The sequence below is a fragment of the Pseudorasbora parva genome, chromosome 19, assembly GCF_024679245.1.
Source record: "Pseudorasbora parva isolate DD20220531a chromosome 19, ASM2467924v1, whole genome shotgun sequence".
In the NCBI taxonomy this organism is placed as follows: Eukaryota; Metazoa; Chordata; class Actinopteri; order Cypriniformes; family Gobionidae; genus Pseudorasbora; species Pseudorasbora parva.
Genome location: NC_090190.1, coordinates 33,099,737 through 33,222,027, shown reverse-complemented (window position 1 = coordinate 33,222,027; position 122,291 = coordinate 33,099,737). Strand labels below are relative to the sequence as shown.

The following is a 122,291-nucleotide window of genomic DNA, read 5'->3' as shown; positions in this document are numbered from 1 at the left end:
TATATATATATATATATATATATATATATATTAGAGAAGCCAAATCTCTTAAAACATGATGCATTTGTAATTTGCACATTAATAAGAGTAATAACGGGTTGCTATTAATATTAGTTATGCATTTGTTTTGTTTTTGTCAAAATGAAAAACCTTTTAGTTGAATATTAAAAGTTACAATTTTTCAGTTGTTATACATTTTTTCCTTTTGTAATTTTTTTAAATCCAGAATTTCAATGAGGTAAGCACTTTATAGTCTTTCAATGTGCATGTCTTTGATTAATAAAACAGAACATACATCTTACAGTTGTTGTAATTAGCAGGAAAAACACTAACTACACTAAAGAAGACTCTATTCAAATCATAAAGTTCACACAGCTACTATAAAATATACAGCACTAAAGATAATGCTATGAAGAATTTAGCATTCATAAATGACTGAAAATGTTCTGCAGCAAGTTGGTAACAATATACACTCACCTAAAGGATTATTAGGAACACCATACTAATACTGTGTTTGACCCCCTTTCACCTTCAGAATTGCCTTAATTCTATGTGGCATTGATTCAACAAGGTGCTGAAAGCATTCTTTAGAAATCTTGGCCCATATTGATAGAATAGCATCTTCCAGTTTATCCTGCTGGAAGTAGACATCAGAGGATGGGTACATGGTGGTCATAAAGGGATGGACATGGTCAGAAACAATGCTCAGGTAGGCCGTGGCATTTAAACAATGCCCAATTGGCACTAAGGGGCCTAAAGTGGGCCAAGAAAACATCCCCCACACCATTACACCACCACCAGCAGCCTGCACAGTGGTAACAAGGCATGATGGATCCATGTTCTCATTCTGTTTACGCCAAATTCTGACTCTACCATCTGAATGTCTCAACAGAAATTGAGACTCATCAGACCAGGCAACGTTTTTCCAGTTTTCAACTGTCCAATCCTTTAGGTGCAGGTTTTTGTGACCCTGGACCACAAAACCTGATGTGGTCATACTCAATTCTAGTCAGAATATGAGTCTGAAACTGCTCCATTGGGCTGTGATTATGGGGCGTGTTTCAACCGAACCAGGAAAGACCTCAATTGGATAGATCTACAACCAGTCAGAGCAACAAAGCGACGCATTGTCAAATGTCAACAGAGTTCAACTGCACTGTGTTGCCAAGTCGGCGTTTTTTCCGCAGGTTGTTTTCTATGTCTATGTATATTGTTGAAGCGACTATTATGTGATATATAGTCCCATGAGTACGAATTTTAGCAGAAAACATTGCCAAAATAACACACATTTTACCCCCCAGAGAACCCCCCGAGAAGCTATTGTTTAGGGCTAGTAATTGGCGGGTTTTGTTGTAAAAACTTGGCAACCCTGTCTGCATGTGCGCTGAAATCAGGCTGGAATAAACGATCTTTGCCGGTGTTGTAAAATGTTTTAATAATTTAATGATACACAGAGTACTTACCCAACATGATCATCATTTTTGAGAGAAATATTGAAGGTGAATGCATATACAAACAAGCTCTCCGTTTTGGATTCTAACAAATATAATCCAAGCCCCTTTGATGACGTGCATGATTACGTTACTGTTGATCATCTTTCCGTCATCGTCTAAAACCCGCCCTGATGATTTCATTGGTCTGAACAGTTTCTGTTCGGGGGTAATTACTCCTCTATGGAGCGAGTCCAGACCGAACTGCTCAACCTAAAATTTTTGTGGGCGGGACAAAGTTCGGCTGGCATCCAGGCTAACAAAACCAGTTATACAGGTCAATTTTTTGATATTGAAATGTATACATCATCTGAAAGCTTAATAAATTTCCATCGATGTATGGTTTGTTAGGATAGGACAATATTTGGCCGAAATACAACAATTTGAAAATGTGGAATCTGAGGGTGCAAAAAAAGTCTAAATATATTGAGAAAATCAACTTTAAAAGTTGTCAATGAAGTCCTTAGCAACGCATATACAAATAATATATTTTTTAAATATATTTATAGGTTGGAAATTTACAAAATATCTTCATGGAACATTATCTTTACTTAAAATCCTAATAATAAAAGAAAAATCAATAGTTTTGACCCATACCATGTATTGTTGGCTATTGCCACAAATATACCTGTGCGACTTGACCTGTGGTCAAGATTCTTCTTTTAAATTTCATATTAGCACTTTAATAAAAAATGTTCATGCATCTACAACCATCACAATTAACTACACATACATTAATTCCAGTAATCACACACAGACACAAACAAAAAATATTGTTTAAAATTTTATTCAAATTTTTTTTGACAGGTTGTGAAACAACAGTTGAAGAAAATAAATATAATAATAATTAATAATAATAATAATAATGATTGTTCATTAATGGTAAATCTGTAAATAAAATGTCTAAAAATACATGGATTCATCGGAACATGTGCCAATGATCCTCTATCTTCATAAATAATTTAAAAAATGCCCTCCAAGAAATTGATAAATTAATTGCAAAAAAAGATAGAAATCACTTTCCCTAAATAATAATAATAATAATAATAATAATAATAATAATAATAATAATAATAATAATAATAATATCCCAAATGTTTAAATCTTGACCTTCATTTTAAAAGCATGATATATACAATGAAATACATTTTAAATGTTTTTACCGTTCATGAATCTTCTCGAATCATCCACAATTTTTTTTCTTAAAAAGAAAGAAAAACTAACAAAACTAAAAATGAAAAAAAAATTAAAAATTTCACTACAGCCTCTCTGTGATAAACTATATTCCGTCATTTTAGGGAGGGTTGCAATATAGGACCAGCATCCTATACCACAGGTCATTCGTTCCTGTAAGAATTAAAGATGAAGAACTATGTATAACTGGACTCTGATTAGAGACCAAGAGCAAATCCTTCAAAACTCCCAAAACTTCTCTAGCTACCATACCACCCATGATTCTTCGCTCTGATCGCATTGACCCAGTCCCACCCTCCCAAACTGTTTCGATATGTCTACACATGGTCCCCTGGAATTTCTATATACACATTTTAGATTGCTGCAGAAAGACTTTAATAGTCCGTAGTTCGTTTGAACCCAGAAGTGAAACTCGTGTAGTACTGACATATTTGCATTGGTCCCGTTTGTGTGTGTGTGTATGTGTGTGTGTGTGCGCGCAGGGCGTAGATGTGTAGGTCGTGGGCAGAAAGGTCACGACCCACAAGCACACGGCACAAGAGCTTGTGAAGCAGAAGAATGAGTGGCGTTGCGTTGCTGATTGGTCCTATATCGTATACTGTTAAGGTAGTAAATCATTCTATTTAACCTGCGCTTCCTGCGATAAGTCTGTCTTTATAATCATTTAATGTATATTTTTTTTGTTTACATAATCTCGGTAGGTCTTATACTGTAGTTTTGCGAAAGTTGTTGGTCCCGTAATTTGCAGCAGAGGATAAGTGACTCCTTTAGTCCTCTCCTTTCTTCCCTGTGAGAGAGAAAGAAAAGGAAAAAGCCAGTTAGGAGCAGGTCACGTCAATCCACACCAACACAAAAAAACGCTCCTAGTGTTTGTATCACAAAGTTAATTGTGCATTAGGAAAGGTTATCTAATGCTTACCATTCTATACTTCCATGCAACCTATGTTGTGAGTCAGTGAATGTTTTTTTTTTTTAATGCAAGTGTGTGTTTTTCTGTGTTAGTGATCGTTTAAAGTGGGGAAACATTTCTGGCAGGCAAACAAATTTCCAACATGCACCATAGGAATTCTGGGCTGCATCGTGTTCACATGGTGGCTTTAACTGCGTCTTTTTTGAGTGCTCAAACAAATGACTGGATGTAAATGAGCTAGAAAAGAGTTTGACTGTAAAATAACCCAGAATTCCTACAGAGGAATGCTGTTCTTTGGTCGGCACAATGCGTCACTTGTTTCACCAAAACAACCACAAAGTGTCACCTCAAACCTCAGCGTGAGAGGTTTGAGAGGTATAATGGATGAAGTTCCCTACCTCTCGCTCTCACGCTCAAACGCACGCTTCGTTCGCATCATTCACGCAAGCACGTACACAAGCTCACTCGTTGGCACGAAACAGCATATCCACTAGCACAAACTCTCTTGGAATCAAATACAACCACACTGAGACCCCCCCACCCCACATTCACAGTAACTATAACACCACCAGACTACATATGGGAGTATTTTGTAGAAGAAATAGAGTCATGACCAAACAAAACACAGAGGAGACTGATCAAAAACAAAATCCACCCAAAAGTAGCACATTAAGCTGCTTGATTAGAGTTCAATAGATCAATTTAGTTGGAGTAACTCCATTAGCTACGAGTTACGTTAAAGACTAAATCACAGATGTAGTGTCAGTTATTGATCAGTATTTATAAAACAAAAAGAGAGAGTCACAACGCACCAAACACAGTCCATAGTCACCACGGTAACCCGCCATGCACTCTCAGCATGGAGGATACATGACAAAGGGCCAAAAAACAAAACTGCTAATGGCAACCATCACAGGCAGGAATATCGCCACAGCAACCAACACAGGCCAATCAACTTACAAACCAACGCTGTGGGAGGAAGGGGGAGCTTTATCGGTTGCTAGGCCACCGTAGCCATAGCGACGTGGTCTCCGCACGAGTTATGATTGGACGGGGCAGCCTTGGTGCGGATGAGGTTGTGTTTGTTTGATTTGATAGTTTTTTGTTGCAGGAGAGTGAACAATGACACAGCACAAAAACAATAAATGAAAGTAAAAATTAATGAGTGTTTTTTTAACCTTTACGACTACGTTTTAAGATTTAAGAACTAATGCTGATGAGTTACGCTTTTATTTAGTTTACAATTCTTTGAATCAATCAAAACAGAATATTCTTGCTAGACTGGTTAGTTTAGAACTGGTCACACATTATAAATAAAGCATAATACTGAGAGATTTAGTCAAGAGGCGCTTGTCGTCTTTTCTGGTTTTCCTCACCTGTTCGTCTCAGTATGGGCGGTTGGCGTCTTTAGGCCTCTTGAGCTGGACTTTAAGCCTTTTCATGCCGATCTGAAAGCCGTTCATGGCCTGGATGGCAGCCTGAGCGCTCGCCGGGTTGTCGAAGCTTACGAAACCTACGACATGAAGGACGTGACCAGCAACAAGAAAGAAACAGAAGATGAACATGCTGTGGAGGAAGTGCCTCTGTGAGTCACTGATGATCTTCTTGTCATTTAAAACGTTTTAACAGCAAACTTCTGCTTATAGGATAATACAATGATTAAATGTGTCATGGAATGTTGCGATTAATACATAAGGGGTGAAATACATATTTAATTTCTTCCCACCCTCAAAACTTTGACAGATGTCACAACATTTTTCATTTCAAGACATATCTTGTCCCATTTCCCAATCTATTTATTTGTACTCACTTTATATTATACTTTTTGACCACAACAATTATGTATTAACAATGAATTATGTATAAAATAATTTTATGATGCGTATTTCATAAGGTTTTTCATTATTAAGTGTATTTCTGGTGACATTTAATGTCCTTTTTAAAGGTACAGAAGGCCATTTCTGAGAATTATTGTTGAACTGTTGATATTTGAAATCAGCCCAAACAAACACACCCCCCTCCTTTCATTACTCCACCCCCACAAACACACAAAGCAAGATTGGATGTCTCTATCATAAAAGAAGTGAAGAAAAATAATCCTTGGAAAAAAAATAAAGCGAAAATGTGAACGAACAACAAGGAAGAACAAAAAAATGTACATATAGTACACATTAGTATATACAAGTGAGAGTTGGAGTGAAAACTGTCCTGTTATCATAGCTAACATTAAAGGTGCACTGTGTACATTTTAGTGGAATCTAGTGGTGAGGTTGTGAACTGTAACCACCCACCGCTCACCCCTCCCTTTCGAAGCACATCGAAAAGCTGCGGTGGCCGACATAGGACAAAAATGCCGTCGTCTGTGAGAGCAGAGAGTGAGTGAACAGTTTGTCCATTTAGGGCTACTGTAGAAACATGGCGGCGCAAAATGGTGACTTCACGGTTCATTATGTAAGGTCTTTATACACCACTGAAAACATAGTTATGTATATTATATTGCATTTATTTCAATAGATCCTCATAAACACTACACACGGCACCTTTAAACAACTGCATATCTTGGTTCTAAGAAACCAGTGTTATTCACATACAGAGCAGAGATAATGCAACCTCAGCATCCGTTTTCAGGCCTTCCCGCTTAGGTCTCTCCAGTGCTGGAAAGCTTTTCTAATATTAACGCAGGTCCTAAAGCTCTTGCCTGATCATAACCCTTCTTTTTCCAGTGATGTTCCCCTGGGCCCAGTTGCAAGGAAGCCCTTAAGTTATGAAAACCCTTAGTTATAAGGTAAAGGGTACGCTTAGTGAAACATGGGTTGCAAGAAAAAACCCTAAGTGTCTGGTCCACTTAAGGAATCTTAAGGCTGTCACTGATTACTTCCCTTAAGTTTTGTTATGTGATGCAACAAAGTCTTTAGTAACAATTTAGCCCTTAAAAAATTATAAAAATATTTATATATTTTTAAATATATATAAAAATAGGTCCCTTAAGTCATCTGCTGAACTTAAATGCAATGGATGATTTCATGTTAATTGAGAAAGTACCGACGTGCATTACCGATCAATTAAAATAAACATGTTGAAATTATGATGTGACTGTATATTGATTAAATTAACATTCAACACCAAAGTTTTCATATTTTTTTCATTACTTCCACTGTGCACTTGAATTAATTATTTCATCTTGTGCGCAAGAGTTACTGATTATAGTAGCAGGCTTGGGTGTTTTTATCCCGTCTTTAAAAAAAAATGCTGTTCGTCCTTGGTCCAGTTGGTTAAGACTTTTTTGTTTCCATTACTGGACAGCCGGCTAGCACATGTCGCGTCTAGGATGTGAGTGGTGCGGCAGGATTTAAAACATTCTCCGCTCAGGTGTTGTAGCTCGACTCAAAAACTGTGCTCAAGGACGCTCTGTGTCATCCATCAGACCGCATTTAATATTCTCAATAACTCAAATATTGTAGTACAGCTGTATAGTTTAGTAAATGTCAAACTTGTTTAAAAGTCAGTAGTCCGTTACGTTACGTTTATTGTGAGATTTCGTAACTATAGCAACTGCTTCTCCATTGCCGTGTTTTCCCTGAAACTATCGCGTAATGCTTAGGGAAGGGCGACGGTTGAGACGTTTGTTGCAACGCTCTTAAAGAAATCTCGTACCTCAGGGATTTTTCCCTGGCCCTGACCTTTTCTCTTTTGTAATGTCTCTCAGCCATCTCTCTTTCTACAGTCTTTCTTCAAAGCTCCCTATCTTGCTCACTTTCTCTTCTCCCCCCTCATAAATGTGGACACGCCCCCAACTGCTGATTGGCTACAAGTTTGATGTGGTGCTCGGTCTCATCCATTTTCAATAGCGTTTTCCTGAAATCACTTATTGCACCATTAATGTTACATGAGTTGTATTTCTTTGCATGTATTTTATTGCAACATTCCATGACACATTTAATAATTTAATTGAGTTTAATTTATTGCATCTCAATTGCTCTGGAAATCACTCACCAAAGCATTTGCTCTGATTGGTGGCACGATCAACGAACACCTTGGCTGAGATGACGTTACCAAAGGGCAGAAACATCTGCAGCATCTCCGAGTCTGTGAACTCCTGAGGCAGATGATAAATAAAGATATTGCAGCCTTCTGGTCCTGAAGAGAGAAGGAATGAGCCAAAAGAGAGGGAGGAAATGCAATACATGAGACCACACGGTTTTATTCATAAAAGGAAGTAACCATGTTGATTCCTAAAAGAAACTGGTGCTTTGAATCTTTTGGCACAGCAAGAGATTAGAAGAACAATGCTTGAGAAATATGTTCAATGACAGACTTGGGAATAATCAAAACAGGATGTCAGTGGTCATAGAACCCAGTGGAACAGGAAATGACATTGTTACCTTCTCGTTGTTGCAGCTGCTGTGGCTGCTGGGGTTGCTGGGCAACTAAGGTGGGCTGATGTGGAAATGGTTGACCGACCAATCCATAAGCAGCAGGATATGTAGCTGTGGGTGGAGTAATGAGGTTAGAAATGAGACCAGGGTAAAGTCATCTTTTCAAGTGCCATTCTGCAGTCTGTTTGTTATCTTGAGCAGATAACCGCAAAAGACAAAAAATAGCTTAGACTTAGAACAGTTAAAAATGAGCAAAATAACCACTGAAAAAATAACCACTGAGTGTCGCAATTAATTAATTAATTTAGCAATTAATTTATGTCACTGTTATTTACTGAAGTCCACATGAAGTAGATTACATAGTTTGAAATGTTACATAGTGAAAATGTATAGTATGTAGTTAAATACTGCTGTTTATGGATAATTATTGTTAGATTGGTGTCACATTCAGTTGAATTTACTTCTTCCTTTTAAAATTTTCACTGGTCTAAGCTGGCTTTTTTTTCCTGAAAAAGGGAGTACTATATTCCACATTCTTCAGTGTTGACAAATTTCACATGGAGTTTTAGGAGTTGAGATGCCTCACCCGTGTAGTGTTGCATGCCTGTATATGCCTGCTGGAGAGGATCCAATGCAGGGCTCTGAGCTGAAGGATACATAAATATTGAAAACAAACAGAAGAATAGGATGAGATGACTGGAATAAAATACAAATATTTATACATACACCAGTAAGAGGAAAGTGTGAAGTTTGAATTAGCAAAGCAATAGCACAGCTGTTCATAAAATATTGCAATCCACATAACATAATGGGAGGAGAAATATCAGTGTGTCTTTGTGGTGTATCGAGAGCTATGGTATCCAGCGTAATGTAAAGAGGAAGCTGTCTGAAAGGGATGTCAAGGTACTAACCCAGATTGTCTCCAAAAAACATTAAACCACAGCTGCCCAACTCACTGCATAATTAAATGTGCAACTCGACTCTCCTGTTTCAACAAAAACTGTTCGTCGGAAGCTCCACATAGTTAATATTCAAGGTCGGGGCGCTATAGCCAAACCTTTGGTCATGCCAATGCCAAATGTTGGTTTAGTTGGTGACGACGGTGCAAATCTTGGGCTCAAACTTCAATGTCTTTCCCACATCCTGAGAGTTAAAGTGTGGAGAATCCCCAAAGAGGCTTAACCCCTGGACTGTTGCGTAAAGCACGGGGGTGGATCACTAATGATTTGGGCTGCAATGTCATAGCCTTCCCTACTGTGTTTGATGGGCATGTCATTGCCAAGGACTACCAAACCATTCTGGAGACCATGTGCACCTAATGGTTCAAACATTGTACCCTGCAGAGGGTGCTGTGTATCAGCATGATTATGCACCAATACACACAGCAGGACTTGTTGTGAAAGAATGGTTTAAAAAACATGAAAGTGAAGTTGACCATCTCCCATGCCCTGCACAGTCAGCAGATATTAATATTTTTGAGCCACTTTTTTCTCCACCAGCATCACATAGTGACCTAGCCAATATTCTGGAAGAGGAATGGCTCAAAATCCCTCTGGCCACTGTGGAAGTCTTGTATCTGTCATTACCAAGACGAATTGATCCTGTATTGGCTGCAAAATGAGGCAATACACCATACTCATAAATGAATGTGTCCTCACCCTGATATGGGTGGACTCCATTGGTGTAGAGGGTTTCAGAGGCAGACTGGCCATTGGGTGGTGCAGGGACTGGTGGGTAACTGTTGACTGCGATTGGAGGCAGAGCAGGCACAGGTGTGGCAATGGTTGGGGGAGTGTTTGTACCTAGAGCAGAACGACCAATCACAAATACACAAATTTAATCAAATACAAGAACACTTTGAAAGAACTTTGAATGCTAGATATGACGTATTGGTGTTGTAGCAGTCAGACTATCATTTACCTGAGGAGGGTGTGATTGAGGCGATGGGTGTGGCTATGATGCTGCTGGGATTGAGGGCAGCCAACTGCTGCATCTGCACCGCGGCAACCGTCGCCACGGGAGACAGATATGCGGACTGAGCCACCAAGGCCTGCTGTTGGACGAGCTGGTTAGGACAACAACAACAAAAAGTGAATCCAGGTCTATGACATGTAAAACCTTTTGCAGAGCCCTGTGTAGGGGTTGTACTAGGGTTATTAGGTCAATGCCATTCCAATTAGAACTTTCTGTGTGTAGAACAGAAAGTAATTATGGAAGTATTTCTGGTACCAAACCTAATACAACCTCCGGTTATTGCTTTAATCCCAATGTGTTTTCTGTGAACTAAATCCTGGTCATAAGGTGGCCCAAAAATTTTTGGGCACTTAAGCCACATTTTATGCATGAAAGTCATTGCGTTAGAAAAGAAGATATCAAATCAAGTTGAATTTAGTTTAAACACAGAAAAACATTTGGTTCTTCAGTGAACATTAAGCTGTTGGTATGACTCTTATTTAGCTTATGTAAAGGCTGGAATACACTACATGACTTTTCAAATATAAACAGATGTTAAAACACTAGGCTTAACACTTAGTTACAGAGAAAAACATCATACACTAAACGACTGAGGATCATACACTGACAGAATTTTTAAATGGTTCCAAACACAACAAACTCACAAAGAAACATGCATAGATATATAAACATAGATGCCTCATTAGTGGCTGTTTCTATGGGCCGCCATACGTTAGCCGTCTGCCATATTGGAACGGTCAAAACACCGGTCCGCGAATATTCGAGAGCAAGTTGATTGTGCGTCTGCAACCGTAGTTAGACATGTGTGAACATCTATATCTGTAATAGACTTCAGCAGAAAATTTTGCTAAACTAACACAATACAAAAAGACAAAGGCGTCAGCTAACACAATATTTAAAAGATATCATGGAATAAAAACAGTAATTTTTATATGTTAATACATATAAAAACACAAACCAACACATTCTCACCTGTGAAAGTTTATCCCATTTCTTCAGGAATTTAAATGGTGGTGATTTCACAACCAGATGCTATGCAATATATTGACGTTAACGCTTGTTCTGTTCATTTACTTTTGTTTCGTTATGGTAGTTGTATTGTATTTCATTGCAACACAGGTAGATAAAGGGCAGCTTAGTTTTTATCTGGTGGACAGCAGAGCACACAACACAGATGGGAGCAGCTCCAGTGGAGAACAGTGACTGGATCTAAAACGCTCATATCTCCATCACTGTTAGTAACCAAAACCACACATGAACAGCAACGCTCTTCCCGCAACACACAGTAGACACATACTTGTGCAGCGTAGAGCGGCTCTTTCGCACTTTGGTTCTGTTCACACAGTGCGCGTTTTCCAAGAATGCAGTTGAGTGTGAATATTTACGGTTAAGAGTTTGGTTACACTTGTCACTCACATAAATACTGAACTGTGTGTAAAGTTGTGAACGTAACTGTGTTAAGGACTCAAATACGGTACTGACATCAGTATTCTGCTGCTGCTGTTCTAAAATCGCCCTCAAAACATCAGACATGTTTTGATGATCTGTCAACACCGACTGCCCAAAATCTGCAGACTGGCGCAGACTTTAGGCAACTAATGTCGGCTCATCTAAACTGCAAATCAGGGCAAAAATTCTGAGCAAAAGTTGTGTAGTGTATTCCAGCCTTTATATGGACTACTGTTCAAAAGTTTGGGTAAGTTTTGTAAATTAAAAAATAAATTAAAAATTAATGCTCACTAAGTCTACATTTATTTGATCTAAAATTCAATAGACAGCAATACTGTGAAATATTATTACATTTTAAAATAACTGTTTTCTTTTTTGTATATTTTAAAATGTAATTTATTCCAGTGATGGCAAAGCCGAATTTTAAGCATCATTACTCCCATCTTCACTTTCACATGATCCTTCAGACATCATTCTAATATGCTGATTTGCTGCTCAAAAACTTGTGGTGTTAGTTCTTACTGCCTGTGTGTAGGCGTTGTAGGCGCCCAGGTGTAGGCTCATGGGACTAATGACACCCAGCTGGGAGGCCACTTGCTGCATACGCCTGATTCCTCTCTCCTTCTCTGTGTCTGCAAACTTTACCACCAGACTAGAAGATGCACCCTGAGGGGATAAAGAAAATTCTCATTCCCAAACAACATCAAATAAAAGAAACTAAGAAGTTCTGAGGTGAAATATGCAGTGGATGATGTTAAAACAAAGCACAAGGGTCTATAGTGAGTGAGCATGAGAATATGAACAATGGCATATTGTGTTTGTGTTATGCTTGTAGGTGTGATAGTGGGAGGAATCCTGAATGTGACCATGAACAAAACACTAACCGGGAGAGTGCGGCTGCCGTGTAGAGCGCTAATGGCCGCCTGTGCTTCTGCATTACTCTGATATTTTACAAATGCACAACCTGAAACACACAACACATCATTAGACAAAGCCGGAAAAATGCATTAGGCTGACATTTTATAAGTCATCAAGTGGGAGTATTTAAACATCCAATTAAACAAATTAAATCAAATGCAATAAACTGAGGTTGGTACAAATGCCCACATTATTTCCCCAAGCCTACTTCTGTACATATGGAAGAGAGCAAAAATTAAACTGATAATGATTTACTACAGCAGGTGCATCTGTTCCATTCACACTCACACGTAATTACCCAGAGCACACACATCCATCACTTTATAAATCACAGCCTGTGCCTATTGGACTATCATTCATTAGCCAACATATACATGCATGACCGAACACTCACTGGTCCAACCCTACTACTGTTGTATTAGGGATTGGTATTTACAGACATTCTAAACATTATTGAAGTTAGATAGCACTTGTCAGGACCCAGTCACTGTCGTAATTATACTTTAGATCTAATATTGTCACATGAAGTCGCTGTTGATGCTGTTGAAATTCTGCAGCAGAGCGATTACATCTCAGATCATTACTTAGATGTGTATACTCCATTTAGATGAGGCTGCGAAACAAACTCCCTGTTACAAATGTGGTAGAACTGCCACTTTTACCACTAAAGCTTTATAATTAATCTTCTTGATCAGTTTCTATTCCTCGGCATACCACATAGCGTCGAAGAACTCGATGTTGCAACAGAAACTATTGAATCTCTTTTTCAGCACTTTAGACACAGTTACTTCTTTTCCACTTAAAGAAGATTAAGAAAAATAGTCTGAATCCATGGTATAATGAGCACAATTGGGCCCTCAAGAAAGCAGCCTGAAAAATGGAGCCCTACAAAACTGCGAGGTATTTCGCATTTTGTTAAAGGAAAGTATTATTGGATTGTCATTAGGATATGTACCAAAAACTTTTAAACTGTTCTTATTAAAAAACACAACATGATCCTAGTTCCTAAGAATTAGTTAATAGCATACCGATCCCAAATCCTCTAAAAAATATTAGGAAAGGCAGTATCTTGCCCTCTGTGTTCCTTTTTAAGAAAGAAATGGTATCTTTGAGGAGTCATTCATTCCATCGTTCATGACCTCAAGGCCCGCACACTTAAACAAATGCTCCAGCTGATCCACAAATGCAGCAGCTAGAGTTCTTACTAGAACCAGGAAGTATGGAAGTTCTGTAAACACTGCATTTGCTCCAATTAAACATTAATTACATTTTAAAATCTTGCTAATTACCTACAAAGCACTAAATGGTTTAGTTCCTCAGAACTTGAGTGATATCTTAATGCATTATAGTGCTTCGCATCAAAATTCGGGCCAGTTGATAGTACCTAGAATTTCAACTGCAAGCAATAGATCTGTTTCCTATTTAGCACTCAAACTCTGGAATAATCTTCCCAGCCTTTTCTGAAAGAAGACACACTCTGTCAGTTTAAATCTAGACTAAAAACACGTCTTCAACTGATCATACACATAACACGTTATCAATTTCTAAAGTTAAAGTTAAATTATTGTTAGGCTGCATAAATTAGAACCAAAACCAGGAACACTTCCTAAAACACCCGATGTACTTGTTACATCGTAAGAAAAATGGCATCTACCCTAATATTAGTCTGTCTGTTTCATCCTTATCCCGAGGTTACCGTAGTCAGCCGGATCCAGTCCATATCCAGATCAGATGGTGAACCTGCACCTAGACACGACCATAACGCAGCCCTGAATGTCAGCAGAGATCCTGTCAACTAGACAATCCCCTGTGTAGGCCGTGTCGAAACGACAGCCGTGGGCACAGATCCTCAGACAAGAACCAGACAGGTCATCTGCACACACCCTATGGCCAGCTTTGGCTCCATACCAGCTTGATGAATTCCAATCTTCAAGCAAAAGGAACTGGATGAATATTTGAATGCTAGCGATACCGATATGATTTCTGACTTGTGATGCAGCCTGAATCATAATCACACCATGCATGTTCGTTATTTAGAGGTGAACTGAGCCTGGTTTTACTCCATTCTGTCACCGGATGGAATTTGGGTTCTTTGCCACCGTCGCCTCTGCCTTGCTTAGTTTGGGACAATTCATATTCAACAGTTTTATTGATCTGACTGCACTGACACTGTTGTATGAGAACTGAAGTATGCTCGACAATGGCATAATTTTTTGCAGAACTGATGAAATTAACTAATTTAATAAATGATGATCTTTACAACACAACTGAATCAACACTGAACTGACTTCAGTTGAACAAGAACATAAATGCCTAATCACTGCGGCTTTGAAACAATCTGTATTGTAGAAAGCACTTTATAAATAAAGGTATTGTAAAGGACTTGACTTGTTTGTGTGTTTGTGTATGTGTGTGTGTGTGTGTAAATATATATATATATATATATATATATATATATATATATATATATATATATATATATATATATATATATATATATATATATATAATTTTATACATTTGAGCCTCATGATACACTTGATTACCCCTATTCCTTGCAGGGGAAGGAAGCAGTGCATGCATTTAAATGTGGATTGCGCACCTTTGCTGGCTCCATCAGGCCCTCTGAGTACTGTGCACTCCTCTATACTCCCGAAAGGCTCAAACATTTTTCTGACATCGGTGTCTGACAGCTGTTTCCCCAACATCCCCACAAACAGCTTCCTGTCTACATACAAAAAGACAGATCATGATAAGCATATATATACTAGATAAATGGCTGTGTAAGATCATGTATCATTTTAAAATTGTAATAACCATCAAATGATCGCAGACAATATTTGTCACTCCATACTAGTATGAGTTTCAAGTTGCGGTAACTATATTGGCCACTAGAGGGCCCTAGAGGACTGTAACTTGCTGACCAACACAATGGCACTAGCTCATGTTTTGTGTGTGTATTAAAACAGGATTAAAATGAAAGAACCATTTGCATTGTATTTTGGATTGTGTTGACGTTTACATCCAATGAGAGATTATTAAATCAGTCTGTAATCATTCCACATCCATTTAATGGGTTTAACATTTTTAATTCTTGAATTAGTAATACATTTTGTTGCGTGTCTACTTGGATATACTTTGAAGACACAACTATCCCCATAAATGAGTTAAATGTAACAAAACTTTCCTTTGAAGACATGCTCCAAGGTAAAAAATTATAATTCAGGGTAAAAAAATTATTTATAACAAAAAAGACAATAGAAATCAAGGGTTAGTCCAAATTATCGATCGATAGATCAAAAGTATATAGATAAATATACAGTTTGTACAGTGCATTTGTTGTATGTGTGTGTGTGTTTTACCTCCTCGGCCCTCACTGTCCGCTGGCTTCACTTGAATGGGCCGGTTCATCTGAAACACAGAGCACATGATCACATGATCAACTGTACTTCATAATCCAGCTCTTTCATTTCCTCTTGTGTTTGTGTGTGCGTTTGTTGGAGAGCACTGACTGAATGTGTGTGTGTGTTGTAGCTCTCAGGACCTGCCCATCTGCCTCAATATTCCCGAGTTAAAAGAAAAATCTCCACACTGGTCCTGCTTCTGTTGTGTTTGTGTCCCTTTATCTCTGCTCTCTGCTCTCTCCATGTAGCCTTTGTACTTGTTTGCCTCCATTTGAGGCCTAATCGCCATCTCTCGCGTCCACTTTTATCTCTCATCAAGAATCAGTTTTATGCTCTTTCTCTCTCTCCATCACACGTAATCCTGCCCCTCTCTCTCTTTTTCTCAGGCACCAGGAAAAGCACACACCCACGCAGGATTGGAGAAGTGATGGGATTAAGCACGCTCGCTGGCTAATCTGGATTACAGACGCACGGCAGATTAAAACAGTGAGAGATTCTAGGCTTGTGAAACAGAAGAGAGAAAGAGGCACCAGGGGAACAAGGGAGGGGTGGTGATATGAGAGGGAAAAACACGAAAATAGAAAGAGGGAGAGAGAAAATGAGAACAGAAAGGAGGGAAAAAATACGAAAATGTGTATAAATAATTAAAGATAACCAAGGTTAGATGGAAGCAAAGGAAAAACTAATTGGATAGTATTCATTTATAGTATTATATTTCACAATTCTTCATTAATATCATATCATATAATTAAATGCATACCTGAGCAGCAAAATTACAAATTTGTTTAAAAAAAGTGTATTCTGTCTTCTTGTGAATACAGATATTTCTCGTTTTCAGCATATACTGAATAGATTTTAATATATAAAACACTGAATCCAATAAAAAATGTAAAAACAAATGAAAGGAATTGTATACACACACACACATGCATCCATCCATCCATCCATCCATCCATCCATCCATATATATATATATACCATCATTTTATATATATATATATATATATATATATATATATATATATATATATATATATATATATATATATATATATATATATATATATATATATATAAGAATACTTATAACTGTAAGGGGAAATGTGACAAAACCTTACTAGTGGGTTATAAAACCATATTATTCTCTAAAAACAACCATTAAATGATTATTAGGGCTAAATTCTTTTTTACTGCAAAATGAATGAAAAATATAAATTAGCATGAACAGTAGATAGTATTCCTATTGTAATTCAAATGGAAGCGCAATTCTACATGGAATTGTTCAATCACTTCAGCTCTAATTTAAATAAATACAATTAGTAAAAGGAATGGATGAGAGGCAAGGAGAGACGCTGTGAGCTAAATTACCCAAATCAACAAAAAGGCGTTAATTATGCAGCAGGTGACATTTCGGCCCAATTCAGATCGCTTGGTTTTATCCGACCAGCCGCGATCGCTCATTTGGGGTCCGTATTGATCAGGCATTCGCTTGCAATAACTCACACACACAGAGCCATATAAACCATACATAATGACTTTCACAATTTCACAGCACGCCAAAAATATATTACACAACTCACGTTGAAGGACGCAAACAGAAGGGCATTTATCAGGATGACTAATGAAGCAGGTCTTATTGATTGCTGCAGTAATGTAAAGCACTGTAAAGATCTCCAACACCTACTATACGTCTGTTCTGGATCAGTTCTTTTGCTTTCCTAGTCTAACTCCCTCTGGTGATTACTAATCTGATCTCAGTGTAAGAGCTTGTTTTGCAGCGCTTAAATCTGATTTGGCCAAATTGCTTTGTTTATCTTCAGAAAACGCCGGCATACAGGGGAAAAATAACTTTTGAGGGCGTTTTATCATTGTATTGGGGGCAGCTGCTCCCAATTTAGTTCATACGCAAGGTTCTTTAATGGTTCTTACATCACTTTCAGCCAATAACTCTTTTCTTGAACCCCCCAAATTCAAATCATTATTCGCAGAAAATCCTCTTAAATTCTTATGTGTAGATACATTCACACGGGGAGCCATGTTGTGTGGCACCAGATTCAACATCGAGCGATGAAAACAACGGTACTAGTGCCATATTCGAACAATACTGTTCAAATGTTTCCCATCAGTAATCGTTTTAGTCTCTTTTAAATAAAAAAAGAAATGAATACTTTTAATCAGCAAGGGCACATCATATTACCCTACTGTTCGGAATATAAGTGTTTTTTTCTTAGACATGTGAAAAAACAGTTTTGACTTATATTCAGGGTCTAGACTTTTAAATAACAATAATACACCCGCAAACATAGGTGGCGCCAAATATGCTTAAAACGAGTTTTAAGCATATTTGGCTTAAAATATGCTTAAAATATGCCCCTTTGGTCGGAGTGTAATGCTAGAAGATTGCGAGTGCATCCTCTAACAGCCCCGTGATCGTCACATTTGTGTGGCTGACAGGACCAAACTTCTGTAAAACGGTACCCAGATTTCAAGATTTCACTTCTACTGTTAATTAATTTTTGGACATGGTTTTCACTATGAGATGGATAGCCTAATTGTTATATTAATTCAGATGGATTAAAGGTTTATGGTATGCCAGAAAGTGTTTATTTTTAAATGTGATCGTTTGTAGATTTTACCAGTATTTACCATACTTTCAACATAATGTAAAAATAAAAAAATATGCAATATGAAAACTATTTTCAAATAAAAGCATTTTCTTTATAAAATCAAAGATTTGGTCTTCAAAAAAAGGCCTTTTTCCAAAAGGTACATCTTGAAATTCAGGGTCGTCTTATATTCGGAAAAATACAGGTAATCAAAAGTGACATTGAAGACATTTATTAAGTTACAAAAGACCATTAGAAAATCCACAAAAATAAGCTCAAACTGTTTCCCGCATTGATAATAACAACAAATGTCTCTTGAGCAGAAGATCAGCATATTAGAATGATTTCTGAAGGATCATGTGACACTGAAGACTGGAGAAATGATGCTGAAAATTCAGCTGTTCATCACAGGAATAAATGACATTAGAAAATGGTTATTTTCAATGTTTTACCGTATTTAAGATCAAATAAATTCAGCCTTGGTGAGCATAAGAGACTTCTTTCTGTTGTCATGTTTGAAGCAGATATCATAAATGTCAGCAGACCGAGCAGATTTCAAACCAGGCAGTTCATTCATAAATCCGTAGATCTTACCTTCATGCTGTGAAAATACAAACCAGAGGACAACGAGCACAGCACTGAAAAGGGGCGTGGCTACATAAGGTCTACAGTGGTAGAGCAAAAGCAATTCATTTTTCATGATCAAAAAATTATTATATGCTTCAGAAGACTTTTAATACAGCAAACAAGTAGCAAGAACCATTTTTATCATTTGTTGAGCTCAACAGCACCTGTACAGTCACTTCCACTGCACGGTACAAAATTCACCAGAAAAACGTCTGCAAAACATGACTGAGGAAATGAATTTTCCTTGTTTGGGAGAACTGTTCTTTTAGACAATGTAACAATGTATTGATCAATCGAAAGAGGAAAACTGAAGACCTTGTGGGTTCTTTGGAGAGGTTTTCATAAGTTCTCATTTGACATTAAGCTATAAAACCTTTTTAGACCTTTGTCACAGACGTCAGGTAGCTGAACAACTGTTGACTGCATGAGCACTATGAAATGGTCAGCAAAATGGATTAGGTTAATGACTGTGCCATTTTCGGAAAGGAGCCAACTCATATCAAGGTTGAGACAAGGGAACAGCTCAACTCATTTAGCATGCATGAATCAACAGGAAGATGGCACATCAAACCGAAACAATACTCAAAAGCATAATTTCTGTTCTGGTACACAGGGCGGGACAGACCACAGATGCACTATGAGGCACGAGAAAATCCTTGACGAGCTTTATTCACGTCTTTCCTTGCACTATGATGAGTCACTGTGCTTCAAGGATTCTAGAAAGGAAAAACACAGACACTGGCCGAGAACAAAAAAGAAAGAAATTGGTACAAAAGGACGACAGAGACGGGAAGAGACAAGAAAGAGTAGGAAAGAGAGACAGGGAGCGAGTCGTGGCACTGCCACTTCAGGTCGGCACGGCAACCAACCCTCTGTCACCATGACAACGGCAAGGCGAGCTACCCAGCAGGTAAACAAGGTTGCCCCGGACGACGAAGGGAGGGGAAGGTAGTGATGGGAAAAAAAGAACACGAGAAAAAAAAATAGGGCGATGGAGGTATCAAAATGGATGAAAAGTGAATTTATTTATGTGAAAGGAAAACAGAGTGAGAGAAGGAGAGAGAGAGATAGACAGATAAAAGTAGCGGGTGTAACCGCTATGGTTGCCAAAGCAACAGAGGCAGTGAAGACTCTCTATCATCTAGCCAAAAGAAACCTGTTGGCTTCCATATACGCTCTTTGACAATGAAAATCATAACCACACTAATGCTTACAGACGTCATTTTGCAATTGCATTTACGTTCATGAACTCTACTATGCTTTATACATTACCATCCAAATAATGGTAACATTATTTGTAAAAATACAGTAAAACAATAATATTGTGAAATATTACTACTATTTCAAGCAACTGTTTTTCTATTTGAATATATTTAAAAATAGAATTTATTCCTGCGATGTTAAAGCTGAATGTTCAGCATCATTACTCCAGTCTTCAGGGTCACATGATCCTTCAGACATCATTCTAATATGCTGATTTACTGCTCAAGAAACATAATCAACTTATTATTATTAATGTAGAAAACCGTTCAACCGCATTTATATGAAATAAAATCTTTTGTAACAATCTAAAAGTCTTTACTGTCACATTTGATCAATTTAATGCATCATTGTTGAATAAAATAATTTATGTATGTAAAAAAAGATTGGTGGTAACTACTAACCATTCATAACAGCCCTTTGGGTATTTCCCACAACAACAACAAAAAAGTACAACAATTTATTAATGTAAATGATTAAATATTTGAATAGTTTACTTATTTCAAATGTAGAAAACATTTGAATTCAAAACACCAGAAAAATGAGTGTGTGTAAGTGCACGGTAAAAAATGTGCAAATTGTCTGCTTACATGAATAGAAAATAGCAAAAAATAATAATAATGTAATATCTTTCTGAACAAGCCATTAGAAGTACAGGTCATAACCATTGCTTGGTTTGTCTGCTGGCAAAAACACTCCATTGACATGATGAGCACACACACTTAATCTCCGCCTTGATCTGAGGCCAGGGATTTCAGTGGGATTATGGGATATTAAATCCATAGATTATTCAATCAACTGACATTTACTCTGCCGGCCTCCTCCATGTAGTGCCTCGAACACATACAAACAAATCAGTGTCTGACCTGTGAAATACCTATTATGCACCCGAAACAAAATGTGAAGACACACCCAAACCTGACTTCCATTCACACAAACTAATGCACGATATGAGCAAAATTCTAAATGCCGGTGACTCATAAGAGCACAAAAATCAGATCACAATTCACATTCACACAGACGATATGCCTGCAAGGCATGCTGTTTGTTCATACTCCCCAAGTTTCTCTATGCATGGAAAGAATGTGTGTGTGTGTGTGTGTGTGTGTGTGTGTGTGTGTGTGTGTGTGTGTGTGTGTGCGTGCGTGTGTGCGCGCGTGTTTTTCACTCAGGCTAGCTCAAGAGGAGCTCTCTTGTGACTTGTCAGTGTGTGTGTGTGTGTGGCAGATGTTAAATTAGGTGTGTATCCACACAAAGACTATTCTCAATCTTGCCTCTGTACCCATCATGCAATGCTGGCCATTGCATTGAGCTGGTTCCCTAGCAACCCAGCATCCCTTGTCCCAGCCGTCTCCTGGCAACAGGACCTGCGACCGTAATCAACCTGCGCGCCACCCCACCCCCAATATATTCCAGTCTCTTTCTTTTCAATCTCCTTTTTCTAGCTTATTCTTTCAGCCGCTCTATAATTTCCCATTTTAAAACAACAGAAAGACATTCAAATATGCCATTTCATGCCCATTAAACATGCCAAAGATAACAATACTTCTGTTTCTTATGCTCAAACACAAAATTCTGCATTTAATATAAACACATTTAGTTTAAATAAAACTTGACCAATTCAACATTAAGATTGTAGCTTAAATGTATATGAATTTATAAGGGAAAATCCACATGGCCACCATTCATTTCAATTTTGTCATTTTTATTCACCTTTATGCATAACAGTCCTGAACACTGAAAGACTGAATACAAATATTTCATTATTATTAACTATGATGTCATCAAAACGGCATGTGTGATAATCCTATATTAGAAATAGCATGTCATACTGCTGTTGCTGCTTGAAAAGTCACATCAGTTACTCTTAGACAATGAAACACCATCTTGGCCGGACAATTAAAGCACCTAAAATCGTCATTCTTGAAAAAAAATCAATAGGCTCTAATCAGTTTGCCTGTTTCAAATGTGCCAATCACTAGACCTTAGGCAATTACAATAGGAACACAGACTTTAAACTGTCAGCGTGAACGCCGGCTTAAATAGAAAAAAGATGGACAGAGAGAGAGGGAGGGGAGGACGTGTGAAAATGGCACTGCTTGGGAAATGGAGATGTGCAATGGTTGAGCTTGCTAACTCAATATGCATATCAAATTCTGAATGTAGCACATTCAAACAAACTTGTTTTTGCCAGGCAAACAGACCTCAGATGAGCAATGCTTGCAATAGCGCAGATGTGTGACACAGTGAACACGCAGTCAACATCAGGGAAAATATCCTGTTGATTGAGACAGGGTTGCTACTGTATTTTTGTCTATTGGAACCAAATGCCAAGTGGAAGAGGAAAGAAATAGATTTCAACACTCTTTTTTCAAAGTAAATATGTATATTTGTTTGCTACTCTCTACAGATTAGATCGAGTTGGCGCTCAGTTTGTAAAACCGAATAAATAAAAATGTTATAGCAGATAGTTATGTACTTAAAATCATTGACTTCCTCTGTAAGTACGGTCTATGGTAATTGTCTGTATGTTTGCATTTAAAGGTGCAGTGTGTAGGATTGACAGCTAGTGGTCGAAAAAGGTTCTGTAGTCCAAATTCAAAAATATTGGAGATGGTTTGTTTCCCCCACCCCATCCTCCTCAGATTCAAAGGGTTGCCAGCTTGAGGACACACAACTGGAGCAAGCGAAATTGACATTGAAACCCACTCTGCAAGTTGATGAGTTGATATTATCAGCGTTTTAATATGCTCTTGTTCATAGAGATTTCTAGATGGATGCCGAGGCGTTTTAGGTCGGTTAGAATCTGCGATCTCCGACCAAGTTTTTTTTACTGGCTTTCATGTCAGCACAGACCAAAACAAAAACAGACGTTCCGACACAAAAAGCACATTTCTAAGAAGAATTACTGGCTGTTCTGTTCTGAGAAACAAGTAGATAAATTTAGCATGTTTCCTAAATATCTGAAAACACATTATGGTATTTTTATGCTTTAGTAAAGGTAAAAACATAGATACAACACCTTTAACACTTTTATAGTGAATATTCTTAATTTGAAGTTTTCAGCTTTTGGTATGACTATGTTAGTCTTAAGGTTAGGAATAAGTTGGTGTTTTCCTAAAAAAATTCACATTTAGGACATATAAGCATTCAAAACTTACAGCCTCTTATTTCCGTTAAAATGAATCACAGATTTTGATGACATTATCGCAGACATCTCCACATCCCATCTTCTGTACAATCAAATGCTCTCTAGAATCTGAAGTGTCCCGCCCCCTACACTATAACGCTGAAGCTGTGGCTGAAGTCAGTCAGCTGTTCACAGTACACATTTACTATTTTCTACATGGTTGAATGGCACATAGCACACAATGCGATATGAAACGACTCAGGGTAAACATGCTTTTAGTTGAACCAAACAAATTCTGGTTTCACGTAAGTTAACTGCACGCACATAATCAAAATCAGAGCCGTTGACTATAGACACGAGAGCGCAGCACGGATCATATGCGCGAGTCGGCGGAGACAACAAAACATATCAGACCCATTTCAATTCAGAATGCTGTATTTCAAAGCGATATGGAGGAGATTATGATGAGAAACGGTTAGAGATTAGGAGGAAACGCTGGCTTTACAGAAAGGCTCTAGTCAAACTGTGGTATTAACAAAACGCTATTGGCTGTTTCAAAAAAAGGGGAGGAGCTGCTTACAGCTGAAGCAGTTTCAGGGGTAATTATGTCAACACATTGAATAATGCTCTGGTTTCAAGCATAGACTGCAAACAAATATGGACGTAGTGTCCGTGACGTCACCCATAGGATTCTGATAAGCTGCTCTGAAGCGTAAAGTAGAGACCATAGACAGTAAAAGAAATGGACAGAGCGATCCCACTGACGTCAACGGCGAAAAAATGAAGTCAACCTAGGGGCACTCACTTCCTGATGGCTGAGCGAACTGCGCAGGCTCAGACTGAGCTTGACGACGTAGATGTGACGTGAACCTCCTGTCTGACAGCTGTAGGTCTTCTAGTAGATGTGGAAAGTGAAAGCTGAATCACGTTGTTTAAATATTTTCTCCCGTTGCTTTTGGCTCACTATCGGCTTCTCCCCATTCTTCCCCCTTGACTTTATCAGACTTTATGTCTCCACGTCCCTCGACTGTCTCATAGACAGTAAAAGATTGCCTGTGAGCATCTCCTCAGGTCTATACGGTAATTTCTCAACTGTGCGACAGAGTCGCGTTGGTTATGACGCAATCGTTAGTTTTACAAAAACAGCTTCTACAGGGCGATAGTGTAAGATACAAGGTAACGGAGCCTTTTATGCATTGTCGTGTTTCTTTAGAAATAAACAATGGACAAATGGAGTCTTTAAATGTCTCAGATGTAAAGTTATTCACTGTCAAAGTGACTCAAAAATGAATGGGAGTCAATGGGATGCTAACAGCAGGTGATGGCTTGGTTAGCAATGGCAGCCCCTATGGGTGGAGCGCTTTCCGAGCGCTAGATTACCCCCTTGGTAGAGACAAGCTGGCCGTTGCCATCTTGCGAGCGCGTCATCGCGAGTCACACCTGGATAGCAGAAAATGGGCAAAGAGGCGGGATGTGGGCGGAGCTTGACGCAAGGAGGTGATGCAATGACAGTGTTTCCCAGGTGCCTTCTGACGTGAGCAGGGGTGCCCTGTAAAAGGTGCCGGCATGCACTTGCACCGCGGTTCATCTCACATGAAAACAATCCAACGCTCTCCATTGACTTTGCATTGCGTGAAGCGGTCGCCTCGTCTTTTCTCATTTATAACAAGAAACAGAACAATGTCTAAAAGCTGATATGTGACTGTGTGCAGCAAACAAGCCAAAAAACACATAACTAAGTTTTTATAAGCTGTCGTTCCCAAAAAAACGAGCGTTTAAGGAGACAAAAGTGCATAAAGGCAATAAGACGTGAAGCTTCAGCAGGAAGAATGGGTCAATTTTGGTATCCTGACATTCAGTATGCCTACATGTGCAGTAAACATGTTGTCAAATATCCAAATGTCAGTTTTATATATTATATTTCCTGTCACTGATTACTTTCTCAGTGTAATATAACAAGTTGCGCTCTGACTCAAGTGCCTGTATCCACTTTTGTGTCCTTAAAAGTTCATTTTTTGAGTCAGCAGCTTATAAAAACTTCTGGGTTTTTGGTTCTGTGTTTTTTAGTTTGTTTTCTGTACACCTTGTCACATATCAGCTTTGAGACATTGTTAGTTTTTTAGTAATAATTCAGAAATGACAAGGAGGCCGCTTCCCACAATAGAAAGTCAATGGAGACGGTTGGTGGGCGTGGCTTTCAGATTATGACGCTCTGTCTCTATGAGCAGTCATTTTCACCCTCATCACCTGCGTGTAGAGCCAGAAGACGTGAATGAGAACTCACGCGCGCCACGCTGTGAGAAGATCTGTCTCGGTGCGCTTGTCCCAAAGCGCGCACACGTCTCACGGCGCGCAAATATTGAGTCCTCTTTCAAGTCTTGTGCTCGAACGGACAAACTCACACAAGAAGTATGTTAACATGTCCATCTTGATGAGTATCCAAGCAGACATAGTCTGAATAAACCCTAAGTGAACTGTATACAGTCGAGAAAGACGACACATATCCTTGCATTAGGTCTTAAAGGGGCAGTAGCCTTTACTGCTGTCTGTTTAATGTCAAACAAAAGATAAAGACATCACCCACTCCTCTTGATTGAATAGCTTTTATAAGTTTAATAAGGATTCATCTTTAATTTAAACAGTTGCAGTTATTTTTCATTTGATTACTTTATTAAATTTCTCTACCTAAAAACTAATGTTAGACCTACCTGAAAAACCTGAAAAGCATTGTTTATTTTATTAGTATCTTTGCTCTGTAGTATTTATTTGTGCTGCTGCTTGTATTTAAGTTATTTGTTCTTATTTCTTTATATTTATTTGACAGTAGTCCTTTTTCCCCTGAACATAGCAAATACTGAACCGTACTAAATACGTGAACCTAAAACCGTGATACAAACCGAACCGTGAGCAATCTGTACCGTTACACCTCTAGCGTAACGTATGCGAAAAGGTGCCACAAAATTTGTAACATTTTCAAAGGCCATGACTAAAAAAAAAGGTTGGGAAACACTGCTATAGATGGCTATCCACCTGCCACTCAAAGTAACCACTCCCTTAATTATGAGTTATACAAAAATTCACCCTCCTCAGAGTTCTCATGAAGGGCAAAATTGGCCATATAGATCAAAACCACAATTTGTACCAGGCTGTAAAAAAAAATGTTTTGCTGTAAAGTTGGGAATTTTAACATGGGGCTCAATGAGATTCTGCTCCCTTCTGGAGCCTGTTGCAGTTTACATTACTTCCGTACTGGCTTCAAGAGATCACGGGAGGTTGCCACTTGATTTCAAGGTCCTTCAGTGGGCCTTTAAGGAATGTTTATGAAAGCTACTTAAATGCCCTAAATGAACTAAGACCTAGTCCTGACTTAATTCAAGCTTGGTCTGTGAAACCAGGCCAATATGTTAAAAAATTATCATGGACACTTCAAATTGAAAATGCAATATGTCCTTATTGCTCATCAGGAAATCTGCAAATGCCATATTCATCATTTAGTGCCTTTATGGCTTTTCCTGCTATTGATCTGGGACACATTCAGAAAGGAGACGGATTACAGCCAGCAAACACACTCTTAAGATTGCATGATTTGTTGCAGACGACGAAAACCAACCAAATCAAGAGAGGAAGTAGGATCGACCCAAGAGGATCTGTTGTTCGTGACTTTTTTTAATAATAAACGTCTGGGCATGTGAACACTACCACAAAAAGAATGAATGAAAAGGGCAGTATTTGAAGCTAACTACACTTTGAAAAGTACAAAATGCCACTTAGCTAGTTTATTTTATGTCTCAGTGGTGTGAAAAAATTTGCTGTGCACAGTGGATACATGTCCATCAGATTAAGTTCTGCTCTCACAGAGTGTATAATCATCAAAGGCCACACACATGCGCGCACACACACACTTGCTAGCAGATGTCTGTCTTTAAGCTCATGGACGTCCGATGCCTCCCCCCACCACCACCCCGGCTCATTATGTCAAATTTTCTTTCATTTCCCCCCTTCCCCCAATTCACCCCTCATCTTCCCCCTTTTCACATATCCGTCCAATTTCTCTTTAATTAGACCTACTTTCACCTCTCTCCCTCTTTCACGCTCTCGAACCCTGTAACCCTTCAATTCATCTGAACAATGGACTCATCCTGCCTGGATGTAAGTATAGACACTGACACCAAGTCAAAAATACTTAATCGCGCATTTCTCGAAAGGAAACGCGAGCAAATGCAATTTCGCATTAAAACTGTCTGATCGTGTTAGCCTGATATGATCAGTTGTCTTTTATTTGTGTAAAAAGTTCAGTAATATAGTAGGGTTTGAAAAGGCTTTCTTGCACATAATCAAATTGGAATTGGATTTCATAGAAGTAAATTTCACATGTACACATTGTTTAAGTGCAGTGCACAGTATTTGTAAAAAGCATGCACTGAACAAAACATGGCACATATTTGAAGGTATACAACCACCAATCTTATCTTATTTGACTTTCCGGGTGCCCTAAACATACTACGACGGAAATCAGAATGAGCACATTGTACTAAACTACAAACAAACATCCAGACATTCACTCTCACACACTCCATCCCCCTCTCTAATAACACCTGCCCTCCCTTCCCCCACAACAAAGGCACAACAGACGCTCTTTTAAACACATGCGTTCAGACGCACAACAACTCGTCCCAAACATGAAAATGCCAAAATGTGTGCACGCACACATCACAGGCAGACATTTAACTGGTATTTTGCTATCAGTAACCAATTGGAGCGCTAGTTCGATAGAGATTGGCCGTAATATGATGCTGTGAATCAAAATTATAATAGTAAGAACAACATTAACAGTGCAAACAGAAGCTATCTGGTCTGTCCTGCTGATCTACTACGTCTTGCTTTCTTGTCACAATGTTTGTGGCTGAGGCAGGAGTAAGAGTAAAGCTGTTCCTGAAACAGCAAATAAAACAAACCACAAAAAACTCAATGTGAAAGCTGATATTTATCTTAACTGAAGTTAGATAGGATCCAGCTGAGTCACATTTTACCATAAATCGCCAACACGACACCTCCAAATTCATCTGTTTTTTTTTTAGCGCTGTAGTGCACTAGCTGCAGGTTTTTTAAATGCTCAGAGGAGGCCAAAAAGAGTACGATTTGAGATGTGGCCAATTCTAAAATAGAGGAAACGAGCGGCCGAAGGTGTTAATATGTATGCTTAAAAGCTCGAACGAAAGCGTGCGCGACTTAAGGGTCTTGGATGACGCCCGCCGCTTTGTTGTGCCCGTGCAAGTGGGGCCATGTGATAAACATAGCTAAGCAAACATGTTGGGATGGCAACGGTCGAGAGATAGGAGAGATGAGGAAAGATAAGAGGGGGAGGAGGAGGGGAAGGAGACCACGAGACTGAAAACCAGAAAGAGGACTCCAGGTCTCCATTCTCCTCCTCTGTCTACAATCACTGCGAGCCTCTCACCTGAAATTAAACATAAGGCCAGGTGCCACTCCAGCCATGCCATCTGTTCACCCCCCCCCCCCCCCCCCCATCCCGCCCTTGTCTTCCTTTAGCTCTCCCTGCAATACATTGCTCTCAGTTGATCTTTTATTCAGTATTAGCGAAACTGGAGTATTAAAATGTTTTTTGGTTACACATTTTTCGCTTGCCTAAACAGTCTAAAATGCATAAAATATGATCATACCAAACCCAAAACACTTTTGTATGTTTATAAGTCAAATGATTAAGATTTGTCATTCAGGAGACAATATATATGTAATGGCATATGCAATATGCAGTGGTGTTTTTAGTATCTAAATTAACTCATCCATCTTTCCCTATATAGTGAACTCTGTGGGTTTCATATGTAGTGATTAGTGAATGTGTGAAACATCATGGTAAGATGTCATGATGCACATAAGCAGAGGTATTGTCTTCTTCTTATTCCACAATGAGAGCTACTCTCAGTTGTTGTAGAGAAAGTGAACACTAAATCATTACTATAGCAATTTATGTAGAAAATGCAAATATTAGTAGAGTAAAACTTTGGCATTATTTACTAGCTTCAGAACACAAAGGAAGATGTTTTGAAGAATGTTCAAACATTTTGTACAAAGTAGCAGAAACTAAATATTAAATATTGTTTTCATGAATTGAAATGAAGCTGAAATAAAACATAATATAAATATGAGATGAAATGTTCTTTTTTTAACTTAAAAACCTTAAAAGAAAATTAGAAATGTTGCCTTTTTTTAAACAAATTACTAAAACTAAAATGAAAACTAAAAATATAAAAATAACATCTAATTAAAAATTATTATTAAATACTATAATAAATTACACTAAAATAAAAACCCAATGGGATCGGAAAGATGGACCAAAAAAATAATAATTTTGTGTTTCGCAGAAGAAAGTTTCATGAGGGTGAGTAAATGGTGACGAAAATTGTCATTTTTGGTTGAATTATCCCTTGAACAAGCGGATACGTTTTCATCACTAGCAAATTGACAATGCAAACAGCGAGTCTTAAAGATCAAATCTGAAAAACAAATCTGAATTCAGTCTAGTGTGAACACAGCCTGAGAGAAAAAGAGAAAAGGAGAGAAATGAAGGTTCCAAGCCAATTTCTGTCTTATCTTATCTGTCTCTCCCCTCATCGTGGTAACAATTCCTATCTCGCCCGCACACGCACTCTAAACACACATCACGCAGCGTTGCCGGAGCGATTCGCTATGATTGACAGGTTGGGGGCGGGGCCTGCGCTGAATGGCAGGTGCCATGAACTGGTAATAATGCCACACAGCTGGGCTGTCTGCATGTGCACGAAAAAGGAAAAAAAGAGAATGAAAGAGGAAGAGAGATGTCTCTTTAAGAGAGGGGGTGCTGTAGTATAGTTCTTAATAACATGGTTCCCTTTCGTACCTCATGGGGGAGGTTTGCACACCGTCTTACCAGGCTTAGGTGAGGGGGGGTAGACTAATAGAAGGATGGAGGGACAGAGAAGAAGGAGAGAGGATTTAAGGCTGAGGGAACCCGCTGATCTACGCCTGGAGAGGTCGCAAAGGTCAGACTACTGTCATGCTAATAATTGGATTTGTTCTGGAGTTACTCTTGAGAACACATGCGCAGAACGTTACGCACCATAAGGAAAAACAATCTAAACAGATGCTCACAAACATCGGTTCTCTGAAACTAAGGCAGAACATGGTTTACTTCGCTCGCACTTTCGATTTCATTTTGTCGCTTCTAACACTACTCAACCAGCCTTTGATGTTACGTGATGTGACATACAGAGTAATGAAGTCATATATCCCTTCATTAGCAGATGTCTAGTGGGACCACAGTTGGCTTAGAGTCTGTTCAGATGCACCAGAAGCTTCTGTTTGGCCGCTCAGTCCACATCGTGTCTCTGCTTTTACGACATTTTCGCATGCAGCTTCCTCTGGAGCAAATTAAACTCCCTCAAATAGAATTTGAGAGGAAGCAAAAGATTCCCTGTGGGTCTGCTTGCTTCAAGTCTAATCAACAGGAAAAAAACATCACGCGAGCACCGAGCGTATAGTTGTATTAATTCCTCATTAAAGCTCAAAACAGACCATATAATCTCATCCTCAAATTCTATACGTTGACGTCAAGTACATTGGACTCGCTACACCGCTCATAATGATCCCGTACATCTGGCAAATCTAAAAAGTCGGTGATTTACGGATGAAAACATAAAAAGGCATTAAAAAAGATGAAGAGATTGGAGGTCTCTGAATTTACAGGTTGCCCGTCACGGCTCTGGCACGGCAGATGGTCTAACAGCTAATCAACGACTTCAGAGAGCGACATGATCGCGGATGCCTTCAAGGATTGTGCCCTCCTACATACCTAATTAAAGTCTGTTCAGTCAACACAGATTTCCACAGATCCTGTTTCCTGAACCACATAACGTGTTATTTCCACTTTTAGAACCAACTTCATGTTCCCCCGGTCCTGCTAGAAGAGCTTTATGATAAAAGATTTATTCTATATGCAGTCGGCTAGGCTATATATAGACAATTGGAAACGTTTGTCTGATTTAAATAAATAAATTTTTTATACAGCCCGTCTCTGCGTTCACGTCACTACCAGCAACAACTCACCCCCGGCAATGTCTTCTGCTCGTGCAGTGCATTCTGGGCCTTCAAGGCTGACTCCCTCGCACAGTACGTCAAGAACGCACATCCTGAAGAGGGAACAAGAATACAACGTGGGATGAAAAAAATAAAAACATAGCAAACCTAGACAGTCCATGAATATCAAGCAGTGTTTTGCGGGCATAAAAGGATATGACAACTGTGACTAAGAAATGGAAAAAACAGTGAACAAATGCATTTTCCAAGAATAGTTTTCTTTATCTCAGAAAGCTAGACCATTGGAAGCTAACTCAAAATGAAGTAGAAGGAAATAAATGCTGTATGTGACCCTGGACCACACAACCAGTCATAAGTCGCAGCACGGATATTTGAGGCAATAGCCAACCATACATTGTGCGAGTGAAAATTTTCGATTTTTCTTTTATGTCAAAAATCATTAGGATTTTAAGTATATGTTCCATTAAGACTTTATTGTACACTTGCTATATAAAGTGTATTAGGATTAGTTATTTGCATTACTAAGGACTTCATTTGGACAACTTTAAAGGCGATTTTCTTAATATTTCAATTTTTTTACACCCTTAAATAGTTGTATCTACCAAATAGTTGTCCTATCCTAACAAACCATACATCAATGGAAAGCTTATTTATTCAGCTTTCATATAATGTTTAAATCTTAATTTAAAATAATTTACCCTTATGTTTTGTGGTCCAGGGTCACATATGTCATACTAGAGTTAAGTGTCTACATACTAAATACAGTATATGTACAACTGTCAAAGAAGACGGTTCAATTCAGATATGAAAAGGAAACTCATCTTGCCCCATTAGTCTTCCATCTCCCCTTGAGACTGTCCGTTCAATAGAGCCGCGTCAATCTCGTTTAATTACCTTTGTGCATTCCCGTGTACTTGTCCTTGATCACCGTGAGCTCATAGATCTTCCCAAACTGCTCAAAGATGGGCTTCAGGTCCTTCTCCTCCAGATTCCGCGGGATCTGGCCAATGAAGAGCTTGATGGCGTCGGCCTCCTTCATTAGGACAGTTTCCTAAGGGGACGGAGCGACAGCTGCGCCCGGGGTTTCAGCACTGGAGAGCGGCTCAGCGGCGGAGGAAGAGTCGCGCTGTTGAACACGAGTCCCGGTGGAGAGGTTTGAACCGTGACAGCTCTGCGTCAGAAAAAAACAGATAACGCTAAAATTCTCGCTCACACTTTATAATAACTCTCAATGACACAATTTAGATTTGTATAAGACACGTGATGATTGTAAAGTAGTCAAAGAAAAGCTTCAGGAGGGGAATTTCCAAAAAGAATTCGGTTTTACAACACCAGTTAAGTATCTGAAAGACCTTTAAGCAAAGCACTAAAGCTTTTATCATATATCTCGTATAGAAAAAAATAAAGTGTGCTTAAGTTTAGCCATTGAACCGAGCGATGATAATAAAGCGCTGGAGCGGTCTTCTGTTGCTATGGTTACCTCTTCCAAACCGTTCATGTTCGTGAGCGAACATACGAAAAATGTGGGCATTGTCTAATTTGCAACCTGTGGAAACGTATTATAATAATTAAATACGCACTTTATGTGTTAAATGTAAAATATAAAACATCAACTTTTAAGACTTCCCGGTCTCATTCTTGTTGCAATATAAAGGCAGTTAGCTAGATTTGAGAAAGAAAGACCAATCACAATTCAATATGCAAATGAATGAAAGAAAGACGACCAATCGCCATTCAATTTGGCAGAATTACAATCTTCCACGTCGGTCGATTTTGAACATTTCGTTAACGTTTTAACGTTTATATAGACAGGTGGCGCCACGAATCTTAAATTATATACAAAACAAAGTTTAGTACGTTGATTGTTTTGAGCTTAATTAATTGCATAATATTATTGAGTAGGCTACAATAAGGATTTCAATAGTGCTGGAAGCACTGAGATGTCAAACATCATAATGCTTAGTAGATTTGTGGAGTAAATAAGCAATGGATAACATTTCTAGCTATTTGAATATACACCAATGATATGTTTAAATGAATGCATCAATATTAATAATTTGAGCTATTATAACGTGTTACCAAAACATAGAATAAGAGTGATCTATATAAAGGAATTTTACGAGAAAAAAATGTTATAGTAGAACAAAGAAACTTATGTTACGAGCTTAGTCAATAGGGGACATTAAAATCAAATGCAATAAAATAAAACTGCTTATAAATATTGACGGATATCCCCGTTGCTTCTTTGTTTAATCCACACCGGAGGCTCAGGCGTATGTGGCTCTTTGTCACGACACCAACTGCACATACGCACATACATGACAGAACAAAAACACGCAACTATCCATGCAACTTCACGCCTTCAAATCAATAAAGACTGAAAGAAGTTTATTCAAATCTTACGAGCTCTCTGGTGTGTGCAACGGCGAAATTTGCTCTCGTTTCCTTCCCTCTCTCTCTCTCTCTCTCGCTTTTGTTAATCCCGAGGGGATGTTTGTTTATTTGCTGTCTTTCTGCCTGGTTGTAGAATATGGTCTGATATTCTACGTGCACACATAAAGAGAGCTGATGGAGAGCGGATGGCTTGAAGGCAAACCACTGGACATTCAGCTAAATCCGTGCATCTGTCACCCTTGAATCGTTTTGGTTTTTGTCTCTCTGTGCCCTCTCAAATATCTCCTGTTGACTAGAATACATGCATGAATCAATACACGTATTAATGCAAATAAAATGTATTTCACTCACGTTATATTGCAGAGGCTGTGAAGAAGACGCGCGGTAATGCTGTAGCCTATATTCACGGTGTTGACACTCCGTATAACCCGTAGCTTTTGACGTCGAAAGCCGGTGTCCCCCTCCTGTCCATCTCCTGTCCTCCCTCGGGGTGTGGAAACCGTGATGCTTACTCGGTTTAAGGGAGCGTCTATATTTTCCTCTCACAAACCATGGGTGCTGTCAAATACGAACGGTTGTCCTTTTCATTTCACTGTGACATACTATGGAAGTAAAAAGAAAACTTAATTTCTCCTAATCCATCGCACCTGTATATCTTACAGTTGAGTTTATTTGTTTGCATTTTTATATCTTACAATTGCTATGGTTTCCCAATTCGTTTGGTTTTTCATAATGCATCCCTCACGTTTAAGACTTAAAATATTTTAACTGTAACTAGGCCTACATATAAAAAGGATTCAGTTTATTTTATACTTTCTCACAATTATTGCTAATGGTAGTAAAATACCTTTGAATAAATGCAGTACAGTACTATAATTACATATCACAGGCACGTTTCTTGTTTTCTTAGAGAATGAGTTGAGTACAAGGGACATATTTACCACATGCATACAATCGGTACAATTAAAACAAGCATAAAGACAAGAGAAAAAGCAATATGATCTCTTTCTATTAATTATAAAGAACAATAGTAGCTACTAGTCATATTAATGACATTTAAGCACTTTATCCATGAAGAGCAAGGATCCAAAAAACGAACCACGTATCATTCATTAGAAATATACAGTGAAAATATTAGGTTTACGTTTCGCTAATGCTTTATTCTAGTGTTCGCTTTTTGCATGTGCATGTAACATTTGGACGGTCCCTGATATCAAGGACGCTAATCCGCCTTTTGTTCTCGTCGAGCTCTGACCACGGTGCTGAAACTACATTGAGCCAAATCATGTTTTCTCGCAAATTAACGCCCACATAAACTACGTACTTTCCTCGCTCCGTGGTCGAGCAATTTCTCCATCTCAGTGCGCGTTCTATCGGGGAATTCATTTGAATTTATTCTCGATTAATTCAAAAACAAACAAAAATCAAATTACCCTTTAGGAAGTGATATAGACCACACACACACAACACACACACACACACAGTGTAGTGTGTTCACTTTACATCTTCCAAGACATCAAGTGCATCTGTAATTGTTTAATGGTCAGTAGCCTATATATCAGGCTGTCTGGCTCTTAGGGTAAACTAAATTAAAGACTAGTGTACTTGTGTTCATTTACTGGGATTGGCAACCATCTGCCAACAGCCCCTAAATCCGCCAATGCTGTTTTTACCCTTGACCCAAAAACCATATGAATTAAAAAAAAACGCATCTTTCTGGTAACCTGTCTTTAAGACAAAACATATAATAAAAAATACTCTGTACTATGACTCAAAGCACGACTCATTCACGCACACAAGAGTACGCACTTACAATCACAGATGACTCAACTGATTATACCAGACAGCTGAATTAACGACGACATCTGCTGGTTATTCCAGTATTGCAGTATCGAGAGCTTGTCAATGGTCTGTCAATTATGCACGAAGATCAATTCAATGTAATGTAATGTCACATGGCTTTTTCAACCAATAGCCAAGAAACCTGGATGGTAAACAAACTGCTCTCGTCATTAGATTCCTTCGTATAAATTCATATCAAGCTGCTTAAGGCCTATATTTTTGTGAGGTATGAAACGTGATATTATATCAGCTGCATCCACTAGCTTCAAGTGAACTGGCATAAAGGTCACCTACTGATATACTCTGACCTTTACTTTGTGCATTCTTTCGAGCAATAACTTGATTTGTCAGTTTTGTGTTAGAGACTATAACTAGGTTTCCATGTATTCATTCACAAATACTGGCATATTTGTTTTGTCTAAAAAATATTTAGGCACAATATTGTCAGCATCTTCATCGCAAGCATAACAGAGAAAAAAAAATAAGCCCTAATAAATACGCAATATTGCAAAAGGTTTTGGGACGTCTGCCTTTACATGCACTTGAACTTTACTGACATCCCATTCGTACGGTTTAATATGGAGCTGGTTCACCCTTTGCAGCTATAAGAGTTTTGATTTTTCTGGGAAGGCTTTCCACAAGATGTAGGAGTGTGTTTATGGGAATTTTTGACCATTCTTCTAGAAGTCCATTTGTGGGGTCAGGCTGATGTTGGACAAGAAGGTCTGGCTCGCAGTCTCCCTTCTAATTCATCCCAAAGGTGTTCTATAAGGTTGAGGTCAGGACTCTGTGCAGGCCAGTCAAGTTTCTCCACACCAACTTATCCATGTCTTTATGGACCTTGCTTTGTGCACTGGTGTTCAGTCATGTTGGAACAGGAAGGGGCCATCCCTAAACTAAGTTGGGAGCATGAAACTGTCCAAAATGTCTTGGTATGCTGAAGCATTAAGAGTTCCTTATACTGGAACTAAGGGGCCAAGCCCAATCCCTGCAAAACAACCCCACACCATAATCCCCCATCCCCCAAACTTTACACTTGGCACAATGCAGTCAGGCAAGTACCGTTCTCCTGGCAACTGCCAAACCCAGTCTTGTCCATCGGATAGCTAGACAGAGAAGCATGATTCGTCACTCCAGAGAATATGTCTCCACTGCTCTAGAGTCCATTGGTGGCGTGCTTTACACCACTGCATCCGACGCTTTGCATTGCACTCTGTGATGTAAGGCTTTAATGCAGCTGCTTGGCCAAGGAAACCCATTCCATGAAGCTCTCTAAACACTTTTCTTGAGCTAATCTGAAGGCCACACGAAGTTTGGAGGTCTGTCGCTATTGACTCTGCAGAAAGTTTGCGACTTTTGCGCACTGTGCACCTCAGCATGCGCTGACCCCGCTCTGTGATTTTACACGGCCTAAATTGATTTAAAGTTGCTGTTGCTCCCATTTGCTTCCACTTTGTTATAATACCACTAACAGTTGACTGTGGAATATTTAGTAGGAAGTTTCACAAATTTACTTATTACACAGGTGGTAACCTATCACAGTACCACGCTTGAATTCACCGAGCTCCTGAGAGCGACCCATTCTTTCACAAATGTTTGTTGAAGCAGCCTGCATGCCTAGGTGCTTGATTTTATACAGAGGTGTCCCAATATTTTTGGCAATATAGTGTACCTCTAAGGGAACAAGCTAACTCAGATAGTTGCCTTTACCAATAACGTAGCGGCTCATTGAGATCACTTTGTACCAGTAGAGGGAGATAGAGCTCTAACTTTCACTGTGTTTAATGCATTTGTACAGAAGGCCTGAGTGGGAAAATAAACTTTTAACATTTGACCATGTGTGCATCATCCATTGCAATAACCAATAACTAAGACAACATTATATTTTGTCCACTGCACTGGCTAATTTGTGCATTTTACCACGCACCACTGACTTTAGTGCGCTGTGGACTTGCAGCCTGAGACCATTTACAGTTCTTGCAAATATAAAAGGACAATTGAGATGTACTGAGTGTGCTCTGTGCAACAGCATATCCTTTACCTTGATTTGCAAGCGGATGGGATACAAGGGCATTGAATGTCCCCTCAAGCACCCTGTTGCTGGGCAGACAAAGTCCTTCACCAGTAGATCTGCATACATTGAGGAGGGACAAGGGGGAGAAAAATAAAACAAAAGGTTGATTGGGTTAAACGACAAAGGGAAAGAAATGACAGTCGGGAGGGGGAGGGGAAGAAGTTATAAAACATTAATAGAAAGCACAACCTTGTTATTTTATAAAGCTAACATGTACTGTATGTAATCAGTATCGGTTGCTTAGTTATATAGTTTCAGTTCAGCTTCAAACACATGTAACTTAAAGAGAAAGTATGAAATTCTATTAAACTCGCATTAGTTATAGCCTATTTGTCAACGCATGATCATGCACAAAAGAACACAAGCACTGGTTACTTGAGCAAAGCGTTTATTTAATAGGCTATTTGAATAGAGTTAATTTCGAGCTAACTGTGTATGACGAGGGCGGGTAATTTCATGGATCGCATCCCACGCAGCACATGCAGCTGTGGAAAGTTTTGCCCGACGCGTCACATGAAATGTGCACGCGCGCTACGCGCACGGGGGGTGTGTCCCTCAAAACAAATTGAACAATAACTACGTAAATAATCATAAATAATCGTAAATAATAACGTTTCCTACGTAAAATAACCATGCGAGCTGATGGAGTGCTGAACATCAATGTAAAACCTCAGCATCACTGTTCTTAAATGTTTTAGCCAAATTATGTGTTATGAAATGTACTTATAATATTGATTACACTAATTATATTATCTAGAAATATAATAGTTTAATTTAATACTAATTATGTATTATAATGAAATGGATTTCAACATATTAATTGCATATCAACTAATTATGCCTATAATATATGATCATTTCAATATATTAAAAAGGTTGAATCTATTATTTCCAGTTGAGCAACTCGACAATAACATCCAGAGATTTTGTGTGCGTTTGTGCATTTTTCACCCGCGAAGAAATTCGAATAGGTCGTATCATACTAGATCTAATTGAAATTGGAGTGCTTCACGGTAAACCCTCACTGTGTTTTGTCAATATAGGCCTACGTTAAAAATTCAAAAGAAAAAAAAACTGCATATTCATGAGAAAGGCGACAACCTGTTTTTAAATGGCATTGGAATGTAAATAAAACTATAACCGGTGAGCTCTGGCCTTTCAGAAAATTCTGTAAATAAGTTTGTTTATAAAATGCCATTCAAAACCATTAAGGGATACTCCATAGCTTTAATTACAGTTATATGTTCTCTGACGTGTGCACATTACATTAAGTATGTTAAAAATATATATGTATTACCAGTGGATTCATTTTTTTTAGTTTAGGCTAAGAATGTAAAACTGAGTTGCCCAGTTTCACACAAGGCTTAAACCTCCCTGACTATGTTTGAGCTGTCTTAAAGGTATAGTTCACACAAACATGACAATTCTGTCATAATTTACTCACCAAACCGGTATGAGTATCTTTGTTCTGTTGAACACAAAAGAAGATATTTTGAAGAATGTTGATGCTGGTAACCAGACAGCTGACGGAAGCCATGGATTTCCATAGTATTTTTTTTCCTACTATGGAAGTCAATGGTTACTATCAACTGTCTAGTTACCTACATTGTTCAAAATATGTTAAACATAACTTATACGGGTTGGAGCAACTTAAAAGTGTTAATTCACCCAAAAATGAAAATGCTGTCATTAATTAGACTAATCACCCTCATGTCATTCCAAACCTGTATGAGTTTCTTTCTTCTGCTGAACAAAAAAGAAGATATTTTGAAGAATGTTTGTAACAAAGCAGATAGAGCAACCATTGACTCCATAGTATTTTCCCTACTATGGTAGTCAATGGTTGCTCTATCTTCTTCATTACAAACATTCTTCAAAATATCTTCTTTTGTGTTCAGCAGTAGAAAGAAACTCATACAGGTTTGGAACGACAGGAGGGTGAATAAATGATAGAATTTAAATATTTGGGTGAACTATCCCTTTAACAATAAGTAAATGACTATTATTTTGATGTTGTAATCTTTGTGTGAACTAACCCTTTTAACTGAAAGCAACTTGCAGTGACATATCCTAAAATATATCAGTGCCATTGTTTTGTCTCAAGATGCACACCAAGTTTTCTCTTTCTTCTCTATGGTATGTTTATAAAAACGACTTAAATGTCCTAATTTAACGAAGGCCTACATCTGGCTTACTCTGTGAAACCAGACCAATATTTCTTTAATTTATGCAAAAAACATGATTTGGGTGCTTGATAATTAATCCTAGTATGCTGCGTTTTCATCAGATTTTATCACCAAACCTCAACACAATGTGTTGTGACTGTATTGTTGAAAACGATTCATGATTTTAAAGAACAGAATTTCGTTTGTTTTACTGACAAGCATTTCAAAACTCTTCTCTTCATGCATATCTGCGTTTTTCCATGAAAGAGGAGATCAGCCGTGTGTGAACCCATGTAAAGCAGGAACCTCAGAGGGCAAAAGGGAGTTTGAAAACCCCTGGTGTGCAACTGTAAAAGTTTTGCTCAACACCAGATGTTTTTTTTGCCATGAGTGTGTTCTTTTCTAAAGAAGAATGAAACTTGTTCGGGTGGCACATTAACTAAAATGAACAGCAAAATGCATGTGCTAGTTTTAATGAGGATTTTGCTGTAGAGTAGAAAATCCAATGAGTATAAACCAGAACCTGACTGGGCTCCCTTCAGCACAGGGCCCAGGGTAACATTCAGGGTTGTCTCCCCCTGGTGGCGACCATGTCTAAATATATTTGTTTTGCAACTTGCATCAAAGCTAATAGTGGTTACACCCTCACATTTCTACACCTGTTGTTTCTGGAATGTAGACAGATATACAAGTTTAAAGCAAATAGTGAACTGTTGAGCCTTAACGTGTCTTAAGCGATTTTATGATCTTGAAAAAATTGCTTCACTATAAAGGGACAATTTCATGTCATTAATTACTCTCATGTCGTTCCAAACCCGTAAGATTTTCGTTCATCTTTGAAAAACAAATGAAGCGTGTTTAATGAAATACGAGAGCTTTCTGTCTCTCCATTGACAGCTACGCAACTACCACTTTGACACTCCCAAAAGGGATTGTAAAACTAATTCATATAAATTGTGCTGTTTAGTCCAAATTTTCTTTAGAGACACAATCGCTTAATATGAACAGATTTCATTTAGGCTTTTATTCCCATTTAAAAATGAATCAACTCGCACATCAGTTGTAGTAAACAGAAGATCAAAAAATGAGGCTCATTCTCGTGTTAAACAGCAAGTTTGGGTTCAGCAAGAACCAATGAGGTTCATTCTTGTGTTACGGAGCACATTTGAGCTACCTCAAGAACCAATGAGGTTCATTCTTGTGTTACGGAGCACATTTGAGCTACCTCAAGAACCAATGAGGTTCATTCTTGTGTTACGGAGCACATTTGAGCTTCAGCCAAAACCAATGAGGTTCGTTCTTGTGTAACGGAGCACATTTGAGCTTCAGCCAAAACCAATGAGGTTCATTCTTGTGTTACAGAGCACATTTGAGCTTCAGCAAGAACCAGTGAGGTTCATTCTTGTGTTACGGAGCACATTTGAGCTTCCTCAAGAACCAATGAGGTTCATTCTTGTGTTACGGAGCACATTTGAGCTTCCTCAAGAACCAATGAGGTTCATTCTTGTGTTACAGAGCACATTTGAGCTTCAGCAAGAACCAATGAGGTTCGTTCTTGTGCTACGGAGCACATTTGAGTCGCCGCAAGAACCAATGAGGTTCATTCTTGTGTTACAGAGCACATTTGAGCTTCAGCCAAAACCAATGAGGTTCGTTCTTGTGTAACGGAGCACATTTGAGCTTCCTCAAGAACCAATGAGGTTCGTTCTTGTGTAACGGAGCACATTTGAGCTTCCTCAAGAACCAATGAGGTTCATTCTTGTGTTACGGAGCACATTTGAGCTTCAGCAAGAACCAATGAGGTTCATTATTGTGTTACGGAGCACATTTGAGCTTCAGCCAAAACCAATGAGGTTCGTTCTTGTGCTACGGAGCACATTTGAGTCGCCGCAAGAACCAATGAGGTTCATTCTTGTGTAACGGAGCACATTTGAACTTCCTCAAGAACCAATGAGGTTCGTTCTTGTGTTACGGAGCACATTTGAGCTTCCTCAAGAACCAATGAGGTTCATTCTTGTGTTACGGAGCACATTTGAGCTTCAGCAAGAACCAGTGAGGTTGTTCTTGTGTTACGGAGCACATTTGAGCTTCAGCCAAAACCAATGAGGTTCATTCTTGTGTTACGGAGCACATTTGAGCTTCAGCAAGAACCAGTGAGGTTGTTCTTGTGTTAAGGAGCACATTTGAGCCACCTCAAGAACCAATGAGGTTCATTATTGTGTTACGGAGCACATTTGAGCTTCAGCCAAAACCAATGAGGTTCATTCTTGTGCTACGGAGCACATTTGAGTCTCCGCAAGAACCAATGAGGTTCATTCTTGTGTTACGGAGCACATTTGAGTCTCCGCAAGAACCATTGAGGTTCATTCTTGTTACGCAGCATGTTTGAGCTTTTGCAAGATCCAATTAAGTTAATTCTCGAGTTACACAGCACAATTGTGCTTCAAGGTTTGTTCTCGTGCATCAAGCAGGTTCGGTTGAGCTTCGGTTTATGTTCACTGATCAATGTTTTTATGGGAATAAAAGCCTAAATTAAATATGTTTAATTGCTCAATTCAAATGGATTAGTTTTACGATCTCTTCATGAACAAGAGTCTTGAAGGGTCAGCATGGTAGTTCAAAAAAGAGAATCTTTTGTGTTCTGAAGATGAACATAAGTACATGAGGCTAACCCAACTGCATTACTTTAGTTTTTTATCAAGAGTTTTATTGATTCACATTTTACAAGAAATTAAATATTGTTATTTAATTAGTTTTCTTAAAAGTCGTTTTTATTTTTAATTCTTACACATGGTATTCTTATTTCTCATGCATGTTATCACAATTTTAATTCATTTCTATGTAAAGCTCTTAGAATTGCAATCGGGTATGAAATATGCTAAACAAATAAACTTGACTTGCCTTAACGAATGAAGACGCGATATATATTGAGGTACCAAAAAAGCCTGTTTCAAAATCTACTGAAATATTTTACTTTTGTGCTCCAGACCTTTTTAAAGATTTCTGAAACATAGGTTATTCTGAAATAATGCCGGATCAGCTGAATTTAAAAAAAATGGATTTAGCCAGGAAAGATCTGATTGTAAAGGACGAGGCAATTTTACTACTATATGATTTTTTTTTTTTTTTAACTCAGTAAGTTGTTATCCTGATCTGATTCAAGGAGCTGACACTATCTAACATCCATCTGCACAACGCAATCAACCACAGCTGATCCTTGAGAATGAGTGATGTTAAATTAAGTGGAACCATGACGCTTATAATGGGCCTCATCTCAGAGGAAGGCGTTCTTGTGTAAATTCTGTCTTATATGCTACATTTATTTCAGAGACATAACTGAAGTGTGACCAGAATGATCTCTTGATAAAGCCCTTTTTTGATCTGAAAAATATTGAATCTTAATTTAACTGTGTCTGCATATCATTTGACAACTTCAACAGTTAAAATTGTGCAAATGTAAGCTTACATTGAGGTAAAAATGCAAGAAATTAAGAGGTAAGTACTCTGCAAACCAGAGTAGAATGTGTGAGGAGCGTTTGGTCCAGGATCACTAAGCAGGAAGCAGGAAACCCGAAGTGGAACTGAACCGGATCGATTATAGAGGTGAAAATTTAGCTTGTATTAACTGAATTTTTTTGTATTTCATCACTTTTTAGAAATTGAAAAACATTTTTTTGCTAAAATGCTATGATACAAATGGCATACACCAACTCTACACTAAACACTAATTAAGAAGCTTGCTTTAAATGCCTTTGATTTTGGTTCTAGAATTAAATATGGTGTTGGACAAATCTCAGTCATTTATAAATCAACATGAGTTGCAGCCATTTATAGATTTCTGCATATGTGTTGATCATATTTTATTGATGAATGTTCGCGAAAATGTGAAGAGCAAAGAGATCAGTCACTGAAGCAACTGAGATGAAAAGACTCAAAGAAATCATGGTTGAGACCGCACTTCCCCACAGGTGTTTTGTCTTTTTTTTCAAACACATCTTTATTTAAATCAGTACAGTAAAAGCCTCTGGGAACTGAGGGAGGCCATGATGATTCTGCCCGACAACTTCGTTTCTTCTGTATCTTCTGCCACTGGTGGCAAAAACGGCTCGTCTCTGTACACCTCACCTCAAAATTGTAAAGATTACTTTTTCTCTACACTGCTGTTTGTCCAAGACAGATGATAATGAAGCTTAACTACCTGTTAGGGCTACATTTAAATTACACTTACAAAATAAGATGCGGTGAATCAAAACTACCAGCTTTGCATAACAATATAGCTTGATCATCAGTTAAACTTAACTTCAGAAGTAAAAAAAAAATATTACATTTCAAACTTCATTAAACGTTGATCCAAAAAAAACAGTTCTTTCCCAAAGATATTAGCAAGATGCATGCTCAAACATTTGTACTAAGGGAAAGGACATTTGGAATTAACTTTTCAATTTTAATTTTTATAGAACTAGACACAAAAACTATAGAAATTATAGAATTAATGAAAAGAAATTGAATAACCACCTCTTGTTTTGTCTGCCTTCAGATTCCATCTCATTCCACCAGCATTCCTTGCCAGATATTCTTTCCATTTCTCAGCTCCAGTGCTTCTTGATATCTTGCCGCGCAACTGCTCATGGTTTGCATGTCTTGATCATGGAACAGAACAGATCTTGCTCAAGAGTTTTTGGTGATCTGGTTGCATCCCCCTGGTTACTTGAATACATTTGCGCTTCTCTATTGTGATATCATGAAGGAGTTCAACACCATCCCCTTTGCGTCATTGTGCACAGGAATCTTTGACTTGCTGATATCCCAACAGCAATTGGACTTTACTTGCTCACTGTGACATGCACTAAACACCTGAGCATAAGAATCACAATAGACACTTCAGTAATGCGGAGGCATGAAGGGTCTTTTAGGGGGATAAAAGGGGCCCCTGACTCGGGGAGGTCCACCAAAGGGTGGGCCAGGTCGCTTGCCTCTTTGAAAGGGTAGCTCATGGTGGCCCGGTGGCGGCCGACGAAGGGGCCTAGGAGGTGGATAGTGCCCAGGGTGAGGTGGACGAACATGGTGTGGCGGTATTGGCCTGTGTTCCAGGTGAGGAGGAACCCTGCGCTCTGGATAGTGAGGTGGTATTTCTTCGGGATAGTACTCCTGTGCGTGTGGCGAAATCGTGTGCATGTCATAATGAGGGGGAGAAGGGCTATGTGGTGGATGGTCGTAGTATGGGTCAAAGTACGGCTCTTCAGGCAAAGGTTGAGAAGGATTTGGGGCTTCATGGTAACCCCTTACTGGAGGTGGAGACCCAATAGGGTGATGGGGTATACTTGGAGGATTCTGCAGAGGTACTCTTGGTGGTGGATGTTGATGGTTGTAGTCCACTGGACCATTCGGTGGGATTTTAGGAGCATAGTGTGGTGGATGTGCAGAGTGAGAAGCCCCATCCCCATGTGGATAGAAAGGCTCCTTGTTTGGAACCTCATGAGACAAGCGTTCATAATCAAAGTTTGCTGGGGCACACAAGCTATCACCACCACCTTGTTCTGCTTCACCGAAAGGTTCGTGCAAATCCCTGGGAGCACAAGGACCACTTGGCCTCAAAGATGATGCTGGAGGCATGAAGTCTTGAGGTGGAGGAGGAAGATTTGGGATAGGTGGAAGAGGTGTGGTAAAGAAATTAGGCGCAGCGAGATCCTGTCTTGGTTCTTTGGCAAGGTATGTTTCTGCACCGTATGGGTCAGAGCTGGCCAACACTTGCTTCTCTTTATTATCTCGATATGTGTAGCTACCTTCCACCTGTTTAGAATTTGGTCCCACATCATGGATTACAGGGTTTTGTCTCAGCTCTTGATGCATCACACCTGATCTCTCGGTGGCATCTACACTGTCTCTCAAAGGTTGCTGGTTGCTGGACATAGACAAAGAACGCATAGATTCAATGCGTTGATGCCGCTTAGCTTCTGCCTCGGCAAGAGAGGGCACAGAGGTTCGAAAGTCTTTTTTTGTTTGCATTTCCGGATGAGCTTGTGGATCAGTGTGAGCATTTTGTACCTGCCAAGATGGAAGTTTTGATTTAGCATCTAAAGCTGAGGATGTAGATGCTGTTTGCCCCTGCTGATATGGGAATGGTTCCGTTTGAGGATCATCCATAATTTCGTCTTGCGTTGGTGTAGCACCAGCCTCATCCCTTACAGGGGTTCCACCAAGGTTCTCTGCACTTGCTGAAGGGCTATCAATAGGTCCCTTAGGCCATGGCAAAACCGATGGAAAACCCAAATTAAAGCCTTTCAGTCCTGTGTTCCCTTGGAGTAAGTTATCGATCTTGCAGTCCAAGGAAGAATTGACAGAAGAACAAGGCTCTACGTTTTCATTCTCAATATTGGACTGCAAAGGAGTTGGAGCCACATATCCTTGAGAGGTAGTATCCCGGGCCAGTGGGACACTAGATGGAGTAGGTAACACTTTAGGAGTTGTATCAGCTGTTAGAACAGTGGTCAGAGATTGCTTGTCAGAAACCGAAGTAGTGGTGGTCTTTGCAGCCGGGTTGTTTAGCAAAGAGGACAGACCTGGGAGGAAGAATTAAAGAAAGAGAGAAATAGGGGTAGGAACGCAAGGGTCAGCAAATTAATTTAAAAACAAACCACATTTTCTAAAGAAACTATACCAATATTTTTCTAATATCATCTGCCGTTTCTGCCAAAACTAGTTAAAAGGTCTACACATTTATAAATTAACATGATACAACTTATGTGACATTTTACAACTCATTTAACTTATGTGACATTTCCAAGTAAACACCATATTCAACAAGAAAAAATAGGGTGGGATTGCATCCATTACCAATTGTGGGCAAAAGTACCAGAATAAAGACACAACTGAATGGGATTTCTCATTTGACTGTGGAGGGCTACTTTGTTCCTGAAACACCGCCTGTCTGGCACTATCTTTTAGCACATGGAGGCTGAAGGCCAAGTTTACCCATGAAAGGATCTTAATGTATCCCAACACTGCAAAAAAATGCTTTTCTTACTTATTATATTTGTCTTGTTTCTAGTCCAAACATTAAAAAAATGCTTAAAACAAGAAGTATTTACTAGACAAGCAAAAGTAATTGTCTTGTTTTGGGGAAAAATAACTCAAAATTAAGATTTTTTGCTTAAAATAAGCAAAGTATTGTTGTTTTAAGATAATTTTTCTTACCCCACTGGCAGATTATTTTGCTAATTTTAAGCAAAAACTCTTAATTTTGAGCTATTTTTTTTCCCCAAAACAAGATAATTCTTACTTGTCTAGTACATGTTTCTTAATGTAAGACATTTTAGAAATGATGACTAGAAACAAGACAAAAATACTAAGTAAGAAAAGCATTTTTGCAGTGATAGCCATTGCCTATACGATATCCCCATTTTTTATTTTATCCTTGTTATTTGCCATTACCTTCATTATGACTCAGAAAAAAAAGAAACGTCCCTTTTACAGAATACTGCTTCTCAATTAGAAAAGGGTTAAAAAAATCGTGTTCAATGAACCATAAACAATTATTGTACCTGTGAAACAGGCCTCAAGACACTAACAGTTTACAGGCGGTAGACAATTAAGGTCACCATTCCAGTAACTTAGGAAACTAAACAGACCTTTCTACAGACTCTGAAAAACACCAGGTCCCTTTTATCACCTGTGTTAAGGGGACAGTTCATTCAAAAATTCAGAATTTTTTCCTAAATGTTTACAGGTTTGTTTAGAAAGAAATGTTTACAGGTTCGGAACAACTTGATGGTGAGCAAATGAAGACAATTTTCATTTTTAGGTGAACTATCCCTTTAACATGCCATAGTCCTGCTGCAGGGGGGCATGAGAACTGCAGATATGGCCAGCGCAATAAACTGCAATGTTTTGCAATTTTTGCAAATTGACCCTCTGACAGTAGGTGGTGCTTATGAAAACATTGGGGTTAGCCTGGTAACCCCTGTATACAAAGCAGCCAAGCTTATATGAACAGCGAACTTATCCAAAAGGTGACAAGTATGCAGGTGAAACGCCATAAAGTAAACACTGTTATAAAAATAAATTAGAAGCAATCTGCAATCGCTTGGCGTAAATCTTTGGTTTTAGTTTACTGTGAACTGCGCTGAAACTTGTAGAACGTGCAGCAGCACCGTGTATTTAATTTGAAACATGTAGGGTGCACATTTGCACCCATTTGAGTTTAACAATCAATCACAATCAGCCATTTCATGATTCCTGACGATTCCCAATATTTAAGACCGTTCTCACCTTTCTAAGACTTCTCTTATACCAATTAAGAAACTTGTTATGACCGTAAATGTAATAAGATTAAATTTAAGACTTTTAAGGACCCACTGGGACCTAGTTTTATGTTCATACAAATATTTACACATTAAGAAATTTGCTTGGAAGAAGAAAAAAAAAAACAGTTGAAATTGAGAGAACGTTTCTTTTTTTGCTGAGTTTAGTAATGTTAACCTGCATTAAATAACCGCATTAACTATGTGCAACATTACTGAAAAGATATTACCTTAAACAACATCTAAAATTGTAATTTGTTTTTTAATTAAAATGTTATTTAGCTTTTTGGCTTTCGATGAACATAATTACTGGCCTAGGTGACATCTTTGTTGAAGAAAGATGTTTCAAAGGAGGAGCAAGTTTTTCCATTTTGATAAAAGATTACGAAGTAAAACATGTTTTCTCCTGAACAACAAACTAATGAAGTCACACTCTGCAAACATGTATTTAAAAAGAAAAATAAGGTTCATTTTGATTTTAGGTTTACTTAGGTAAAAAAAAAAAATACTTATTCTTGAATTTCCTATCCCAACTCTTTGGATTTTTATATCATCTTGCTTTTCCATTTCTCACCCTGAAACCCCCCATGGGTTTGTGTTTTGGATAAAGCGCTGAGCAAAGTGTTGGGGTTGATGTCCACCCTAGAAAGGATGCTGGCCAGCGGATTGGCTGGAGGGGCAGGAGTAGTAGGAGTCTTCTGAGTTGAGCTTGGAGTGGAAGGTACACTCGGGGAAGGCCGAGACACAGGACTAACTCCTACAGCTGCAAAGGAAAGAGCAATGTTTGAATGCATGTTACATATAATGTACATTTGTTAACATTTCACATCTGATTCTATCATTCAAACTATTTTACTTTTACTGACAGCTGGCAGAGTGGAGGACAGGGAAGCAGAGGACTATGAGCGAGACAAAAAAAGCCCACGTTCAAAGCTGCATCTCTCAAATGAGCACCATGGGTTACCGCTGGGCCATGGATCTCACCAGTATCCATTTTTGATATGCTATACCAACATGTGTATAACATGCTGTACAAATCAAACTACAATATCTCACCTGAGTTCTTCATAGCATTTGTGATTGTGCTGAGGATGGAGCTGATCTTGCCTAGATCAACACCAGCAAGGTTGACCGGCAGTGACTGTGGGGGTGGCGTGGTTGTGGATGTTGTTGTTGTTACTGTTGAGGGAACTGCCGCTGCTGGGGTCTCGATCGGCTTTGTTTGTGCGCCTTCATTTGTTTGTAAAGGTTCTGTGACATTTGGAGTGACAGAGGACTGTTTGGGCACAACAGCAGGGGCCACATGTTCCTCTACTGCAACAAAATTAAGAAAATTATTATTTAAAAAAAACGCTGCACCGTAACAGCTTAAACATGCTTTTATTCAATGTATTACACGTGAGAAACATAATGAATGCCAAATATAAGGTCATATGTTACCTATGATGGCAGGAGTTTCTGTTTCCTCTACATCCGAGAGCTCCATGTCCTCTATGTCACGATTGTCTTTGTCTCCCACAGAGACACTTCGTGGTGGGGAACCGCCATCAGAAGAGAGGGGGCTGGGAGCATCAGCCAAAGCAATAAGGTCCTCCTCCATCGCCTGCCCATCCAGATCTGGGTCTGGGGTACTAATCTTTTCCAGAGCATGGAAGGGTGACTCGGAGCCCGTGGGTGAAGGGGCATCTTCAATGGGGGACGGGACGGGGGAGTCATTTGGATCAGGCAACATGGCCTTCAGTGCATCGAGTTTGCGCTTAAGGTGTGACACCCGGTTCGCAAATGTCTCATATGCCTGGAAAATGCATGAATTGAAAAAATGTTCCACTGTTAGTTTTACAATATTATTGCTTTTACTGTATTTTTATTTAAAAAAAAAAAAAAAAAAGAGACTTAAAATAAAACTATCATATGGGTACATTTTATATTATTTTGTTTAAACCAATATTGTGAATATTGCATTGATGTTAACGATTTTCATTTTTCACCATGAAGTTCCCAAAAGATTGCCCACTCACTCACAACAAGCGTAAAAATTTAAGTCAAACATATTTAATGGTGTCCCCATTAAAATAAAATATAAAAGAACATACATATACACACACACACACACACACATATATATATATATATAAAAACACACACCAATCAGGCATAACATTATGACCTAATATTGTGTCCCCCTTTTGCAGCCGAAACAGCCCTGCCTGACAAGGCATTGACTCCACTAGAACTAAAGGTGTCCTGTGGTATCTGGCACCAAGATGTTAGCAGCGGATCCTTTAAGTCCTGCGAGTTGGGACCTCCATGGATCGGACTTGTTTGTTCAGCACATCCCATAGATACTCGATTGAATTGAGATCTGGGGAATTTGGAGTCCAGGTCAACTTAAACCATTCCTGAATAATTTTTACTATGTGGCAGGGCACATTATCCTGCTGAAAGAGGCCACAGCCACCAGGGAATACAGTTTCCGTGAAAGGGTGTACATGGTCTGTAACAATAGTTAGGTAGGTGATACGTGTAAAAGTAACGTCCACATGGCTGGCAGGACCCAAGGTTTTTCAGCAGAACATTGCCCAAAGCATTACACTGGCCTCGCTGGCTTGCCTTCTTTCCATAGTGTATCCTGGTGCCATGTGTTCCCCAGGTAAGTGACGCACACACACCCCGCCCTCCACGTGATGTAAAAGAAAACATGATTTATTAGACCAGGTCACCTTCTTCTATTGTTCCAGGATCCAGTTTTGATGTTTATGTGCCCACTGTTAGGGCTTTCGGCTGTAGACGGGCCAGCATGGGCACCCTGAATGCACTGTGTAATCTAACACCTTTCTATCAGAACCAGTGTTAAACTCTTGAGCAATTCTAGCTACAGTAGCTCATCTGTTTGATGTGCATCAAGTGGATCAATGAGACTTGGCCGCCCATGACCCTGTCGCTGGTTTACCACTGTTCTTTCCTTGGATCACTTTTGATAGATACTGACCACTGCAGACCGGGAACATGCCACAAGAGCCTCAGTTTTGGAGATGCTCTGACCCAGTCGTCTAGCCATCACAATTTGTCAAACTCGCTCAAATCCTTACGCCTGCCCATTTTTTCTGCTTCTAATACATCAACTTTGAGGACAAAATGTTCACTTGCTGCCTAATATATCCCTCCCACTAACAGCTGTCCTGATAATCAGTGTTATTCACTTCACCTTTCAGAGGTCAATGTTGTACCTGATAGATCGGTATATTTCACAAGTATATTTCTCCTAGCCTAATTATATTATCATTATCAAAAACATGTTGAAATTTGCTAAATCATTAACCACAAATGAAATTATCATAGAAATGTAGGAATTCCAAAAAAACTGTAAAATAGTTAATTATAAACTATACACATATTTTATGAAATGTGGCAGTCACAGACAGGCTAAATAAAACAACATTGCTCCACAATAGTCAGGATGTCATCGTTTTTGTACAAATTCAATTGCGGCACAATGCAGCTGAAACCACTAAAAGCATTAAATGAGCATTTGGTCATTACTTTTGAAAGAGCTATTAGCTGCTTTCAAATATAAAAGAGTTTTTTTTATATATGTGCACTGAAACAATAAGTCTGCTGGAAGGCCAGAGGCTGCTGTGAGTGCAGAGATTAAGAGCTCTTGTTGAACCAAACGGAAATAATTCGATTTCATAAAGTGCTTTTTGGAAATATAAATAAACAACGTTTTACTTATTTCCTATGCAGCCATTTCATTTTAAAATGACCTGACCTCTACATTTATTCTAGTCTACCAGTGTAAAGAATTCATACATTTAGTAATATTTGACAGGAAACTACGGTGCAAATTATTTTGTTTACTAAGAATATTTAATATTGCACTCAAAAATATCATTAGACTCATCTGCAATACTCACTTTAGCCACAATCTTGACCTCTTTATATTGCATCTCATAGAATATGTCTGCACTCTCCAGAGCTTCCACCAAAGGAGGGCCTTTTTTGACCTCTCCATCCAGAAAGGAAACAAACTCCTGTAGCTTTGTGCTCCCATCTTCAAAGTCTTTAGAAAACCTTTTACCTCCTGCCTTGTCTAAAGTTTGAGGTGCAGAAAGAATGAAAACATGAACATGTACAAAAAATACTGATATAATAATAATTAATGCAGATCCATTTACTACAAATTCAGAATATGAACAAATTTGGCTTCCCAACCTTTCAGTTTCTTCAAAGCCTCTGTGCTGCACACATCCACTCTCATTGCAGCTAATTGTTTCTCTTTGAGCTCAATCTCATCCATTGAATTCCTGTACTTGGACAGATGTTCGATAAACGCTGAGGGCTGACAGGTAATAATAAAAACAAGCAGGTTAGAAGTTATATAATTGAAAACTACAATCGTTTTTTAATTTGCCCAACCAAGGGATCCAAAGAGCCATTTAAAGTCTAGTGTGAATATTATTTACCACAAACTCAGCGACGATCTTGGATTTCAGGGCTGATCTGGTGTTGACTGGAGCTGAAGATAAAACTAAGGCACATCAGAAAGAAAAAAATGTTTGTAAGATTTATTACATTACACCACACTGTATAATATATTAAAACTAGGGGTGTAGCGGCACACGTATTTGTACCAAACCGTTTTGATACAGGGCTATCGGTTCGGTGCACTTGTGTACAGAACTGTACGAAAGCAATTTATAACAGTCGGCTTATTTTAAGCACGCAGCATACTTCAATCCGAGTCCCCACGTGAACATATTAGGTATTCAGTCCATTTCATCACAAAATTCAAACGATAAATGCTGTTTTGACGCTCTTTAATGTGATCTGATCACAGTATAGTACGCGTCAGTTCAAACAGCGGCGGCACGCGAGTGAACGCGATATCCTCTCTTCCTAAAGAATAAACATGAATTAATATCTCTTAAGGTATGTTATGTTGAGGATGCATTACAACTGACTGATATGTATAATATGTTGTGTAATCGCTCAATCGGTGTTTCAACCGCGGAAAGACAACAGCTTGAGAACAATGTCCGTATCACATTTACCTCAGGCAAGTCATTCAGTGTCCACCCCACAGCTGTTAGTTTATATGCACTATATTAGCCTATATATTCATTATATTCTACTTAACCTGTTAGTGATGTCTTGTTTATTTAATGCATGTTTAAATAAATATGTCATGATTTGACAGCCGTGTATAAATTATTATATTGCAACAATGAATTGGAGAAAAAAAAAAAATAATAATTAGATTTAGAAGTTAATGCAAAAACTGCCTAATGTGAAGCTTGAGTGTTGATTATTATATCTAAAAATAAACAATTAAATTGAGGCTAATAGTTGGGCTCTGTTTTTAACCTTTAATATTACAATGTGTAGCCTAAGTAAGGACTGCCTATATAGTTTATAGCATTATCTTTTAGTTATAATATAATTAATTTAAGGACAGACATATTTTTTTTCAGTATATATTAGACTGTTGAACGAACCGTGACTTCAAAACCGAGGTACGTACCGAACCGTCAGATTTGTGTACCGTTACACCCCTAATTAAAACACTTAAGACCATCAACGATAAACTAAAAAACATATTGACAAGCACATAAAATACTCAAGAAAAACATTAAGTTAACATCCTTAAAAGGGTCATATGATGCTATTTTAGTTTTTTTAGCATTACTGTAGCTCAGCTGACCCTGTGCGTTGTTATTGGCCCAACAACTCAAGCGCATGTCGGAAATGTAACACTCCTTACCATAACCGCGAGCTTCAGCTTTCAAGGCATTTGTAAACACAGTTAATAATAATAATGTCGTCAGTTTTACTGTATCTGTTCGAGTCTGAGTTTAATTCTGAAAATGCAGAGGATCAAGCCGATCGTTTGAAACTCTGCAAGCACAATTTAAAGGGCACCTATTATGCAAAATTCACTTTTACATGGTGTTTGAACATAAATGTGTGTACACATCCACCCTATAATGGTTAAAAAACTCCTCCCATCAATCCTACGCAGCTTTTGGGCAATGTGACATCACATTTAACAGGCCCCGCCCACAAGTGTTGATGGACCATATTAGCATAGACCGCCTCAGAGAGCTGTACAAAGTCTGAGCGATTAACAGCAGCAATCAAGTAAGAAATGTGTTCTTAATAAAGCTACTAAAATTCATTCAGTCAGTGATTTTCTGTTTATCTTTTGTCGTTTGATTCATATTAACAGCTTACATAGCAGTAGGTGCAGTATATTACACTTTTTTACTTTAGTACAATTTAGTCTAATGTACACACAGGATTTCTGTACTTGCTGCATAAATGCACAGACATAACCAATGTTTTCATGTGAACTTTGTTTGTTTCTGACATTAACTTGTGTGCATTTGACAGTTTAATCGCAATAACACATGAAAGAAAACAGCTCTCTGTGCGTATGCATCGGGTGTGTGTGCTCAAGTTGATGGCTTTAAAACGCATGCAGATGATATTTCATGATGATGAAGAACCGCAATGTCACGCGAGCGTGTCCGCGATAGACTTGATCATCAAAGCTCTATAAATAAATCTTAATATCTGATTAACCTCTGAAAGCAAAAGCGATTTTGGTTTCACATCCAAACACATAGCGCCGCCGCAACATGACCAAAACACTTCAATTCACTGAAACCTGGGGCATTATGCTGATATTTCACATTATGCTGATATTTCACATTATGCTGATATTTCACATTGTGACGTGGATGTTTGAGGAAGTAATATCTGGACCTGGAAGTAAAATAACCTGTGCATGTGTTTTTTTTAGCTGATGATGATATATTTAGTTAATGTACAACATGTAAAGGGTTGACAGTGTTGATGATTTACGTTGCATACAAGGGAGAGAGAGCTTGCAGTGTATTCGCACACAGCGAGTCAAATCTGGGTGGCATATTAATGGCAATCCACGGCCTCTTCAAAAGAGTCTGTTTGCAAGTAGCAGAAAGCCACTTTCATGCGACAGACACATACAGCAAACCCAAGTGCTGTTTACTCAGTTGCGCAAACTAGCACCAAATTAATACAAAACACAATATAATGACACGAGTTCTGTCTTCTATAATACGGCGTGCACGTTCGTGATGACCCAAGATGCACGCAAATGCTCCAGGGTTCGATAGAATCCAGTTGAGTGTGAAACCAGGCTAATGCTGCGGGGGCACAGGGGACAATCATGCTTGGACTTGGACAGCAAAAAAAAAGTGTAAAAAAGGCCCTTAAGTCGGGTGCACACTGTGCGATTTTGGCCACGATTTGGCCGTCTGGGACAAATTTAGCAAATCCTAAAAGATTCCTCAGATCCTAGGCTAAAATCTGTCTTCTTTGGTCGTTAGTTTGACATGTTCACAGGCAGCCGATTAATGAGCTCTGCGATCAAATTTTACCTCAGACGAAATTCTGGCAGTGTCAGAAGATTTGGCACAGAATCCTGCAGTGTGACTTCTCCTACGACGACAGTCAAATATCTCCGTTTTTCAAGACAAACTATGACCAAAACGAGTACTATAGATTTCTTTGTAGCCAGCATTTCAGTCCCGCGTGTAATGCAGCTCACTGTCACTGAACGCGTCATTCATTGATGATATAAAACTCTTGGGTGAGTTTTCTTGCGCGCGTCCGTTTTTAGCGCGCCTTAACTATCGTGCAGTCTGACATTAATGTCAACTGAGATCTTACAGTGTGACACGGGGATCATGTTCGTACAGTCTGACAAGGGACATTCGCAAAGGATTTTGAAAAATCGCACAGTGTGCAGGACCCATTAGATACAGTATAGAATAAATCCCCTTGTGGGAGACTGAGTTATGTAACTTTGCAGATCGCATAAACACACAAACACGTACATTACAAACTAAAGGAAAAAGCATCATATGATCTCTTTAATTTTTAATGTGCAATTCAGACCTTTCACTGGTTCTTCTTTCTGGACCAAACTGCTCCTCAGCTGACTGATGAACTCCTCTGTATAGACATTTCTCTCTTCCCAAATGGACAATATCCTCACCACTGACTTGTTCACCTTAGAATCCTTTGTGGCACTGAAAAGAAATCACAGACATTTACAAAGATTCATAAGGTAAATTTCACAATGCAGCATGACAGGGTTTTAAAAAATAATTTGCATGCAATGAGTCACATTTAATAGAGAACCACATTTAGAATACTAAGCACCTATTACTAGTGAAATAGGTGTCTTTATTCAATACTTCAACCAAATTGTCAAAATGCAAAAATATAAAATAATTTAATTTAGTATTTATTTTAAATAAATTACACCTAACTTAAAAAATTATGAAAAGTAAAAAAATATATAGCTTCAAAAGAATGTTGTAATACATTATGGAGATAGTTGGTTTGGTTTGTGACTCTTTATTGGGGCTCTATGTGGAATTTTGAAAATGAATCAGGAAAAAAAATATTTCCAGCACTAGGAACGATGAAAAAGTGGTCACTTTTGTGGTCAATAGTCATGAAGTAGAAATTTGGGTTAAGTTTCCCATTCATCAACGTAGCTCGCCGATTAACTACCACAGTGCGATGCATCATTGGAGAAACTGACCTAATAGTCATGAATGCACTGCATGTTAGCTGGCTTATTATGCCCAAGATCATGATCTATTAAAGTCCACATTTTACTTCTAGCCACAGGTTGAGAGCTGTAGTTCAAACCACGTAAACGTGCAATGCTGTTCGCAACCAGAGTTGGCTAATGAAGCTTTTGGGAAACACCCCCTGGTTAGTTTCACGTCTCACCTGATGAGTTTCATAGCTTCTGGCAGCACATCAGTGAAGGTGGTGCGGTAGACTATGGCATTTTTCCTTTTACAGTTTTGGATGACATCATTCGCCAGATAGAAGAGATTCAGCCGGTGTGATGCATCCGCTGGGGAAAAAAATAAGAAAAGTTTTATTATGTTAATGGTCCACTAACAATGGCAAGACCTTTGTTTAAGTAAAGATGGGCAAACCATAATGAAGTGTTAAAAATACTATAAATAACATTAAATCATTTATTTGAGAAAAAGGCACACATTTCAGCTCTTTTAAAATCCACCACAAGCAACTATTATCAAAATATCATCAGACCAACAAGATATGGGTGTTTCAACTACTTTTATGGCCAGGGTTAGTATTTAATTAACTCAACAACAACAAAAAGAAGCTAAATGTGCTAAAAGTATAAACCCTAAAATATATAGAATTGTTGTCATTTAAATTAACAGTTAAAGCTATCTTGTAAAGTTGTTACTATGTGTACATTTATATTTTTTATGTTCAGATTTTGTAACACCCTTGTCTCAAGAAGAGTTAAAACTTATTTTCTTCAATGTGAAAATGAATAACATTCTTACAAAAATTAAAGCTTCATTTTATTCCAAATGTTTAAAAGGTGGCTTCCATCACTATAATTTTCACCATGGAAGGTGATTAAAAAAGTTATGCATATTAGAAACTCCTTCTGTTGGTTAAAAAAACAGATCCAAAAGTGCCCAAATATGAAGAAACATATACTACTTATGCAATACACATCTCACTGTCATGATCATCATTATCCTATCTATCTACCGTTATCACCATTTCAGTCGTATCTGACTCTTGGTGATACTATGGCCATCTCGTCATATGTAAAAGACCGTCACCTTTCGCTTGGCTTGCTAAGTTGGGGACACTAAAATTTCAAACGAAATATTCAAACAAAATGAATTACTAAATAAACGATATCACTGATCTGCCCACATTGTCACTATATGATAAATTGAAATGATACAGCCGAATCAAAAGTTGTTGCAATATTTTCCTGTTTAACACTGTGAAGCTGCTTTAAAACAATTGTCATTGTAAAAGCACTATATGACTAGACTATGATTTTTTCCAGGGTAGGTTGCCATGTCTTTCCCCAACCCTTCCTATTGCAAGGCTTGGGACTCACACACAACACGCATTCACCCCATGGACATTCTTGCTATGAGACGACAGTGCTACCCAGTACTGAGATCAAAAAGAAGGTTCAATTTTTAAACAACTTTCTTTATATTTTAAATTTTATTGAGAAATCTTAGCAAAGTAAACCATTATGCCAAGTTCACACTGCACGGTTTTAAAAGTAGTCAGATCATTGTTCTTTTCACACTTGATTTGGAAGATTTGGAAGTCTATTTCTGAAATCAGAAGCCATGTTCAGAGATGAGCTAATGTATTAAAGTTTTATTACTGTTACTGCGGTATGAAGTAGAGCTGCATGATTAATCGGAATTGGAGAATTTGCCTGTGAAATGTAAGTTACGCACTGAGGAAAGCACTAGCCTACAAATCAAACACATTAACCAGCACAAGTATCTAGAACAGTATTCATGGGTTTCAGTCACGTGACTTTTTTTGCAGCGGTCGCCATCTTTAGGACCTTTGCATAATGTAGCCATAGAAAGACATAATAAAGGCTACATCGATGTCTTACGGCGGAGCCTTTATTATGTACATCTATGAGCGTAGCCCTCTACTTGGTGAACGGAAACATAGATGTACATAATAATTACATTATTATGTATATCTATGATCGAAAAGATTTCACACGCCAAAATAACACTCCTCACCACTGACAAAAAGCAACGGTATTTATAGATACTTGTTTTTAGGATAAGATTTTTTTGCTATGGAATAATCGTTGGAATCAAGAATTGTGAAATTTTTACAATTTTGGATGCTTGCTAGCGTGCATGCTAGAAATAGAACCGCGCCTTTTTTCATCGACAAACAAATGTGTAGGAAGCGTTCCAGGTCAAAAAAAAAAAAAGGAAAATATGTCTATATGTAATTTTGACATGAATACATTATAAAACGAATAATAAATTACATTTTGACATTTAAAAGTCTCTAGGTTGACATAAATGCAAATTATTACTAATTGTAATGTACATTAAACAGTTGTCGATTTTCAAGTATTGCACCTGTCAAAGCCTACAGAACGAAATATTCTTTGCCGTTAATACTGCCGAGGATGTCTTTGCTCTTTTTCTGCTATAATAATGTAATAAAATACTGAGACAGCAAAGTGTTTCTGACGACGCTCAGGGTTTTTGTGGATATTGTAAAACGTGAATCCGTGTTTTATTTTATTTGCTGTTGTCACAGCCCACAGCTCAGCAGATAGACGGCCATGCAATTCAGTCCTACAAATGGCGGCCGCGCCACTGTGTGACGTCACATGAAATCTAAGAATAAACAGCATTGCCTCAATCCATAACGTTTATTATATATTGATTCATCGTACAAACTCAATATACAGCCCCAGCATATAGCCATGACAGGATGTGCAAAAGGCCCTCAAAACACCAGCCTAAGTAGATTCACGCAGGAAGTGCAATTACTGTTGGCCATCAGTAACTTTGCATTTATCATGCACTTTGATCTTTGGAACTCTGCAGACCTTTTACATTCACAAACAGCTAGATTATTACACATACCAGGAAGTTAAAAAGGCACTTTTTAACACAAAAAGCCACAAAGGTTAACTTCACATTTATACTGCTGAGATCCTTCAAACATGCAGAGCAACATGCGTTACATGCAAAAAGGTAGAGCACACGGTTTGTAGGGCTGGGTATCGATTCACAAGCTCTCAAATTGTTTTGATTCTCTATTCAACTCAATGAATATAGATTTAATACAAATACTTTATTTATAAAAAGAACACTGAGCATAAGTTCACAAGTGGGTAATTAAAAAGAAATTAAGAGCCACAAATCTGTATATTAAGCTTTTTATTTAAGGTACACTCGGGTACATATAAAACAGAACCCAACTCTATTTCAAATGTATTCAATCATGTGAAATACAATAACATTTTGATGCAACGTTATTCAAAAACAATTTCTGAGAAGTACACAATTTAATTTGAATTAGTATTTTGATATATTTATTCTAAAACATAAAAAGGATATTGGACGATAGCAATTTTCAGTACACAAAAAGCTTTTTGTCCGATTTTGCTGCCTGTCATGTGTGCAGTTAATTTTCATACACAAGATGTGCTTTCATACCTGGACACGAGTAGTTGCTGTGGTAACAAACAACAAAACCTTTTATTTGAGAAAATCAGTTTCTAATACAATTTATTTTATGTTTGAGTTATTGGTCCCTCTACAAAGGCTATACGTGCTTAAGTGACCGCTCTAGTTTAATACAATGACCATAATGCATTCGCATGCATGACATGATCGATTTATAGCAGTTTTTTGCTTGGCTTTGACGGTGTTGCAACGTCTGGGTGATGTCTCATCAAATGGCGCGACTCTTGTTCTTTTGTAACATTGCGCAAAGGTGATATCTAGTGGAGAAGACTAATAATTAGATTTAGGCTATGTTCAATGTTTGCAGAAATATGGGGAAAAACTAGATTCGTGGCCATTGAGAATCGATTTTGAATGAACCACATTTAAAACATGGAGAGAGCCTCAAAACCAGTGTAGAAAATAGCCTATTACTTATTAGGTATTATGTTTTTTAATTGTAAAAACCACACAAACTTCATTAATTGACCTCTGACAACAATATAAAAAAATTAAAAAGCCAGTTCATGACACCTTTAAAATATTCATAAGAGAATAAAATAAAAATATATTACCAGGATGCTACTCAGTAATGAAATAATGCCATCCAATATCAGCTGCAGTGTTTGAGGGGGTTCAAGTGTTCCCTGGGGTCTGTGCGCGCAACAAGTGGACGGGCAATATGCTAATGTTTCGTCTTGACGTCACAACGAAAAGGCGTTTGATTCATTTTATAAACTATTTGTTTAATTGAGTAAGATTCGACTCTTACTTTTGAGAGACAATAATTTTATATAAGGTGCACTTTCAGATTTAATACTTTGCAGGATGTTTTCATTTACTTAGAGCTGTAAACCAGTACACACTACATGAAAGGGAATATTCAAAAATCCATAATAGGGGCACTTTAAGAATAACAGCATCTATCCAACACAGTCGCTGCATAAGCTTCCTTCGGATCACAATATTAGGAAATTAATGTGTGGTTGAACTTTATTTTTAATGAAGTTCCAGCAGACATGGGGAAGACATGTACGTGTGTTCGCTTCATATCACAGCAGAAGCATTTGTAAACAAGTCTCACTCAGGTGGCGTTGGATTTGTAGACATATTGAGATCAAAGCACAACACCGTTTCTTCTGTATTGGATCCGACAGGAATGGTGCAACACACTTACGCAGGGCTCTACGCTAACTTTTTTCTTGAGGAGCACTTGTGCTCCTAATTAAAAAAAATTAGGAGCACAGTCAAAAATTTAGGAGCACATTCTAATCCATCAAACACATTCCAATTATAACTTTCCCATTACATGACGATATTTGTCCTTTAATGTCCAGGGTCATTTTTACCATTATAAGAGCAATGTTTTCTAATCTTATTCAACCATATTATAAATTCAACATAATTCTGACAATATTATAATTAACTTCTGAGATTACAGCACACACACACACACACACACACACACACACACACACACACACACACACACACAAAAAGCAGAACTGGACTTCATACAATCAAACACCTATGCATTTAATGCATGAGTTAATGTTGTATGAATGTTTTACATATAAGTTTTTGAATTTAAAAATATGTACAAATTAAACTTTAAAAGTTTAATATTTTAAATAAAAAAAGTCCATGCAAAGTATAAATATGAAAATAAAACCGCCAGTAGGTGGCGGCAAGTCATTCAGTCAATAGTTCAAAACACAAGATTCATTTGAATCGAATCGCTTGGAGATGCGAATCAGTTCTGGTGTGGCTTTGATTTTCACAAATAGACAGTGCTGTGGCTAAAACGTTGTTACTTAATATCAACTTGTCTATTAGATTTTTGTACGAGATCAGTATCACACATGCAATCATGCCAATATTCGGAGCTATAGCAAGCTGTAACTTTTGGCGCTCTGGCGCTTCATAAACAGAACCGCATGCGTCTCGCGGGAGAACATTGCTGCCGGATCTACTTCTCTCTGTTTGTGGTGAGTCACGCAGATATTGTGCTAATCCGCAGCGGGAATAATTTATTTTGTGTGTAACGTTACAGTGATTCAGAATAAGACAAAAACCCGGTTTGGAAAAAATCTTCATGATATACTCGCTCATTAAACATAGTATTTTTTTTTAAACAGCATGTGATAAAGATTAACTCAAGGGCGTTTTAAATGTATTATTAATACATTATTGTTTGATGGCATTTATGCCCCAAGCATCCGCTAATTTCTGGGCTTGTTTATGATAATCCAAATGTGGTATATCCAGTTAATTTTGATTTGGCTGTAAATAAACAGCGCGAGGCGTCTGGTAAAGTGCGACAGTGCGTATGGCTGCGTCGTCACACACGTTTCACTTCAATCGTTGTAAACAATCGTTGTTTGAAGTGTAGTCTGTCGCACACGTTTTTGCACTTCTTCTGCTGACTGAAGGCATGAAAAGCAGTTGATTGCAGTAGGAAACATAGCCTAACAGTTTCTCAGTGTTGATTCACTCAGTGTTGTAGTTTTTATTCCGATTGAACACATCCATTCATGAGAATCGATCAGGTCACTCGCACCGGTGCGCCTAAATATTTTTTCACAGTCGCACGCAGTAATTTTTAGGCGTAAATGCGCCCAAAATGGGCGTTATGTAGAGCCCTGTTACGTGAGTAAAACATGTTTTTATATGAAATAGTATTGGATTGTTATAGATCGTTTTGCTTATGTGTACGTGTCTGAAGCCTAGTTCACACTGCCCAATTTTTGCTCCGATTTTGAGTCGCCGACAGGTTTTGTGAAATCGCCGACAAATGCCCGAGATCATAGGCAAAGCGGTGCTCGTGCACGCGAGAGACAATCACGCAGTGTGAATTATCAAAGACGCGATCAGAGAGAATCGCTGACGAGTCGCCGACGCCCATGATATATTTGGCATGCTAAATCTCTGGACCTGTCGGCGATTGAAACTCCTGGTATGAACTGCGTTCTGACTGAAAATTACACCGACAGCCAATGAGAGGGTGAGATACAGGGCAGCAGGAGGTACAGGGAGGAGTTATAAAGCAGAATATCAGTATTTTAATAGATATATTTAAAATTCTATCAAACAGAAACAAAGGCGAAACATTTGCACATCCAGCCACAGCAGCACATTACAAAATTGTTTATTTACATCAAACTGTCTTTGCAGAACAAAATCCTGGCTCCCTCTGTCTCTCTGCGCTTTCCTCTGCCATAATCATTTTCTTTTTCTCCACAAATCAGGGCACATACAATTTGAAGCAAACTTTGTGCAGTTTATCATTTTTAATAACAAATCCAAGTCTCGCACGAGAACTACGGTCTGACGCACGTCATCTCGCGTCGTTTACTTGTCACATCGCACGTGTGTTTGGGAAACGTAGTTTGTGCACCGGAGAGAGAGAGAGTTGTCGGCGATTCATCCTCTTGTTCAGTCATACAGTGTGGTGATCTCTGACATCAAACCAGCCTGCAGTGTGAACACAGCAGTGACTAAATTATACCCCAGATAGTCATGCAGTGTGAAAAGAGCAGTGACCTGACGAGTTTGAAAATCGTGCAGTCTGAACTAGTCTTAAGAGAACATGCCTTTAGCACGCTGGACTCAGACATATATGGGCCAGTGCTCGCAAAGCTCAACGTCCTGATTCAAAGGCTGATGAATCTCGTAATATTCCTTTCTTTTTCTACTATTCTCTCCCTCTTGACATGACATTTGAAGGGCATGCACGTACGTGTGCACAGTTTGCACTGCGGGCTATGTAATACATGTAAAATAATAGTCAAATCAATCGCAGGTGGATGAGAAATAAATCATTGTGTTTGTTTGATAAACACGTACTTGAATCATTCCGCTTGCCGCTTTCAAAACAACCATCCCTCATGTGAACGGAACTGACCGGGGCATAGATATGACAGGAGCTGAAGCTCATTAAATATGCAAATCTTATCCAATCCTAGCCGTGGATGTTTACTTCCAAGTCTCCAGTGCGACACAGTTAACATTTATTTATCTATAGCTTGCTCTGTGGCCAGATTTTTTGGGATGTGTTTAACAAAAAAGTACTGTAAACATCACTGACAATGGTGCTTCATGCAAACGGAAAACAAAATTACACATAAAATTATTGTATAAAATTACATTTTAACAATAACCATTTTCATTAGAGATTAAAAAAATCCCTTTATGAGCACATCCTCAGAAAAAAATTATGTTCAGAAAACACTTATCTGGATCAATAATTCCACGAAAAAACACCAAGCCATCTAAAGAGATCAAAAAATGCAATTTATCTGATGCCTCTTCAATTATATTCCTGTCATTCAATCACAAAAAAGCTCACTTTTTTATCAGCGTCTCCTACAGAGAGTGGTCACTGACCCCTCCTCCCATCCCTCAAATAAACATAATGACATAATAACCTTCTAAACCATAAACAATACTATTTTTCCAAAATATTTTGATAGTTTTCCTACTATACAATACCATTTATTAAAATATCTTTAACTATATATTGTCCTAAAAACAACCAGTGAGTAAATAGATTGATAAGACTCAGTAAGAAACTTGACTGTTTAAAGCACAATTAGGTTTGACAGATTCATGAAATGCATTTCCAATCTAAATGTATACTAATAATGAGAAAAAAAGTGCAAACTACAAGACTTTATTAATAAACTATAAAGAAGATTACATTAACAGCTAGTGCCATGTCATATTTATGCAGCTTGTCTGTCATCATATTCAAGAACATAATCTTGCCAGCGCATCATGGCGAGTCACAGCCAGATAACAGAAAATGGGCAAAGAGGCGGGATGTGGGCGGAGCTTAGGTGACGCAATGACTAACAGACGGTGGATAAATGGCTATTCACCAGTCAATCAGTGACCACGCCCTTAATTTTGCAGAACTTTAAGGCTTTATATAATGTAAACTAGTGAGTTATAAAAAAAAATCACGCCCCTCACAGTTGTCATGAAAGGCAAAATTAGCCATATAGACCAAAACCACAATTTGTACCAGGCTGTAAACATTTTTGTTTTTTTCTGCTGTAAAGTTGGAAATTTTAACATGGGGCTCAATGAGATTCTGCTCCCTTCTGGAGCCTGTCGAGGAATCGCAGTTTAAGTTACTTCCGTATAGGCTTCAACAGAAAGTGGGGGAGGTTGCCGCTTGGTCCAAACATATGCTTGTCATATTCTGTTGTATTTATCTATGCTTGTAATGTGTTTATTATTTTCTATACAGATTCACTCCACTACAAAATCACCCCAATTATTCTAGAACAATTCATTCTTTTCAAATAGAGCTTTTTAAATCATCTGGTTAAAGTGTTTTTATATCCCATATACAATATATATATATATATATATATATATATATATATATATATATATATATATATATATATTTGACGCAGAATACAGCGGTGTTAAACATTTATACGGTTGATGGGCAAGTATTCTTGAGTGCATTATAAAAAATTATAATAATTGTTAATAAATTAATACTTATGATATTTTGAAAGGCCCACGATAACAAAATCGTGCATATTCATTATCGTGATATATCGCATTAACGACAAACGGCACATGCCTAATACACACACGAAAAAAGCAGAACTGGACTTCATACAACCAAACACCTAAAGCATTTAATGCAGCTCATGTATGTTTTACATATAAGTTTATGAATTTAGAATTATGTACAAATTAAACTTTAAAAGTTTAATATTTTAAATAAAAAGTCCATGCAAAGTATAAATATGAAAATAAAACCGCCAGTAGGTGGCATCTTAATGATCAGTTCAGTCAATAGTTCAAAACACAGATAAATTTGAATCGAATCGCTGCGGAGATTCGCATCAGTTCTGGTGTGGCTTTGATTTTCACAAATAGTCTAGACAGTGTTGTGGCTAAAACGTTGTTACTCAATATCAACTTGTCTATTGGACTTTAGTACAAGATCAGAATCACACATGCAATCATGCCAATACTCTGAGCAATAGCAAGCCGTAACTTTTGGCGCTCTGGCGCTTCATAAGCAGAACTGCATAGGTCTCTCGGAAGAACATTGCAGCCGGATCTACTTCTCTCTGTTTGTGTCTATGGCGAGTAGCGCGGATACGGTGCTAATCCGCAGCGGGAATATAAACACTTATTTTATGTGTACCATAGTGATTCTTTCAGGATATGACAAAAACACGGTTGATGATATTGATGATATACTTGCTCATTGTATACATTTAGTATTTTTCGAAATAGCATGTGTGATAAAGATTAAACTCAATGGCTTTTTAAATGTATTGTTAATAAATTAGTTTTTGATGCCATTCATGCCCCAAGCATCCGATAATTTCTGAGCTTGTTTATGATAATCCAAATTTCCAGTTCATTTTGATTTGGCTGTAAATCATCAGCGCGAGGCGTAGTTAAAGTGCCCATTGCTGCATCGTCACACCCGTTTCACTTTGTAAACAATCTTGCAGGGTATTTGGTCGCACACTTTTTTGCACTTATTCTGCTGACTGAGGAATGAAAAGCAGTTGATTGCAGTAGGACACGTTTCAGTTCAAAATCAGTTTCTCAGTGTTGATGCACTTTGGGAGTTGTAGTTTTTATTCCGATTGTATTACACATCCATTCATGAGAATCGATCAGGTCACTCGAACCGGTGCGCCTAAATATTTTTCCAGTCGCACGCAGTAATTATTAGGCGTAAATGCGCCCAAAATGGGAATTACGGTAGCCTAATCGGTAACAACAATTGAGTCAGTTTGAATAATGTAAAATGTTTATTTCGTGAGGTTATTTTAGCCTCTAATCCAACGAATGACTCGATCGGTGCTTTATTGTTGCATGTGAGGGAAAAAGCTTCCTTCCACTTAATAATAGTTGTGAAAACTTTTAAGCACTTTTCTACACATAAATATATTACATAAATATTATTTTCTAATTTAATTTTTTTTAAATTTCGTCATTTTTATAACCCAACTAATGACTCCGTGCATTCTATAGTTGCACGTGAGGAAAAAAATCTCTCTCTTAATAATTGAATACAGATAGTTGTGCACTTTTAAGCACTTTTTTAATAGCCTACAGTCTCTTTACATAATTTTTGATACTTAAAAACTATTATTTCGTTATTTTTCTGACCCAACTAATTACTCATCCACGCTTCCAATAGTTTGCATGCACTTTTCTCAATCCATTACGGAGATAGAACATTTTGATTTTGCATACTGTATTTTAAACGGTTGTTCGTGTAGCCTAGTTCATATGACCATTTCACAATATTTCAACAACATAGTTTATTTTGTAGCCTATCTGTATTAAGTTAAATGCAGAGAAGGCGGTCGCACAACGGACGCCAAGCTTAGTGCCGCGCCACGTCTTTAAAATTCAAACATTATTTTCAATGAGTGTACGCACACTGACTATCAATTGGCATTTGGTGCCTGTCCACGGCAACTCAAGATTTTGTTCAAAATCCTGCCGCACCACAGAGCGCCATTTCAAGGTCTTATATAAAATGTATATTATATTTCCCTCAAATTATCAATGTACACACTGAGTTCACCCTGTGTTACAAGATACACCCATCGTGCAGCTCTTCTGTCAAAGTCAATTCAAAGCTGTCAAGACTTGCATCAGGGCGCGTCGCATCAGATGCGTATTATGTCGTGCATTTGCTACGCTGTTTTTGGCGTGCATACGATACACACTTTATGGCGTATTATATGGACATAAGATAAAACTAACAATGATAAGTATTTCTTAACTAACATTAACTAAGATTGAGCAATAGTTACATTTGTTACAGAAAGTATAATGTTTTTGGTAATGCATTAAATAATGAGACCTTATTGTAATTTTTTACCTGTTGTTCTTTATAGCCTAATTCTTTTGCACTTTAATCTGTTTGAAAATTGCACTTATACAGCTCTGGAAAAAATTAATAGACCATTTAACATTGATTTCTCAATGATAAGTGGGCTCTTAATTTTTTCCAGAGCTGTATATATTTTTGGTGCATTGTATTTAAACTTTTTTTTTTTGTTATTACAAAAATAGTTCTTAAATCTGTTATGCTATGACAACATTTTTTTCCCCAACTTATTTCAGTATCGTGATAATATCGTATACCGTGATAAAAGCTTCAGCAATTAATCGCAACATGTAAAATTGATATCGGCACATGCCTACCATATACACGCCATAAATTGCGTATCATATGCACGCGAAAAACAGCGTATCAGATGCAACTCATTTTGGTGTATATATTCCACAACATTGCACACTTGTACTATTTACGCATAGGGTTGGGAGCGTTATGCATTTGTCTAGCATTATGAGGTCATTTGAAACATTGCCGCGGCTCATTTAAGAAAATAACAGCTCTGAAGAGACGCCGCTTTAGTTCGAGGTAAGTAAGTGCTAACAATAATAAAGAAAGACGATCAACACCTTATGTGTTACCACTGAAATGTAGATGTAATAAGTTATATTTCCAAATGTAAGCCCATCTTATGCGGAATGCACGCTTCATACTGTCGTCTGCTCTGGCTCTAACCTCGAGTGTTTTAGCCTGTTTACTTTTTGCAAACCTTGTGAGCGCGGAAACGCTGCGACTTCGCCCCAAATGTTTTTAATCGTTTATTAAGTACAAACAGGAGAGTTATGAAAAATTGAGTGCGAGGGATATGTTCACTTCACACAAAAAGATTTTGGAATGAGACGGCTAACTGTTGTAGCGTTTAGTCCACTGTCTATAATAGCCTAATTTAGAGATAACTTTTTTTTTTAACCGACAACTTTGATCGGTTAACGTTGATACGGTCAACCATGGGTCAAACGGTCATCGGTTAACATCCCTAAAACAGAGAGAGAAAATGTAATAAGACAATTTCAGAGGTGTAAATTTGAACATGTTTATTTTAATTTCCATAAATTCCATATGGCTCGATTAATCCTGTAATATATGTATTAGGGATGTCAACGATTAATCGATGATCGATTAATTGTCGATAAGACATTTAATCGATAAGACTTATCGATCATCGATTAAGCAGGGTCATGCGCGTGCTTGAGGAAACGGGAGGAAAAATGATGCGAGCATGCCCGAGTTCTATTTGGGACCATTTTACAGGAGTCACACCTTCATCATGACTGCAAGCTTGCATGTGCATTCGCAGCCTTTTGTTTTGTGCAAATGTAAGTTGTAATATTGTGTTTATTTTGTGCAGGCCTATCTATAGCTGATTTATCTCATAAGGATGCATTTGGTTAATAATTAACGTTAGAGGTGAGCGGTAGTAAAAGTGTGGCGGTGATCAGCTTCAGCGTGCAGCTCCAACAGCACTAATAATGACTGATTGGGACTGTCATATTACACAACATTAATGAGAACACTATTGTAATAAAACATTGTGATTGTTAATTATTTGGGTTTATTTGCCGTGTGTTTCATCATTGCGTTCATCCAGGAAGAGCGCATGCACAACATGACTCACACATTCTGACTCGCGCATGTAACTTAGTTCAAGTTCACTTGTGCATTCGCATCAGATTGTGCTGAAGTAATTTTTAATATTACATTTATTTTGTAACGTTATATATGTGATCAATCATAAAGGATGCGTTTCTTTTAGCGAAATAAAACGCACTAACAAATGGCTTCAGTCAGTGATGGCTACCGGTTTTCATTTAGTGCTTCGGCTTTAGCGCATACAGAGCAATGCATAATAACAATGATTGGGACAGTCATATTATATAACAGAAATGAGAACACTATTTTAATAAATGGTTGTAAAGTCATTGGGTTTAGGTGCCGTGTTCAGAGCGTTGTTCCAGGAGAGCGCGTCTCCCATTCTGAATATGATCATCAGCAACTCAATTCAAGTTCACTTGTTCATTCGCATCATTTTGTGAAGATATATAATTTGTAATATTTTGTTAACTTTATATAAATCTGATTAATCTCATATAGGAAGCTTTTTGTTGAGTTAAATAACGTGCTAGCAAAGAGCAGTGTAACTTACCAGTGTTGATTCAGCGCATCCGCTTCAGCTCGCGCAGTTCAAACAGCAACGCACGACTAATAATAACTATGATTGGGACTGTCACATTACATAACATTAATTAAAACAATATTTTAATAAATCGTTTTGAATTAATTGGGTTTAGGTGACGTTTCAGCACGTTGTTCTTGCAAGTGCGTCCAGAAATTCTGAATAACAGATCTAAGGGCGGCGTTCGTGTTGTATTACATGTTATATTTGGTTATTAAATAAGTAATTTAATTAAATTATAAATAACATCGACTCATTTTACAGTCCCATAGCCCTTTGTTTAGATAAAAAAAATACTTCTCATTCATTTGGTGAAGAACATGGTGTTTTGAGCAGCATTGCACATAGGCCTACTGTCTGTCGGCTATAAGCCACTGCTGTAGACGCATATTTCAGTATTATGGTTAACGATTAATCGATTAATTGATCGTTAATTTAAACGATGATCGATCATGGGAATTTGTGAAAATTGACATCCCTAATATGTATAGTACAGGACTTTTTTTTTTTTTACATTGCCAACCTGTAAATTCATTTGAGAGCAAGTAATAAACACAAAAAAGGATTGTTTAAAGTTGCGTATTGTGCCTTTTTCCTTTACCACTATTTGTTTAATAATTTTAATGGAACCGGAATCGGAACCGGAATCGTTAGGCGGAATCGGAACCGGAAAATTTCTCACGATTCCCAACCCTATTTACGCATTTACATGTGATCGGGTCAGGAAGGTTTTGCTCCATCATGATGTCGGTCAGCAGTCACAACATAACCCTACTTAACATTACGATGAACTTGAATGCATTTAGGAAATTATCCACACCTTTTCCCCCGGTCTTTATTTGAGACCGGCCTTTATTTGTTCGTGCTGACCACGCCCCTGGCAACTATCAGAGGCCCGGCGTTTAATTGACTACAGGCTTTTATTTGAGGAAATACGGTACTTTACAGTGTTTAAATTGTAATTAGTGCTGGGCAACGATTACATTTTTAAATCATGATTAATCACATTATTTTCTGTGATTAATCACGATTAATCGCAGTGTGTGCAAAATTCAATAATTAATACAAAAGTGCTGCTATATAAAAAGTGCAAAAGTGCTATAACATATGGTTTGCAAACATTTTAAACAAATAAGGTGCTTTTTACAGCAGTTAAAAGTTAGTAACAGTTACAATATTTCTTGTATATATCAACTTAAACATTAATTTAATCAAATTAAGTTAAATTGGTGGTATACATATATTGATTCTGTAGTAATATTCTCATCAGTGTTCTTTCAGCTTTCACATAGGCCGACTTTAATCTGCATATTTCTGATATTCACGCCAGGGAGTTATTTAATTTTATAAAGGCCTTTTTTTTATATATTATTAAATGTATGTATCATCTTTCATGTTCAATTCCTACATTTGATTAATAAATTCAGTTATAATAGTAAAGACACTATAGGCTGTTACCAATCAAATTAAATAATTGAAACTGCAAAAAATACAGCTGCAATAAATAATGTTATAAGATTGATGTTGTAAATAAAACATGCAATTATACTTTTAAACATAACCGCCAATAGGGGGCAGCAAGTGCTCATCTTCATAAGTGAGTCACTGAGTCGTTCATTCAAATGATTCATTCAAAACGCTGAATCATTTAGTACCAAAACACCGCGCTGAGTGTTGCTTTCCTCCAGAACTATTTTCGTCGGTGAAATCATGGGTGAAATAGAACAAAAAAGGTTGGTTGGATCTAAAATGTAAGTAACTTAATATTAATCAGGCTACTTTATTGAACAAGGCTACACCATTCATGACACACAATTCACGATTGCAAAGTCGACTTGTGTTATTAACAATATCATAAATATCAACAACTACAAAAAAACTCTGTTTTACCCCAGTATGTTTCTTCTGTGAGTTTATATTGCTGCTCAATTGTTTTAATTTCTCCACGAATGTCTCTCACAAAGAGACAGGTCGCTGCCTCCACGCGACTTTGTTACCAGAGGCAGACACCATTGTCAATCGCTGTTTCCATTGAATATAATAATAACAACAAAAAATTCTGAATCATTCTACCGCTTCTGGATATTTTAATATTTTATTTGTCCCATTTGTCCTAGACAAAGAATGTCAAGCCCTTGGCTTACAGACAGCACTGTATTCTCCTGTGACCAATGGTTTGTCTTTATGTGTAGGCTATTCAGAGGCAGTGAGCAACAGGCTTCAACATAATAACAAATAACTTCGTTAATGCACGATAAAATAATTGACAGCGTTAATTAATTAATGCGTTAATGCGATAACGCGTTAACTTGCCCAGCCCTAATTGTAATATGTTGTATACAGTTCATACAGTACAAATTCATCTGAATTTGAAGGCGCATCCTGCAATAATAAAGCATAGAAAATTAAAAAGAAGAGTCCCGGTATATTTAGGGCTTGTTTATTAAATAAAAGTCAACGTTTAATTTAATTTCCATTTAATTTAAAGTAAACTATTTAGCTTCTGTCTGGGATGACCCGTCACAGGAAAGAAAGACTAAGAACATTATTTGACACACATTATTAAATATATAGATTTTACTAGTATCAATGTTATTATAATTAAAAACCATAACAGCAGCAGAGTCTGTAGCCATTTTCAAAAAACATCTTAAGACACACCTTATCCAGCTGCACCTGACCAATAAAAACCTAGCACTTAACTATCCAATTAAGTTTTCTTTTTGTTTGTTTAAAAAAAATTGTTTGTGTACTGTGCTCGATTATGAGATTTCTTACAGCTCTTACAGGTTGTTGCCCTTGTTTGTATCATTGCTTCTATTGCTCTCCTCTTTTGTAAGTCGCTTTGGATAAAAGCGTCTGCTAAATGATTAAATGTAAATGTAAATAACAAAATCTGACAAAATGCACTGTTGACATAAAATCAAATATAAAAAACTTGAAATTAACATATTTGGTTACATTAACCTGATGTACCAAACTAAAACTGAAAGAAAAATGTATAAAAACTATACATACATTTTAAAACAAACACACAAAACAAAACAGAATTACTAAAACTTTCAACTAAAATTAACATACCGTTAAAAGGCAGAATTAAATAGAATTCAAAATATTAAAAAATATATAGCATCTCAAGACAATAAAAATAAAATGCGTTTTTATATGCAGAAATGGCAATCCTAAATTTATGCAGTGAAAAAAAATAAGTGTCAAGCCCTGAATAAGATTCTTTTCTTGAAGAAATGAATGCTTTTACTCAGCAAATATGCATTAAATTGCTCAGAAGTGCATTTATCACAAGTAAATTTATCATGAAAATATCTATTTCAAATAAATGCTGTTTTTTTTTTTTTTTACTTAATATTTATCAAAGAATCCGGAAATAAATTGAATCAAAACTTCCAAGATTAAGCAGTAGTTTTAAACAATGATGATAATAAGATATGTTTCTTGAACATCATATCAGCATATTAGAATGATTCTGCAGGATCCTGTGACACTTAAGACTGGAGGATGATGCTGAAAGTTCACCTTTGCCATCACGGGAATTAATAAATTACTTTTTAAAATCTATTTATATAAAAAAGTTATTTAAAACTTTATTTTACAAAGTTACCTTTTTTACCGTATTTTTGATTAAAGAAATTCAGCCCAGGGTATCTGCAGGTTTCACCAAGTCAAATTTAAGACTTTTTAAGACCTTTTTAAGACCATTATGAATAAAATGTAAGACCTATATCACGCAATAAAAAAAAACATGCATAGGAAATGCAGAATCACTCAATTACGCTACTTAAACTTATATTATTTAATTTATTTAAATTGAACAAAGTATTAGTAAACTTATTATTCATAGCTCAATCCCACCAGGATTAGAATATATATATATATTATATAAATATATATTATAGAATATATATAAAAACTAATTTTGGTCAAATTTTTATATATATATAAATTTGACCAAAATTAGTTTTTATTGTGGTGGTCACTTTTTTCAATTTTTTTTAATATAATTAGGATGCAACATTAACCATATTATTATGTTAGATGCACAATAGTCACACATGGCAATAAAACTGACAAAATGCATGAATCTTGTTTGGCATTACAAAAAAAAAAGGCTGGTCAAGTGGTGTGCTATCTATCTTTAATAACACGATCGCTTGGGGTGGGAAATATGACCAACATCTTAAAAGTAAACCACAGCAATAATTGCTTAATATAAGTAAAACATTTTCAAGTAATTATGTAATCAAGTAATCGGTCAGTAATAAAATTTATACTGACAGGCAGCACACACACGCAGCCTGACATCGGAGTTCGGAGTTCACATCACTGATATTAACTATTTTAGTGCAATCGGGTGTATTATACTTTTATTTGGTCATTAAGCAAGATGGTGAGAAAGATTCGCCTTCGCGTTCACGATCGCGGAACTGCAAGAACCGTCAGACTCAGCTGAAGAATAAAATCCGTTTAATGCTTCTGTGGGGTACGATCAGAAAGAGGCTCGTGCCAATAACACGAAAGCTGATTGGCTGCAATAGAAGTGGCATGCTTGTCTAATTTGTAGTTGTAATAGAGCGAACAATAGTTGGTCTAGCGAAAGAAAGAACTACAAACACCACGGAACAAACACACACACATACACACACACACACACACACACACACACACACACACACACACACACACACACACACACACACACACACACACACACACACACACGTGCTCGCGTGCTGCGGGAGGCGAGAGCATTTAAGACCTAGAACGCAATGCTTCCGCGAATTTAAGACTTTTTAAGGACTTATATTTTGAGTTTGAAATTTAAGACTTTTAAGACTTTTTAAGACTCCGCGGGGACCCTGTCAGCCTTGTGAGACTTTCAAAAATGTAAAAAAAATGTAAAAAGTTAGAACAATAGTGTAATCTTTCATATCATTAAATAAGCATAACTCATTACAGGCAACCCACTCATACATCCTTTTTACGGTGGTCGAATCAGATTTAGAAAACTAAACGTTCCTGTAGGGTCATTTTCCTGGTTGCATTTGCACCAACAGTAGGAACTCTGAAGTGACGTAAGCCACGCTTTTTGTTGTGTCTTTTATTTTGACGGCGTGGCAGATATTTATTTTGACGCCAGTCTGAGCACAGGGCACTCACATTTTACGTCTTGATTAGCTTATGATCTTTTTAACAGTCCTGTCTTATATGTCATTAGGCAGAACTGTTATACGAAGAAAGTACACAGTATATGAAAAAGCATTGGCGTTTGCCGTGTGGTTGATGAGTGTGTGGCCAATGTCAGTAGCTGAGCAGAAATGCATAATCATTTTGCTTGCTCTCCTCAAAGTTCTGTTGGATTTTATACTTAGCATAATGGTTGAGAGGTCCATATAGCACTGTTTTCCATGTTTGTTAGTTCATATAGGCTGTGCACTGCTTTTTGTGGTTGGTTGTATGCGATTTCACTTTTTTAACTTTAGTAAGTGTAGTTGTCTTTTAAAGTTATGGCAGTTTTATTGCCTACAAAAACGGCCGGTTTGGACTACAACAAACTTCTTCCCGTGTTGGTGACATCATAAACCCCTTGCTAGTCACCGCAGATGTGACTTCTGCCCGTAATGGTGAGGGACGTGGTGTTTCCGGACAACCTGTGCTTGAGACCTCAGCCAATAAAAATACAGGAAACTACATTTGGCCATCCAACCAATCTAAGACCATCTAAGACCATGAGTTTTTCAGAGGGATGGGCTTCATAGAAGCAGGAAGCAAATAAGCCGTTCAAAGAACAGTGGAGACAGCGGTGTGGAATAAAGGTCAAACATAAGAAAAATATGGCGTAAAAAATTAAAAGAAGTATTAAGACATGTTTTACTGCGCCCCATAAACACAACCAAGCCTAGAAAAAACCCCACAGAAACCACCCCTTTAAAAATGGTGGGTTCAAATGTTCCGCGTGCGTTCGACCAGTCAGCGTACACTAAGGTCAACTGGTAGTTCCTATTTTGCTGGGTTAGTGCCTACTCTGAAGGAAGTCTTGATTCTCTTCTCACAACGTAACATGCTCTAAACACACCTCTTAAGCATGCAGAAAAAAATCGAAAAGTAAGTTTTTTTTGTAATCACAGCTTTGAACAATTACATAATCGTGGGATCTGTAATCGTAATCACGATTAGAAATTCGATAAATTGTGCAGCCCTAGTAAAACTACAGTAACATCTTCAGCTAGTCAGCTTGAAATCTTTTCCATCTAACTGGTTATACCGTGCTATCTACTGGCCCGGTTCAAATTTTTACTTACCTAGCCAAAATTTTCACTACCCCTACCACAAAAAAGTAATGGGTCATTCCAATTCAACTCAACCAGAGGTCCATGGCTAAATATCTTGATTTGAAAAATATTTCTGGTGAAAGAAATACATAACTGAAGAAGAAATCCAAAATATTAAATGTCATGAATGTATACTGTTTCACCTGAGATTTGGCGATTTGGTGATTGAGGTCCTATATGGTTCAAATCGCATAGATATAGGGATCCCAATTTGTCCACATGTTCAAATAGTTGAATTTTATTTTTCAATGGTCAAAAAACAAATGTGGGTAACTTTAAATAGCTGATACGTATTGTGTAAGAACAAATAATACTGAAACTAGAAATGCATCTTGATTCCCTTCATCAAATAGTTGCATATACCTCTTTGAGTGCCAAAAAATATTATTTTTTGAAGTTTACATGTGTGCAACTCAAGAAGTATTTAAGATATCTTAATATCATTTTAGGTTTTTTTCCAATGAAACATTTTTGGAATCTTAATTTTTAAGGCCATATATGGTTCAATCCCAGAGATATGGAGATGTCAATGTGGTAATTAGGGATGGGACGATACACTTAAACTCACGATACGATACACCTCGATATGCCAGGGTTACGATACGATACGTCACGATACGATATCAAATTTTATTTTTATTTTTTTCAAATCTGTGATTTTTTTTTACCACCAAAGTAATGTACTTAAACGAAAGGTAGGATTTTTCTATTTTTTTGCATTTTGGTTCTATGTTGTTTAAAAAAAAAGAAGAATTTTTAGAAGTCCGCGACCACATCTTAAACAGGGGTGCCAATAAATGTGAAATCACACCTTTTTAGCAATTGTAAATGTATCTTAAATTAAGTTTAAATTAAGTTTTTAATACTCTAATCAACTTAGGTATGGACAAATATGCATGCTTTGTGGAAATGTACATTTATTATTAGTGAAACCATACTTATTCAATAATAATCAATACAGTATGAAGACTAGACATATCAAAGGTCATAGATATGTTTATCTAAGAAATTGTTCTCTTAAGCCTAAACTTAAAAATAATGAGTAAGTAACTGTTAGTGATTTCTCTCATTTTAAGAATATAAAGGGAGTTTTTACACTGGCAGTTTAATTCAGAACAGGGCAAAGTTCGTATGAAAAATTGTTAATGTGTACCAGTGAGCGAACCAGAACCACACCATACCTGGAGGAGGTCCATATTACACGAGTAGGAATATAGTGCGGCCCCTTTAAGAGATCCGCATTTCCTGTTGAACTAACTGCCGGTATTTTGCGCGTGCGCGCCGAACTGGGCCGCGATTCACGTGGACAGTGTGAAGAACACGGACTCGGGAGCGCGCTTGATCAGGAAAGTAACCTGTGCATTCGTTTTAGCCGATTGTAATGTATTTAGTTCAATAAAACAGGTGTACTGTAAGCGGTGATGGTGTTAATGATTTACCTCAGACATGAGCGAGAGTGAGCTGCAGTGCATCGCGCTCAGACTGCAGAGAATGTGCTCAGTGAAAAAACGCCCTTTTCTTTCTGGAGTCTAATAAAAGTTAAACAGAAAATATGGTAGTTTATGTAGGCAATAACTGCATTTTTGGTTTAGAATATTAATGCTAATGTCAACCCTTTTCTTTCCCTATTAATGTTTGCTGCTGCACCCCACCCTCATTCTACGCAAATCATGCAGCAGTGCCATCTATCTTTATTTCGCGATACATTTTTTTCGACCTCGATGCGTTTCGTCACGTTTTGTATCGCGATATTTTGTCAAACGATATTTCGTCCCATCCCTAGTGGTAATTATGATATCATATATTTGAACTCTTGGTAGCTTCAGAAGCTTCATGAACAAAATCCCTTCTTCCAAATACCCCTGAAAATTATTCAAACCTAAGCCCCTTTCACACTACGATTCTGGCAAATACACGGATAATGCGACCCTAATGCTGGCATTTGTTCCCAGGCCGCTAGATTTGGTCCATTCACACTGTAGGCGAAATACTGTAATATGTGCTCTTTCACACACAACCCGTAACGGTCCCGGAACGAGTTGACACGTGACATCCTGATGTGACGTATAATGGCGAGCGATCTCAGCTGCAGCGCGGATAGTAAGGAGCTCCGTGGTCTCGACTTGTGTCCAGTTTGCGCACATTTCTGCTTGTTTAATTTGTTTCTTTTGTATACGAACACTCTCTGCGTTTAAAACACTGACTAGCTCTTCTGGCACTGCAGGGTTGTATTATTGAAAAAACAAGCTCTAGGAGTCGCACGATAACTACGTACACGTTGTGGCATTAGTTTCGGCTTTTGTTCACACAGCACTCGTCCCGGGTCGAATACCGCAATGTTACTAGGTCCCCGACCCGGGTTCAATTCGGTAATCAATGCCGGGACATGGTTGCTTTCATACAGAAGGCGACCCGGCAATGTTCCGGGAATATTGCGGGTCCGACGTGCAGTGTGAAAGGGGCTTTAGATTCTTATAAATACACCCCCTTTGAGAGCTCCTCATTAATGTGCCTCAACTTGAATACAATAAGTATGAGCTTTGTGCAAAGTGAACCAAATTTAGTTTCTGATCATTGAAAATGTGTAAAATTCAACCAAATGAACAAAGTCGTATTGAAACCCCCATATTAGATTAAGGCATGGATGGGAAATAACTTCCTCCAGCAGAACTCCAGTAAAACTGAGGTACTACTGGATGGCACCCCTCATCAGATCCACTCCTCTCCCTTATCCCAGCGAGCGCATCTTTGACGGCCAGGTCATCACTTTCTCCTCCACAAATCACAAATCTAGGGGTTGGGTTTGACCCACAGCTGACCTTCGATGACCACATTAAGCACATTTGTAAAACTTCCTTCCACCACCTTTCAAACATCTCCAAACTCAGTCCCCTTTTAACCTTTCCAGACGCAGAGAAACTTGTCCATGCCTTTTTCTCCACTAGGCTGGACTACTGCAACGGACTCTTCAGTGGGAATTCTGGCAGAAATATCCAGATGCTTCAATACATCCAGAACAGTGCCAGAGTCCTTATGAGAGTCCGTAAATATGATCACATAACTCCCATCCTACACTCATTGCACTGGCTTCCCGTTTCATCCCTAATTGACTAAAAAATTCTCCTGCTCACACATAAATGCACCATCATATCTGCAGGAACTCATCAGTCTGAAATCCTCCACCTGCACCCTTCGATCTTCAGGCCACCTGCTTCTTCAAGTCCCCACCACCAGGCTTCGTACCATGGGGGAAATCAAGCTTTTTGCTCGGCTGCACGGCTTTGGAACCGCCTTCCCAGTGAGCTGAGAACAGTACAGAGCCTGGACCAGTTTAAAGCTGAACTGAAGACTTTTCTGTTCAGACAGGCTTTTATGTGTTGATTGTTTGTATATTTCTTTATTTTTACTTTTTATTAATTTTGGTTATTTTTTCCCTTTTTTCATTGTTGCACTTTGAGATTCTTTGGAATGAAAAGTGAGTTATAAATTAAACCAGAATATAAACTCATATTGATGCATCTTACACATACAATACTTTTTGCACACCAGGCAAGCAAACTTTGGAAAAAAATTTATGGCACAGGGATATTCCTTGCAATTTTGTTGATAGAAAAAAAATTAGATCCATTTCTAGTATCAACATTATTTGTTGTTCAGCAGGGTTTCGACATAGACTCATTTCGTCATTCTCTGCCACGCATGTCTCTGTGTCTCTCTGTCTGTGTGTCTCTCCGTCTGTCTGTGTCTGTGTGTCTCTGTGTGTGTGTGTGTGTGTGTGTGTGTGTGTGTGTGTGTGTGTGTGTGTGTGTGTGTGTGTGTGTGTGTGTGACAGAGAGAGAGAGAGACACACACACACACGAGACACAAATTAGACATGGTCAAATACGATTTCTTTAAATGTGAAATTTTAAAACATTAACCCAACCCTAATGATCAGTACAATGACCATATTGATCCACAGAGTCAACACAACCAAAAAAAGGTTCTTCCGCAAAATGCATGCAGTTTTGTTTGTTTTTTTAAACCAAAAATTAAAAAAGAAAATATAGGCTAAGTTAACCAACATCAAGCCACAACACAACAAAATCACCACTAAATGCTCCAAAGAATGCTGAAGGTGTGCGAAAATGAGATCTAAAGCTCTCTTCTTGCAGTATGTCAGTCACGCTTGTCAGGAAAATGAGTGAAACACACCTTTTTACACGTCAATAATAGCTTATAATAGTTTACTTCCGCGATTTAGTACAATTGCGTTCACATCAGCAGCGAACTGTACCAGAGTTCACATGAAACCAACCCCAGACCACCTTTTAAAGCAGACGTCAAATCAAACCCGGGTGCGGACCAAAAGCAACCTAAGTTATTCATGTCCTGTGTGACTTGCAACAGACTAGTGTTGTCATTAGTGACGTACAATTGCAGATACCGATATTTATTACACAGCTCTGTGAAATACTTGATTCTGATTGGTCAATCGCGCATTCCAGCGGTACGTTATTCTCAGATAACACCCGCTCATATGAGTAATACGAGTTATCTTGACCGGTACTACTTCTATGCTTAACGCTGGCGCCATCTTGTGGCTTAAACAGCCGTGGGTTTCAATGGAAGACTTCAAGGCATGTTTCCTTTATAATGTTTTTAATATAGATATTTTTCTTACACAAACACATCGATTCGAATCAGAAGGCTCTGTTAACCCATCGGCTTCGCGTCGGGGTCCTGATCCCTTACTTGTCACATGCCCCCATATATATATTATATATATATATATATATATAAATCAAGATGTTTGGTCTGGAAACTCACCATTGTCAGGGCTCAATCTGAGGGGCGGGATAAACGGTTGTCTTTCAAACTCCCTCTGCACGCGATAGGATATCGCTACAACCAACCAGAGCAACGAAGGTGAAGCAGAGCTCGTAGATAGATTAAACATTTGCGATATCCGGTCAGTAAAACACATTTTCCCTTTTTAGGAAAGACTTTAGTACCGTTCTTTGTTCTTTTCTCCGAGAAAAGCTTAACGTGGACGTTCTGAAGCTCTCTTTGCTTAAATTAGCTCAAAATTACTATCAGATGTAAGTAATTACCTTGACAAACTATACAAACTATACTATGGCAAGCTGTACTAGTGAACATTCAGTCCATATATAGCACAAGAAGAACAGACAAACCATGTGACATTCCAGGAACTCTCTCACATAAACAAACCTTCCAGAGAGTGTCAGATCGCAATAACATGCAGATAGACACGTTTGAAGACAAACACACAATCGCGGCAATATATGGTTGGTCTGTGTTCTTTATGCCATGTTGGGTGGTTTCATAATATTTTATATTTATAATGCAATGCTATTCCACATAGCTTTTAACATTGTGTATTTTCTGTCAGATTTTTTGACCCAAAGGAACGAGATCACACATTGTTATATAAAACACTCGACTTATAAAGTATATAGTGACATAAAGTAAGTTTTGAATAAAACATGATTTTAATCTTATAAATTGTTGTTTTGCTGTTGTGCTAAGCTAACATGCTAAGATGCACCTGCCACTGAGAAAATACTTTATTTTTATGAACATTTTTGAAACGTAAAACTTTATTTGCAAGAAATCATTTGATAGAGTCTCAGAGAAGGTGAAGGGAGAGGGTTGATTTAGAAATTAGGTTTAAATAGAACAGTTTGAATAGAGTCGTTCGTCGAGGAATAATAATTATAGCCCAGTCCGCAGAAGTGTGAATGTGTGCCGGTGAGACAAACTGAATGGGGCAGTTTGCACCTCTAAACAATAGAGGCAATACACTGTATATAAAGCTCACAAGACATGGCAATAAACATCAGTTGATGTTTTAGAGAAATCTCAAAATAAAATCACATCTTGCAAAAATTTTATAAAAATCTGAATTTTAGATTTATCATCTTCAGATATGAAATATAACATGATCAGACTTGTGGCTTTAGCTGTAGCATATTTCTAAATTGCTCCAAGGCCAACTTCAATTTTATTTTCATAAAGATATTTCATACAAATACATTTCTAATAACTTTACAAAACTTTGAAGATTATTATAGCGATTTTTGATTATAAAAATTATTATAATTTGGACTTTACAGAAAACTGCCAAGTGTCTGCTTTCAAATGAGACCATAATTATGCTTTCAGTGTAAGGTAAATGAATCGCGCCGTCCGCACGTCTCTTCCATTCATTTGCAGAAACAGAAAAAATTGCAGGATTCATATTTAAATAAACAGTCTTTTGCGGCTTAATATTCACAGACACTATTAGTATAATATATATAGCAATTTGATTTACGTGTACTAACCAACGTTTTTTTTCCCATCAAAACCAATTCCGTGCCATTCATGCAGTAAATTACGTTTTTATGACTGGATTTTGCCTGCATGTCCGCGTTCACACCGCCGGCGGCGAGAGCGTCAAGCTGGCCGGAAGTCATTCATTTTCAATGGGAGCCGGGCGGCGAGCTCCGGCGAGAGCGGCGCGGCGCGTCTTGGACGATTTGGGCGTCGAGGAGAGTTGAAATCAGCTCAACTTTATGGTAATGAGCTATGACGCGGTTCAGCGGCAACAGGCGGCAACCAGTCAGAATGTAGAAGTGCTCCGCTTGAGAGAAATCCAGAGAACGCAAGCCTGTAAACTTTGGTTCCGACCACATTAGTTCCCAAGCAATTTGTAGGAAAGGTTGATCATTGCTGTGCGGGTTTCCCTATCATTTATGACAAGATCATTCATAGTGATGTGTAATTTGTTAAGAAGTCGCGCAACACTATTTTATAGGCGCTAGAACGCTCGTTGTTCAGCAGGTGTGCAATTAATTCTTACTTTCACATTTAAACGATTTCATGAAGTTAATTTATACCCTACTTGTGGTCAGTATATCCATCAACATGCTTGTTTGATTTGCGGCCTCTTTAAATACAGTTTAAAAAAAGAAAAAACATTCGATCTACGTCAGAGCGGCAGCACGTCCACGGAGCTTTCTACAGCGTCGTTGTCAGGGCGGCAAGAGCGAATTTTGACGCTCTCGCCGGCGGCGGTGTGAACGCACGGTTTATGAAAGTTTAGCCTAGAGTAGAGCAATTTTGTTTACATTTTTTTTTTGGTCTTTTGTTGTTTGATAAACATTAAAGCACAGAGAGCAGCGCAGCAGGAATATTACAGTATAATCTTGGTTTATGCAGCAGACATTATACAGCTTAGTGCCTTCACGCGGACTGAAGCAGTTCATTAGTTTGTTATATTGTTATTTTTCATCCTAAAGCCGATTTTGGTCAGTAAGAGGTAAAATTGTTGAGCCGCGAGATAAAGTTATATGCAAGCTATGGAAGATACAGTTAGCATACCATGCCTCATTTTATTTAACGTTAAACAGAAACATTACTAAAATGTAGGCTACTGTACTGACTGAAGAGATATTGCATGAAAAAAAAGGATAAATGCACTGCTTTCACTGGTGTGATTATTTACCGTTCCATGTGTAGCACAGCAGAGCTCGCTCGGAGCGCTCAATATGCTGTACAACTTCAATTAATATTAATAATATTTGTTTCAATCACTGAATGAAGCCTGCTATATTTGATATAGGCAGATACATGTCACCATTAGAGAAGAGAAAAAATGAGAATACACGATACCAGCTGCCTGTCGATCCTGCTAAAAAGGAGTCCTGGACCCATTTCAGATATTTTAAAATCCACACATATCGAAATATCGATATTTTTGACAACACTAAACCACGCACACCTCTTGCGTTTCTTTTGGTCACACTACAAGGTGTCCCTTTGGCTTCAAAGTCTCGCCCTTGCCACTCAGAGCGCGATAGCTTTGATTGAGGTATAAAACACCCCCATATGGACAAAGAAATGTAGAAAATGTAAAAATTAATAAATGTAGAAATTCATATGAAAATAAATAAATGTGGAAAAACTACAATTATACATCAGAAAATAAAAGTATCTATACATATGTTTGTATAACGTCTCATATTGTTTGGCAGCTTTGGAATTCTATACACATGCAGATGCAAAGCTTGTCAGATACACAAAAAGACTTGAAGCTGTAAAGGTGCTATATACTGAGTTAGAGGTTTGGATACTTGAATGAACTCATTTGCATTTTTCCTTTATATTACAGTTGCAGTGTTGTCGCAAATCTATTTTTTGCTTTGACATTATGGTTGGTATAGAGTGATGTGATGAGAGAGAAATGTAATTTAATATAGTTTAGCATAACGAATACTTTCACAAGAAACTGTATAAATAATGGGGCGGATTAGGGAAAGACCTGGCAACCTACCCCGGAAAAATCATTGACAGGCAAGAGATTACCAGAATCACCAAGAGTCAGTGAGATGAATAAACAATATAACTTAGCTGTATCGCCCAAAAACATACAATGCAGATTCAAAACACGTGTATGACATCCAAACCCCCCGTCCTGCCCAAAAGTGCAGCTGACAAACAAACATGCCTTTTATAACACTATAACATAATTTAGCTGTGCCAAATTGCCCCAATCTGCTGGCACCAAACACCAACTCCAAATGAAATTTAACTGACCCGGACACCTCATTCTGCCCCCAAATGCACCCTTTTATCGGCCAAAAAGTTGCTGACTCGAATCATGCTATGACACCTAAAATGCAGCTGACCCAGAACTCCGCTATTCCTGAGGAAAAGTATGATGCCTAAAAGAGATGCTGCCTCGGAAAGCGCCAAAACGCAGTCTAGGAAGGCACATCACAGCTTCTGAAACACGACCTGTCCTCCTGACCTGATGGGGACAGATTAGCAGTTTGCTAACGTTAATAAACCACGACAGTTGTCTAGTGGGGTGAAGAAGAGAGAGTAGTCCGTCACAATAACTTATGTGATACTTTTTTGCACAAATACCACGCACGTCCATTTTGGAACACCAGGTTAAGCAAATATGAGGCCGTAAACAGGTGTTGTATTACAGCTAGGCTCAGATTAGCCGGCTAACGTGCTAAATACTCACATTTGCGCAGCCACTTTGTCCAGTATCGAACGATCACGCTGTGATATTTCTTGTTCTCGATGCACCAGGAGGATAGTCCCTGAATGGATTCCATGGTGTTGGATACAGTCTGAAAGCGACGGTCCAAAGTGGACTCTAAGCGCGGCGATGAGCCACTATTGTGGCCGCTTACGCCAGCACTTCCAGCCGCCATTTTCCAGGTCTTCTGGTCGCGGACTCGCGATGCTGCCGCTTACAGGTTCATGTGTGGATACTGCATGGACTCCATTATCACCAATATATATTACAATAACAACACTTGACATGTATTTATACCAGTACATTTGATACCGGTTGATACTCGTACTTTCTTTCTTTTTCTTTCTTTCTTTCTTTCTTTCTTTCTTTCTTTCTTTCTTTCTTTCTTTCTTTCTTTCTTTCTTTCTTTCTTTCTTTCTTTCTTTCTTTCTTTTTCTCCTTGTTTTGAACCTTTTCCTCCTTGTTCACGGTCTGAAATCACAAGGATAATCTCTATAGTATACATCACTTGGTGTCGAAATAAAAAATAAAAAAATAGCCTCGTGGAAACATCTTGAAACATTAATCTTGCATATTGCTCAAATATAAAACAAACAGACATCCAGTAGGGGTCAGTCATGTTCAGATAGAACAATCGAGAAATGTAGAGCTGTCGGTGTCTGTCCTACTGACATGTTACCATGCTACTAATATTCTATATACGTATATATTTATTTAAATATATTAGAATACGTAATAATATATTTGTATAATTATTATACATTACTACTAATGTATAATGATACAAATATAGTGTTACGTAATCAAATATATATCCATCCATCTTAAACTGCTTAGTATGGAGCCAGAATTTGTTTTGTAAATGTATTATATTTGAGGCTATTCTGGCTCCATAGCTTAGGGTCGGGGTAGATAATATTTAAATATATATATTAAAAAAATAATGTCATTATTATTATTATTATTATTATTATTTATGTTTAAAAAGACATTTGAACCTTTATTTCAATAAAACTATTTGAAATAAATGCTGTTCTTTTGAACTTTAAATGAATCAAAAAAATCCTGGAAATTTTTTTTTACAAAATATATATTTTTTTATTATATTTTTTTTTTCCACAAAAATATTAAGCAGCACAACTGTTTTCAACATTGATATAAAAATGTTTATTGAGCACTAAATCAGCATATTAGAATGATTCTTAAGGATGATTCTTATCATGTGGCACTGAAGACTGGAGTAATGATGCTGAAAATTCAACTTTGTTATCACAGAAATAAATTATATTTTAAAAGTATGTTCAAATTCAAATAGAAATACATTTTAAAGTACAATATTTCACAATATTACTTTTAACACAAAAAAGTCATCATGATATGCTTTGGTCAGCATGAGATTTCTTTGAAAAACATTTTTAAAAAATCTTCCTGGCCCCAAATGTTTTAATGTTATAGTGTATATTTAAAAATATATTTACATTTTCTTGTTCTTGTTCTTCTTCTTTCTTTTTTTTTTTTTTTTTTTTTTTTGCTGTATAGGCTATACCTAAATTGAGTTTTAAAAAGACATTAATAAAAATAAAAAATAAAAAGAGACAGAGACTGCAAATAACAATATAAGAAACTTTGAAACATTTAATGATATCAAAAAGTGGAACATGTTGAAAAACTCTTCAGCAACCTTGACAAAAAAACATTAATACAATAACAGACTTAAAAAAGAAGTTGGGTTTGAACAATGAATAGAAAAAAGAACAGTGCTACAATTGATAACTTTTCTGAACAAATAAAAAAAACTTCCTCAAAATGCTTTACCTTCACAATCACATGAAGTGGTTAAGTGCCATTAAATGTTAATCAATACATTTTCATATGCACTTTTCCCTTATAGTAGGATCTCCTTATGATGGCAACAACATACTCATATTTTCACGATACTCGTACAGCTGCACAAGGACGTGACAACATGCGTCTCAGTCAACAAAAGTTCATGAAGCTACAACCAAATACTGCATCTATCATTTCAGAATATATTCTACAAATAGCTAAATAAAAGTCTTATCTTCCTCAGTGTGATCTTTACAGTGCGGGACACTCCACATCCTCGAAATGAACTTCAACGTGTTTTAGAAAATGGTTAATAATTACAACGCTGATACTAACAAAAACAAATTCTAAATGGAAAAAGTAAAAGGAAACAACCTAGATTTGTGTGACAAAATGAACTATTACAACATGGAAGCAGAAAAACATAAATGTGCAAACTGTGTTTGGCAAGAACATTTCCATGAAATGACCATTTGCCCACCAGATTATAGAATAACACTTCATTATGCATCCCATTTGTTGTTTTGTTTCCGTATCTTAATAAAAATACAACACTGAGATATGATAATGACCCATGGCCCACATGTATGGACTCTTCTGGGACATTTTAAGGCTGCTTATAAGAATTATATGTTCAAGTAACGAAGTAATAAATAAAACTGCCTCAAAATATCCTCCACATGCATTTCTATTCCATTCGTTGCTCAAAGTGGTTTTCAATTCAAGTCAAAGGACATTAAGGTAGATTTTCTGGACGTTTTATCGTCTGCAAATATCTAGCTTCCTGTTGCCATGTTCATAAATATTGTTGGAAGCCTGTATCATCATGAAAGGCAGTGCAGTAGAGTGTTTGATAGCTTGTGCATGTGTCACCGGTTGACCATATGGCTCAAGCACGTATTTTAAGACACATCTCTGACCTCTTAGAACTTTAGAAATGTATAATCTATAACCTTATAATAAAAAATCTTATGCCATATTGTACATATGATAACTTCTGTGTTGTACATATATATGTGGCAGAATGTAAAGTCTGACAAACTGAACATTTTTCACTTTGTGAAAAAACAACGAGTTCCCAATATCAACAGGCTGCGAAAAAAACAGCTAATTCAACCATTCCTTTAAACGCGAGAAACTTCAAAGCGTTATGTGTTTAACATCTCTGTGCAATGTTTACTATCAACCTGTTTTTCTGGCCCTTCTCCTTTTATATATACCAAATCTTTCCCACTTATCATTAAGTCTGCTGGTCGGACAGAAGTAGGTGTTGTGGAGGACACTGAGCAATCCTGCATGCCCAAGATGCTGCCATCTGTGGCTGGTGGTGGTATTACAAGTGGAAGCAGTCTTCCTGTTGCAGTCACAGGGGTTAAACTTAAGGAGTTTGTCTTTTGCTCAACTTGAAGATGGCTGATGTGTTTGGGTTCAGATATAATTACATTTTGATTTGTAGAGATTGCACTGTCTTCTTCAAGTTCGCTAGATGTGGTTTCAGAGCTGCTGAGCCATGAGCTAGTATCGTTGGGGCTCGGTCCTCGATCGTCCTGTAGAAAGCGTTTGCTACTTGACGAACTTTGCGAGTCAGAGTCTGACCAACTTAATCTGCGTTTCTGAAAGAAAAAGGGTTTTGATGTTAATGAAAGAGGCAGTATTAAACCATTCAAGATTGTTTTGGACTTTAAAGACACTGATATATATATCCTGAAAACATGATCGCTTTATATGACAAAATTTATTTCTATTTAATTTATGCTTTTATTCACATATAAACATTGCTCAGCGAGCATTAACAGAAGCTCAACCGTACTTGCTGTAAGAGCAAGAATGAATCTCATTAGTTCTTGCTGAAGCTCAAATGTGCTGCGTAACACACACTTGAGCGGACATGCTTGAACTTCCGTTTACCACAAATGATGTGTGAGTTGATCAATGTTTATATGTGAATAAAAGCCTAAATTAAATCTGTTCACCATATAAAATGATCGTGTCTCTTTAGAAAATTTGGACTAAACCCCTTATTCATAAGGATTCGTTTAGCATTTATTTTTTTACTTTTTGAGGCATCAAAGTGGTAGTTGTGTGGACTGTCAAAGGGGGGACAGAAATCTCTCAGATTTCATTCAAATATCTTCGTTTGTGTTCCGAAGTCGTGTTCAAAACATGATGGCGAGTAAATGATGATAACATTTTAGGGTGAACTAACCCTTTAAGTGGAAAGACTTATGGAGCAAAAAGAATGTTGCTTGTCTTAATACTTTGTTAAAGCACTTCTATCCGCTTACCTTCACAGGAATATGTAACTGGTCTTGATTCCAGCGTGGAGGCAGACTAGCCAGAAAATTGTGGAATGAGGGAGTGCCATCGCAATGCTGAGGCCTCACCTGAGGGAACCAGGCCTTTAACATCATCTCCAGCTGCAGAAGCGTGCCCATATACTTCTCTCTATGGAGGAAGTGGAGAAAAATATGATTAATTAAAAGGCAAATTGAATTAAATGCATTTAATCAGATGCAGAGAAATGCGTTAGGTTCAATAGAATAAAATAAAATACCCAAGGTCAGGTTTTTGTAGAACGCCCACAATCCTTCGCAGTCTATCCATGGCAACAGTCTGCTGAAATGTGCTCAAACCTGCCAAAAAGAAACAAATTAATAAATCAAATACATCTAAAATTACATAAGGTGTGGACGGGCACTAACATTCACATGTTTGGGGTTGGAAAGATTTTTTAAATGTTTTTGAAAGAAGTCTCTTTTGCCCACCAAGGCTGTAAAGTAAAACTATCAAAACTACAGTAAAACTGTAATAGAAAACAGTTATATAATAATAAAATAATAATTATATTTTAATTGGAAACAGCCAGATGTGCTGCTTAATATTTTGGTGGAAACATTGCTACATTTTCTCAGGATTTTTTAAAGAATAGAAAATATAAGTCTTAAAATATTTTGTAACATTATCTTTACTGTCACATTGTATGAATGAAAAGCAATCTTAATGAATAAAAGTATTAATCTAAATCTTAAAATCTTACTGGCCCCACTTTTGAACGCAAGTGTATATAAATAAAAATTACCTTTATCATATCGACCTGTTTTCAACCCATTCAACAGCTCCAACAGGGGCCTGATGTACCCATGCAGCTCTGAACACTGTAAAAGAAATTATAAGATAATTATTTACCAATAAAAGCATCATAGAAACATTTAATAACGCAGAGGCAGAGTCTAAGACTCTGACAAATGCAAAGGAATCATATAATGAGGAATCCATCTTTCCCTGATCATTTGAAATAAAAGAGCTTAATGTTCAATGATAACACACTGTAACATTATATTTCAAAATCTTTATTTAAAAAAAGCTGCAAATATAGCTGCAAGCAGCGATTAAGGGACCAAGCACAAAGGCAGCACAATAAGTTATGCCAGATGGCTGGGAGCATCAGACCAACTGCAAAAATAATCAATTAAAGACATATTAAGTTGATTTTAGGCAAAATGGCTAAAATCATAAATACAAATCACTAGTAAAGTTTTTTTTTTTTTTTACTTTTGACCAATAGCTGGTGCTGTTATGAAATTATTATGATGTGGTCAGTGTGACAGTGACATACAGGGCCCTATCTTACGACCTGTGCACGTGGTTTAAAGAGGGTGCACTTAGGACATGTCCAAAGGAAAAATGGTCTGCGCATCATGCACATGATCCAAAAAGGTTGTAAAATGTTGTAAAAAGTAAAATATGCAATATTCCAGTCAGAGTTTCATCTCATAACTAACAGATACAATAGATGTCCTCACAAAATTAGTCATTCAGAATTTTCAAAAGTTTTGTGTTGCACACAGATCAGTGCATCAACATGACCACCCACCAATGTACGTCAATGATACCTACTAGGTGATCAGCTATAACCACAGTAAAAGGAATAGCTGCTATTTATATTTAACAAGGTTCTTGATCAATTCAATCAGATTTTAATTATTTGTTCAAAACATTTCATCACATATTGGTTCGTGCACCTGTCACAATGGGATGCAAGGACTTTGCAAAGAGGCTTACATTGAAGGATGGCCCAGTTACTAAACTATAATTGACGACAGCAACTCAAGCTGACATGTGAGAGAATGTGCTTAGTAACGGTGTGCATTTCACATTTGAAAGGGGCGCTTAAAGGTACAGCAGCAAAAAAAAGAGCACTGTTTACATGTAAGGCACAGAGAAATGGTCATTAAAAAACTACTTGACTTAAATAAGTGGATCTCAGGGAGAAAAAATAATGACAGAACTTGCGACCATAGTGGGTTTTTGGAAAACCCTGAGCGTTACTGACCGACTGGGAAGAGAGGTGTTGCAACAATGTAAATTATGTGAAAATTTATGCTGGTTTTTTTTACCTTCAAGCATGAAAACATTCTAATAGACCCCGAAAACAAATACAAGACTTTAAATAAAACCCTTTAAATAAAATAAAAAAATTTGAATAGACAGACATTTATGCAAAATACAAGAGGAGCAGAATGCATGCAAACATTACAGGGTAAAGAGATTTTCAGACTTACTTTCCGTGCAAACCTCAGGTCTCCCTCTGTGGAAATTCTTTTATATGCCGCTGAGGTCTGACCGGTGTGAGCTGGAGATGCTGAAGAACATCCAGTTTGACCATTTTCAACTCTACTACTCCTCTTGTTCGCAAAGGTGAGAGTCGATTTGGAATTTTGAGAGCTACCACTGGCGAAGGAGAATGGCTTTGGATCAGGCACAACTCCTGCAGCCTTACTCTCAGAGGAGAAGACCTCAGATTCGTCCTCCGTCTGCTCGCTCTCACTGTACAGGAGAGAACTCGGGGTCGAAGAGAGGGAATCTTGCACTTGCCATTTGGAAGGACTCCTCGGAGACAGCATCACTGAGATATGAGAAAAAAGATATGTGTGAGGTGGCAGATATTTTAAAGTTGAAGAGCGATGGGCTGAAATGAACTGAACTGATCTTAGAAAGCAATTTCTTTCAAGGAAACATGGCAGCTGAAAAGTATTAAGAATGTGAAATATGAGAGAATGTAAACAAAAAGCACACCGATAGGGGAAGGGGCCATTTGACAGAACTGTCACTGGTATGTCTTGGACACTGTGGTTGCAAATCCTTTTTAAAACCGCAAGAATGACTTAGAAGTCATTAAGATTTTTGAAAGAAGTGTCTTATTGCTCACCACAGCTGCATTTATTTGATCAAAAACAGTAAAACATTAATCTTGTAAAATATTATTGGAATTTAAAATTATATAATTTATTACTGTGATTCAAAGCTGAATTTTCAGCATCATTACTCCAGTCTTCAGTGTCACATGATCCTTCAGAAATAATTCTAATATGCTTTTTGCTGCCCAAGAAACATTCCTTATTATTATCAATGTTGAAATTAGTTACATAAAATTTTTGTGGAAACATTTTACAACAATTTTATCCTGCTCCAATTTTTCAGGATTCTTTGATGAATAGAAAAATTAAAAGAACACTTTTGATCAATTTTTTTATATTATATATATATATATATATATATATATATATATATATATATATATATATAGAGAGAGAGAGAGAGAGAGAGAGAGAGAGAGAGAGAGAGAGAGAGAGAGAGAGAGAGAGAGAGAGAGAGAGAGAGAGAGAGAGAGAGAGAGAGAGAGAGAGAGAGAGAGAGAGAGAGAGAGAGAGAGAGAGAGAGAGAGAGAGAGAGAGAGAGAGAGAGAGAGAGAGAGGCAGCACTACTGGCTTGACTGGACTTGAAGAAAATAATCCTTTTTGTTTAGGTCTCCTGACAGACAAAATTTATAGAAACTTCCCTTTTCTTTAAGTCAAGGAGCAAGAGCACCAAACAAACAACTGGGAAAGGAAAGAGTGGATATAATAAAAAAAATATAATAATAATAATAATGCAGGAACACAGGATACAGTACAAAACAGAACGAGAGATCCCAGAGATACAATCATTTAAAAAGAAAAAAAAATCTAAATATCCATGAAGAACAGCACAACATGTTCTTTTCACTAGGTGAAAGGCCACAATACCACATATGGTCTGTATCTCGAGAGAGAGAAAAACATAGGAGTTTTGAAAAGCACATGAACACAATATGTGCATGCTTATAATGCCTATACCCTATAATGTTATTTAGATGGAGCGCTATAAATACGGTGTAGGATTTCAGACTGAGTTGAAGAAAACACTCTTGAGGGCATGTGGCTCATAAAAAAATAAACAGCTAGGCGGTGCCATTAAGACAAATTAACTTTCACCAGATGGACTGGTTTGGTGGTTTAAAAAATATCTTTATAGAACATAGACAGACATATAGTCGTTTTGGATAAAGCTTTTGCTAAATGGATACATGAAAATATGAAACATTACACACTATTTATGCCGTGTTGACTATGCTTTTAGACCATATGTTGGTTGTGACGCATAACAATCCATACATTTTACGTTAGCTTTTAAGCCAAAAATCAGATATAATTATTCTTCACATAAACATAAACATGAAAATAATTCATAAGTAATTTCCACATGTGGAAAACCACAACATGAAAACATTGATAAAATGCACGTTCGCAAGTATCAATTTGTAATAAAAACGTAATTTCTTACATTTAAATGTTATTTTAATTGCAATTATGACATTGTCAGATGACAGACAGACTGGCAAAACAAAAGGATTATTCAGCTAAGCGTTGCGTAAACACACAACCAAGCGAGATGCCAAACACGTGGAGCGATTATGGAATATAAAAGATATGAAAAACTGTTGTAATTTTTTTTAAATAAAAATGCAAAACATTCCCTTACCTTAATACTGGAACGTTTATGGGTCGGTACCACAACAACCTAGCGCCACTGACACGACCTGACGCGATATTCGTATTCCTAAAAGTAGTTTCGAGCACTTTGTTGCTTAATAAGATTTTGTGTCGACGTTCTCCGTCGCTCGCACTATTGTCCTGAGAGGTTTTTCGGGACTTCTATCCTCTTCCTTTCTCCACTCACGTGACGTCACGTCACTGTACAGCGAGGGACAACATGTGAATCGCATTCGCTACACGTGCTGGACAAAAGCCAACGCAGGCGGCGCTCCCATTGGCTGACAGATCAGAGGCGAGTCGCTGATTAGACAGCAAGTAGAACCAATCTCTTAATGTTTGACTCGTGATTGGTCGGCCTCATGTGTTTGCACACCCCCTTCTCCGCACGTGGCATTCGAGTGGAAAGGCAGATACTACGGATTGTATCACGTTATTCAGATGGTGCTCGTTGTTCCACATTGGGAAGAGTTTGTACCCGTGACAGTTTGCTTGGAACATAATACATTTATTGACGACGCTTTATTTTTTAGATAACCCTCACATCATTTTAGAAGTAACCAGAGTAACATGCTATTCTTAATTATATTATTTAGCTATTTAATAAAGATTTAAATATTACAAATTATATAACTTTTTTTAAAATCTTCACGAGACTTGATATTTAAAATACATGTTTTGTTACTTCAACCAAAGTAAATGTTAATTGAATATTAAAAAAAGATAAAAAGCTTAAAATATAAAGAAGCTTTTCCAAGGCAACGTTTAATTTAGTTCAATTGAATGCTACTAAAATAACTAAAACTTAAAGTAAATGAATATAGGCATTTTTCACACACACAAAAATGTACATAGAAATTTAAAACTAATTAAAAATTATAATTGGATCTCATTATTACTAAAATAACACTGGTGTTTGATGAAAATGCATTTTGCAAGATGAACTAGACTTTTTAAAAGTAATTGCATAATACTCACTTAGACTTTTTTTAGACTTGGATCACTATCAGTTTGTGTTGGTGAACTTTCATTTTCAAGTAGATAGCAGAACTATTTGTTAGTATCTGAAAAAAAAAAAAAAAGAGAGAGAGAAGGTCAGCTCAGGACACGTGCCATTGGCTCAGTTTCATTCAAAACAAATGAGCTTATGAGTCCCTCTGGTCAGCAAAATTACCAGGCAATAATATCCACAATGATTGCATTGCTCTGTATTCTGGGCTTGGCTTGTTTCATGGTTATTATGATCAAAAGCACACTGTCAAGAGTAACTATGAGTCTTTCAGGGCAGATACATTGATTATAAGCCAACAACAATATTCAAGTAAGTGCGGTCACTACTGAAGACCTACTGTGTGAAAAAAAAAGAAATTAGGGACATATTTTTTTCACAGTTGATGAATTCTGCATTCAAAATTCACACAAAACCCCCTTGGTCAATCTGTAAGCCATTGAAGGTCACTGACTCCAGCTCTGTTGTTGCCCACCTGTAGGTCAGCAGTCAATGCACATTGCACACAACAGAATATAGGTCACACGTTAACCATGCTCTACATTCACAAGATTAACTTGCCCTAGCTCACACCATGAGCAATGCCATTTTTGGTGCTAAAACCAAGGACAATGGGATATCGACCTGATAATCATGACTCTACGGGAGGCTGGGTACATAAAGGCCTTATTGCCATGTTCACAGCAGGAGAGAAAAACTCATCTGTAGCAGCTCAGTTTACTTGCACTTGATTGAGTCAAACAGTTTTTCGTTTAGTTGTTGTTGTTGTTGTTTGTTATTTGCTGACATCAGTGTTATTCTAGTATCATATTAATTTCATTTATAGTTATAGTTCATAAACTTAATGTCAATTATAGTTATAGTTATTTTGCTGTAAATATTTTAATCTGGTGGCCGCTTTACGTCACCTTTGGTTGAACCTCACTGAGATTCGCGACAAGGAGAAGGTTTTTCCTCATCGACGCGCTCTATGTCTCGGGGGATTCATTAGGAAAAAGGCAGTTCATGCCAAGGAGAACTAGAGTTTCTTCTAGCACCTCTCCTTCCCAGCCTAGAGAGCACTGTCTGCGGCCCATATTAGACCTCCGACGTCTGAACTTTTCCCTCCTCATAGGGAGGTTCAAGATGTGGACACTGAAGTCTTAAAACATTGCCCAGGTTCATGCAGGGAAGTGGTTCGTGTCGATAGACCTGTAAGATGCGTTTCCATATTCAGGTCATTCTATGACACAGGAAGTTCCTCAGGTTTGCCTTAGGAGGGAAGGCTTTCCAATACAGGGTACAGCTCCCCTTCGGTTTGCTCTGGCACCAAGGACGTTCACTAAGTGTGTGGATCCTGCTCTGGCCCCGCTGTGGCTCCAGAGCATCCGCATACTCAACTACCTGGACAATTGGCTCTTATTGGCCAATTCCAGAGAGATAGCGAATGATCATAGAGACTCTGTGCTTTGTCACGTCCGTTCCCTTGGCCTAAGAGTAAACACTGTTAAGAGTGTGTCCTTACCATCCCGACAGACCATCTTTTTAGGGGTCTGTCTGGATTCCGTGTCAGTGCAGGCCCGTCTGGCTCCTGCCTGGATTTCCAGTATTAGGACATGCCTGGCTGTGAACACCGTTTAGAGTGTGTTCTTACCATCCCAACAGACCGCCTTTTTTAGGGGTCTGTCTGGATTCCGTGTCATGCAGGCCCGTCTGGACCCTGCCTGGATTTCCAGTATCAGGACATGTCTGGCCCGCTTCTAGAACGGCCATCATGTTTCTGTAGGGACATGCCGCAGGCTTTAGGCCTCATGGCTGCAGCCTCCCAGGTCCTTCCTCTGGGGCTGCGCCACATGAGGCCCTTCCATTGGTGGATGAATGCAGGGATCTGAATTACAGGATCACCCTAACGCCTTCTGAGGTTGTCGCAAGGTTGCTTTCGAGCCCTATCAGTGTGGTGAGACCCACCTTTTCTCCAAAGAGGTGTCGGCACGGGGGTCGTTTTCCATCGCCAGATTATCACGACGGACGCCTCCCTCACTGGTTGGGGTGTGGTATTCGAAGGCCCTCCAGCGTGTGGCATCTGGACGGAGGAGACTCAAGCCTGGCACGTTAACTGCCCAGAGCTGAGAGCGGTCTCCCTGGGCCTTCTGCATTTCCTCACCCTCCTCACAGGGCACCATGTCGTTGTCAGGACAGACAACATGGCGGTGCTGTCTCATGTGAATAGCCAAGGGGGCTCTCGGTTGCGTACCCTGGACAGGCATGCGCGTCGTCTCCTCCTGTGGGCCCAGGACAAATTCCTGTCCTTTAGGGCAGTCCATATCCCCGGGGTTCTGAACCTCGCAGCAGACTCCTTTTTGAGGCAGAAACTCAAGTCAGGGGAATGGATGTTAAATCCTCTCACAGTAGTCCAGATCTGGAAGCAGTTCGGCAGAGCGGAGGTGGACCTCTTCGCTACAAAGGAGTCGTCCCAATGCCCGCTTTGGTTCTCTCTAAGTCCTCCTGTGCCGTTGGGAGTGGATGCGTTCACTCACCCCTGGCCGAGGTTGAAGCTCTATGCATTCCCGCCCATCAGGCTGATTCCAGCGGTTCTGTGCAGAGTGAGAGAGAGCAAGGCCAATCTTCTTCCTCGTCCTGAGAGCTGGAAGCTGTGGGTGTAGCCTACCAGGGGCCATCAGTCTTAAAGACCGGTCTACCAGCAGATGTGCATCGCTAATGCCATAGCCCCCTCTATGAGGAAGTTTACTTTTCCAAGTGGGAGGTTTTTCAGGCACTGTGTTCGGCCCACAGTAGAAGCCCAGTCGACTGCCCTATTAGTTCAGTTCTGGAGTTTCTGCAGGAGAAGTTTGCAGCCGAGGCGGCGGCTACTATTCTCAGAGTGTATGTAGCGGCTATCGCCGCTCACAGGGAGTTGGATGAGACCCATTGGCAAGCATTCTTAGTCTCATCTTTTATGAGAGGGGTTAAGCACCTGAGGCCTGTTCGCTCCCCTGGTGTACCCTCTTGGGACTTATCTTTTGTCCTGGAGGGTTTTACGAGTGCTCCCTTTGAGCCATCGGAGTCAGCTCCGGAGCGGGTTCTGACTCTTTAAAGTTGCTCTTTTATTGGCTCTAACTTCTTTAAGTGTGTGGGGGATTTGCAAGCCCTCTCTGTTAGCTAGGCTTGCTTGGGTTTTGCTCCTGGCCTAGTTAGGTCTCTCTGAGACCCAGGCTGGGTTATGTGCCCAAGGTTTTGTCCACATCCTTCCACTCGCAAGTCACCATCCTCCATTCTTTCCACCCTCCACCTTTTGCGTCCTCGGAGGAAGAGAGGTTACATTTGCTTTGCCCAATTAGGGCATTGAAGCTGTATGTTGATCGTTCGGGTGGTTGGAGGAAGTCTAACCAGTTGCTGGTGTGTTTCGGAGCCGGCCGCCGTGGGCTTGCCGCGTCGAAGCAGAGCATTTTACATTGGTGACGAAGGCTATCTCTCTAGCTTATGAGGTGCGCAGAGTTCCTTCACCTCTGGACATTAGAGCACACTCTTCTAGAGGTGTGGCTTCTTCTTAGGCACTCTCCAAGGGGGCTCTCTTGGAGGACATTTGTCCTCACCGCACACATTTTTATAGTTTAGATCTTGACATGGCTCCAGGTTCACATGTTCTGTCAGCTTAATCCAGCCGTTCAGGTCTACCTGACGTTCGTGTCAGATGCGGCAGCACTTTAGCTTGGCGTGTGTGGTATACCATTCCCCATATGCGTCATTTCGCAACGTCGAGTGAACCTATGAAAGAGAACGTCTCAGGTTACTCACGTAACCTATGTTCTCTGAATAGGGAACGAGACGCTGCGAACGCTGCCAAGCTCCCAACACTGCCGACAAGCCATCTTGCTCGACAGAGAAATCTGAGGAGAAGATGGTGCCTGTATAGCTCAAAGGTGATGATCTAGAGGGGCGGCGCTGCGCCATCAGCCAATGAATTGGCGTGATTCTATAAGGGCTTCAGACAATCGGCAGACCCATGGGCGTACTCCCCATATGCGTCATTTTGCAGCGTCTTGTTCCCTATTCAGAGAACATAGGTTACGTGAGTAACCTATGAGACCCTTTAAGCTGTGTCTCAAATTAAGCACTATACACTTTTGTCCTTCTGCACTCAACCATATCTATTAATTTGACATGGTTATTTTGTCATTCAACATTAATCTGAATCCCCCCCCACTACATAATTAAAGCTGTGACAGTTATTATACCAATAATATTTATACTACAAATTGTCATAGAATAGTGGAAAGGGATGCACCTTTACTTATAGTTATTTATGTGTATTAACTTAAAGGTCCCGTTCTTCACGATTCCATCTTTCAAACTTTAGATAGTGTGTAATGTTGCTGTTAGAGCATAAATAATACCTGTAAAATTATAAAGCTCAAAGTTCAATGCCAAGCGAGATATTTTATTTAACAGAAGTTCCCTTTCAAAGCCTACAGCGAACGGCCGGTTTGGACTACAGCAGGAAGTGCAGGGATGTAATGACGTCACTAGAACCATTTGTTGACTAACCCTCCGCCCACAAGAACATGCAAAAAAGGGGGCGTGGTCTTGTTGCTCTCCCACGTGGAGAAGAGCGCGCATTCAGCGCTTGCATCTCCCTGTTACGGTAAGAGGCAGGTCCTTTCCGGGCAAAGTGCGCTAAGCTGCTGTCCAATCACAACACGGGAAGCGCTGGCCCAATCAGAACTCGTTAAGTGTTTCTGAAGGAGGGACTTCATAGAACAAGGAAATCATCAGGCCGTTTTTAGGACAGAGGAAACAGTGCTGTACAGATAAGTAAATTGTGTGAAAAATACTGTGTTTTTTTTACACGGGAAACATGAACTCATGTTATATTGCACACTGTAAACATAATCAAAGCTTCAAAAACACGTGAAGAATGGGACCTTTAAGTTAAAACAAATCTCTAAAGATTTTGATAAAAACATATATAAATATAAATATGATATAAATATTGTACATATACAAACACACACACACACACACACACACACACACACACACACACACACACACACACACACACACACACACACACACACACACACACACTATATTGCCAAAAGTATTTGGACACCCCTCCAAATCATTGAATTCAGGTGTTCCAATGACTTTCACTGGAATCTAGAGAGTGGAGACGTGTTCTCTAGAGTGACAAATCATGCTTCTCTGTCTGGTAATCCGATGGACGAGTCTGGGTTTAGCAGTTGCCAGGAGAATGGTACATACCTGACTGCATTGTGACAAGTGTAAAGTTTGGTGGCGGGGGGATTATTGTGTGGGGTTGTTTTTCAGGGTTTGGGCATGGCCCCTTAGCTCCAGTGAAAGGAACTCTTAATGCTTCAGTATTCCCAAGACATTTTTGACAATTTCATGCTCCCAACTTTGTGCGAACAGTATAGGGATGGCCCCTTCCTGTTCCAACATGACTGTGCACCAGTGCAAAAACCAAGGGCCATAAAGACATGGATGAATTTGGTGTGGAGGAACCTGATTGGCCTGCACAGAGTCCTGACCTCAACCCAATAGTACACCTTTCGGATGAATTAGAGCAGAGACTGCGAGTCAGGTCTTCTCGTCCAACATCAATGCCTGACCTTACAAATGGACTTCTAGAAGAATGGTCAAAAATGTCCATAAACACACTCCTACATCTTGTGGAAAGCCCCAGAAAGGTTGAAGCTGTTATAGCTGCAAAGGGTGGGTCAACTCCATATTAAACCCTACGGATTAAGAATAAAGAAGCATTAAAGTTCATGTGCATGTAAAGACAGGTATCCCAAAACGTTGTGTATTTGTGTATAATACAAGTGCTGCTTCAAAGTTTGTGAACCCCTTGAAGAATCTTTGAAAATGTGAATAATTTTAGCAAAATAAGAGGGATCAAAATGCATGTTATTTTTTATTTAGTACTGTCCTGAATGAGATATTTTATAAGATGTTCACATATAGTCCACAAGACCAAAAAAAGCTGAATGTATAAAAATTACTCTGTTCAATAAAGTTTATGAACCACTGATTCTTATACTGTGTGTCGTTACCTGAATGATCCACAGCTGTGGTTTTCTTTTGTGATTGTTGTTCATGAGTCTCTTGTTTGTCTTGAGCAGTTAAACTGCCCCACAAGCCAGTGGAAACTGCATGAACCAATGGCAGAGCGGTGAAACCACTCAAACCAATTGGTGTGAAGCTGAGTGCAGAGCCTGCCAAGTGGGCGGGGCATCTGCCTATAGAAGAAGCCCGCTCTGCCATGTAATTCAGATTATTCACCTTCAGCAATGATCTTCGGACCCTAACTGATCCCTGCTCAAAGCCTTCACCTTCTTCACTGAGAACCGACAAGCCTGCTGCGGAACAGTGAGTTAGCCAGCCTGGACCATCATCTCATCGCAACATCTCACCTGTGATGTTCTCGCGATCAGACCTGCACATTCTGCTCGATGCAAGAGCCTGGTTTCATTCGGTGGGTCTGATGAAGACACACGAGAGCATCAACAAGATGTCTCTGTTTCATTGGCCACTTAGGATGTTGAAAAATGGTCGGGCTCTGATGGCAACCTCAATGAATGGTTCCTGTCAGGGCGCAAGCAGGCCTCTCCTCAGAAAGCTGCACCATTCTTTCCCGAGGTACAGCATGAACTGGCTAAATCATGGCACGCACCTTACTCTGTGCACCTCTGCTCGTCCACCTCACACGCGCTCTCTACTATTGACGGCACTGACAAGAATGGATATGAGAAACTTTCACCACTTGAGGAGTTGACCGCAGACTTTGTTCTTCGTGTCACACAACCCAAGCCTAGGCAGATCTATGGCCAGCTTAGTGGTATTAGAACAGCATTTATGGCGGAACTTGAAGGAGATCAAGAAAGCTGACAAGATCGCCTTCCTTTAATGGCCAATGGCCTATTTGGCCCAGCGGTGGATGGATTCACGGAGCGTTTCACCACAGCACAAAAGGCTTCCAGCTCTGCCTCCTCGAGTCGCCCTAGAGTGCCAACTCAGCAGCAGCAAAAAAACAGTGCCTGCACTTTCCCAGCCCTGTCCATTTCCTGATTGCCAGATGAAGCCCTTCCCTCCCAAACATCAGGGACCCTGGCCTAAGATAATGAAGGACCCTGAACAGAGGAACCAGTCCTGATTGGCAGAACAGAGTGATTCTATAGGCTGAAAGAACTTTTAATGGGTAATCTGTTCAGAGTCTGATTACAATTCTTACAAAATCACATTTTGATTTTTATTGTTCAAATTGTGTTAAAATAGTCTTTAACTACTTTCCAGATCCGACTAGAGAAGAAAATATTGTTGTTGTGTGTGTTGTGAATGTAAGCAGCGAGCCCACCATAATGTGTGCCCCCTTGCACTCGACCACAATAATAGCGAAACCAAAAAAAAAATCAACAAAAGCGCATTATTTCTCTTCCGCACCTCACACACTATAAAACTCCTGTACAACCAGGCCGATCGGTTGTTTGTCGCAATGGGTCATAAACACAATACAACAAGGTTACAAGCTCCAATTCGTTCGCAAACCACCTCAATGGTGGTTGGGCATATTACACAATTCGGTGGAGAGCAACGTGTCTCACATCCTCAAAGCCGAAGTGAAGAGCCTATTGGGAAAAGGGGGCAGGTGCCTCCAGCCCAGAGCAAGTCAGGCTTTTATAGCTGCTACTTCCTTGTCTTCAAAAAAGATGGCGGCCTCAGGCCCAAGTTTTCCCCCGTCAGAGACAGTTCTTGAGATTTGCATTCAACAGGAAAGTCTACCAGTACACAGTCCTACCATTCGGTCTACCATTTCGATGCCTCTCGTAGCCCAGATGGAGCGAGTGTTGCAGGATTATCAATGGATGAAATAAAAGTAAAGTTGGTGAGTGGAGTATATCAAATTGTTGACAACGAGTCTATAAAAGCACTTTAGCCTGTTTCTTTATTCATGACGCTTTTGTGATGTTGAGAGAGGTGCAAGATAAAAAATAAAGCATTTTAATTGTAATGATTTTATTGTGTGTGATTTATTGCGGGCACGGATCGGGTAACGGGCAAATATTAACGGGTCTGGGATGGACCCGTGCAGGACTCTGGTATGACGTAAGACCTGGCTCTGTTGTGGCTCTTAGCATGTGGAAAAGCAAACGGTTCTTAGAAGGGTCTCAAGTCGAACCAACTTAGAACTGACACTAGCACTGACTCCGAACTAGCACCCGGTTCATTCTGCTGGAAAAGGGGTACTAGCGAGAACACCTAGCGAGTGTCCTCCTGAGTACTATAAGTGAGGCTAGAGCTCTGTCCACTAGGCATCTATATATTTATAACAAGTATTTGTTCACTTAGCCCGGCTTCCAGATATGAAATATGGATTTGTCTTTCAATTTATTTATATATTTTTTATTTTGATTTATATTTCCTTTAGATAAAAACTAAAGAATCAAGTTGAATTTTGCCTGTACTACTGTCTGTACCTTTCATTGAGAGAAAGCACATGTTATCAGTATGTTTTGGGAAGTTTCTGATCAGAACTGGAGCTTAATCAGCTCCAACCTTGTAGAGACCTTGTGTATCTTTGTATGTGCGCAATATTGTTACGCAATAGCGTTACAGATCAGTGTTAAGAAGGTGTTCAATGGGCACCCTAAGAGATGGGTGGACTTGTTGTTCTGGGCAAGCTGGCGCCTGCTCCAGACATGGAAGGTCACTCTACGGGCCTAATTCCAGGGTGAAAGTGTCAACAAATGCTCTATGGACTGATAAACCTTGGAAACAGTATAACCGTTGGGACAATTGTATGCAAGGGCGTTGCACCAAATTTTGGGCCCTGGGTACAAACCATCTTGCTGGGCCCCGTACCATGTATGTGTATGTATAGAAAACTGACTTCTAAGGGCCTCGGGCCCTGGTTACTCGGTACCTTTTATCCCCCCAGTCCGACGCCCCTGATTGTATGTACGGTACGATGGGACGGGTTGAGAAGGAGCTTGGACTAAGAACTCCTTGAGATTTGGCTTCTTCTGATGAAACTGGAAACTATTCTTCAGGAAATTTTTATTTTAAATAATTGCACTCCTGACACTTGGACTTCATTTTTCACTACTGGTCCTGGGTTAAAATCTGACTGTTAACCTCTAACAAATGGTTGCATTTGAATCCCTCATAAAGATGGATATATACATAGAGCATTTTATATACATATTTATATACGTCATTTCATTGACCTAATAAGGAAGTAATGGGTTCACAAGAGCAAATAACATCAGAGTTACATTCGGAGATAATCTTTTAAAACTAAATGAATAATGAATGTTTTCTTTAAATAGTATAAATACAAAAAAATAACAAACATAAACTGAAATTAAATAAATACAAAAATTGTTTATCCGCTTTACTGCATAAGTTAATCATCCTTGTTTTCCCTTACTAGTTCATTGTTGATTTCAGTGTTTTTTCATTAGAGAGAAGCTCCATCCACAACTATATAAACTCACTAACCCAGCAGCCCATCCCACTGTTTTACATACATAGCAATAACATTGTGAACCCTGTGGCAGTATGTCACATGACTACAGCTTGAGATCTTTTTCAGTGCATAGTTCACCATGCACAGTTAGACCAATCAAACAAACAGAGCTCTGAATACAATAATTATTTTTTAAAATAGGAAAACGTTCAAACTTTGACTGTAAATAAACAACTCTGTAGTGAAAAGAGCTATTTTGAATGACATTATTTAGCCCCAAAGAAACCAAAGCAACAGGAGTGGCATGTCTTGAATTTTTTTTTTTTTTTTTTTTTGCTAGTTAGACTTAAATACAAACATGACTTCATGGAAAGCAAAACACTTCAAATACTGCTGAGGCCCAAGCCACAGCTATACATTGAACGTAATGACCCTCTGAGAGTCCCATCCCCCATTAAATATATCACAGAGACCTTGAGCTCGGTGGAAGAGCACTTTACTATAAGGCCCTTCCAGTTCAGCTGTGCAATTCAGCTTTTCTCAGTCTGGTCACTGAAGCATGCCGAAATTACAGACTGAAGAATTATATGACAGAAATCAAGGGTTGATGTATTAATGATAAGTTTCGAATGGAAAGTATTTTGAGTGATAGATGAAACATTGCACATGAATAGTCCATTTTAACTTAACCTTGAACGATAATGTTATAATACTTAATTCTGTTGTGATATTTAGCAAGCCACTATAATTAAAGTGAAATTTCACCCAAAGATCTAAATTAGCAAATTATTTACTCACTCTTTAGTCATCCTAGGTGTATAAAACATTCTTCTGTCTGACAAATACAATCAGAGATATATTCAAAAAATATTCGGGCTCTTCCAAGCTTTATAATGTCAGTGAATGGCTGTTTCTGTTTTGAAGTCCATAAAAGTGCATCTATCCATCACAACAGTGTATTTATCAGACATAAAAGTGTATTTATCAGACAAGTGCATCATAGTTTATCAGAAAAGTGCATCTATCCATCATAAAAGTGTATCTGTCCATCATAAAAGTGCATCTATTATCATAAAAGTGCATCTATTATCATAGAAGTGTATCTATCCATCATAAAAGTCGATCTATCCATCATAAAAGTGCATCTATCAACCATAAAAGTATATCTATCCATCATAAAAGTGTATCTATCATCATAAAAGTGCATCTATCAACCATAAAAGTATATCTATCCATCATAAAAGTGTATCTATCATCATAAAAGTGCATCTATCAACCATAAAATTATATCTTTCCATCATAAAAGTGTATCTGTCCATCATAAAAGTTTATCTATCCATCATAAAAGTGCATCTATTATCATAGAAGTGTATCTATCCATTATAAAAGTGCATCTATCCATCATAAGTGTATCTATCCATCATAAAAGTGTATCTGTCCATCATAAAAGTGTATCTATCCATCACACAAGTGCATCTATCCACCATAAAAGTGCTCTACAAGGCAAAGTGATGAGTTTTGTAAGAAAAATATCCATATTTTATATCCATATATCCAAATAGCCATATGCACAAAAATTCTTCATACAGTGGATTATCAGTAAAATTGATTTAAAAAAAATTGGCACCCAATTTATTCAGACACTTTGACCTGACCATGTTTTACTTCAGTGTCTTTTGAATTGCTAATGCGACCTTCCACACCACAGACTGAACAAAATGAAGCATTGCTTGGTAATTGGTTGACCTAAATTGGCTTTCTATCAAAGTTATCTGACATTATCAAGATTAATTTGTTCTGACACAGTTTTAATCTGTGAAAAATATTTCATTACCATTTTCTAAACTCTGATAATGTGAGAAAATGTTGTCTGAATATATTTTGGTTTGATCGTATAACCAACTTTCCCTGATGCAATAATATGCATCTTTAAAAGGTTGCAATAAAGCCACCAGATTAAGACACACTGTGATGTTTTTTTTTATCTATTCATATTTGAAATGACTTCCAGTCAAAGCAAGTCTGCATTCATATAGACTAAAGACAGACATTTCACTGTTTGCTCAAGGGCTTGTCATTCATATGTCACATAGTATATTCTGGACAAAGTCTGGTTTAGTCTTTTTTAAAGCCCCTGGTTATTCCACTTTAACAAACAATAGAGTTTTGCAATACTGCCCCAATATTTAACTAGTCTTTTAAAAATGTAGACAGACTACATAGACAAAACGAGTGTGTCAACTTCAATGAATCACTGATAAGTGTTAGATTTTATCGGACCTTTTGCATTTTCAAAATGTTAGCATGGAGAAAAGATAAGATTAATTTGTGACTATGCTGATCCCACGTCATTTAGCGTTTGTTTAAATAATGCTACTTTAAACTTCAACACATTTGAACTGCTAGCACTGAAAATAAACTTTACATCGATAACACAGATTTATATTTATTTACACTGCATTTAATTGTTAATGATGCTTAATAAAAATGACATGTATTTATGATTTAACAGCTTTTTATTATTAACAACAACATACAATGGTTAATAGCAAACAATATCACAACATTCAAAATGGAAATGAGGTGATGACAGAACACAAGCCATGCAATGACCTTTTGATGGTCAATGTGTTCAAATGTTCCCGTGGCTCTTCATCTTCGCAAAACACCAAAGGTGCTTCTGAGGCAGATCACGGTGCATGACTTATCTGCTGGTCAACGTGAGTCGGTTTATGTCATCTTAACACCCAAGCCATGGGTCTTGTCTTTGTGTCCTTGCTACGAAAGATATCTTTCGGGCCATCTCGGCGTTGTAGATTCTCTTACAGTTGTCATAGCTCTTTCTCTGTCGCTCACGACAGGGTTTCTCATAGTATCTTCTACGTTTCACAGATTCAATTATTCCGTCCGAGGACAGCACTCTGCAGAGAAAAAGGAGAGCATGTAATAACTACAGTATTTGTAAACAACAGCTTAATTAATTATTCGGTTATATGGCTGAAAACAAGGCAACCTTTCAAACCAAATCCATGCTTACGTGTTGCGAAAGTCAGATTATAAAACCTATCCACGGCAAGAGTTTTGATATAATCATGTTTTAATCATATGATCAAACCCAGATTGGAAGACTGCAACTCAACTGTACCCTCTATAGCAACTTCTGCAATGATAAATCTTGCTTACAATTTTTCATCAACGCAAATACTTTTTCATTTAACTAGGACTGTTTCTTTATCATTATGTTTCACTTAATTTGTGCATTACAGGTATTTTAATATCACTATTTATTTATTTTATACTATTTTATATATTTTTCATAGCTAAAATGTATATTTTTTATGTAACTTATAATATTTTTCATATATTTGACATTGCATAGTTTCACATTAGAGCTCATGCTACTCTGCAAACACTTTGGCAAAACAAATGCAGTTTTGTCATGCTAATAAAACACTAAAATTGAAATTGAGATTATTAAAAACATTATTTAGTAAATATTTATTATTCGTTTTCTAGCTAGATACAAGGTCAGGCAACCAGGGTTAATATCCTTAAATTATATTTATAATTATTAACTCAAATTATGTAAAAAAAAATGTTGTTAACTGAAATAAAACAAACATTAGACTGAAGTTCTAATATTAATAACTTAAAATATTAATTAATTAATCGATCATCGATTAATCGTTGACATCCCTAATATATATATATATATATATATATATATATATATATATATATATATATAATATATATTAGCACATATACAAAAGAGCACAAATAAAAAGCACATAAATGAATAAAATGAAACATTGTCATGCAAATAAAGCACTGAAATTGAAATTGAGATTATTAAAGGGATAGTTCACTTTAAAATGAAAATTCTGTCATCCTTTACTCGCCCTCAAGTTGTTTCAAACCTGTATTTCTTTCGTCAGCTGAACACAAGCGAAGATTTTTTGAAGAATGTCAGTAACCAAAACAGCCATTGACTTCCATAGTAGGAATTTAAAAAAATACCATTGAAGTCAATGGCTCCAGTTAACTGTTTGGTTACTGACATTCTTAAAAATATCTTCCCTTGTGTTCAGCCGAAGAAAGAAATTCATACAGGTTTGAAACAACATGAGGGTGAGTAAAGGAGGACAGAATTTTCATTTTAAAGTGAACTATAGACATTATTTAAAGTGATTTGTCTAGCTATATACACAAGGTCAGGCAACCAGGGTTATTATCCTTAACCCAAACTATTAAAAACATATGTATATTAATTGAAAAAGTATTAGATGAAACTTTTTTTTTTAACTAAAAGAACTTAAAAAATACAAACAATTACTAAAATGACACGGAAATATAAGCTGAAAATGTGTTTAAAAAATAAAAGCTACATTAAAATATTAATACAAACTATAATATCATACTAAAAATACGAAATTAACACCACATACCACAAGGTTTAAAAACACAGCCTATACAACTTTACATAACTAATTTTCCGAGGTAAAAATTGCACATGAACGCCCTCTGATGTCGCGTTATTAACCACTGGGAAGTTCGGAAATAATTTTGATACCCGAATTCCCTAGATGGGCGTGACATAACCGCTAAAAATGGCGGATGGGAGACGAATTTCTGCTGTGGCAGGTGTTTTATTAGTTTTCCCCGCAACAGTTTAATTGTCTTGTCATTAAAGAAGTACATATTTACATAAATTAATAACCATTCTAAGCATATTGTATATTTTAAACACATCGAAAATCGCTAGTTGACCATCATTACAGAATAGTGAGCAAGCTGACTATCTAGTGTGGTAAAAGTAACTGTTAGCTATACAATAGTATGTGTGGCTGAAAACTATTAACATTTTAGTCTTTAAGCAGCCTTACCTTGTCTACATTATGCCTTTAATGTGAATATGATTATAAACAATATGCTTTCGTGTTGTGCTGCTAGTTTTTGCCAATGATTCTATGATTTCCTGGGACCGATTATAGTGTTAAAATAACATTTCCCAAGACGAACAAAAGTATGAACCTGGCGTCCTCCATTCTTTCCGACAACAAAGCACCTGAACGCAACAAGCTCGTAACCACGACTTATGAAGTGGGAAGTAGGACACTTCCGATTGCACGTGAAGGTAGCATTAGAACAGATCAGTAGCGGTCAGGTAGCGGTAGGTTTAACGTTACATCACTTGACATGTGTCTTGTTATGATAGGGTCATATCAGTTACTAGAGCATAACTAAAGGATGTATAACGACATTTCTTAAAATATGCAAATCTCAAAATTACTCGACAGACAGCATCTGATAAGTACCTGCTCAGAGCGCCATATGCTGCATCGACATTGCCGTTCTGTACCATGACAGTCCGAGCGACGAAGCGAAGGTGGTTCGCCATGTTTCCTCCCGGGTCACTGTCAATTGTGTTCGTGTGGAAATGCGATCGTTTGAGCAGACAGTTCCAGGACGTGATCGCGCGAACTCTAGGGGGCGCCAAATAGATTTAAAAAATCAACGGCTGCGCTTTCATCATGGATGGACGAGAGTGTATTTCAACGGCTCAGTCACACAACAGAGAAATGAATTCAGGTAAATGCATTCATTAGATTGATAGACTTTTATAACCTTATTGATTATAGCCAAAGAATTTAGATATACATATCTGAAAAAGGAATTTGTTACTATACTTCCTAACGTTGTCTACAAACAGAACGGAGCATAAAAGGATGGAAATAAAAAGCTAAAGTTAACCACTGCTCAGTGATAGATCACATGAGGGACAAACTTGATGTTAACTTTTATTTGATTTATGTCAATTTTGATCTGGAGGTTGACTAACAGGATGAACATCACAGCAAAAACAAAAAAACAAAAAACTAACATATACCTTTTACAACAATATTGTCCGGAATAAATGTTTTGTTGATTAAAAGAAAAATGAAGATCCACCTGAAGTATTAATAATAATACAATTCTGTTTGTTTTTTTTATTCTAGAAGTTAGATTTAGTATCTTTAAATAGGCCGTGTTTTTAACTAAGCCTTCTGCAATTATGCATTAGCCCATTAAGCATTTTGTGAAACGAAAGGCTCTTCACTATATGGCATATGGACTTAGGTCATCAGTGATTATCACAAACTGCTCACTTAGTCTCCCAATAATTGACTTTTTATGTAGAAAAATTCCCCATCCTTTCGCTGTCTTTCTTTCATACATGAATTCCTCACCGTCTCCCGGATAATGGGGTCAGTAGTAGGTAAGTGTGGGATAAAGATTGTTTTCTCATTCAAATTCAAGCAGCTTTATTGACTCGACCACTTCAAAGAAAGACTTGCTGATGCACTTTTAGGGGAAGCATTCAAAGCGAGAGCAAGAAAACAGCTTGAACTTTTGCCACTGTCTCCATTCTGGCTGAAAATATACAGTTTCTTCCTTTCTCTCACTCGTTTTCCCCCTCCGCTTTTCCTCTGTTCCATTTCCAGGGATATCATTTCTTATCCAGACTTGTTGAAATGTTCGTGGTAGGGGGGTGGGATCAGGGGGTAAAGGGAGAGAAAAGAGAAGGGTGGGGAGCAACTAAGGAATCGACTGGTAATTACCTCCGAGCATTTGGAGAAGAGGATGTGGTTTCAGTTTACATGGCCTCATTCTTTCTCTCCTCCTGGCTCCCTTTTGGCCACTCAGACACTCCATTTGCTTCTCGTCTCCTGGCTGCTTCTTTCACGCCATTTGTAGGAGGAATGTGGAGACGTGCACAAAAGGAACAAAAACTAAATGAAGTGAAGCAGATTAGAGCAAAGTGAGAGAACGAGAGAGTGAATGGAACTGATAAAAGAAAGCTAATGATGATACTTCATCATACTGAGCCGTTGGCAAAATTCATGTGGGTAAAAATGAATAATAATAATTAAAAAAAGATGCTCTGGTTGAAATAATCAGAGGTTCTGTAATGTGGCCTTGTTTAGAATGACTGGAAATAAACCATTTCAAGATGAATCTCTTTACCATAGAGATACAGACATACGGGCCTGGCATCTGCAATCTTGGAATGGTCAGCACGTCTTCACTGACAGTAAGAATCAATTCCACAATATTACGCAGCTTCTGGTTGTAAAAATTTGATAACTTTGCTGGTGAAAATTTGTTGGTTTGTGTTTTTAAATGTATTAACTCAATAGTTATTAACTCAATAGTTTTAAACTATGGTAATTTATGTCATGTTAGCTGATGCCTTTGTCTTGTTGTATTGTCTTAGTTTAGCAGTTAGTAATCATTGTCAGTTTGTGTTAGTAATCATCTGAAGTCTTTTGCAGAAGATATTCATACACGTGACGGTTGACGCTTTGACCTTTTGAATATGCTAGATGGCTTACGTATAAGCGCGGCACCGAACGCGCAAGTTTTAAAAAAGTTTTCATTTGACTTCCACAATTTAAGGCCTTAAAAATTGAAGGAGAAAGTCTTAATTCAATATCATGGCATTAAATTAGGGCCCTATGATTTTTTTGATGCAAAAAAAGTAGACTGAATTGCAGAATCTATTTATACAAATGGAATTTACTGTATAGTACAGAATTTGTCAAATTTTGGATGAATAAATCAAAAGTAGGTCAGTACACTTAAAGGGATAGTTCACCCAAAAATGAATATTCTGTCATCATTTACTCACCATAATGTCATTCCAAACCTGTAAACATACCGGACGCAAAGCTCAGCGCTGCGCAGCAGAGCGCCATTTTACGGTTTTATATCAAGTTTATATTATATTTCCCTCAAATCATCAATGTACACACTGAGTTCACCCTGTGCCACAACATACACCCATCGTGCAGCTTTTCTGTCAGAAGTCGATTCAAAATTGAGCTTGCGCGTATATAATGTGCGCGTCCGGTGTGAGATACCTGAGAGTGTGAGATACATTCGTATGGATCAGATTTAGGATCTTATTATGAACTTTTTGGAGTGTCAAAGGGGAAGTTGCTTAGACTGTCAATGGAGGGACAGAAAGCTTTCTCATTTCATTAAAAATATATTTTGTGATCCGAAGATGAATGAAAGTGAGTCAAATTTAATTAAACCATTCAAGCAGAGTCCAGAAAAAGTTAAATCAAAAAACAAATAAAAGAGATTTCATAGGGCTCTAAATTTAATTGCAAAATTAAATTGCATGCATTGCAAAAAAAGGATGTTCTTCCTCATTATTATTTTCCAGTACAAATTCTAAACATCCTTAAATCCAGATGCATTTACTTGACATGCAAACTGAAGAAAATAAGTCTTGTTTCCTTAAGCCCCGTTCACACCGCCAGCAACACGCAGTGACAAAGCAACATGATCCCATTCATTTCAATGGAGCGCTGGCGACTTCCGGTGTCATGAAAAATCCTGTCCCCCTGTGAAATCGTGTCCGCAAGGACCCCAAGAGCGATTCTATTGGCTGAAAGAAATTTTAATAGGTAATCTGTTCAGAGCCTGATTACAATTCTTACACAATCGCGTTTTGATTTTTGCTGTTTAAATTGTGTTAAAATAGTCTTTAATGTCTTACAAAGCATATGTTTCATATATTAGTAGTATATAACTGAAGCTATAAGTGCTTATATAAGTATATAATTCAGAACATGTTTTTGCTCCCATTATAGCAATCCATTAAATATTTTAAATAAATGTTTTGCGTGTGTACTTATTATGGCAATGAATTCATAGTTTATTAGTTTATTATTTAGTTATTTTTAAACAATGAATTGTCCAGAACCATGTATAACAACTTTTGATCAGGCATTTAAAACCGCTACCAGCGGACACGATTTCACAGGGGGACAGGATTTGTCATGACACCGGCGACACGAGCGACAGTGACCGTTGGCGACAGAATGTGGGCGTGTCAAGCAACACGAGACACGCGACAAAAGTTCAGAAATTTCAACTTTATGCAAACGAGAAGCGATTTTCGCGAGCGACAACCAATAGGAGTGAAGTCAGTGGAGTGCACGTGATCCGTCTGCTTTACTGCTGCTACTGCGGTGTCCGGAGGAGTTGTTGATATTAGCTTTTAGCAAGTCCCATGTTCTTTATAATATGTCTCTGTGTAGCCTACATACAGAGACACATTTAAAAAAATGATGCATGGAAAAATCTGTCTGGGATTGTGGGGATAAAAAAAAAGTAAGTTTTGACTACACTGCATGTAATATGTTCCACCTATTACAGTACAGTGTGTATGTATTCTAATAACTTGCTCTGTTCTGCAAAACACTAGTAATAAAAACGGTACTATAGTACAAATATATTTAATGACGTTTATATGCAACCCGTAGTAGGAACGCCCACTAGCGACATGAATCTCTGGCGCTGGCGACATGCAGTGACAAAAGCGCGTGCGGTGTGAACGGGGCTTTAGCCTAGAAATCTAGACGCACCCTAGTGGCAGCAATTCTAATCTGCCGCGAGGATCGTCTAGCAACTCTCAATACCCTTCTGAGCTGTAAAAACCAAACTCTGGTCAGGCCAATCACAATGTGTATAGAGTCGGTGGGCGGGGCGCGTGCTACTAGTAAACGCAGAAGCTGGCCAACGGCGAATCAGAATTTTTTTTTTTAACACATCGGCACAGTTTCGGTCATAAAATCACTTTCACAAGATTTCCCAAGATTTCTTATCTCAATTTGTTTTGCAATTTTTTGTAAAATCTATTAAAAAGTTATGGAGATCAGTTGGATCGGTTTTTGTTTGTTTTTTCAACTTTGAAGTGTAACTAACACAATTCATTGAGTGCTTATATATTTACATTTAGATAAAAAAAAATTACGTTTTTACATTTTCTTCAATTGGTCTTAAAAAGGTCTTAAATGTACCTTCATAAAACCTGCAGAAACACTATGCTCTTTGCTTCCAGATAACAAATAACATTCATTTTAGTGCATGCCTGTCACAGAATCGCATGCTTCGCCATTGCATAACTTGTAGAAAATGTAATGTAACCAAACAGAAATGTTGATTTATAATTTACTATTATAAATATTATTTTACATTATTTAGTGTTGTAGTCTATATCCCTCAAAACTTTGGTGTAAGTCTAAATGCAAATTCAAAGGCAGAGTCTTGTTAGGTCACAGGCACAGAGGAGTCTACAGCAGTGCTCAGCAAGAGACAGAAGAGAGCCGAGATTTGAAGCTGTGATATGATTGACTGACAATGGCTGACTGTTGGGGTTTGAATACTAACAAAGCCCAGCATGAGATGTCTTTGTTGGCATGTTTATATGAGGGAAAGGGATCTGAATAATATGGGGGTTTCCATGTATTTTACATCATTTCAGTTTTTAAACAAAAAGTACTTGTTTGACATAATGGAATGCTTTCTAATTCAGTAGATAGCAACTAAATGTTACTAAAGATACAGTTAATATATATTATTCAAAACAAGTTACTGCAGAACTCCAAATTGAGGAGTCTGGTCTTGTAAGGGTTTGCTTTGGATAAAAGCGCCTGCTAAATGACAAATAACACGTATTAGGATGTAATTGTAGGAATTAGCAGTATGACTCGATCGCTCAAGGCAAATGATGGGGCAAATAGGGGTCTAGTTGGAACTTTACTGGAAGCACAGTGTGCGCGAGCAGCGGCCGCCCAATGAAACGCCGCACAGGCGCAAACGCTCCGGATTGGTCGAGAAGCTCCGCGCACATTTACAGGCTGATCTGAGCGAGAGAAAGAAGCTGAACGCCGGCAGATGAGAGGAGAATAGCCGTCCAAAGCAACGGGTTGAAAGAAACATGGAATCAAACACGGAGCGAACTTTTTCTGACTTTTCTGGATCCTGGAAAATGAAAAGTTCCGAAAATTTCGAGGAGCTATTGAAAGCTCTCGGTGAGTTTTAAAGCTTAGTCATTATACTATAAAAGAATAGGCTAACTTTATGTATAAGATGATTAACAGAAATGTTTTTAAGCCATATGTAATCTTTGTGTGCCGGTTATTTTACTTAAAATTTAGATTTTTATTTGATAAGTTGTGAGGCTTAAAACAAAGATGTCTTGTTTCAACTGCATTGTGAAAAAGAAAAGAAGTCTCAGAAAAAGTGCTTGAATAATTGGCTGTTATGGTGACTTTATTTATTTTTTTGTTTTACGAAAGCAATTTTTGTTATCTTTTTGTTGTTTGCTATAAACCAAATAACCCCCCACCCCAACCAAAAAAAAAACAACAACAAAAAAAAAAACTTGCATGACAATAAAAATAATAAACCTTACACTTTATTTCGCTGTTCCACTTTAGAAATTATATAACTTTGCAACTACATGTCAACTAACTCTTAGATTATTAGTAGACTGTTAGGTGTTAGGGCTCGGATTAGTACAATAAGTTGACATGTAGCTTACTTATGTACTAGTCAGTAGAATGCCTGTTGGGGAGCACTAAAATAAAGTGTTAGCAGATATTAAGCAGACAGTTGCAAAGTTACTTATGGTTAGTATGTTTTAAGTGGACCATCGAAAGTGTTACCAAAAAAAAAAAAAAAAAAAACATACCAAGACTCAGTTCGACCACAAGCACAATCAATGGAAAACTGCATGGAAAAAATGTTACGCTTCGCTTCCTCATGGGATTGTGATTAGGCTCACAAACCCTGAAACGGGCCCCTCGGCCAGCCGTTTGGCTTTGCAGACACACCGTCCCTCGACCCCAATTATTCACACCAAGGGGAGTTCAATTAGACTGAGTATGCTGTTGCCCCTAAAGGAAATACAATAAATTCACTGTTGTAACGCAATATTTAAAAAAAAATATTTCCTTAGTGTAAACATTAAGACCGCAACACCTAATTTTGATTGCATAAATATGCAACTGCTGTTTAAATTGTAAAACATTCCTGTGTAAATTGGGCACGCTCATTAAGGATAGGAAATTGGGCGTAGGAAAAATGGCTTTGATTTATGATAATGATAAATGGCCTTTTAATTTCTTAGCACATTTGTGGGTGTGTTCTACAGGCGTGAATGTCTTTCTGAGGAAGATTGCAGTTGCAGCAGCCTCCAAACCAGCTGTTGAGATCACACAGCAAGGGGAAAGCCTCTCCATTCAGACCTCCACTAGTGTGCGGACCACTCATGTGTCCTTCACGGTGGGAGAGTCCTTCAACGAGACTACGGTGGATGGACGCCCATGCACAGTAATACCACCCATCCATCCGTCATCTCTCAATCCATCCCTCCATACATCTCATATTTATCTCTCCGTAAATTGCTACACATAATCATGTTAAATATAGTATATATTTTCATGTATTTAGTTTACTAATAGAAAACAATAAATATTCTTAACTCTATTATTATTAATATTTTCTAACACTAAACTCTATATATTAATATATAACTTTAGTTGATGGTGAAAGTTCACTTTTATCTACACACAAAAACTTTGCTGTACGTTTCAGGCAAACAATTTTTTATGCGACTATAAAGATATTTTAAATGATATATCATCAAACTATTTCAATTTCCCCTCAAGAGTTTTCCAAAATGGGAGACAGACAGTAAAATCACTTGTGAGCAGACGCTGCAGAAGGGGGAGGGGCCTGAAACATCATGGACACGTGAACTGACCAATGATGGCCAGATGATTCTCGTAAGTACTCTAGGCTATTTGGATATATTCATCTGAATAATGCCAGTAGCATAGACTACCACCCCTCTAACGAGCATCTCAAAATGCTCAATGCCTTACAATAATAGATGTTGTTCACATAGATGTTCACATTATTAGAAGTCACACAGCTCCTATTAAGGCCACTTACGGTAAACAGGCCCCTTGATGCCAGTGTTTTCTGTTCCTAATTGATATTTTGTAACTTTCATTTAGTTAAATCAGTGTTGCGTGGTTGGAAATTAAAACAACCATTCTTTGAATTCAGAGAACAAGATGTGTTTTGATATGTGAATATTTAACATGTGTTGAAACGTTTAAGCCCATGGATCGGAAATTAATCTTAAATTGTTTAAACAGTTGGTGGTGGTTTGTGATGTTTATTTTTTCAGACCATGAGAGCCGGAGATGTTGTCTGCACCCGTGTGTATGAACGAGAGTGAAGGATTCTTAGACCTCAGTTCATTCCATTCCATCTCAACTATGCCCACAGTGTGCTAAAATACTAGTTTAGCATTGTACAAATAGCCTGTTCCTTCCACTTTTTCTATGTTTAACATGTGCTAAGTTTGTGTAGAGAAAGAGAGATATTTGAAGGGTCAAAAGCGGTACTTGTATAAAAAAGGTGTGAGTTTGCATTGTTCTTTTTGATGCATTATCTGAAAGGTGTATTTATTGTTGTTGTTGTTTGTGCATTTTATGTTGCAGTTTCATGTATATGCCACAATGTGGCTTATCAATCAAAAATGTTTTTGGCAATAAACCTTTATACAAATAAACCCTCGAAAATCTCATGACTACTTCATTGTTATCATTTTTCCTGGATATATAAATCTCTTTGACACTGAACTTGGTTGCACTTTTCCACTTATTTTCTGCCTCATTCCTTCTCTTCAAAGTGCCCTTTGTGTCTGTTCTCGCTTTCTGTCTCCTGATCCAACCACTCGCTGGTTTAAACAACACTACAAATGTGTACTTCACAAGTGTACATCAATTGTCGAATTATTTCCTGGCAAAGAAAAATGTTGGAATGAGGGAGAGATATGGAAAGAGTGAGTAAACATTAGAAAAGAAAAATTATTTCATATTTTGAAGGTTATATTCCCTCTGCTCTTTCTCCCATCTGCAGCTAGTTACTGCATGAGTTCAATGAGAACGGCTGTCATTCCTCTCTCTTTTTTTTGTCTTTCTGCAGCCAGATCCATGATCCAAACTGTTGGTTTACTATAAATCTGGGGCACATGCATCTGGAAGTTCAATAAATGAATATGTATGAGTAAATAATGCAAAAAAAGTTGCTGATGTACTTTTAAACTCTTAATTCCATTCTGTCACAGACACACATTTATTCAGCAGTGTTCAAAGACTGCTGTGTTTTTCCAGTTGGCTGCCAATGATGAATTTTCCAGGTTCCCAGACAACAGAGCTCACAGTGGACTTATTCAAGATTGCACATAATTTCATTTTGCTGTTTTGAGTAGGCATATGTGCGTTCAACGATTCTCAGTGGTCCTGTTAAGATGTTTAAGCTCATATAACCCATGAAGTGTATGTGTATGTTGCAGTGTACAGAGGTTGCCATTAAGTTTACACATTTTCTGGAAGAGTTTGAGAAAGGTTAAAAGCTCTTCTTAACAAAATCAGATGCAGTGGCTATATTTTTGTGGAGTTTGCTAGGCGGAAAAAATGAAAACTAGAATTAGATTATCAACCAAAACACCCTAACAACCACCTAACAATATACTAGCAACAACCAGGTAACCACCTAACAATACACTAGCAACAACACAGCAACCGCCTAACAATACACTAGCAAAAACCAACATACAATACACTAGCAACAAACCGGCAACCACCTAAAAATACATTAGCAACAACCCAGCAACCACCTAACAATACAATAGCAACAACCCAGCAACCACCTAAAAATACATTAGCAACAACCCAGCAACTACCTAACAATACAATAGCAACAAACCGGCAACCACCTTAAAATACATTAGCAACAACCCAGCAACTACCTAACAATACAATAGCAACAAACCAGCAACTGCCTAACAATACACTAGCAACAAACGGGCAACCACCTAACAATACACTAGCAACAACCCAAAAACCACCTAACAATACACTAGCAACAACCCAACAACCACCTAACAATACACTAGCAACAAACAGGCAACCACCTAACAATACACTAGCAACAACCCAACAACCACCTAACAATACACTATAGCAACAAACAGGCAACCACCTAACAATACTCTAGCAACAAACCGGCAACTGCCTAACAATATACTAGCAACAACCCAGCAACCGCCTACCAATACACTGGCAACGACTTGGCAACCACCTAACAATATACCTAGCAACCACCCAGAACAATCTAACAATACACTAGCAACAACTCGGCAACCGCCTAACAATACACTAGCAACAACCCAGCAACCACCAAACAGTATACTAGCAATAACCCAGCAACCACCAAACAGTATACTAGCAACAACCCAGCAACCACCTAACAATACACTAGCAACAAACAGGCAACCGCCTAACAATACACTAGCAACAAACCAGAAACCACCTAAAAATACACTAACAACAAACCGGCAATTGCCTAACAATACACTAGCAACAACCCAGCAACCACCTAGCAATACACTAGCAACAAACCGGCAACCGCATAACAATAAACTAGCAACAACTTGGCAACCATCTAACAATACTAGCAACAACCTGGCAACCGCATAAAAATAAACTAGCAACAACTCGGCAACCACCTAACAATATAGCAACAAACCGGTAACCGCCTAACAATATACTAGAAACAAACCAGCAACCATCTAAAAATACACTAGCAATAACCCAGCAACCACTTACAATATACTAGCAACAACCCAGCAACAACCTAAAAATATAATAGCAACAACCCGGCAACCACCAAAAAATATACTAGCTACAACCCAGAACACTCTAACAATACACTAGCAACAACTCTGCAACCACCTAACAATACACTAGCAACAACACAGCAACAACCTAACAGCAACAACTCGGCAACCACCTAAAAATAAACTAGCAACAACCCTAGCAGCCACCTAAATATACACTAGCAACAACTCGGCAACCACCTAACAATACACTAACAACAACCCAGCAACCACCTAACAATACACTAGCAACAACCTAGAATAACAATGTCCCAGCACCCACCTAACAATACACTAACAACACCCTAGCAGCCACCAGGCAGTACCTAGAAACTACAGACAGACAGATACTCAGAATGCCATAATAACCAACTTGCAATGCCCCAGCAATCTATAACCCCTTAAAACAACCAGCAAGCAATGATTTAGGAAACACATTGAACCCCGTAGCAACCACCAAACACCTTTAAAAACCATCTATCATTGACCTAGCAATGCTGTAGCAACCACCCTGAACATCCTATAAACTACCTAGCAATTCATATAGCAACCACCCAGAACTCCCAGGAAACACCTAGCAATGCATAGCAACCCTTCAGAAACCTCGTGACAATATCCTTAGCAACCATCCAGGACTCCCAGTAACCTGCAGCTAGCAATAACATAGTAATCCTTCATAGAAACTCCATAGAAATACCGTTAGTAACCAACCAGAACTCCCAAGTAAGCACCTAGCAACACCCTAGCAACCCCCACAGCACCATATCATTGTAGCAGCAAGTTTTGCTCAAGCAATGCTAACATTTTCTTCATAACTCAGCATTAACTTCTATCTGTTCCATCTTTCTGTCTGGAGTTCTTGACTCTGTTTACAATTTCAAGAGAATGCCAAAATTCTTTCCAGACACGGATTCACATCCGCTGCAACTCCTGGCATGTCCACTGCGCACCTCGTTAAACAGATTCATTTACAAGCACTCTAAAACAAAATCTTCAAGTCTTCACCGTGTATTTAACTCTAGCCTTGTGCTGTTTAAGCCCATTGTGGTGGCATGCACTAAATTAGTCCCAGATCATGATTTCTACCCTTGTTTAATTGACACCATACCGCTGGGAATCAGTGGCAAAATCCACAAGCCCACACGGTCCACTAAAGCTCCTTCCATCCCTGCTGGTTGCCTTGGCAACTCACCAGTGCGGGCTTCATGTCAGCTCATTCCACAGGAGGTGATGTCATGGGGCCATGCATCGCTTGATTGGCTGAGGAATGTTGCGGTTTCGAAGGAAAGCAAAACAAAGCACGGAGCCACGGACACACCCACTTAGGTTATAAAAAATGGTTTGGGGAATTAATAGTGACAAATCGTCGTCACTTTAGTATAACCTTCCTCTGAACTCAAAGATAAAAATCATATTATTTCTCAATGAATGGTTCATTTAAGTTCCCATTCCTGTTTACCATGCTCTCTGTCGTGCTCATTGATTAATGTATTGCATTTGAACTTCAGCTTCAACTTCAGATGAAGATCAGAGCATAAAAAAAGAAAAAAAATGCTGTCTCAAAGCCAATTGGTGGAGTGCAGCCTATGTGTGAATTAGTCAAGACTGAAGTCAAAGTGCTGCATCGTTTTTGGTACATTTTTTATACTATAATCTGAATCCTGAACTTCTCCAGTCAGTGAAGTCAAACTTCGAAAAGTGAGTATGTAGGCTACATTTAATTTAATGGAATTGAACAAACAATCGTAAGGAAGCACAAACATTATGGGGTTGCCATACAGTTTTCTGTGATGGGTATGGTTCAT

At 38.1% G+C, this 122,291-nt stretch overlaps 4 protein-coding genes across 7 annotated transcripts; 1 reads left to right on the top strand and 3 right to left on the bottom strand.

Annotated features, from left to right (window-relative positions):
• Positions 1–2,261: 2,261 nt before the first annotated feature.
• celf3a (cugbp, Elav-like family member 3a) lies at positions 2,262–86,071 on the bottom strand. Of its 4 annotated transcripts, XR_010899351.1 has the most exons (18): positions 44,423–44,791; positions 37,710–37,798; positions 34,178–34,428; positions 32,327–32,603; positions 31,442–31,524; positions 15,674–15,722; positions 14,914–15,039; positions 12,278–12,357; positions 11,916–12,059; positions 10,623–10,727; positions 9,891–10,035; positions 9,629–9,772; positions 8,557–8,616; positions 7,977–8,081; positions 7,588–7,731; positions 4,971–5,107; positions 4,555–4,654; positions 2,262–3,471 (listed from the first exon to the last, which is right to left on the bottom strand). XR_010899351.1 is itself a non-coding variant. In XM_067426344.1 (17 exons), the coding sequence occupies exons 4-16, from the start codon at positions 32,469–32,471 to the stop codon at positions 4,980–4,982; spliced, it is 1,458 nt and encodes a 485-aa protein (XP_067282445.1). In that variant the 5' UTR covers positions 32,472–32,603; positions 34,178–34,428; positions 37,710–37,798; positions 44,423–44,791; the 3' UTR covers positions 2,262–3,471; positions 4,971–4,979. The 4 variants fall into 4 exon arrangements, 2 of the variants coding, with proteins under 2 accessions (XP_067282445.1, XP_067282446.1); XM_067426344.1 differs by lacking the exon at positions 4,555–4,654; XM_067426345.1 differs by lacking the exons at positions 4,555–4,654; positions 10,623–10,727.
• A 1,291-nt stretch (positions 86,072–87,362) lies between these two features.
• ciarta (circadian associated repressor of transcription a) lies at positions 87,363–94,659 on the bottom strand. Its single transcript, XM_067426020.1, has 6 exons — positions 94,421–94,659; positions 92,143–92,486; positions 90,660–90,735; positions 90,135–90,213; positions 89,866–90,025; positions 87,363–89,193 (listed from the first exon to the last, which is right to left on the bottom strand). Exons 2-6 carry the CDS (start codon positions 92,482–92,484, stop codon positions 88,729–88,731), a joined length of 1,122 nt encoding a protein of 373 aa, XP_067282121.1. The 5' UTR covers positions 92,485–92,486; positions 94,421–94,659; the 3' UTR covers positions 87,363–88,728.
• A 12,737-nt stretch (positions 94,660–107,396) lies between these two features.
• mrps21 (mitochondrial ribosomal protein S21) lies at positions 107,397–110,386 on the bottom strand. Its single transcript, XM_067425326.1, has 2 exons — positions 110,228–110,386; positions 107,397–107,830 (listed from the first exon to the last, which is right to left on the bottom strand). Exons 1-2 carry the CDS (start codon positions 110,308–110,310, stop codon positions 107,650–107,652), a joined length of 264 nt encoding a protein of 87 aa, XP_067281427.1. The 5' UTR covers positions 110,311–110,386; the 3' UTR covers positions 107,397–107,649.
• Positions 110,387–115,364: 4,978 nt separating this feature from the next.
• crabp2b (cellular retinoic acid binding protein 2, b) lies at positions 115,365–118,350 on the top strand. The gene is made up of 4 exons (XM_067425325.1): positions 115,365–115,780; positions 116,905–117,083; positions 117,422–117,538; positions 117,949–118,350. Exons 1-4 carry the CDS (start codon positions 115,687–115,689, stop codon positions 117,997–117,999), a joined length of 441 nt encoding a protein of 146 aa, XP_067281426.1. The 5' UTR covers positions 115,365–115,686; the 3' UTR covers positions 118,000–118,350.
• Positions 118,351–122,291: the final 3,941 nt, after the last annotated feature.

Coding starts and splice junctions, on each gene's coding strand:
- ciarta (XM_067426020.1), bottom strand. CDS start 92,484: ATGCTGTCTCCGAGGAGTCCTTCCAAATGGCAAGTGCAAGATTCCCTC. Junction 90,026..90,134: donor CTACAAAAACCTGACCTTGG/GTATTTTATTTT, acceptor CTTCCTCCATAG/AGAGAAGTATATGGGCACGC. Junction 89,194..89,865: donor AGTTACATATTCCTGTGAAG/GTAAGCGGATAG, acceptor TTTTTCTTTCAG/AAACGCAGATTAAGTTGGTC.
- celf3a (XM_067426344.1), bottom strand. CDS start 32,471: ATGAAGGAGGCCGACGCCATCAAGCTCTTCATTGGCCAGATCCCGCGG. Junction 15,723..31,441: donor AGCAGAAGACATTGCCGGGG/GTGAGTTGTTGC, acceptor TCTGTGTTTCAG/ATGAACCGGCCCATTCAAGT. Junction 7,732..7,976: donor GCAGCTGCAACAACGAGAAG/GTAACAATGTCA, acceptor TTCTCTCTTCAG/GACCAGAAGGCTGCAATATC.
- crabp2b (XM_067425325.1), top strand. CDS start 115,687: ATGGAATCAAACACGGAGCGAACTTTTTCTGACTTTTCTGGATCCTGG. Junction 115,781..116,904: donor GGAGCTATTGAAAGCTCTCG/GTGAGTTTTAAA, acceptor TGTGTTCTACAG/GCGTGAATGTCTTTCTGAGG. Junction 117,084..117,421: donor TGGATGGACGCCCATGCACA/GTAATACCACCC, acceptor TTTCCCCTCAAG/AGTTTTCCAAAATGGGAGAC.
- mrps21 (XM_067425326.1), bottom strand. CDS start 110,310: ATGGCGAACCACCTTCGCTTCGTCGCTCGGACTGTCATGGTACAGAAC. Junction 107,831..110,227: donor GCATATGGCGCTCTGAGCAG/GTACTTATCAGA, acceptor TTTTCTCTGCAG/AGTGCTGTCCTCGGACGGAA.